This window comes from Pseudophryne corroboree, chromosome 1, assembly GCF_028390025.1.
Source record: "Pseudophryne corroboree isolate aPseCor3 chromosome 1, aPseCor3.hap2, whole genome shotgun sequence".
NCBI classification, from domain to species: Eukaryota; Metazoa; Chordata; class Amphibia; order Anura; family Myobatrachidae; genus Pseudophryne; species Pseudophryne corroboree.
The window spans coordinates 876,982,963-877,127,141 of record NC_086444.1 but is presented as its reverse complement, the minus strand read 5'-3'; the positions used below and the strand labels follow the sequence as shown (position 1 = coordinate 877,127,141).

Below are 144,179 nucleotides of genomic sequence, written 5' to 3'. Positions count from 1 at the left end.
CGCCATCGTTCATTTTATCGGCAAGTGTGTATGCCGCCAGCGACGACCGATGCACGGCCCAGATAGTCGGCAATGATCGTCGCAGTGCATGCATGCAGGATCTGGACTGTCGTCCAGGACCTGCATGCACTGCTGGCGGAGGCGTGACATCACTGAGCGATATGAGCAGTCATATCGCTCAGTGTATACAGTCGGTCGCCAACTGGCCGGCACGGGAGGGGAAACATTAGATAACGTCGCTCATAGAATGACATCATCTAATGTGTATGGACCTTTACAGTAGACAATCATATGGCTCAGAGTGGGTACTGTTATCATGCAGTGTTAGGGATCTCCAGTATCAAAGAAGCAAATATATGTAGCTCAGGGCCTAATTCAGTTAGCATTGCATAAGTGATCTTTATTGCAGCCTACCAATGGCGGGGAAACTGCGCACGCACAAGACCCGTTCTGCACAAGTGTAGAACAGGTCCTGTGATCGCATTGCAGGGGTGCGAACGCCTCTGCATGATTGACAGGCAAAAGTGTTCACGGGGAGGAGTGGGGCAGCCAGCGTTACCTGAAATGGGGGCGTGCTGCCCCTGTTTTCTAGGAGTGGCAAGGCCAAGGACTGTATTGTGAGACACAGTTTCATTGGCCTAAAATGCGGCGCCAAGCCTGAGTAATCCAAAGGTTGCAATGTTCATCACAGATGCGATCGCATTGCAAAGGCAGAAAGCATACCTCCCAACTTTTAACTTGTCATAAGCGGGACACGAAAAAGGGGTGTGGCCTAAGAAAAGGGGGGTGTCTTCGCGGAGGACCAGCGATTGCGAGCCACGCCCCATTTTCATCACTGAGGGGGCATGCCCAGCGCTCTGTGAGCCGCTGGCATGCCCCCTCTCCCTCTGACTCTCATGCATGCGGACAGCGTCTATTCACCGCTGCTCTGCTAAGCAGGGCAGCGAGTGCATGAGCCTCCCAACTGTCCCCCCCCCACCCCCACCGCGGGACACTGCGGCCCGCGGGTGGGACAGAGGGACAGTCCCCCAAAAACTAGACTGTCCCGCGAAAATCGTGACAGTTGGGAGGTATGCAGAAAGGAGGTGGTATGTGAGCAGCTTTGCAATTTAAATCCTTACTGAATTATGCCCTAAATACACTGAATTATCTACTACCTTGTAGTTTTTCAAATGTTATTGCTAATACCCTTTTAATGCTGGGAAAAGTCTCTTGTATATCTTTCTAATTCTGACAATGTAGACACTTCACCTGTCGATATACTAAGAATGTCAACATGTTGCCAGTCGATATTTTAAAAATTTCAACATCATAGCTATCGACATTGTGGTGTCTAAATTAGAGATGTGCGGCGTGCACTTGTCGGGTTTTGTGTTTTGGGTTTGGATCTGGCTCCCCGCTCGTGTTTTGGATCTGGATTGGTTTTGCCAAAACCACCCTTTCGAGTTTTGGTTTTGGATCTGGATGATTTATGAAAAAACATAAAAACAGCTAAAATCACAGAATTTGGGGGTAATGTTGATCCTACAGTATTATTAACCTCAATAACATTAATTTCCAATCTATTCTGAACACCTCACAATATTGTTTTTAGGCCAAAAGGTTGCACCAAGGTTACTGGATTATTAAGCTAAGCGACCCAAGTGGGCGGCACAAACACCTGGCCCATCTAGGAGAGGCACTGCAGTGTCAGACAGGATGGCACTTGTAAAAACTAGGCCCCTAACAGCACATAATGCAAAGAAGAAAAAGAGGTGCAATGAGGTAACTGGATGACCAAGCTAAGCGACCCAAGTGGGCGGCACAAACACCTGGCCCATCTAGGAGTGGCACTGCAGTGTCAGACAGGATGGCACTTTTAAAAACTAGGCCCCAAAGAGAACATAATGCAAAGAAGAAAAAAGAGGTGCAAGATGGAATTGTCCCACCCATTCTTATGTTGTATAAACAGGACATGTACACTTTAACAAACCAATCATTTCAGCGACAGGGTCTGCCACACGACTGTGGCTGAAATGATTGGTTTGTTTGGGCCCCCAATAAAATAGAAGCAATTAATCTCTCCTTGCACAAACTGGCTCTACAGTGGCAAGATGTCGTCCTCATCCTCAGATTCACACCCCCCCTTCAGTGTTTACATCACCATCCTCACAGAGAAATAATGGAGGTCATTCCGAGTTGTTCGCTCGCAAGGCGATTTTAGCAGAGTTGCTCACGCTAAGCCGCCGCCTACTGGGAGTGAATCTTAGCATCTTAAAATTGCGAACGACGTATTCGCAATTTTGCGATTACAAACTTCTTAGCAGTTTCAGAGTAGCTTCAGACTTACTCGGCATCTGCGATCAGTTCAGTGCTTGTCGTTCCTGGTTTGACGTCACATACACACCCAGCGTTCGCCCAGACACTCCCCCGTTTCTCCAGCCACTCCTGCGTTTTTTCCGGAAACGGTAGCGTTTTTTCCCACACGCCCATAAAACGGCCTGTTTCCGCCCAGAAACACCCATTTCCTGTCAATCACACTACGATCGCCTGAGCAAAGAAAAAGCCGTGAGTAAAAATCCTAACTTCATAGCAAATTTACTTGGCGCAGTCGCAGTGCGGACATTGCGCATGCGCACTAAGCGGAAAATCGCTGCGATGCGAAGAAATTTACCGAGCGAACAACTCAGAATGAGGGCCAATATTCAGACAAACAAAACCACATCATTTAGGTGTCAGTGGACTGCTTATGCTATTACCCAAAGTTTCTGAACTTGACAATGACTTATGATGAATGCGCTGCAGGTGACATATAAGGGACGATGTTCCAAGGTGGTTAACGTCCTTACCCCTACTTATTATGGATTGACAAAGGCAACAGATGGCTTGACACCAGTTGTCCAGATTTGTGGAAAATAATTCCACACCGAAGAGGTGGCTTTTTTGGTATTTTGCCTGGGAATGACAATGGGCTTTTTCATCCCATGGCCAACAACTGTCTCCATCGGTGCCTTATTCAAACACACCACATCACCATCAGAATCCTCATCGTCAACTTCCTCCGCAGCGCCAGCTACACCCATATCCTCCTTATCCCGGTGTACTTCTACATGACATCCTCAATCTCAATATCTGCAACTGGCCTGGCGGTGCTCCTCCCAGCACTTGCAGGGGGCATGCAAATGGTGGTAGGAGCCTCCTATTCCCATACAGTGTTGTGAAGGTCAGGCCTAGACAGTGTTTTGAAGGTCACCCCTGTATTTTCACAACGCCCCTGTAATGTTACAGCATACAGGACAGGGCCAGTGTACATTGATTTTCACTGCACCCTAGAATAATTACAGCATACAAGACAGGGCCAGTGTACATTGATTTTCACTGCACCCTAGAATTATTACCGTATACAAGACAGGGCCAGTGTACATTGATTTTCACTGCACCCTAGAATTATTACAGCATCCAAGACAGGGCCAGTGTACATTGATTTTCACTGCACCCTAGAATTTTTATAGCATACAGGACCAGTGCAATGTTATTTGAATCTCAACACTTCTATATTTTACAGCAATGTGCTTTTCATTTTTAACAACTGCACCCCTGAAGTTTTGGGAATGGGTCGCTGGGTCGACCCAACTTAGGTCGACAGTCATTAGGTCGACCACTGTAGGTCGACAGGGACACTAGGTTGACATGGTCATTAGGTCGACATGTGCTAGGTCGGCAGGTCAAAAGGTCGACATGAGTTTTGGACGGTTTTTGGTGTCATTTTAATCGTAAAGTGACTGGGAACCCAAATTAGTGCACCGTGTCCCCTCGTATGGCTGCTTCGCTCGCCATGCTTCGCTACCGCTGCACTCGGCACAGGTTACTATTCCCAATTGTAGTCCACGTGGATCGTAAAGTATGAAAGTCCAAAAATTTTGTAAAAAAAAGAAAAAATCATGTCAACATTTTAACCATTTGACATAGTACATGTCGACATAATGACCATGTCGATCGAATGCATGTTGACCTATAGTGGTCGACCAAATGACTGTCGACCTAAGTTGTGTCGACCTAACGACCGTATCCCTGAATTTTTATAGCATACAGGGCCAGTGTAATGTTATTTGAACAGTAACACCCCAATATTTTACAGCATACAGCACTGTGCTTTTAATGTTTTAACAACTGTGCCTCTGACTTTTTACAACATACAAAGCCAGCAGCAAGCCTATATTTTACAGCATACAGCAGTGTGCTTTTCATTTTTAACAACTGTGCCTCTGAATTTTTACAACATACAGGGCCAGCAGCAGCCCTATATTTTACAACATACAGGAGGACAGTGCCCCTACACCCTGTACAACACAGTGACTGCAACACCCATGTACAGCTGCAGCACATGAAACACCAGTGACAGCCAGGACAGCACCCCTAACACAGCACAGCACAGTGACTGCAGCAGCACCCCTACAGAGCACACAGTAACTCCACCCGATGCCACTACCCACAGAGATACACAGAGGTCTGTCTCCCTCACTCTCCAAGTCCGGAGTGAAAATGGCGGTGACGCGCAACTGTTTATATGGGATCCAAATCCCGCGAGAATCCGACAGCGGGATGATGACGTTTTGCCTTGTTCTGGTTTCCAAGTCTGGCGGGAAGTCCCGAGCCGGCCTCGAAGTTCGGGGGGGTTCGGTACTCAGGGAACCGAACCCGCTCATCTCTAGTCTAAATTATGAATGTTAACATCGTCCTTTTGACCATCGTCCAGCATAGGTATTGTGAAGGTATAACATATATTGGGCAGGTAAAAACTGGGAAGAGGTGACTGTGGGCTTGATTCACTATCATTTGCTAATGTGAGAATGCACGCACTGAGCGATTATCGAGAAAGTGCACACGCGCCGCGAACGCATTGCACATGTGCAAAGTTCAAAACGCGATCGCTCTGCATATGCAGCCAAAAGGGACTATTCATAAAACAGTGAAAACAGTGGAGACATGAGCCAGTGGAGAAATTGCCCATGGCAACCAATCAGCATTGAAGTAACATTTATAATTTTCATACTCTACAACTGTATGGAGCAGCTGATTGGTTGCCATGGGCAACTTCTCCACAGGCTCACTTCTCCACCCTTTTCACTGCTTCATGAATATACAGTACCTCTAATTGTAAAGAGAACGCAAATCGATTTACAGAAAGTGATCATTCGTGGGTGGTAACATGGCGTTTGTGGGGAGTGATTGGGAAAATGCATGCATATCATGGCCATTTTCTTGGCGTGCATCTGACGTCGTCTGCGAGCACTGCATTGAAGAACATAGCGCCTGGTGTGACTGCATTCACATTGGTTTGAGTAGGCATGGGCCAGTCGCAATTGTCAGTTGTGCTTGTTTTTTTCTGCATTGTGATTCTGCTAATGCATACACAGATTTGCAAACACATATGTGAGCGTCTTTTGGCCCTCATTCCGAGTTGTTAGCTCGCGAGCTGCTTTTAGCAGCCATGCAAATGCTAAGCCGCCGCCCTCTGGGAGTGTATTTTAGCTTAACAGAAGTGCGAACGAAAGGATCGCATAGCGACTACAAAAAAAAGATTGTGCAATTTCTGAGCAGCTCCAGACCTACTCAGCGCTTGCGATCACTTCAGACTATTTAGTTCCTGTTTTGACGTCACAAACACGCCCGGTGTTCGGCCAGCCACGCCTGCGTTTCCCCAGGCACGCCTGCTTTTGTATCTGACACGTCTGCATTTTTCCACACACTCCCCGAAAACGGTCAGTTACCTCCCAGAAACGCCCACTTCATGTCAATCACTCTGCGGCCAGCAGTGCCACTGAATAGCTTCGCTAGACCTTGTGTGAAACTACTTTGGCTGTTGTGAAAGTACGTTGCGCGTGTGCATTGCGCCGCATGTGCAGAAGTGCCGCTTTTTAGCCTAAACGCTGCACTGCGAACGAAAACAGCTAGCGAACAACTCGGAATGACCATCTTTATCCTTTCTGGGCGGCTCTTCACATGCGATTTTTAGCATTAGCAGCTTTGTGAAAATTGCTATTTCAGGCACAATAGCAATCCATAATGAATTCGGCCCTTTGTGCGGTATAAGTTTTAATACATTCTTTTTAGGGACAATATTGTAAGTTAACAGCTAGGAAGGCTGTGATTAAAATTAAATAGACAGACAGACAGACAGACAGACAGACAGACAGACAGACAGACAGACAGACAGACAGACAGACAGACAGATAGATAGATAGATAGATAGATAGATAGATAGATAGATAGATAGATGGATAGACAGACAGACAGTCGTGAACAGAACTAGTTGCTAAAAAGCAAAGGTGAACATGTCTACAGGAAGTTATTACGTGTTACTTATGTTATATGTAGCGTGATTCATAAATAGCCTAAGGGTACGGAAACATTTATTTTGATGGCTTATGGCCAAATTATGCATGACAGACACATGGAAAGACTGCAAGGCTTTGCGTTGTAAGGGTTGCATGTATTTATCTGTCCAAAAACTTTTCTAATTAGTATTGCTATTGTGGGCATATCTATAGGGGGTGCCATTGCTATGAGGTCCAGAGGTTTAAGGGGCCATGGACACAGGTAATATACTGTAGTTGTCTACTAAGTTTCCAGAATTGCCCAGTACTGCAAGTATGGCGGTACGGGGCTGTACTGCGTAACATTAAGAAACTGGCAGCCGGTACGCAGTTCCCGCCGGGCCGCCACCTTGCAGTCACTGTCTGGGAGAGGAGATTGCAGCATACTGCTCTCCTCTCCTGCCCCTCTCCTGTCCAGCAGTCAGTCCAGTCTCTCTTCTCTTCCTTTGGCGTCAGTGGCGGCCGCGTGTATCACAAGCAAAAACCGGTTTGTGAGCCAATCAGTAGCCAACGTTTCCGGACCGCAAGCTCTGATTGGCTCACGAACCGGCGTTTGATTGTGATACATGCCACCGCTGCAGAAGAGAGACTGGACTGGCTGCTGGGCAAGAGAGGGTCAGGAGAGGAAAGCCACATGCAGAGCCAGCCCCAGGCAGCAACAACGGTGAGTTGTACTGCTGAGGGCATATGTGTATCTGGCACTACACTACTGGGGGGCATATGTGTATCTGGCACTATTGGAGGGCATATGTTTATCTGGCACTATTGAAGGGCATATGTGTATCTGGCACTACACTACTGGGGGCACTTGAGACACTTTGGCATTATGAACTGAGGACACTTGAGAGAGGGGGAGAGGTGTCAAAGCTTGGAGATAAATAAAGTGGAGAGAGATAAACTACCAGCCAATCAGCTACTGTCATGTAACAGGCTGTGTGTGAAAACTGACAAGAGCTGATTGGTTGGTACTTTATCTCTATCTGCTTCATCTCTCTCCGAGCATTGTTAAATCTACCCCATAATATATACTGGGGACACTGTGTAGTACAATGTGTTCTGGTAACACTACAGCAGTTGCAACACTGGGGTCAGTCACACCTGGTACGGCCAAGAGACCCCTGCACACACTAAAAAAGGTGGCATGGCTTTGCGGACAAAAGCATGGCCTCACGGGAGCCCCACTGATCAGGGGCGTAAGTTAATATAGGACGCCCGGAGGCGAAAAACTTTATATTGCCCTCCTCCCCCCCCCCCCCCTTCCCTCTGCCCAGGTCTGGTATATACACACAGCCACATATACACCCCCTCACATATATACAAATACACACCCACCCACATATACACTCAGCCATACACACACACACACATACATTATACCACTTATACACACATAGCCACGTATACACACACACACACACACACACATTGACACACACACACTGTCCCCATCCTGACACTCTCTTCCGTCAGTTATCTCTACTCACCATTGGCAGGCAGCCGGAGTGTCAGCATGCAGGAGAAGGGCAGCGTCGCTGTGGGGCAGGAGCCGAAGCTGGGCAGCTGCACTGTGGGGCGGGCGCCGGCCAGCTGTGGGGTCATCATACTGAAGCCGGAGCTGGGCATCGGCGCCGTCAGGGGGGCGGGAACTGGCCAGACGCGGTATCATCATGCGGGAGCCGCCGGAGCCAGTCTGCCGCACTTGTCAGGGGGCGGGAGCCGGGCTGTCATGCTGGAGGCTGCAGCCGCAGCCGAACAGTTGCACATGTCAGAGGCAATGGAGAAGGTGCCCCCTTCACTGCTGGAGCCCGCGGCAACCGACTCCATTGCCTCCCTGACTTCCGCCACTGCCACTGATATCACTGAAGGGGACATGGCCTTGCGGGAAGCACACAATTACCTTACTCCATGGGTATACGAGCTGCTCCTGGAGACTCTTCCAGCACTGCCAGCTCCTTCTCAGTGACATAAGCTGAGTGTCACACTGCAGCACCTGGCTCCTGTCACTACGCAGGAGTCGCAATTTTATTGTAACCCCTTGGAAGGGTGAAACCCAGGTGTGGCCCGCACCCCCCTTGTGATGCCTCTGATATTGGGAACTAGGGGACTATTACGGGAATATAATGAACTAGGCTAAGGCACTACTATGGGGCACAACATTAACTTGGCTACAACTATGGGGCATAAAAGTACCTAGAGCATTATTATGTGGCATAAAATGCAAAGACAGGTGGCTTTCTAGAAACACTAAGGTAAGGGCCCTTTAAATATGTTGTTATAATCATAAAATGTATCAAAAGTAGTAAAGGACCCAAGTACATAACTAATGAAATTCATTATGTGTTCTGGTCACTGTTTGTTACTAAGGGGTACATTTACTAAGCAGTGATAAGAGCGGAGAAGTGAGCCAGTGGAGAAGTGCCCATGGCAACCAATCAGCACTGAAGTAACAGCTATAATTTGCATACTATAAAATGATACAGAGCTGCTGATTGATTGATTGATTGATTGATTGATTGATTGATTGATTGATGGGGAAATTTCTCTGCTGGCTCACTTCTCCGCTCTTATCACTGCTTAGTAAATGTACCCCTAACTCTTTAAAGGTGTGCTTCCACACAAAAAGCTTTATTCTGACAAAAATTATGCTCAGCCCCAGAAAAAGACAATTAGGCGCATGTAGAATGAGTAATAAACTAAAATTATGTGCCTAATTCAGTAGTGCAGCTCACCTCCCTGTGGACATTGTGGGAGGAGCTACAACGTGACCGGCTTATCAATTGGTGCATAAATCTGTTTTAAAAAAATAGTTAAAGTGTGTGTGTGTGTGTGTGTGTGTGTGTGTGTGTGTGTGTGTGTGTGTGTGTGTGTGTGTGTATAAAAAGCCAGAGCCATATAAAATACACTGAAAAGGTCTGATACACATTTTAAAAAAATATTGAAAAAGCCAAATCTACATAAAATACATTGCAAAAGCCTCTCTAAAACTTTTCATTGCTTCCTTCCATCTTCTACCCCTGCACCTCTCACTCCTACTTTACTGTAAGCCCCCCTCAGGGGTTGGCAGGTGTCTAAGTGTTTGGAAAAGATATCACAGGTGTTTGGTGGCTATGTAACAGACCCTTTCCCTAAGATGTTTTCACACGTACCAGGGGGGTCATTCTGACTCGATCGCATGCTTCAGTTTACCGGGTCAGAACTGCGCATGTGCCGGTGCCGCAGTGCTCCGGCGCATGCCAGACAGCCAAAGCTGCGCTACGATCGCCTCTGACTGATTGACAGGCAGAGGCGGTCGCTGGGCGGTGGTGGGGGTGGAACGGCAGCGTCTGGCCGCTGTTTCATGGGTGTGATCCGGCCAACACAGGCATAGCCGGACCTTGCGGTGGGGCAGGCCGCAGCGGCTGCGTGACGTCACACGCAGCCGCTGCGGGCCGGGGAGCGACGAGTAGCTCCTGCCAGCACGCTAAAGCTGCACTGACCGGGAGCTACTACTAAAGTGCAAAAGCATCGCCTCTGTGCGATTCTTTTGCACTTCTGCAGGGGGGAGCCGGCACTGACATGCGGGGCGGGATAGCCCTGTGCTGGGCGTCTCCTCGCATGTCTATGGTCATGATCGTAGCCCTACAAAATTTTGCAGGGCTACGATCAACTCGGAATCACCCCCCATGTTTGTTGTACCTTGCTCAGAGAGGTAGGATAGATTGATACGCAGCAGTAATGAGCTGACAGCAATTCCAACAGGACGTTTCTTTTATTGAACATCAAAAAACTCTGGATTAAAGATGGTGATTAGTAATTTGGCAAAATTGGACAAACACAATAATAATGATGAATTAATGAAGACAACAAAATCACAAGTCCCAATCTTCACGGCAATTTTATGCTGGATCGCTTAGATCCGACAGTGCCACAGCGTTGCAATGGGGCTGAGGTAACTGTTCTTGTTACACAAGGGATGGAGAGCCTAAAATGCCACACTATTGCAATGGAGTTAACAGCAATTGTAAAGCAATATTAATCCTGGGTTTTATCAGCAGAAATGTCCCAGTCCTCTAGTATTGCAAATGTAATATAGTGAAGGTATCTCAGAATTTCTAGCAATGCAACTTTCTCTATAGTAATTATTCCTGGAACAAATAACTCAGTCTTTACTGTTTAAAGCAACTCAATGGGGTATATTTACTAAAAATCGTATTTTCCCGTTTGAGGTCAAAGTTCAATCACGAATGACATCGAAAGTGTAAAGTTGCAACTTTTTGAATTTAGTACGACTAATTTACTAAGCTGCCGTATTCTGCATTTTCGGTTTTACCGATGTCGATGTCATTCGTTTTTTTAGGCAGTGTTTTACGTGAGTGACTTGTAAAACACTGCCGACTTTAATACAATGAATCTCGGCCGGATCTGAGAGATCCGTGCTGGGCTTCATTGTGCACCTTGTAAAAAAAAAATCAGTGTTAAAATAAAAAAAAAAATTGCGTGGGGTCCCCCCTCCTAAGCCAAACCAGCCTCGGGCTCTTTGAGCCGGTCCTGGTTGCAAAAATATAGGGAAAAAAATGATAGAGGTTCCCCCATATTTAAACAACCAGCACCGGGCTCTGCGCCTGGTCCTGGTTCCAGAAATACGGGGGACAAAAAGCGTAGGGGTCCCCCGTATTTCTGAAACCAGCACCGGGCTCCACTAGCCAGATACATAATGCCACAGCCGGGGGACACTTTTATATAGGTCCCGGCGGCCCTGGCATTACATAACCAACTAGTCACCCCTGGCCGGGGTACCCTGGAGGAGTGGGGACCCCTTCAATCAAGGGGTCCCTCCCCTCCAGCCACCCAAGGGCCAGGGGTGAAGCCCGAGGCTGTCCCCCCCATCCAAGGGCTGCAGATGGGAGGCTGATAGCCGTTTTGTAAAAAAATTAATATTGTTTTTAGTAACAGTACTACAAGTCCCAGCAAGCCTCTCCCGCAAGCTGGTACTTGGAGAACCACAAGTACCAGCATGCGGAGGAACACCGGGCCCGCTGGTACCTGTAGTACTACTACAAAAAAAATACCCCAATAAAAACATAAGACACATACCTTGAAAGTATAACTTTAATGCATACATCCACACTTCCATATACACATACTTACCTATGTTCACACGAGGGTCGGCCCTCTTCTCCATGTAGAATCCATGGTGTACCTGTGGTAAAAATTATACTCACAAAATCCAGTGTAGAAGGCTCTTCTTCTTGTAATCCATTTGTAATCCAGGTACTTGTCAAAATAAAAAAAACGGACACCCGACCTCACACTGAAAGGGGCCCCATGTTTTCACATGGGACCCCTTTCCCCGAATGCCAGAAACCCCCTCTGACTTATGTCTAAGAGGGTTCCATCAGCCAATCAGGGAGCGCCACATTGTGGCACCCTCCCGATTGGCTGTGTGCTCCTGTACTGTATGACAGGCAGCACACGGCAGTGTTACAATGTAGCGCCTATGTGCTCCATTGTAACCAATGGTGGGAACTTTGTGGTCAGCGGTTGACCGAAAGTGACCTCACCGCTGACCACAAAGTTCCCACCATTGGTTATAATGGAGCGCATAGGCGCTACATTGTAACACTGCCGGGTGCCGCCTGTCATACAGTACAGGAACACACAGCCAATCAGGAGGGTGCCACAATGTGGCGTTCCATGATTGGCTGATGGAACCCTCTTAGACATAAGTCAGAGGGGGTTTCTGGCATTCGGGGAAAGGGGTCCCATGTGAAAACATGGGGCCCCTTTCAGTGCGAGGTCGGGTGTCCGTTTTTTTATTTTGACAAGTACCTGGATTACAAATGGATTACAAGAAGAAGAGCCTTCTACACTGGATTTTGTGAGTATAATTTTTACCACAGGTACACCATGGATTCTACATGGAGAAGAGGACCGACCCTCGTGTGAACATAGGTAAGTATGTGTATATGGAAGTGTGGATGTATGCATTAAAGTTATACTTTCAAGGTGTGTGTCTTATGTTTTTATTGGGGTATTTTTTTTGTAGTAGTACTACAGGTACCAGCGGGCCCGGTGTTCCTCCGCATGCTGGTACTTGTGGTTCTCCAAGTACCAGCTTGCGGGGGAGGCTTGCTGGGACTTGTAGTACTGTTACTAAAAACAATATTCATTTTTTTACAAAACGGCTATCAGCCTCCCATCCGCAGCCCTTGGATGGGGGGGACAGCCTCGGGCTTCACCCCTGGCCCTTGGGTGGCTGGAGGGGGGGGATCCCTTGATTGAAGGGGTCCCCACTCCTCCAGGGTACCCCGGCCAGGGGTGACTAGTTGGTTATGTAATGCCAGGGCCGCCGGGACCTATATAAAAGTGTCCCCCGGCTGTGGCATTATGTATCTGGCTAGTGGAGCCCGGTGCTGGTTTCAGAAATACGGGGGACCCCTACGCTTTTTGTCCCCCGTATTTTTGGAACCAGGACCAGGCGCAGAGCCCGGTGCTGGTTGTTTAAATATGGGGGAACCCCTATCATTTTTTCCCCCATATTTTTGCAACCAGGGCCGGCTCAAAGAGCCCGAGGCTGGTTTTGCTTAGGAGGGGGGACCCCACACATTTTTTTTAGTGAAAATAACACTTTCCCATCCCCTTCCCACTGATAAACATGCACGGATCTCATGGATCCGTGCATGCCTATCCAAACACGGGATAAAAAAGCAGGTCTGGTTTTTTTAGCACTTTTTCACGAATTGTATTTCTGCACGGCAGTGTTTGGCTATTGTCGGCAGTGTTTGTGATTTGCACTTTTTAGTAAATTACCGATTTCTACCAAATTGCAGGCGTATTTGACCGATGGTGTATTGATTCGTGATTTTTTCCTAGGACTTCCAAAATATTACGAATGCCCTCATCACTGCCGAGATTATTGCTTAGTAAATTACCGAAATGACACTTTGAAGAAAAAACGGCATCTCGGTCAAAATCGGGACCTTAGTAAATATACCCCAATGTCTCTCTCAAGTTCCACTCACGGTATCAGTATGTAACCTGATGGTCGGGATACCGGCCATCAGTATACCTATAGCGGGATCCCGACCACGGGTATGCCAGCAGCGGGGCGAGCGCTAGCAAGCCACAGGACTTATTCTCCCTCCATGGGTGTCGTGAACATCCATAGAGGGAGGAATGTCTGTGGCGCCAGGAATCCGCTTCCTTCTCTCACAAGTAATGGCTCTGTCCTGATAACTGTGTTCAAGCAGGGGCTACTCTGTGGGATTTTCTATTAAGGGCCTGGTAGCACCCCTTCTTTCCATGAGCAATAAGTGTGTGATAAATGGACAATTGGGTCTAGCACTGGCCCGTTTGCAGTCTGTACTCTGAACCTTACAGGTTATTCCCCTGACTGGCTGGACCTGTCTCAGCAGTTTCTCAAGATGGCCGTGGATCATTCTTTTAGTAATCAGATCGCATTCCCCATACTTATAATGGGAAATGTGATCTGGGCAAATTTACTAAAATAGACAAACAAAAAATTAGAAAAAAAACCTGCAATGAACCCTGTCATAATTACGTCAGCTGGTGTAATCCCCCCATGGCAGAAAAAGCTGTGCAGTGACCCAGCTCCGGTGATCAGCCATGTGTGTCCAATGGACACACAAGCTGATCACAGTTAGAAAAATAAAAAAACATACTTACCAGTGCCAGGGACCAGGGATCGGTGCTCTGGAGTGAGCTGCTTGTCATCGGGTCCTCCTATGCACTGCTGTGACCTTTCGGTGCAGGAAAGTGATGCTGCAAAATGGCAGCTCACTTTACAGCACTGGGGGGCACAGCAGCACACAGGATCCAATGTCCGGCAGCCTTCCAGGACCACTGACACCCGTTCCTGGGACTAGTAAGTATAATTACCGGTGTGGGGGTCGTCTCAGTGAGGGGGGTAGTCACGTCAGGAGCAACACGGCAATGGTAGCATGTCCAGCAGGAACTCAAGGTATTTTCTGCATTCGCAGGGACAGAGTTTTCTCGCAAGTTATGTCCATGCATGCGATTATTGATACATCCATGCGATCTATACAATAATCGCATTGCGAGTTTGGTCAATTTTATCACGACATCCGCATCCTGAGATGAACCCTTGTAATATTCCTAGCACATAGTAACTGCTGTCACTTATATAACACTTTTTACTTGCTATCGCTCACTAGTGTGATGCCTGGGGGTGGTTTGGTTGGGCTGCCTTAGGGGTGTCCCTAGAGACGTCACCAGGTGTGGTGACACCTGGTGAGCACTCTGCACTATACCCCCCGCTCTTCCGGTGCAGGTGTGGCCTAACAAAAGGGGATGTGGCTTCACAGGGGTCTCCGTTTCTTCACTCTAGGGGCGTGTCCCACCCCCCCATATATTTCAACTTGGTACACTCAAACATATAATTTGTATAGATGACCAGAGACGATCAAAAGTCAAAATTGTGGTCTTTAAAGAGCTTATTTTTATTACAAGTTTTGAAGAGATTTTTCTTTACTTGATTTCAAACGCAGTTTCTTCCTTATATTAATTACTCCGAGCAAATTCAGACAAAAACAGAAGTTCTGCCCAGTTGCCCTATAATGCAGAGATATATATTCTAAGAAATTTCTGCAAATCCTGGTTCACTCGTTCTGTTTGACCATTCAATTGAGGGTAATAAGCCAAAGAGAAAGGATGATGTTCAAACACTTGCGAAAGGCTTTCCAAAATTTTCAGGCAAGTAGCTGGTTATTTCTAGTCAGAAACCATGGGGTATATTTACTAAGATTCTGTTATGCACACCAGTGCCAGCAGGAATGTACTGGTGTCTGAACGGAGAGGGATGCAAAACAAATGAACTCACAGACAGACTGGGGAATATGACATTACATACATAGAAGGTGATAGGGTAACAAAATAAACACAAAGTGAACAGAGAAGCCCAAAGGCTAAGAAACTGGATGTCTCCCTAGTATTAGGAATGCTCAGATGGAAAGAAGTGAGATGTTGTGATTTAATACGTAGAGAACCCGAAATGCTGTTGCTAAGGGCAACAGCAAAACCCTAAAGGGTTACCAACGGGTGTGGCAGTAAACTCCTTGGTCAGAGATGGAATAATAGACACAAGGAGAGTCTCCACAATCCTAGTCCTCACTTGCAGTGCACTGGTTCAGCTTACTGCCACTAAACTGACACCTGAACACCTTGCACAGTGAGAAAGGATTTTGGCAGGCAAGTCTGAGAATACAGCCGCAAACTTGCTAGGTTCACAGAGTAGCAAAAGAACCCCAGCAGGTTAAACGACTGACTCCAGTCTTACTGCTAGGTCTGGATTGGCAGAGTGTAATACCAAATCCCAAGGCCTATTTGCAGTAAGCAACAAACAAATACAAAGTTTACACAGTACTAGCTAGCTTTCAGGAACTGACTAACCAACAAAGATTCAGCAGCATCTGCCTAACCTGAGAAGAGGGTTTATATAGCAGGTGCTGTCCACGCCCCACTCAGACCTCACAGACTGTGAGCACAAAAACCAGCACCGGATCCCCTGCCGTGCACAGAGCCTGTAACCACTGCACACCAAAAGACCCGAACCGGAGTATCAGCTACGCTCAGGTTACTCCGCTAGCACTTGTCTCCCGGTTGCCATGACGACGTGGCAGCACAGAGCAGGAGACCCTAACAGATTCGTAATTGTCGGGATTTGGAGGGAGATTAAACACGAATGACATCGAATGTGTGAATGTGCAACTTTTTGGTTTTTTTACACCTCATTTACTATGCTGTCGTATTCTGCACTGTCGTGGTTTCCGATGTCGATGTCATTCGTAATTTCGGCCAGTGTTTTACGGGAGTGATTAGTAAAACACTGCCGAACTTAACACAATGAATCCCGGCCGGATCTGTGAGATCCGTGCAGGGCTTCATTGTGTACCTTAAAAAAAGTGTTTAAAGTGTTCAAAATTCTGAAAAAAATTGTGTGGGGTCCCCCCTCCTAAGCATAACCAGCCTCGGGGTCTTTGAGCCGGTCCTGGTTGTAAAAATATGGGGGGAAAATTGACAGGGGTTCCCCCATATTTTAACAACCAGTACCGGGCTCTGCGCCTGGTCCTGGTGCAAAAAATACGGGGGACAAAAAGCGTAGGGGTCCCCTGTATTTTTAACACCAGCACCGGGCTCCACTAGCCAGAGAGATAATGCCACAGCCGGGGGACACTTTTATATTGGTCCCTGCGGCCCTGACATTAAATCACCAACTAGTCACCCCGGGCTGGGGTACCCTGGAGGAGTGGGGACCCCTTAAATCAAGGGGTCCCCCCCCTCCAGCCACCCAAGGGCCAGGGGTGAAGCCCGAGGCTGCCCTCCCCCCCCCCCCCCTCCAAGGGCGGCGGATAGGAGGATGATAGCCTTTTTGTAAAAAAGAGAATATTTTTTTTGTAACAGTACTACAAGTCCCAGCAAGCCTCCCCCTCAAGCTGGTACTTGGAGAACCACAAGTACCAGCATACGGGGGGAAACGGGCCCACTGGTACCTGTAGTTCTACTACAAAAAAAATACCCAAATAAAAACAAAAACACACACACCGTGATAGTACAATTTTATTAAACATACATGCACACTTACATTCATACATACTTACCTATGTTGACACAAATCAGTCGGTCCCCTTGTCCAGTAGAATCCCGGGATACCTGTAAATAAAAATTATACTCACAAACAATCCTGTGTAGATCGGTCCACTTCTTTAAGTTTGTAATCCAGGGACTTGGCAAAATAAAAAAACGGATTACCCGAACCACGCACTGAAAGGGGATCCATGTTTACACATGGATCCCCTTTCCCCGACTGGCGGGACCCCCCATGACTCCTGTCAAAGAGAGTCCCTTCAGCCAATCAGGGAGCGCCACGTCATGGCACTCTCCTGATTGGCTGTGCGCTCCTGAGCTGTCAGTCAGGCTGCGCACTGTAGATACAATGTAGCGCATAGGCGCTCCATTGTATCCAATGATGGAAACTTTGCGGTCTGCGGTAGACCGCGAGGTTAAGTGGGGTCACTCCTGTGGTTGTGGTTTAACTCTTTCACACCCCTTCACACTGATAAACATGCACGGATCTCACGGATCCGTGCATGCCTATCAGAACACGGTAAAAAAAAGCAGGTCTATTTTAAAACTGCTTTTTTTTTATGATTTGTATTTTTTCACGGCAGTGTTTGGCTATTGCCAGCAGTGTTTGTGAATTCAAATTTTTAGTAAATTACAGAGTTGGATAAAATAACAGGCGTATTTGACCGGTGGTGTATTCATTCGTATTTTTTTCTTTGACTTCCAAAAAAATACGAATGCCCTCATCACTGCCGAGATTTGAGTTTAGTAAATTCCCGAGATGACACTTTGATGAAAAAACACCAAATCGGTCAAAATCTGGAGCTTAGTAAATATACCCCCATGTAACCAAAATAATTATTTTTTTAAGCATTCTGCTAATTTAGGAGTAAAACATTTTAAAGGTATAAAGTGAAAAGCATTGGAAAATCTACCACGACAAAGGACTTTTTTTTCGATCTGACACAGAGGTCAAAGTCGAATGATAGATGTGACTAAGGATGTTTTGGAATTCGTAGTGAAAGCAAGGGACCTAATTAAGCTTGCTGAGGTACTTTATATTGAGCGCATAGAAAACATGTTGAAACATAGGACCCCATTTATCAACAAAGTTTAATATCAGTGACATATTTTGTTTAGTATCACTGCAACACTAACAAATATTCAGCTGGTATTCAACATAACTTAAATCTCCAGCGAGGTCCAGCACTGTCTCCCTCTTCACCGGCGTCTTCTGCTCTGCTGCTAGCAGCCTAACGCTGCCAGCATCGGGCTACTGTGTTATGCTCATGTGCAACCTTCAGTGTCTGCATGTGCATGACTCCTTCCCCCAGCGGGGACCCAGCAGAACTCAGAAGGCTTGCAGAAGCCAGAAAACAGTGCTAGATCCCCATTGCCGGCAATGGAGACCATATCGCTCTCATCAGCTATTGATGGCAAGAGCAGTACAGTGGCAAACATCGGTAAATGTAGTTTGCCACTGTTTGAGGAATACTGAAAGTAGGAATGATAAATATGCCCATACTGGGTTTGGTATGATACGCCGGTAATCGAACTGCCGGTGGCCACATGACCGACACTGGCATCCCGACATTGAAGATTCGGATGGCATAGGGGGTAAGTATTTTTACCATTGCCCTCCCCCACCCCCCACCCCCCCCCCACCCCACTCCCCTACTCTATCCCTAACCCTCCTGTTGTGGCGGCTAGGGCTAACCCTGGGGGGGGGTGGCAGCTAGGGCTAACCTCCTTTATGCCTAACATTAACCCCCCCATGACTAGCCCTAACCCCCCTACCCCCACTCCTTGGGCTCTAACCCTAACATACTCCCTGATACTTACCTTCGGGATACCTCCCAACTGTCCCGATTTTCACAGAGCAGCGGTAAATAGCCGCTGCGCGCATGCGTACAGCGTCTATTCACGGAGACAACAGGGACTAGGGGCATGGCGCATGGCCAGCAGCTCACAGAGCGCTGGCCATGCCCCCATAGTGATGGAAAATGAGGGCAGGGCATGCAATAGTGGCATTACTACAAAGTCACGCCCATTTTACTGAGGTCATGCCCCCTTTTCCAGGTGGCCATGGCTATGTTGCGCAGGAGTCTCGCTTCCTTCCTCCTGAAAGTTGGGAGGTATGCCTTCAGGATGTTGGCACTGGCAGTCAGCCTTCCGTGGCCGGTGTCCCAGGCGGTGTTGGGATGCCGACGTTGGTCACATGACCGCTTGCATCCAGCCCATCAGGATGCTGACTGCAATTTACTTTGTAAATTTATAGTCGTTCTGTTACTCTCCAGTGCAATCTTTTTGATCTTACTGCAACCCATGACACTATAGCTTCGCACTCATCTGAGTATTAAGCTGTTTAAATGTACAAAATATAGCATAGTGAAATATATATAATACAATCCATGAGTAACCTGAAGCGAGAGATAAGCTCATTATATTGGCTATGCACAATTACACAAACACAATGCTAGGATATATAACAAGACCACATGGCGTGTCTTGTGAAATGACAGCGTGTTTCTTCCTGCCAGTGAAACAGCCCAAGTATACATTTATCTTACAGCTGACATTCATTACACTAGAGATCAGTCAGTAGTAATACACACGGTAAGCGCACATTAACTACTGTAAAACACCCTAATTGTTAAGAAGGAAATTAATCTGATACAATTGAGGAAATAATTTGCTTAAATAAATATTATGAAACATTCATCTGAAAGAAAGCTAATTCTATTGATCTGAAAGAGTAAATGTCAACATGATAAAACTTTTATTGGTGGCAGGGAAACTATATAATATCTTGGCAAAACAGCATGATCCTCACAATAAGCAAAAAGCAGGAATCACAATATGACAATTGCACTCAAATAAAGAATGAGGAGAGTTTTGGGAAGGTTTCTTAACTCCAAGTTTGGAGCAATGTCTGCTTAAAGTTATTTTGCAGCATTTGTGTGGGAGATGATCTAAATATATAAGATCCAAAAAGAGTAGTCAACCTGATTCTTTTGAACTTTTAAAAATGGATGTAATCTGTTCTCTGTAGTCTGTTTTAAACTTTTAAACAATGTATTACTATGCCAATTCCTAGCAATGCCTTTGATATGTAACAAAAGAATGGGAGTAGAGATTCCAGCACCAAAGGTTAACGGAGGATCCAGGGGATAGGTCGACAGTTACTAGGTCGACACCATATGTCGACATTGAGAAAATGTCAACATGACATTGATTGACATAGCAAAGGATCGACCTGGGTTTTTGAAAAAAAATATTTTTTTCTCTCCATACATTACCATCCGCATGGACACTTATTTGGGTTCCACGTGCTAAAACGGAGAAAATGAAACCAAAATTAACTTTATACACTCATGTCGACTTTTTCATGTATTGATTTTTCCCCTGTCAACCCTATGTCTATGTTGACTTTGTTCATGTAAAATTTTTGGTGTCGATCTAATACCTGTCGACCTTGTATACCACACCCAGATAACGTAGTGTAAAAACTAGAGATGAGCGAGTCCGGTTCTTCGACAACTGGACCCACCCGTACATTTGCGAATCCAAGGGGGAATCAGAGTCCGGCTCGGGTTTTCTCACCTGACTTGGATCCCAAAATGAGGCAAAACGTCATCTTCCCGCTGTCGGATAATGGGGGTAATTCTGAGTTGATCGCAGCTTCAAGTTTGTTAGCAATTGGGCAAAACCATGTGCACTGCAGGGGAGGCAGATATAACATGTGCAGAGAGAGATAGATTTGGGTGTGGTGTGTTCAATCTGCAATCTAAATTGCAATGTAAAAATAAAGCAGCCAGTATTTACCCTGCATAGAAACAAAATAACCCACCCAAATCTAACTCTCTCTGCAAATGTTATATCTGCCCCCCCTGCAGTGCACATGGTTTTGCCCAACTGCTAAAAAATTTCCTGCTGCGATCAACTTGGAATTACCCCCAATCACGGGTTTTGGATTGCATATAAAGGTCCCTCTGATTGAAGCTATTTCACTCCAGTGGTGGTGCTTGTGCTGTGCTGTTCGTCTAGGGGCTGTCCACCCAGGAGCTTGTGCTGTGTTCGTCCAGGGGCTGTTCTGTGTCCATCCAGGGGCTGCTGTGTCCTCTAGGGGTTGCTGTTGAGTGTGTCCTTCCAGGGGCTGCTGTGTCCATCCAGGAGCTGCTGGCTGTATCCATCCAGGGGCTGCTGTTGTCTGTGTCCATCCAGGGGCTGCTGTTGGCAGTGTCCATCCAGGGGCTGCTGTTGGCAGTGTCCATCCAGGGGCTGCTGTGTCTACCCAGGGGCTCTGCTGTGTCCATCAAGTTACAAAAATTGTTGGTTTTTTTGTGCTATACCCCAGTGTGATATTCATTTTAGTACTGTGACGCTGCAGGCCGTGGCACAGTGTAATATTTCATACCATTACTGTGATGCTGCAGGCCATACCCCAGTGTACACAGAACTGTACTGTGATGATGCAGGCTGTACCACAGTGTAATAGTCATACAAGTACTGTGACACTGCAGGCTGTACCGCAGTGTAATATTCATACAAGTACTGTGCCTCTGCAGGCTGTACCCAGTGTATACATAACAAATACGGTGATGCTGCAGGCCATACAGCAGTGTAATATTTCATACAATTACTGTGACGCTGCATGTCATACCCCAGTGTGTATCCATAACACAAGTACTGTGATGCCTCAGGCCGTACTCTTAGTGTGTATCCATCACAGAAGTACTGTGACACTTCTGCCCATTACATTAGTATGTATCCATAACAAAAGTACTGTGACACCTCAGGCTATACCCTTAGTGTGTGTCCATAACGCAAGCACTGTTACGCCTCATCCTGCACAGCAGTGTAATATTCATACAATTACTGTGACTCTGCAGGCCGAGCCGCATTGTAATATTTCTAGGGATGTGCACCTGAAATTTTTCGGGTTTTGGTTTTGGGTTCGGTTCCGTGGCCGTGTTTTGGGTTCGAACGCGTTTTGGCAAAACCTCACCGAATTTTTTTTGTCGGATTCGGGTGTGTTTTGGATTCGGGTGTTTTTTACAAAAAAACCTAAAAAACAGCTTAAATCATAGAATTTGGGGGTCATTTTGATCCCATAGTATTATTAACCTCAATAAATATAATTTCCACTCATTTTCAGTCTATTCTGAACACCTCACACCTCACAATATTATTTTTAGTCCTAAAATTTGCACCGAGGTCGCTGGATGGCTAAGCGACACAAGTGGCCGACACAAACACCTGGCCCATCTAGGAGTGGCACTGCAGTGTCAGGCAGGATGGCCCTTCCAAAAAATACTCCCCAAACAGCACATGACGCAAAGAAAAAAAGAGGCGCAATGAGGTAGCTGTGTGAGTAAGCTAAGCGACCCTAGTGGCCGACACAAACACCTGGCCCATCTAGGAGTGGCACTGCAGTGTCAGGCAGGATGGCCCTTCCAAAAAATACTCCCCAAACAGCACATGACGTTCATTTTAATGAACATCATCTTCTCCACATTTTCTGGAAGTAACCTCGTACGCCGATTGCGGACAAGATGAGCGGCGGCACTAAACACTCTTTCGGAGTACACACTGGAGGGATTGCAACTTAGGTAGAATAAAGCCAGTTTGTGCAAGGGCCTCCAAATTGCCTCTTTTCCCTGCCAGTATACGTACGGACTGTCTGACGTGCCTACTTGGATGCGGTCACTCATATAATCCTCCACCATTCTTTCAATGGTGAGAGAATCATATGCAGTGACAGTAGACGACATGTCAGTAATCGTTGGCAGGTCCTTCAGTCCGGACCAGATGTCAGCATCAGCAGTCGCTCCAGACTGCCCTGCATCACCGCCAGCGGGTGGGCTCGGAATTCGTAGCCTTTTCCTCGCACCCCCAGTTGCGGGAGAATGTGAAGGAGGAGATGTTGACAGGTCGCGTTCCGCTTGACTTGACAATTTTCTCACCAGCAGTTCTTTGAACCCCTGCAGACTTGTGTCTGCCGGAAAGAGAGGTCCAACGTAGGTTTTAAATCTAGGATCGAGCACGGTGGCCAAAATGTAGTGCTCTGATTTCAACAGATTGACCACACGTGAATCCTGGTTAAGCGAATGAAGGGCTCCATCCACAAGTCCCACATGCCTAGCGGAATCGCTCTGTTTTAGCTCCTCCTTCAATGCCTCCAGCTTCTTCTGCAAAAGCCTGATGAGGGGAATGACCTGACTCAGGCTGGCAGTGTCTGAACTGACTTCACGTGTGGCAAGTTCAAAGGGCAGCAGAACCTTGCACAACGTTGAAATCATTCTCCACTGCGCTTGAGACAGGTGCATTCCACCTCCTTTGCCTATATCGTGGCCAGATGTATAGGCTTGAATGGCCTTTTGCTGCTCCTCCATCCTCTGAAGCATATAGAGGGTTGAATTCCACCTCGTTACCACCTCTTGCTTCAGATGATGGCAGGGCAGGTTCAGGTTTTTTTGGTGGTGCTCCAGTCTTCTGTACGCGGTGCCTGCACGCCAAAAGTGGCCCGCAATTCTTCTGGCCACCGACAGCATCTCTTGCACGCCCCTGTCGTTTTTTAAATAATTCTGCACCACCAAATTCAAGGTATGTGCAAAGCATGGGACGTGCTGGAATTTGCCCAGATGTAATGCGCGCACAATATTGCTGGCGTTGTCCGATGTCACAAATCCCCAGGAGAGTCCAATTGGGGTAAGCCATTCTGCGATGATCTTCCTCAGTTGCCGTAAGAGGTTTTCAGCTGTGTGCGTATTCTGGAAAGCGGTGATACAAAGCGTAGCCTGCCTAGGAACGAGTTGGCGTTTGCGAGATCCTGCTACTGGTGCCGCCGCTGCTGTTCTTGCAGCGGGAGGCAATACATCTACCCAGTGGGCTGTCACAGTCATGTAGTCCTGAGTCTGCCCTGCTCCACTTGTCCACATGTCCGTGGTTAAGTGGACATTGGGTACAACTGCATTTTTTAGGACACTGGTGAGTCTTTTTCTGACGTCCGTGTACATTCTCGGTATCGCCTGCCTAGAGAAGTGGAACCTAGATGGTATTTGGTAACGGGGGCACACTGCCTCAATAAATTGTCTAGTTCCCTGTGAACTAACGGCGGATACCGGACGCACGTCTAACACCAACATAGTTGTCAAGGCCTCAGTTATCCGCTTTGCAGCAGGATGACTGCTGTGATATTTCATCTTCCTCGCAAAGGACTTTTGGACAGTCAATTGCTTACTGGAAGTAGTACAAGTGGTCTTCCGACTTCCCCTCTGGGATGACGATCGACTCCCAGCAGCAACAACAGCAGCGCCAGCAGCAGTAGGCATTACACTCAAGGATGCATCGGAGGAATCCCAGGCAGGAGAGGACTCGTCAGACTTGCCAGTGACATGGCCTGCAGGACTATTGGCTTTCCTGGGTAAGGAGGAAATTGACACTGAGGGAGTTGGTGGTGTGGTTTGCGCGAGCTTGGTTACAAGAGGAAGGGATTTACTGGTCAGTGGACTGCTTCCGCTGTCGCCCAAAGTTTTTGAACTTGTCACTGACTTATTATGAATGCGCTGCAGGTGACGTATAAGGGAGGATGTTCCGAGGTGGTTAACGTCCTTACCCCTACTTATTACAGCTTGACAAAGGCAACACACGGCTTGACACCTGTTGTCCGCATTTCTGTTGAAATACTTCCACACTGAAGAGCTGATTTTTTTGGTATTTTCACCAGGCATGTCAATGGCCATATTCCTCCCACGGACAACAGGTGTCTCCCCGGGTGCCTGACTTAAACAAACCACCTCACCATCAGAATCCTCCTTGTCAATTTCCTCCCCAGCCCAAGCAACACCCATATCCTCATCCTGGTGTACTTTAACACTGACATCTTCAATTTCACTATCAGGAACTGGACTGCGGGTGCTCCTTTCAACACTTGCAGGGGGCGTGCAAATGGTGGAAGGCGCAAGCTCTTCCCGTCCAGTGTTGGGAAGGTCAGGCATCGCAACCGACACAATTGGACTCTCCTTTGGGATTTGGGATTTCGAAGAACGCAGTTCTTTGCTGTGCTATTGCCGCAAGTCTTTTCTTTTTTCTAGCGAGAGGATGAGTGCTTCCATCCTCATGTGAAGCTGAACCACTAGCCATGAACATAGGCCAGGGCCTCAGCCGTTCCTTGCCACTCCGTGTCGTAAATGGCATATTGGCAAGTTTACGCTTCTCCTCAGACGCTTTTAATTTTGATTTTTGGGTCATTTTTTTACTGATCTTTTGTGTTTTGGATTTTCCATGCTCTGTACTATGACATTGGGCATCGGCCTTGGCAGATGACGTTGATGGCATTTCATCGTCTCGGCCATGACTAGTGGCAGCAGCTTCAGCACGAGGTGGAAGTGGATCTTGATCTTTCCCTATTTTTTTAACCTCCACATTTTTGTTCTCCATATTTTGCGCACAACTAAAAGCCACCACAGGTATACAATGTAGATAGATGGATAGTATAGTATTACTTATACTTATGGACGACGAGTGACGACACAGAGGTAGGTACAGCCGTGGCCTACCGTACTGCTGCTTAGTGCTTATATATATGATATACTGTATAACGGACCAGGTGGACACTGTCAGCAGACTGCTAAACAAACTAGTATGAAGAAAGAAAAAAAAAAACACCACAGGTATACAATGTTGATGGATGGATAGTATAGTATTACTTATACTTATGGACGACGAGTGACGACACAGAGGTAGGTACAGCCGTGGCCTACCGTACTGCTGCTTAGTGCTTATATATATGATATTATACTGTATAACGGACCTGGTGGACAGTGTCAGCAGACTGCTAAACTAGTATGAAGAAAGAAAAAAAAAACACCACAGGTATACAATGTAGATGGATGGATAGTATAGTATTACTTATACTTATGGACGACGAGTGACGACACAGAGGTAGGTACAGCCGTGGCCTACCGTACTGCTGCTTAGTGCTTATATATATGATATACTGTATAACGGACCTGGTGGACAGTGTCAGCAGACTGCTAAACTAGTATGAAGAAAGAAAAAAAAAACACCACAGGTATACAATGTAGATGGATGGATAGTATAGTATTACTTACACTTATGGACGACGAGTGACGACACAGAGGTAGGTACAGCCGTGGCCTACCGTACTGCTGCTTAGTGCTTATATATATGATATTTATACTGTATAACGGACCTGGTGGACACTGTCAGCAGACTGCTAAACTAGTATGAAGAAAGAAAAAAAAACACCACAGGTATACAATGTAGATGGATGGATAGTATAGTATTACTTATACTTATGGACGACGAGTGACGACACAGAGGTAGGTACAGCCGTGGCCTACCGTACTGCTGCTTAGTGCTTATATATATGATATTTATACTGTATAACGGACCTGGTGGACACTGTCAGCAGACTGCTAAACTAGTATGAAGAAAGAAAAAAAAAACACCACAGGTATACAATGTAGATGGATGGATAGTATAGTATTACTTATACTTATGGACGACGAGTGACGACACAGAGGTAGGTACAGCCGTGGCCTACCGTACTGCTGCTTAGTGCTTATATATATGATATTATACTGTATACCGGACCTGATGGACAGTGTCAGCAGACTGCTAAACTAGTATGAAGAAAGAAAAAAAAAACACCACAGGTATACAATGTAGATGGATGGATAGTATAGTATTACTTATACTTATGGACGACGAGTGACGACACAGAGGTAGGTACAGCCGTGGCCTACCGTACTGCTGCTTAGTGCTTATATATATGATATACTGTATAACGGACCTGGTGGACAGTGTCAGCAGACTGCTAAACTAGTATGAAGAAAGAAAAAAAAAACACCACAGGTATACAATGTAGATGGATGGATAGTATAGTATTACTTATACTTATGGACGACGAGTGACGACACAGAGGTAGGTACAGCCGTGGCCTACCGTACTGCTGCTTAGTGCTTATATATATGATATTTATACTGTATAACGGACCTGGTGGACACTGTCAGCAGACTGCTAAACAAACTAGTATGACTATGAAGAAAGAAAAAAAAAACACCACAGGTATACAATGTAGATGGATGGATAGTATAGTATTACTTATACTTATGGACGACGAGTGCACTGACGACACAGAGGTAGGTACAGCCGTGGCCTACCGTACTGCTGCTTAGTGCTTAATTATATATATAATATACTGTATAACGGACCTGGTGGACACTGTCAGCAGACTGCTAAACAAACTAGCATGAAGAAATAAAAAAAAAACACCACAGTGTTTTTCAGGCAGACAAACGTATACTGGACTGGTGGTCACTGTCAGCAAAACTGTGCACTGTACTCCTGCTATAACTGCTCCCCAGTCCCCACAATTAGGCAGTGTGAGCAGTGCACTCAGCACAGATATATCATGCAGCAGTGCAGTCACTGAGTGAGCACAGATATGGTGGAGCGTTTTTTTTCAGGCAGAGAAACAACGGATTAAACTCAAAACCCTGCACTGTACTCCCTAACAGCTGCTCCCCGTCCCCAATCCTCCCCACAATTAAAACTAAGTCACTCAGTTTTTTTTTTTCTAATACAACGGAGAGGACGCCAGCCACGTCCTCCCCCTATCAATCTCAATGCACGTGTGAAAAATGGCGGCGACGCGCGGCTCCTTATATAGAATCCGAGTCTCGCGAGAATCCGACAGCGGGATGATGACGTTCGGGGCGCGCTCGGGTTAACCGAGCAAGGCGGGAGGATCCGAGTCGCTCGGACCCGTGTAAAAAAAAGGTGAAGTTCGGGCGGGTTCGGATTCCGAGGAACCAAACCCGCTCATCACTAAATATTTCATACTAGTATTGTGACACTGCAGGCCGTACTGCAGTGTAATTATCATACAAATACTGTGACACAGCAGGCTATACCCCAGTGTAATATTCATACGAATACTGTGACGCTGCAGGCTATACCCCTGTGTATCCATAACAAGTACTGTGACGCTGCAGGCCATACCGCAGTGTAATAGTCATATGATTACTGTAATGCTTCAGGCCGTATCCCAGTGTATACATTACAAGGATTGTAACCCTGCAGGTCATGCCGCAGTGTAATATTCATACAAGTACTGTGATGCTGCAGGCTGTACCCAAGTGTGTATCCACAACACAAGTACTATGATGCCTCAAGCCGTACCGCAGTGTAATATTCATACAAGTACTGTGATGCTGCAGCCCGTACCCCAGTGTTTCCATAACAAGTACTGCGACCCTGCAGGCCATACCGCAGTGTAATATTCATACAAGTACTGTGACACTGCAGGCTGTACCCAAGTTTGTATCCATAACAGAAGTATTGTGACGCCTTGGGCTGTACCCTTAGTGCATATCCATAATGCAATTACTGTGATGCCTCAGGCCATACTCTAGTGTGTATCCATAACACAAGTGCTGTTATATCTCAGGCTGACAGACTGTACCCTTAGTGTGTATCCATAACAGAATGTACGGTGATGCCTCAGACTGTACCCTAGTGTGTAGCCATAACACCAGGGCCGTCTTTTCGTATGGGCTCAATGGGCACTTGCCCAAGGGCCCCAGGAGTATAAGGGTCCTAGACTGATAGCTGAGGGTCCCCTCTTTCCAGGGGTACCAGATTTTTGAAAATCGGACTTGGGGAACCGGAGATATCCTACTTCAAAGTAGTGGTCCCAATCCAAGCCTGTTAATTGCTCTTCCCAGCCAGATATCTCGGGTTCTTTTTAATTTATAGTTTTTTGGAGGGTATATACCAAAAGCTGGGACTCTCCCCTTTCTGTGGACACTGGCAGCTTGTCTCTACTATGCCCAGAAATAGAGATATCAGCCTTCCAGCAGCTGGTCCCTGCTCCAGCTCCACACGCCTGGTATGCATTTTTTTATTTTCTTTAATGGATTGCTCTGGCTCCTGAACTCTGATACCCAAGTCCCAAGCATCTCCTAACAGGAGGGACTCTAGTGTTTTATCCCATTCAAAGCTAAGAAATCTATTTCCAGGAAGTGGAGATATCTGCAGTCCAGCAAGCTGCCCTCCCACCAGAAAATGATGAATATTAAGCACACTCCACTATCCACCCCTCTCCTACGTATTATACACCCCCTACCACCCTGGAAGTCATGTACCAGGGCCCCTTCATTCAGCCCAATGCCCCTTCTACAATTTAGTGTTCTCCCTCCCGCCCCATCTCCCACCATCTGTGCAGTAAAGTAGTAATTAGCAGAAATTACTGCTCCAGGTCCTACATGCTGAGCGGAAGATAGAACACCCGCTACTGCCCACAGGAAATCAAAGCTGCCGCTGATAGCACCTCCCACCACTGGAGGATGGGTAAGGGCCCCAGTGCATTGTTGTGCCCAGGGGCCCACATTGCTGTTAAGATGGCCCTGCATAACACAAGTACTGTGACATCTCAGGTTGTACCCCAGTGTGTATGCATAACAGAAGTACTATAATGCCTCTGGCCATACCCCAGTGTGTATCCATAACAGAAGTACTTAGACGCCTCAGGCCATACCCTTAGTGTGTATCCATAACACAAGTACTGTAATGCCTCAAGCCGTACCCCATTGTGTATCCATAACACCAGAGCCATAACTAGACATTTTGGTGCCCTGTGCCAGAAAGAGAATTGGTGCCCCCCCCCCCCCAATATGGAAAATAGAGACAGTGCGCACCGAAGGCATGCAGCAAAAAATATAGGTGAGTGGCCACAGAATAATACTAATTCCCATTACACCACAAAGTAGTGCCCATTAGTCACATTACATCTCAGAGTAGTACCCCTTATACACATTACACAGTAGAGCTGCTTACACACTTACACTGCAGTAGAGCTGCTTATAGATGTTACACCACAGTAGAGCTGCTTATACACGTTACACCACAGTAGAGCCCCTTATACATGTTACACCATGGTAGAGCCCCTTACACACATTACACCACAGTAGAGCCACTAATACATATTACACCTTAGTAGAGCTCCTTATACATGTTAAACCACATTAGAGCTGCTTACACATGTTACACCTCAGTAGAGCTGCTTACACTCATTAGACCACAGTAGAGCTGCTTACACACGTTACACCACAGTAGAGCTGCTTAAACACTTTACACCACAGTAGAGCCCAGAGGCGTACCTCTGGGAGGCAACGGAGGCATCTGCCGCCGGGCTCCTGCTCTGAAGGGGGGCACCTCTCCTCCCATTCCGTGACACCATTCAATTAAGTTAATTGATAGCTACCGCTATCTCTTCAATGGCCGACTTCCTCACTGGTCCCTGCACCTTACAAGTCACATCCTCTTTATTATAGATACACATTTTACAAGTGTCATACCCAAGATTAGAAGCTACAACTTAGTACACTGGAAGCAGGCACCTACTGATGAAGCTATTTGCTCCTGTGTAGGAAATATGAGAATTTTAACTATATGAAGTTACTACTCTGACAATTACACATATGTTCATATAGTTAGAATTCTCATGCTTGCTGCACAGGAGCAAATAGCTCTATCAGTAAAGTGTCTGCCGTCAGTGTAACAGGTAATGGCTTCTAATCCTGGGTATGACTGCTAAGAATTGTGTGATTTAAAATAAAAGTCAATAAAAATAAGAATTTACTCACCGGTAATTCTATTTCTCGTAGTCCGTAGTGGATGCTGGGTACTCCGTAAGGACCATGGGGAATAGACGGGCTCCGCAGGAGACTGGGCACTCTTAAAAGAAAGATTAGGTACTATATCTGGTGTGCACTGGCTCCTCCCTCTATGCCCCTCCTCCAGACCTCAGTTAGGGAAACTGTGCCCGGAAGAGCTGACATTACTAGGAAAGGATTTGGAATCCAGGGTAAGACTCATACCAGCCACACCAATCACACCGTACAACTTGTGATAACTATACCCAGTTAACAGTATGAACAACAACTGAGCCACATTCAACAGATGGCTCATAACAATAACCCTATAGTTAAGCAATTAACCGGTGAGTAAATTCTTATTTTCTCTGACGTCCTAATGGATGCTGGGTACTCCGTAAGGACCAAGGGGATTATACCAAAGCTCCCAAACGGGCGGGAGAGTGCGGATGACTCTGCAGCACCGAATGAGCAAACTCAAGGTCCTCCTCAGCCAGGGTATCAAACTTGTAGAATTTTGCTAAAGTGTTTGATCCCGACCAAGTAGCAGCTCGGCAAAGTTGTAAAGCCGAGACCCCTCGGGCAGCCGCCCAAGAAGAGCCCACCTTCCTCGTGGAATGGGCTTTTACTGATTTAGGATGCGGCAGTCCAGCCGCAGAATGTGCAAGTTAAATCGTGCTACAGATCCAGCGAGCAATAGTCTGCTTTGAAGCAGGAGCACCCAGCTTGTTGGGTGCCTGCAGGATAAACAGCGAGTCAGTTTTTCTGACTCTAGCCGTCCTGGAAACATAGATTTTCAGGGCCCGGACTACGGCCCTCATTCCGAGTTGTTCGCTCGCAAGCTGCTTTTAGCAGCTTTACAAACGCTAAGCCGCCGCCTACTGGGAGTGAATCTTAGCTTCTTAAAATTGCGAACGAAAGATTTGCAATATTGCGAAAAGACATCTCTGTGCAGTTTCTGAGTAGCTCGAGACTTACTCTGCCAGTGCGATCAGTTCAGTGCTTGTCGTTCCTGGTTTGACGTCACAAACACACCCAGCGTTCGTCCAGACACTCCTCCGTTTCTCCAGCCACTCCCGCGTTTTTCCCAGAAACGGTAGCGTTTTTCCCACACGCCCATAAAACGGCCTGTTTCCGCCCAGAAACACCCACTTCCTGTCAATCACATTACGATCACCAGAACGAAGAAAAAAACGTGAGTAAAATTCCTAACTGCATAGCAAATTTACTTGGCGCAGTCGCAGTGCGAACACTGCGCATGCGCACTAAGCGGAAAATCGCTGCGATGCGAAGAAATTTACAGAGCGAACAACTCGGAATGACCCCCTACGTCCAGCAACTTGGAATCCTCCAAGTCCCAAGTAGCCGCAGGCACCACAATAGGTTGGTTCAAATGAACGCTGATACCACCTTTGGGAGAAATTGGGGACGAGTCCTCAATTCTGCCCTGTCCATATGGAAAATCAGATATGGGCTTTTACAGGACAAAGCCGCCAATTCTGACACACGCCTAGCTGAGGCCAAGGCCAACAGCATGACTACCTTCCACGTGAGATACTTCAACTTCACGGTCTGAAGTGGCTCAAACCAATGTGATTTTAGGAAATCCAACACAACGTTGAGATCCCAAGGTGCCACTGGAGGCACAAAAGGGGGCTGAATATGCAGCACTCCCTTAACAAACGTCTAAACTTCAGGCAGTGAAGCCAGTTCTTTTTGAAAGAAAATAGACAGGGCCGAAATCTGAACTTTAATGGATCCCAATTTTAGGCCCATAGTCACTCCTGACTGTAGGAAGTGCAGAAATCGACCCAGCTGAAATTCCTCTGTTGGGGCCTTCCTGGCCTCACACCAAGCAACATATTTTCGCCATATGCAGTGATAATGTTTTGCTGTCACATCCTTCCTAGCTTTTATCAGCGTAGGAATGACTTCATCCGGAATGCCCTTTTCCATTAGGATCCGGCGTTCAACCGCCATGCCGTCAAACGCAGCCGCAGTAAGTCTTGGAACAGACAGGGCCCCTGCTGTAGCAGGTCCTGTCGGAGCGGCAGAGGCCAAGGGTCCTCTGAGATCATTTCTTGTAGTCCCGGGTACCAAGTTCTTCTTGGCCAATCCGGAACGATGAGTATAGTTCTTACTCCTCTCTTTCTTATTATCCTCAGTACCTTTGGTATGAGAGGAAGAGGAGGGAACACATAAACCGACTGGTACACCCACGGTGTCACTAGAGCGTCCACAGCTATCGCCTGAGGGTCCCTTGACCTGGCGCAATATCTTCTTAGCTTTTTGTTGAGGCGGGACGCCATCATGTCCACCTGTGGCCTTTCCCAACGATTCACAATCAGCTTGAAGACTTCTGGATGAAGTCCCCACTCTCCCGGGTGGAGGTCGTGCCTGCTGAGGAAGTCTGCTTCCCAGTTGTCCACTCCCGGAATGAACACCGCTGACAGGGCTAGCACGTGATTCTCCGCCCATCGAAGAATCCTTGTGGCTTCTGCCATCGCCATCCTGCTTCTTGTGCCGCCCTGTCGGTTTACATGGGCGACCGCCGTGATGTTGTCTGACTGAATCAGCACCGGTTGGTTTTGAAGCAGGGGTTCTGCTTGACTCAGGGCATTGTAAATGGCCCTTAGTTCCAGAATATTTATGTGTAGGGAAGTCTCCTGACTCGACCACTGTCCTTGGAAGTTTCTTCCCTGAGTGACTGCCCCCCAACCTCGGAGGCTTGCATCCATGGTCACCAGGACCCAGTCCTGAATGCCGAATCTGCGGCCCTCGAGAAGATGAGCACTCTGCAGCCACCACAGCAGAGACACCCTGGCCCTCGGGGACAGGGTGATCAACCGATGCATCTGAAGATGCGATCCGGACCACTTGTCTAACAGATCCCACTGAAAGATCCTTGCATGGAACCTGCCGAAGGGAATTGCTTCGTAAGAAGCTACCATCTTTCCCAGGACTCGCGTGCAGTGATGCACAGACACCTGTTTTGGTTTCAGGAGGTCCCTGACCAGAGATGACAATTCCTGGGCCTTCTCCTCCGGGAGAAACACCTTCTTCTGTTCTGTGTCCAGAATCATGCCCAAGAACAGCAGACGCGTCGTAGGAATCAGCTGCGACTTTGGGATATTCAGAATCCAGCCGTGCTGTAGTAGCACTTCCCGAGATAGTGCTACTCCGACTAACAACTGCTCCTTGGACCTTGCCTTTATAAGGAGATCGTCCAAGTACGGGATAATTATAACTCCCTTCTTTCGAAGGAGTATCATCATTTCGGCCATTACCTTGGTAAATACCCTCGGTGCCGTGGACAGACCAAACGGCAACGTCTGGAATTGGTAATGACAGTCCTGTACCACAAACCTGAGGTACTCCTGGTGAGGTGGGTAAATGGGGACATGTAGGTAAGCATCCTTGATGTCCAGTGACACCATAAAATCCCCCTCTTCCAGGCTTGCAATAACCGCCCTGAGCGATTCCATTTTGAACTTGAACTTCCTTATATAAGTGTTCAAGGATTTCAAATTTAGAATGGGTCTCACCGAACCGTCTGGTTTCGGTACCACAAACATTGTGGAATAGTAACCCCGTCCCTGTTGAAGGAGGGGAACTTTGATTATCACCTGCTGAAGGTACAGCTTGTGAATTGCCGCCAGTACTACCTTCCTTTCCTTGGGAGCAGCTGGCAAGGCTGATTTGAGGTAACGGCGAGGGGGAGACGCCTCGAACTCCAGCTCGTATCCCTGAGATACCACTTGTAGAACCCAGAGATCCACCTGTGAGCGAACCCACTGGTCGCTGAAGTTCCGGAGACGCGCCCCCACCGCACCTAGCTCCACCTGTGGAGCACCAGCGTCATGCGGTGGACTTAGTGGAAGCAGGGGAGGATTTTTGTTCCTGGGAACTGGCTGTCTGGTGCAGCTTTTTCCCTCTACCCCTGCCTCTGGGCAGAAAGGACGCGCCTCTGACCCGCTTGCCTTTCTGAGGCCGAAAGGACTGTACTTGATAATACGGTGCTTTCTTAGGCTGTGAGGGAACCTGAGGTAAAAAAGTCGACTTCCCAGCTGTTGCTGTGGATACGAGGTCCGAGAGACCGTCCCCAAACAATTCCTCACCCTTATAAGGCAAAACCTCCATGTGCCTTTTAGAATCAGCATCACCTGTCCACTGCCGAGTCCATAATACTCTCCTGGCAGAAATGGACATTGCATTAATTCTAGATGCCAGCCGGCAAATGTCCCTCTGTGCATCCCTCATATATAAGACGACGTCTTTAATATGCTCTATGGTTAGCAAAATAGTATCCCTGTCAAGGGAATCAATGTTATCTGACAGGGTATCATACCAAGCAGCTGCAGCACTACACATCCATGCTGAAGCAATTGCAGGTCTCAGTATAGTACCTGAGTGTGTATACACAGACTTCAGGATAGCCTCCTGCTTTCTATCTGCAGGCTCCTTTAAGGCGGCCGTATCCTGAGACGGCAGTGCCACCTTTTTTGATAAGCGTGTGAGCGCCTTGTCCACCCTAGGGGATGTTTCCCAACGTAACCTGTCCGTTGGCGGGAAAGGGTACGCCATTAGTAACCTCTTAGAAATCACTAATTTCTTATCTGGGGAACACCACGCTTCTTCACACAATTCATTTAACTCATCAGATGGGGGAAAAGTCACTGGCTGCTTTTTCTCCCCAAACATAATACCCTTTTTAGTGGTAACCGGGTTAATGTCAGAAATGTGCAACACATTTTTCATTGCCGTAATCATGCATCGGATGGCCCTTGTGGACTGTACATTTGTCTCATCCTCGTCTACACTGGAGTCAGACTCCGTGTCGACATCTGTGTCTGCCATCTGAGGTAGCGGGCGTTTTTGAGCCCCTGATGGCCTCTGAGACGCCTGGGCAGGCGCGGGCTGAGATGCCGGCTGTCCCAAAGCTGTTACGTCATCGAACCTTTTATGCAAGGAGTTGACACTGTCGGTTAATACCTTCCACATATCCATCCACTCTGGTGTCGGCCCCGCAGGGGGCGACATCACACTTATCGGCTCCTGCTCCGCCTCCACGTAAGCTTCCTCATCAAACATGTCGACACAGCCGTACCGACACACCGCACACACACAGGAAATGCTCTGACTGAGGACAGGACCCCACAAAGTCCTTTGGGGAGACAGAGAGAGAGTATGCCAGCACACACCAGAGCGCTATATAACAGAGGGATTTACACTAACACAAAGTGAATTTTCCCCCAATAGCTGCTTATATCACCTTTTGCGCCTAAATTTATGTGCCCCCCCCTCTCTTTTTTACCCTTCTTGTAGTGTATACTGCAGGGGAGAGCCTGGGGAGCGTCCTTCCAGCGGAGCTGTGAAGAGAAAATGGCGCCGGTGTGCTGAGGGAGATAGCCCCGCCCCCTCCGCGGCGGGCTTCTCCCGCTTTTTTAATAATGTTAATGGCGGGGGATTAGGCACATATACAGTTTATAACTGTATTATGTGCACATTTGCCAAAAGGTATACTTATTGCAGCCCAGGGCGCCCCCCCAGCGCCCTGCACCCACCAGTGACCGGAGCGTGTGGTGTGCTGTGGGAGCAATGGCGCACAGCTGCAGTGCTGTGCGCTACCTTATTGAAGACCGGAGTCTTTAGCCGCCGATTTTCTCCTGGTTCTTCCGTCTTCTGGCTCTGCAAGGGGGACGGCGGCGCGGCTCCGGGAACGGACGATCGAGGTCGGGCCCTGTGTTCGATCCCTCTGGAGCTAATGGTGTCCAGTAGCCTAAGAAGCACAAGCTAGCTGCAAGCAGGTAGGTTTGCTTCTATCCCCTCAGTCCCTCGTAGCAGTGAGTCTGTTGCCAGCAGATCTCACTGAAAATAAAAAACCTAACAAATACTTTCTTTTCTAGTAAGCTCAGGAGAGCCCACTAGGTGCATCCAGCTCTGGCCGGGCACAGATTCTAACTGAGGTCTGGAGGAGGGGCATAGAGGGAGGAGCCAGTGCACACCAGATATAGTACCTAATCTTTCTTTTAAGAGTGCCCAGTCTCCTGCGGAGCCCGTCTATTCCCCATGGTCCTTACGGAGTACCCAGCATCCACTAGGACGTCAGAGAAATGTGTATATATATTTATTTAAATATAAGGGGGGGGGGTTGCCAATATTTATCTTGCCTCCGGGCAACTGGGACGAACTTACGCCACTAGTAGAGCCCCTTATACACGTTACACCACAGTAGAGCTGCTTGCACACGTTACACCACAGAAGAGCTGCTTATACATATTACACCACAGAAGAGCCGCTTACACATTATGATAGGTAGAGCCCCCTCACCTATCTGATCGTGACCTCCCTTTTAGTGGCACTATGGAAAAGCAACTTGAGTTGGCATCAGCTGGTATGGGCAGTTGGCATTCTGTCCCTTTAGCATCAGTACATTTCTGGACAGAGGAAATGTCCACCTTGGTTTGATGGTTTAGGGGAGTGGGTTTGCAGGTGGTGACCTCCATATATTGTTAGCAACCCCATGTTGACTGTGTGAAGTGATAATTGGACAAGATGTCTTACATCCGGGTGTTAACTGTTTTTGGTGACCACCCAAAGTTAACATTGGGTTATAGTTTGTTGGGCTTAGCATCCATGACTTCCTAGAGTGTGTGCCAGGCATAGTATTTTTGACCTTGTATGCAGGTGGGGCACCTTGTCTATGGCATTGAGTAGCCTGATAAGCACCTCATCCTAAAATATTATACAATGAACAGCAGGGCATTTGGTGTTATGTGAATACAGGGGGTTATTCAGATCTGATCGCTACTGTGCGTTTTCGCAGAGCGGGCGATCGGAGATTAACTGCGTATGCATATGCACTGCAATGCGCATCGCCAAACAACAACAGGAATCGCTGGTCAGCGACAGGCTGATGCGAAAATTCTAATTGCACAGCCATTCGTATGCTGATTGACAGGAAGAGGCCGTTTGTGGGTGGTAACTGACCGTTTACTGGGAGTGTTAGAGAAAACGCAGGCGTTCCCAAGCGTATTCAGGGCGGGTGTGTGATGTCATCTCCAGGTCCAATCGGCCCATTCTGATCACACTGTAGAAGTAAGCCCTGGGCTGCACACACACTGCACACACATGGTAAATCGTTCAATGGTGATTGAGCTGCAAACAAATTTGCAGCTGTTAGCTGACTGAGGGTTTTTTTAGCAGCTCGGCCTACACATGCGATTGCACACTTGCACTCCCCTTGGCGGCGACTATCTGATCGCAGGACAACAATTTTAGCAGACCAGCGTTGGAGATAAGCCTCCTCTAGCAAGTCCCTTCAATCGTCTGTATGATACCGGTTGGTTACCAATGCATTGGGAATCCCAGGAAGCAGACAACACACGCAGTTATGTCCACCAAATGAGACTGAGGGCCGTTTATTCAGCAGGGCGTTATATAGAAAAAAAGGTACTTGCATGAACACTTGATACACGTCACATTTCAAATCAATAGTGCATCTCTTCTCATAACTCCTCTCAGGCTGACACCCTCCTACGTGTCCTTCACAAGAAGTCTAAACACACAGAAACTGTCTAATAACATGTTTTCAAGACTTATAGCTACAACCTTGCTTCGCACAGAACGTACTAACTATGAAATGTCAGCATTATTATGATTTATTAGCAAAGCATACTTCTTCTTCACTACATCATGGCTGCTACTTAACAAAATGGCTGATACTGCTTAAGCTCAATACATCTATCTCCCTCACCAGCGATCAGATCTGAATCACCCCCACAGTTTTGTGGGGTCCTCATGAGGTGAATTTTGACTTGAAGTGACACTCACATACTGCTGCCAAACACACACACACACACACACACACACACACACTACCAAATTCACTGCTACCAAAACACACACACTGCTGCCACACATACATACACACACACTGCTGCCAAACATACACACACTGCTGCAAAACACACACACGCAGACACTGCTGCCACACACTGCTGCCATCTTGTATTAAAGAGGCCTCCCCCACTGCAGTGCAGCAGCACTTCGCTACACTACAACACATTTGCCACACATACAGTGCAGCTTGATCCAGAAGCCTTACTGCGGGACTGAAGAAGAGACTGCATCATGAGCCAGCTCTCAAAGTCCCAGGGAAACTGCCTGCTCACTGAGGAGATTCGAGAAGCAGCTGCTACGTCACATGGCTTAGCTGCCTGGGGGGTTGAGAGGCGTTGAGCGGTGCTGCGTTGCCTTGCTGTCTGTCTTCAGGAGGAGGCATTGCTACCAAAGAAGAAGGATCTGGGAGAGGCATGAGCCTGCAGCAGAGAAGCTAGCTGTGTTATGTATGTAACCGAAGCAGAAGTCGGGCGCACCTCACTGCAGCCAGCGCTGTAGCTAGCTGCGGTGGTTATGGGGCTGCCAGGCATTGAAGGTGACAATAGTGCGGCACAGCTCTGTGGGTTCTGTCAGTGCATATGTGCTGTGTACAGGCCGTACCCCAGTGTGTATCTATAAAAAAAAACTGTGACACCTCAGTTTGACAATCTGTTTAAATAAGAGTGGATCCACACTAGTGACTCTATTTAGAGAGGTGTCATCATCTGAGTTTGCTGCTATTAGCGTAAATAGGAATCGATTCCTGTGGTTTTAATATGTGTTAAGTCAATAAATTGTAATTTTTTAATTTTTGAAGCAAACCGTCTTTTGTATATATATATTACAGCCAGCGCTGGTACACTTTATTTATTTTTCCTTTTGTTTATTGGAGGGTTTGACCACCCCCTTACCAGCTGCTGCTGACTGCGCACTTACTTACTCTTCCTACTTATTTTTTTTTTCCCAAATACATTCAACTGAGGAAACTGTTGCCCAATCAATAATTGCACAATGCAGTGAAAGAATGTTTGTAAAAGTCCACTCAGCATAAAATACAAGCGTTAACAGCTCTCTACATGCAAATTTATTATGCCAGGACTGTCCAGGTTCAAGGACCCAGAAAGGAATGCAGACTCGTATAAGGCTAGCATAGACCCGAGCCTGGATTAATAGTTTTCACCCCGCCTCTCGGCACCCCTGGTAGCCAACAAAATCTGTTACAAAGACCTTCTTCTGTTCAAGTGTCGTCTGAATGTGCAAGAACTGAGGCACCCAGTCACATTTAAGATGCTGCATTTCTGTACAGTGCATCCAGTGGCGGTTCTTGCCACGGGCAAGCAGGACTTTTGCCCGGGGCGCCGCCTTCCGGAGGGCGCTGGCGCCATCCGGAGGGCGCCGCACCGTGGCAAGATCCGCCACTGCTGCCCGCTGTGTCCCCCGTCCGCCTCCGCTGCCGTCCCCGTCCTCGGCGCCTCCTGTGAAGGGAACTAGACGCTATGCGTCTAGTTTCCCTTCGTGGAGAGTAACTGCTGAGCGGTGCGCGATGACGTCATCGCGCACCGCACAGCAAAGGTCCTCTCCACGAAGGGAACTAGACGCATAGCGTCTAGTTTCTCTTCGTGGAGAGGACCTTTTGCTGTGCGGTGCGCGATGACGTCATCGCGCACCGCTCAGCATTCAAGCGGCGCTTTCAATGTACAGGGGGCGTGACTCACCACGCCCCCTGTATTAGGCCACGCCCCTTTCCTGCCCGGGGCGCTCTGCGCCCTTGAACCGGCCCTGAGTGCATCTGTAAATGCACCATTGACTCATCATTGGCCGCACCATCAAAACTTGCTCTGAGTATGGCCTCCCATGTAAGTGTGCGTCTCTGTACACAGCTGCTTTCAGCGACATGCCCCTGACACTCTCATAATACACAACGTTATAATGCGTCAGCTTTGCTACCTCTCAGTCGCCTCCCAGGAACTCCCATAAAAAAATTCCCACAACCTGCATCCGAATCTGTACTGTGGCTCTTTGCGCAGACAATCAGTACATGTGCTGTGCAACTCGTGCTGTAGGAAAAACATTGGCCATTTGCGTGCATATTGCCTCTTTGGGGTTTTATGCATGTTGCCAGGGGTTTCATGCGCTGTGTCATGCTTTTTGTCAAGGGTTTTATGCTCGGATCCATGCTTGTTGCCACAGGGAATGCTTGTTGCCTAGGTGTAGCTAGGGATGGACATCGACCATCGATGATTCAAAATCATCTATGGTCTATGACCGATGTCAAATACTTTTACCATTGATGGGGGGGAACCAGATGGTTTCTTTCCATCAATGGTTCAGTGCTACCGAATAGTTTTTTTTCTCAAAGTGTCAGGGCCCCCTGACACTCACTAAGCCACGCCCCCTTGTTCGCCCGCATTCGCATCATTCTGCAAAAGTCCACCGGCCGAACGTAGTTCAAGGAGGAGGGAGGGGGAGCAGTGGCATGCCCAGGAAAATTTCCGGGGTAGCCAGTCTACACAGCGCAGCTGGCCCCGGACATTTTCCAGGCATGCCGCTGAAGCGGTTAAATCTGATATTTTTCTGTTTCAAACACATACATACACACACATAAAATATATACAAAACCATGTTTTCACACCCCTTGCAATGATACGCAATAGGCCCTTCATGAATTTCAGCTCCAGGCCCATGAGGATCTTAATCTGGCACTGGATAAAAGGGTTTGTGCCCCAAAATGTTGAACAAAACTAGTATCCTCCAGTTTTTCATTAGTCCCCGAGTGCCAGGCACAAGTTTACGGTGTATGTATTATGTATTGGAGAGTTGGGGGACCGGGGCACGTTGTTTAAAATATTTGAGTGCTGGTCATTATTGGATACTGTATCAGATACCCGTCTACATGCTGGAACAGGATCGAGACAAGGCACCGTGATTTTTCAGTAAGTTCTAACCACAACTCACTGCACAGTATTTTATTGAGTTGCTACATGTGGTGAAAATTCACAACATATCTACCAATCCTACAATGGAGGACACTAGTGTTTTCCCTAGCACTTTATTACCTCTGTGTGACATGCTAAGTCTCTCTGACACGGATGCTGAGAAAATACTGTTTACGGACAATTTAAAAACTGCAGCTGACAGCGAATACGTTTAACAAATCTTCACACAGCTAATGCGGTTAAAGAAGAAAAAAAACAGATTAAAAAAAGAAACAGATCTTTACTTGCATGGAGTCATTTTACCAGACTACTATCGGACATAAAAATCCCAAGGGGCTTTAGGATTAGAAACACCCCAACCATAGAGCTTTATAATTCAGATTTTTGCATACGTTGGGCCGCAATCCTTAATAAGTGTTCATTTGATTTACCGTAACTCTACTGGTGGTGGAGCAATCGGGACAAGAACTTAAGAGTATTCAAGAGAAAATACAATTGCTTGAAACTACACATCTTGACAAATTCAAAGCAGATACCACGAATACTTGGTTAAACAAATTGAATGACCAGGTGGACAAATACAAATCGTACAGTAGCTTATAAAATGTAAGCAAAATAAATTACACATAGTGAATAAGGACTATGCAGAATTGCGTGTATACAGTTGGGCGTACAACAGGGGCTCACAAAGGGATAGAAGAGCATGGTTTAGATCTCGCCCCAGAAAATACATGGGAGACACCAAGAAATCCAGCGATGGAGCTTCCTCTAATGAACAAGACCCGAGTGAGATTAGGGGTTCTAAGAAAAAAAACCCTGTAGGGGTTAGAACATGCGCTAGATGAGAGGGCTCAGGAGACAAAATAACAGAAGAGGAGGCCAATGGGATACAATATAAAAAGGAACTCTAGAAGGAAAACTAAGTTTTCAACCAGAAGTGGACATCTGGACATCTTACAGATGCAGAACAACAAGAACTCATTTTTGGTTTATCCTTTGTACCCACTCAGAAACCCAATTTATTTCAGTCCAAAGTCAATCTGTATAAATTTAATAGAAGATTGCATATAAAAGAATTTTTGGATGACCGCTGGACGGGATGCTGGCGGTCAAAATACAGACGTCAGAATCCCGACAGGGTTGAGTATGCTATACAAACCCCCCTCCCCTACCCCTCCTGCAGCCTAACTTTAACCTCCTACCTTAGTGCCTAACCCCCCTGCCCTGCAGCCTAAACTACCCCCCCTTACTGCCTAAACCTAACCTCCTACCCGGTGGTGCCAAACCCTAACCCCATCTGGTCACAGCCTAACCCTAACCTCCCACCCCCCGCAGCCTAACCCTAACCACCCCGGAGTTACCTAAACCTAAACCCCCACTCCTAAACTGAGTGCTGCGCTTCTTACAACAGTCGGGACACCGGATGTCGGAGTTCCGGCGTTGGTCTCCTGACCCAGATGGTATTCCAATGTTGGGTTTCTGACGGGTGTCAGGAACCCGGCATCGGTATTTCGACTGCCGAGATCTTAACCGTATCCCGATACCAACACTTCTGTGGGTAGAGGTTTACCTTTAAAGAAAAAAGTCACCCTTCGAACCACAGTCGCACAATTTAGCAATCAAACACTTCACTACATGTATGGAATCATCTATAGAACAACTCAAAACCATATACAGTTGTGGCCGGAGGACCGATCGGCCACATGGTTAATGGCGGCCACGGCAAGTAAGGGGTTAACCCTTAAGTGCCCAGTGCCATTTTGACGACAATAGACGCTTGGCGCCACGGTTAAATGTACTTATGACGCCAGGCGCAGACTGTTTAAAAACATGTTTAATGATGTTTTTTAACATGTCATATGTAATGCTCTGTGCACAGTTGTAGGATTGCATGTTTAAATGTATTTATATTTAAGATGTGGTCACATGTACTGTATTTTAAAGGGAAAAATAGACTTACTATATGTGACTGAATAAGGATCCTCTATCTTCTGTGACTAGGAAACGGTATGCTAATTGCCCTCTCCTAGCAGATCAGGTGAATGACAAAACCTTTTTGATGTTGGACAGTGCCCGGCAGGTAATGGCTGGGAGTGTGAGTTCCTTCAACAAAACTGTTAATCACGGCGGATTTCCTTATACCATATGGAAAGTCAAGTGTCAGATAGGGTTTGGAACATGTATTTCATTATGTAGCTGGTTTGATTGATATACGAATCCTGAATGGTATATGCAGGAAAAGGATGAGGAACATTTGTTTGGGAAATCAAATACATATATCACATAGCTTCAAAATATGGTTTGTATCAACTACCAGGTGGTAAGGAATGGAGTTTAAATGACACCAAGAGCCAAATGTAACAGAGTGAGAGTTTCAGAAAGTGAGAGATTTGGTAAGGTTATAAAAAAAATTTTAAAGTGGCAATCATTTACACTGCAAAACCAGGTTGATTTTGCTGTGTAAATAATTGCCACTTTAAAAAAAGCTGCAAAACCTTACCAAATTTCTCACTTTTTGAAACTCTCACTCTATTACATACGGCCCCAAACTTTGTGTGTGACAGGAGGGAGGAAATTGCTTTATGCACTTATATCCTTTTAAAAACGAGATTTATGGTAAGAACTTACTGATGTTAAATCTCTTTCTGCGAGGTACACTGAGCTCCACAAGGATTAACATCGGGGTGTAGAGTAGGATCTTGATCCCAGGCACCAACAGGCTCAAAGCTTTGACTGTTCCCAAGATGCACAGCGCTGCCACCTCTATAACCCCACCTCTGTGCACAGGAGCTCAGTTTCGTTAACCAGTCCAATGCAGTAGCAGGTACTAGAGACGACAATCGCTTGTTGCCAGTTACACCACACACTCACCACAGGAGAAGGTGTCAGCGGCTAATCCACACAAACCCAAAGAAGCTAAGTGTGTCAGGGCAGGCGCCTTGTGGAGCCCAGTGTACCTCGCAGAAAGAGTTAACAATGGTAAGTTCTTACCATAAATCTCGTTTTCTGCTGCGGGGTACACTGGGCTCCACAAGGATTAAAATCGGGGATGTCCTAAAGCAGTTCCTTATGGGAGGGGACGCACTGTAGCGGGCACAAGAACCCGGCGTCCAAAGGAAGCATCCCGGGAGGCGGAAGTATCGAAGGCATAGAACCTTATGAACGTGTTCACTGAGGACCACGTAGCCGCCTTGCACAACTGTTCAAGGGTTGCACCACGGTGGGCCGCCCAAGAAGGTCCAACTGACAGAGTAGAATGGGCTTTGATGGAAGCAGGAACCGGACGACCAGCCTGTACATAAGCATGTGCAATCACCATTCTAATCCATCTGGCCAGGGTCTGCTTGGAAGCAGGACAGTGACGTTTGTGAAACCCAAACAGTACAAAATGAGACTCAGATTTCCTAATGGAGGAGGTTCTCTTCACATAGATACAGAGAGCCCGTACCAAATCCAAAGATCTCTCTTTGGAAGACAACCCAGGAGAATTAAAGGCCGGAAACACAATCTCCTGGTTAAGGTGGAAGGAAGACACCACCTTGGGTAAATAACCCGGCCGCGTTCTAAGAACCCCCCAGTCATGTGAAAAATCAAATGGGGAGACTTACAGGATAAGACACCCAAGTCCGAGACCCTTCTAGCTGAAGCAATAGCCAGCAAAAATAGCACCTTAAGTGAAAGCCACTTAAGGTCGGCAGAGGCAAGAGGCTCAAACAGAGACTCTTGCAAGGCCTCCAAAACCACCGACAGATCCCAAGGGGCAACAGGCGGCACATAAGAAGGCTGAATCCGCAACACGCCCTGAGTGAATGTATGAACATCAGGTAGGGTAGCAATCTTTCTCTGAAGCCAAACCGACAAGGCAGAAATATGAACCTTGAGAGATGCCAGACGAAGGACTAAGTCCAGGCCCTGTTGCAGGAAGGCCAACAGTTTGGCCGTGCTAAACTTGAAAACATCATGATTGTGAGATGCACACCAAGTAAAGTAAGCATTCCAGACCCTATGAAAAATTTGAGCAGGAGCCGGCTTATGGACCTTCAACATAGTTTGAACAACCGCCTCAGAAAAACCCTTGGCCCTCAGGACGGAAGCTTCAAGAGCCATGCCGTCAAAGCCAGACGGGCCAAGTCCTGGTAAACACAAGGGCCCTGAATGAGAAGGTCTGGTCGTTGTGGATGTAGAAGGGGACGATCTAGCGAGAGGCCCTGTAGATCGGAGAACCAGCGCCGTCTGGGCCACGCTGGAGCGATCAGAAGGTTTCCTCCTTCTTGTCTGAACTTCCGTAATACTCTGGGTGGGAGTAACACTGGGGGGAACACATACGGCAGCCGAATGTTCCATGGGATTGACAGAGCATCCACGAACGCTGCTCGAGGATCCCTTGTCCTTTTCCGAAGACCGGAACCTTGTGATTGTGTCGAGACGCCATCAGGTCCACATCTGGAAGACCCCAATTGTCTACGAGAAGTTGAAACACCGGAATGAACACTGCAGATATGGCCGGCAGATGGCGTTCTGTGCAAACTGGAAGGCGGGGGTAGCAAGTCTGCGCTGTATAGGACTGAGACAGCTGGCCGTGTGGAGAGTGCCAGAGCTCCCTAAGGGCTCAGTACAAAAGTGCAAAATGGAAAAGGCGGTGTGCTCTCTACAATGGCGCTGGTCTCTCTTACGGTCACCTATGTATGTGGATAATACCCAGGTGTGAAAGTGTATGTTGAAACACACTGGTATGGTAAATAAAATTGAATTTAATACAATACTAACATGCAATGTCTAAAAACAAGCAATACATAAAAAAACACAAGTGGACTGGGAACAGGCCATGGGGGGAATGTGATCCTACCGATGCAGGTGGAGGAGCCGCAGGTGTCAAATAAAGGCAGGGTACTCCGGGAAATACCCTGCTGGTGGCTCCTCTGATCGAATTCCCTTCCAGGCAATCAGGAAAACAGTCCGCCAAACGTCCAGAGGGGTGGGCAGCTCCACAAGGTATCCCCAACGCGTTTCGGGACAGCCTGGTCCCTTCTTCAAGGCAAGAACAGAAGGCGTTCTGCCCACTGAAGAATCCGCGATACTTCCCTCATTGCCATGCGGCTTTGAGTGCCGCCTTGATGATTTATGTATGCCACCGTGGTGGTGTTGTCCGATTGTACTTGAACAGGTATGTTCCGTATTAGCTGCTGGGCCATTGTCAATGCATTGAACACTGCCCGCAGTTCCAGGATATTTATCAGGAGTAGAGACTCCTCCTCGGTCCACCGACCCTGAAGAGAGTGTTGTTCCAACACCTCGCCCCAACCTCTCAGATTGGCAGCCGTCGTCATCAGCAGGACCCAGTTGGATATCCAGAAGGGACGGCCCCTGCTCAATCGATGGTCCTGAAGCCACCAGCTCAGTGACAGGCGGACCTCCGGAGACAAGGAGATCATGTGAGATCTGATCCGGTGAGGCAGGCCGTCCCACTTGGTCAGAATTAACTTCTGCAGAGGGCGAGAATGGAATTGAGCATACTCCACCATGTCGAAAGCCGACACCATGAGACCTAGCACTTGCATTGCCGAATGAATCGACACTTGCGGACGAGATAGGAAGCATCGAATCCTGTCCTGAAGCTTTAGGACTTTCTCCTGAGACAAGAGCAACCGTTGGTTGTGAGTGTCCAATAACGCTCCCAGGTGTATCATGCTCCGAGCAGGAACCAGGGAGGATTTCTTCCAGTTGATCAGCCACCCGTGGGCTTTCATGCACAGGACCGTCAGATCGAGATGACACAGGAGAAGTTCTGGGTAATTTGCCAGGATCAACAAATCGTCCAAGTAAGGTAGGATCCTGACCCCTTGACGGCAGAGTGTAGCCTTCATGACCGCCATTACTTTGGTGAAAACTTGGGTAGCTGTTGTCAAACCAAAGGGTAACGCCCGAAATTGGTAATGAAGATTGCCCACCGCAAACCTGAGGTACTGCTGATGAGACACTGCAATAGGAATATGCAATAGGAATATGCAGGTAGGCATCCTGTATGTCCAGGGAGACCATATAGTCCCCAGGCTCCAAGGCAAGAACAATAGAGCGCAGTTTCAATACGAAACTTGGAGACCCGCACATACTTGTTCAAGGACTTCAGATTGAGAATGGGCCATGAGGACCTGTTCGGTTTCGGGACTAGAAACAGCGGTGAATAGTACCCCTTGCCTCTCTGAGCCAGAGGCACCTGTACTACCTGTACATTCCCTCCTGTGGACAGGAGGGAATGTACCACCGAATGCAGAGTGTTTGCCTTTGTCGGGTCCAGAGGACCATCTGTCAGGCAAAATCGATGAGGGGGACGATTCTTTAAAGATACGGCGTAACCTCGAGTGACGACATCTCTTACCCAGGTATTGGAAGTGGTCTTCAACCACTCTTGGGCAAACACTAGAAGTCGGCCCCCCACCCTGGGATCCCCCAGAGGGAGACCATCCCGTCATGCGGCAAGCTTGTCAGTTTTGGAAGCAGGCTGACGGGCAGCCCAGGCTCGTTTCGGTCTGGGCTTGGCAGGTCTGGAAGTACGAGTTTGCTTTGGGTACGCCTGACCTTTTGCTTTACCTAGAGGATGAAAAAAAAATATTCGTCCCCGGATTTTCCCAGGACTCCTGACGTATGTCAGCCAGGTGTTGAGAATGAGGTAAAACTTGTTTAACCACCTTCTTGCATTTAAATCTGTCCGGCTTTTTAGAGACAATCTCAGGCTCAGGTTCACCAGAGACCTGAAGAATGAGCCTGATAGCCTCAATCAAGTCAGGGACATCCACCATTGACTTCCCTTCCCCATCAGAAGCATCTGAGTCAGTGTCTGTGGGATCAGTATATGCACTATCCTCCTCAGAGGATGTGTCCGGGATAGCAGTGGATTGTGAGGAGGTAATGGCCCATTTAGAAGATGTCTTAGTCTTAGGTGGGCGAGAGTGACATTTAGATTTAGTCAGTGACTGGTTCAATTGCTGTAACTGAGTGGAGATTTGAATACAAGAAAAATAAACCTTCCTAATACATTCAGCGCAAAAAAATAAAAATATACGTTCCTGATGTGAGTACTTAGATTCGGATATCCCTTGTCCAAGTTCTCCAGGTAAGTATTGTCCAATAAATGTACTCCAAGTATATAGCATAAGACAAAAAAAAAAAAAGGACAACCAATGTGTAGTAAATTTTAAACCAAAACAGATATCTTTAGAGAGTAGTCTTCTACAAACTAGTGGACATCATGTTCTAGCGGACCCCACTCACTCGATTAAAGGTGAATATGTGCCCATAGGTATCTTTGCACTCTTATGGTAATCTTCTATTGTACCAATACACCCTTAAAGAGTGAAATGAGGATGAAGGTGGAACCATGTAGAATATGGAGCGTACCCCAAAACTCACAACAGGAAAGAGAGTATCAAGCACATCAAGGTATCTTTTTAGGGTGTAGAAATTTTTCACATACGGCGTCCCCAACTCACACTTGGTAATGTAAGGTGAATCCTATCAAGGTATCTTTTGTATGGTTGGTAAGTATCTTCACACCCGTCCTCAGCAGAAGATTCCTTAGTTTATCACAAAGAAAAATACAAGAAAGGGAGCCAATGTGTAGTGTGTATAAAACAGGGGATCCCTGAAATGGTTATACAGAAGTGTGTCCCCTTTGTAAAGGGTAAGTATATTGTATCCCATAATAGCGTAATATACTCTAAATGGAATGATTGGGCATACCCCCACACTCACTGGGACATCACAGATTTCAAGCACATCATGGTATCTTTAAAGTGCACGAAAGACTTCATATACTGCGTACCCCAACCCACACGTATAAAAGAGGAGCTGCTCCTATAAAGGTATCTTTGTATGGTGTGCCGGATATTCTTACTCCAAACAGCGATGTATCACAAAAGCACAGGTTTATTGGATTATGCAGAATCCATATACATAAAAAAGACCACACACGTGGTGTACAAACAACATGCAGAAGTTGATAGATGAAAAAAATTGATTAAAAAAATATTTATCCAATAAAAATGATCCAATAAAAACAAACAAGAAATATACAAAAATAGTCCATAAAAGTTTTTAAAAAGCAGCTACTCACACTCCTGAAGGCAATATATCAATGCGTTTCGGTCCTACAAGACCTTTATCAAGATAAGCTGGAGTGTGCAGGAGCTTAATATTTATAGTACAAGTAGCCAATCATAAGTCACAGGACATGACGTCATGTAATTAATAAATATTCTTTAACGTCATACAATAAACAAACAGTAATATTAACTATGCATAATGTTCCTTATTATTTAAAAGTATACATCAATATTACATTGTTTATATTCCGTTTTTACACTTCAATAAAGCTACATAGTGCCGCGCCAGGCGGAAGTTCCGGTCCCCCCGGGTGTTGATGGGAGATGTAGTTTTGTTCTCGTCCACATCGTGTAGTCATATGATGCTGTTCCCGGAAGTATAGTCCCGCGTCATCGGGGGAAGCCGGAACTTGATATTAGATTCATGAGGAATGTAGTTTACAGCCCACAGGCGGAACTTGAATATGACGATTCCGTCTGAGGATTGTGGGAAATGTAGTTAAAGTACTTTCAATTGCGGAGCAAAACCAGTTAAAACGAATAGGAAGTAATAATAGCTCAAGAATAAATTAAGCAACGAGGTCTCCCATAGCAATGTTAAAAAAAAAACTCAGGTTATGGAATATAGGAGTAGCACGCTGAGTGAAATGCCCGATATGGCAGCCACGCAGCTGCTACATGCACACACACATACATATACATTGTGACAAGAACACTGGGATAGTGTTTGAGGGCAGGTATGTCATACCCTCCAACATGACCCGCCCCACTAGGTACAAAATGCTCTGTTTCTGGACTTCCCTCTTAATTTATTATTGCAATCACCTGTGAAGAAACAGCTTTCTTATCATTTAACTAGTTCAACACAGGTGATGGAAATCATAAATTAAGAGGGAAGTCCAGGAACAGAGCAATTTGTACCTAGTGGGGCGGGTCATGTTGGAGGGACTGGTATGTTTGTCCCAGGTTCTTGTCTTACATGTATTAGAAAAATGAAAACTTCTAGGAATATGTTTTGTTTTGTTAGAACCTTTTCAGTTTGTTGGAAAAGCTGGGTAAGGGCCCTGAAAGAAAGATGGGGCAAGTTCCAGACATTGGGCCCAGTTCGGGTCTTTGGCCTCACAGAAGGCTAATCAGGCTTTCAGCTGTGTAAGAGTGTTATAGAGCTGCTGGCCTGATTAGGGTGTACAGACTGCCTGGGAAGACTGCAGGATCTCTGTGAGAGAAACACGCTTCCTGATACAAGTGAGCTATACAGTGTACTGGAGAACTCTGTGATTTTTTGTTTAGTGATAGTTAGGAACATCTTGTGTTTAGTTAGTGCCGGACAGGCAAGGTATTTTCTTTTGCTGTTTGTTTTACTTTCTGTATAATAAAACTGTCTGGGGCCAGTTGTACCGGAAACTGGACTTGTGTGGTTCCTCAGCTGCTGCAGGCTGCCATTTATCCCAGGAAACGGCACCTTGTACCCTTACAGTGTTACAACTTATACATATATATATATATATATATATATAGTCACAAGCGTACCATGCAGAAATATACCATAAAACTGCACTGGACTAGCAATACAAAGTAATACTCAGTATAGCTATATATGTTAACAATAGATATAACAAAGCACAGTAGATACTGGATGTATATCACAGGGCGTTTGCAGGGGCGGATTGGCCATAGGGCTCACCAGGAAGATTCCTGGTAGGCCGGCATGGCTACACCGTATGTTATACCTCTTGTGCTGCCCATGTCGGGCCATTTCTACAAAATTTGACAGGGTCACTTTTAGTTCCCAATCCGCCCCTGGTCTCAGACACAACTGTAACAAAAGATGCACAGAAGGCCACAACTGTGTACAATCAGGCCGTATGAGGAGCGATCTCGTCCCCTCAATAGAGCCCACCTCCTCATCAGACCGCACCCCCATTAGGGCGGCGGACATAAATTTCCTAGGCTGGTTTTCCATCCCAATCCACCCCTAGGCGTTTGTACCACACAGCCCTGAATGTATGCACTCTTTCTTAACTAACACTGTCCCATGACAGGTAGAATACTTAAGTGTCCTGTAAAATGCACAGCGCTGGCGATCAGGCAGCTTTACAGAGGAGGATTTGCCACAGCAGTCCCAGGAACAGCTCAGCTCCATTATGATGGTGGCTGACAGGGAGTGAGGGAGAGATATGCAGCTCCAGGGCGAGAACATTCACTCAAATGGTGCCCTGGGGCTAGGGGGGGGGCGGCTACGGGTTAGGCCTTCTCCCCCTGCTGGCTTCCCCACCGGGCGCTGCGGGCTATGTAAAAACAGGGTTTTAATGAGAGGAAAAACCCCACCTGTGCCCAGTGTCCCGGTGACTAGTGGAGCGGCTGCCCGATTACAGTGTCCACGCCAGCGCGCGCAGCCCGCCTCCCACGGCCGCGCCGGATCACGGGTAACAGCGGGCCAAAGAGACTCCTTACCTCCCCTTGTACCATTACCTCGTGATCCTGAAGGGCAGCGGTGGGTGTGTGACTGACAGGAAAGACACCGGAGCCTCCACTGTAGTTACCCGGTAACCAGGGCGCGGGAGTATACAGTGGCCCTGGGGGAGTGATGGAGCTGCAGCAGAGTATGTCTTATGACATACATAAAAGCTGAAGTCTTTAAAGTACTTCTTCTTTCTTCAATTTAAGCTAAAATATTGGCTGCAAAAGCAGCCCCCCTGTTGATTGGCTGCATACTGCATGGCACCAACTTACAAACTGAGCTCCTGTGCACGGAGGCGAGGTTATAGAGGAGGCGGCGCTGTGCATCTTGGGAACAGTCAAAGCTTTGATCCTGTTGGTGCCTCGGATCAAGATCCTACTCTACACCCCAATAATAATCCTTGTGGAGCCCAGTGTACCGCGCAGCAGAAATGTAATTTATTTATTTATATTTTGTAAGATATCCTGATTGGATGGAAAGGACTCAGGGGAGAACTAAACCCTGAGAAGCATTGTGGTTTTACTGTATAAAAAGAGGAGGCCTGTGAGCATCCAAGTGTATTACACCATTTGCACTCTGCTGTAAGCATATACTGTATTGCTGAGTTCTTTTCAGAACTATTTTGGGCAAATAAACATCATCTGCCTCAAGAAGACCACTTCATCTTGCAGGGCTAAGCGAAACCTAGCTCCATTTTCCGGCTGTCCAGGGTGCACCCAGCGTCTCCAAGATCTGCCTCCAGCCAGCTACCGGGTAGAGGCCTAGTCAAGCGACTAGTAGGGATTTGTCAACACCACACAGGTGTGTTAAGACAGTGTGTCAACACATACAGAGCAGAACCATGGTTCCAGATGCCACGGCAGGTTAGGAGTCTAGTGGTGGCAACGTAGTACCCGCCCACTGCGCAGTGGGTGGAGTCAGTAACAGGTGGTTACTGACGGTAAACAGGAATCCCCTATGTGGCCAGGTCCCGTGTGACCTAAAACTCCATTCTGTGACTGGGGATGGGACGCGAAGCGGTGTGGGCTCTCGTACAGGACCGTCCGCTCACAACAGTACAAACAAGAGAAGAAGAATTTATCGAAACAGAAACAAGCTCTAAAAAACCTAAGCACCTATCAAGATATTACCATATGCCACACAGACACAGGCGGCGGGGTTGTGATACAGGACATTACAGCATATAGAGAAGTCTAACTAAATGACAAAAAGACCTACAGACTATTATCGGGTGACCCTAAGATAGAATTGGCCAAAATCCTGTACCAGATAGGAGAAATGGGAATTACATCAAAGAAGGATAGAGATTTGATATATATTGAAGAACCACAGATCCCAGCATTTTTTATACTTCCAAAACTGCGTAAGGATCCCCTACGACCACCAGGGTGACCAATTATTGCAGCCTGGGATTCTTTGTATTATAAATTAGCTAATACTTAAACTTCTATCTACAACCAGTGGTCATAGGGATTTCAAAATTCCTGAAAGACACCACCACTTTTTTATTGAAACTCAAAGAGTTTTAATAATAATAATAATAATAATAATTGTATTTATATAGCGCTCTTTCTCCAATAGGACTCAAGGCGCTTAACAGATACATAGCATAATATAGTACAGAAAATAATGAAGTACATTTTCATAAAATATAGAAGCATGAAGATACTAAAAGGGACATTGTGGAAATGCTTGAGTACACAGAAAAGTCTTGAGTCTACTTTTGAAGGATTCTATAGTTGGGGCCTCTCGCACTGTGCAGGGAAGTGAGTTCCATAGAGTCGGAGCCGCATGACTCGACCCCCAGATGAATTACGGTAGATTCTAGGTACTGCTAAACGTCCTTCATCTACAGATCGCAGTAATCGAGTGGGACAGTATGGGGTCAGAAGCTGTTTCAGGCACCTTGGGCCTTGGTCATGTAATGCTTTGAAACTCAGTAAGCCAATCTTGAAGATGATTCGCCATCGTACAGGCAGCCAGTGAAGGGAGTAGAGTATGGGTGTTAAGTGGCTAGAATGGGGCTGGTTGGTTAATAGCCTGGCAGCTGTGTTTTGCACCAGCTGTAAGCGCTGCAATTCTTTTGCTGGTAGACCAAGGTAGAGGGCATTACAGTAGTCTAAACGAGATGATACAAATGCATGTATGACTTTTGGCATATCATCTGAGGGAATTAAGTGCTTGATTCTGGCTATGTTCCTCAGGTGAAAGAATGAGGATTTGATTGTGGCTGATATCTGATGTTTAAGTGTCAAGCCACCATCCAGGACAACGCCAAGATTCCGCACACGATCACTGGTCTGTAATTCTGAATCCCCGAGTGTAAGTCCAGTTGGTTGGCTATGCTGCAGTCTTGTCCTTTGATGTTGCGGTCGTATCATAAGGACCTCTGTTTTATCCGGGTTCAGTCGCAGCCAACTGGCGCTCATCCACTCCTGTAGTTCATCTAGACAGCCATTTAGGGTTGATATTGGGTTATCAGTGCCCGGAGCAAAGGACAAGTACAGTTGTGTATCATCTGCATAGCAGTGGTAGACCAGGCCATGGCGCCTGATTATTTTGCCCAATGGGAGCATGTATACTGCAAAAAGCATGGGGGATAGTATAGAACCTTGTGGGACACCACATGGCAATGGCACTGGTGGTGAGGAGTATAATCTAGATGATACTCTCTGTGACCTGCCTGTGAGAAATGATTTGAACCAGCTTAGGACTGTGCCATCCAGACCACAGAAATGTATCAGTCGCTCAATCAGAAGCCCATGTGCTTAGGACTGTGCCATCCAGACCACAGAAATGTATCAGTCGCTCAATCAGAAGCCCATGGTCCACGGTATCAAATGCTGCCGATAGATCCTTACGGGAGTCATGCATGCTTACTGTGTACCACCGATGTGGAAGGTCTATACACCTGCATACAGCACAACAGTGGCCTTAACGTGGTACGCAGATGGTAAACCATTAACCCCCTCTACATTGGCCCCAACTTGGACTTCTTTATGATGCTATTAGAAATTACGTTACCTAGGAATTACTTTTTATTCAATTCCAAATTGTTTCTGCAATGCTTGGGTTGTGCTATGGAGTCCTGTGTGGCTCTGAGTTTCGCCAATATTTTTATGGCAGAGGTGGAAAGAGATCTGTTCCTCACCAACGAAGTATCCACTAAATACATCATATATTATTGTCGGTACATTGACAGTATTTTTGTCCTATGGACTGGCTCTGCAGATGAATTTGATGATATGATGCAAGGGGTTAATACCATGGACACCGCTGTGAAGTTCACTTGGGAGAGCAGTCCCGCCACCATGCATTATCTTGATGTGTCTGTTTTAATAACAAGTGATTTAGAAACTGGCACTCCTTTATGTACTAAAGCCACAGGCAGGTACACGCTGCTACACACAAAAAGTGACCACCCAGCGTCCACAAAGAGGGGTCTCCCTTTCTCGCAATTCGTCCGTATTGGACGACTTTGCAGTAATGAAGATGATGATATGAATCAAATGGATAGCATGTTAAAAAAACAGCAAGGATATCACATCACAAATCACTAAAACTAGCAAAAACTTAAGTTCGTTGGTTATCAGGAGATAAAGCCTTAAATGCAGCCAGTAGAGAAAGAGAGTTAATGAACATCAAAAAAGTCGTGTGGCCTCAGGATTCTTGGGCATTAGTAGCCAGGTAGTCAAAATGGCCAGACAAGTGTGGCCATTCTTCATATTAGATTCTCATCTTACTGCATTACAAGGACATTCCATCCTTCCATCACACAGAAGATGCCGAAATATCAAGGACTCATCTCACCCGTACAGTGGGAACCTTAAATGTACAGGTTGTACTACCTGTGGGTTTTTAGACACAGGAGACGAGTTTGTTCACCAACATACATGCAAGACTTATAAGATCAGATATGCCCTTAAATTTTCTTCAAAGTTTGTCGTTTACTACATCAGATTGCCCATGTGGGCTTCTGTATGTAGGTAAAACGAAAAGACAACTAATAGAGAGAATGGCCATGCACAGGTCGAGTATTAGAGCAGCCCTAGAGGGTAAAGCCTCGGAGCATCCCGTTGCCCGGCATTTTGCTGAACATAAAAATGGTTTAGCAACTTTAAGATATAAGATGATAGATTTCGTCCCAGCAAGGACAAGACGTGGGGACAGGGACCGTAAATTTCTCCAGAAGGAGGCATTCTGGATACACACTTTGAAGACTGTAAAACTCTATGACTCAATGATATTTTGTCCTTTACCCCTTTCTTGTGAACATTGGTTCTTGAATAGATGATTTATTTGTTATTTCCAGTTACTGGTTTATAAAAGTAATCGCAGAAACATGTCCCGTTGATGTTAATTGGCCACAACGATCATGCCACCATAGAGTCCTGGGTTCTTTGATCTTAGGCATCCTTTAGGGCAAACTGGCGCCATATAGCATTTTATATGCTAACACTGCATAGGTGTTTATGTAAGTAAGAGGGACCATTTATATAGCACCAGTAGCAAGTCCTATTGTGACCAATTTTTAGTATATATAATATACCATCAGGAGTGTGGAGTTTGTGCTTGCCATGGACGTACCAGACAGCCATGTTACCCCACATCTAAAAAAATGGTGTCAGCACAGGACAAATTATCTGCTAGGAAGCAATGAAATGTATTGTTTATTGCAACATTGTATTTTGATACTGTTTTCAAAAGGTTGTAGAAGGTAACATGTTATTGTATGCTTACACATAGTGGTGAACACCACACCCCTTGGAGTTCCCGGGACGCCAGTGCTAAGGCGCTCTGATGACATCAGCGGGCCTCCGTCAGGTGTGGTGGAGATGGTGATAAAAGCTATGTTTCTTTTGTATGTGGGTGTCTTGATAAATGGGTTTGTACCCTGAAACCTTGAACAAAGTTATTAGCCTCTAGTGTTTCTTTAGGCCCTGAGTGCTAGGCACAAGTTTGCGGAGAGTGTGTATATATATATATATAAACTTCCAATGTAATAGGCGGCACTCAGAGACTTGGCTGCTATGGAGAACGTGCATAGAAGCCCCGTGGGGCGTGCTTTATTGTAGGTGACGTGTCGGGGATGTCTCCCCTTCTTCAGACAAAGCATAGTGACAAAAACTTAAATACATGAATGGACTTACCCCCTCCCCGTTTGTGTCAGCCGGCTCCCGGTCCCTGCGGCCGCCTTCCTGCAGCGGGCACTTCCGGCCGCAGCTCCGTCCGTCGCACCAGAAGTGACATCATCCGTCCGGCTCTGGGGACCATGGAAACCAGCTGTAAACAAAAGAGGATTACATGAAAGTCTTCACAGTGCACAAAAGAAATATGTAAAAGCAGGAACTGCTTGCCCTGCATTGTGTAAAACAAACCTTTAACATAAGTGAATAGCGTGTGTGTAAAATACAATTTGGGTGGCAAACAAATGATTCTGTATAAGCAACTTGTTCAACAGTGTATGTGTCAACACCATCCACGTGAGACTCGTCAAGAGCAGAAACATGTTGGTTTTTTTTTAAAGTAACCAGAAGACTTAAAAATTGGTTCTTAAACAGAACCATCTGCCTGTGGGGCTGTGTTCTGAAAAGATTTCCTTACACAGTTACAGCATCATCCTTATATCATGAGTACATATGTAGTACTGACATCTTGTGGCCGGATTATAAACCACATTTATCTATCTAAAAAAGAATGCACCTTAGTACAAATATCACAAACCATCAAGGAAATATGCATTGTTTTGGACAACCGCTCTAAAAACGTATTTTGTGTGGCCTACTCAATGCTTCCTAGCCCAAACTGAAGAAGCAAGTGAGTTTATAGGAAATGGCACAAAATGAGTGATTCATTCAGGCCCTTGGGGGCCACACAATCCAGGCGGAAAATCCATCTGGATTCTAATTGTAATAACAACTTCCCCCTGTCTCCTCCTCGTCGGAGTGCTGGGACATGGTCTATGGCTTTATATTTCAAACTGGCAAGGTTGTGTTTATGTGTCACAAAGTGGCATGCCACTGGTTGATCACTATCGCCCGTAGTCAGGGCTGCTCTGATGGCTGATCTATGTTGGGTAAGACGTACCTTCAATTGGCATTCCATCTTCCTAACATAGTACAGCCCACACGGGCAAATAGTGACATATATCACGTATTTGCTAGTGTATGTCAGCGGCCACTTTATGCCAGTGCCGTTACTAGGCATTTTAGCACAGTGTGCAAGAAACGGCATTGGTGCCCCCCCCCCCCCCATGCAAGATAGGGGCAGTGCGCGCCTTAGGCACGCAAGAAATATATAGGGGCATGGCTTCATGGGGAAGGGGCGTGGCCACAAAATAATACCAATTCATACTACTGTGCACAGTAGTCTCCATTATTCAAATTACGCTGCACAGTAGCGCCACTACACCAGGTAGAGCCCCTTTTACACATTACAGCAGACAGTCCCCCTTTTTACACATTACGGCAGACAGCGTCCCCCTTTTTACACATTATGGCAGACAGAGTCCCCTTTTTACACATTACGGCAGACAGCGTCCCCCTTTTACACATTACGGTAGACAGCATCCCCCTTTTTACACATTACGGCAGACAGAGACCCATTTTTACACATTACGGCAGACAGCGTCCCCTTATTACACATTACGGCAGACAGCGTCCCCTTTTTACACATTACGGCAGACAGAGTCCCCTTTTTACACATTACGGCAGTCATCGTCCCCCTTTTTACACATTATGGCAGACAGCGTCCCCCTTTTCACACATTACGGCAGACAGCATCCCCTTTTTTACACATTACGGCAGACAGAGTCCCCTTTTTACACATTACGGCAGACATCGTCCCCCTTTTTACACATTACGGCAGACAGTGTTCCCCTTTTTACACATTACGGCAGACAGCGTCCCCTTTTTACACATTACGGCAGGCAGCGTCCCCTTTTTTACACATTACGGCAGACAGCGTCCCCTTTTTTACACATTACGACAGACAGCGTCCCCCTTTTTACACATTGCAAGAGAATAGATAGAGAAATAGAGAGGGAGAGAGAGAGAGAGAGAGAAAAAGAGAGAGAGATACTTACCATCTCTCCCCGCTGGCAGTCAGGCTCCTCGTGCTGGCAGATGATCAGATCCCTCGGTGCAGGCAGCGGAGAAGGAGGAAGAGGGAGGGGGACTGGAGCCGCAGCAGCGCTATGTCATTGGTAGTAGCGCCGCTGCAGCTATCCCCTCTCCTTCCGTATTGGCTGCCCGCCGCCGCTGTGAATGCTGGGATGAAGGAACCGCATCCCAACATTCACAGCAGCGCCGGACAGCCAATACGGAAGGAGAGGGGACAGCTGCAGTGGCGCTACTACCAATGACATAGCGCTGCTGCGGCTCCAGTCCCCCTCCCTCCTCCTTCTTCTCTGCTGCCTCCGGCGCTGCTGCTGCTCTCCTCCCCAGCATGGCGCACACAGCAGAGGTGGCATGTAATGAGTCAATTTGACTCATTATATGCTGCTGGCCGTTGCGCCCTCAGGGCAAATGCGCTGTGTGCCAGAAACACCTGGCACACACGTAGTTACGGCCCTGCTTTATGCTATACCTTTTACCAGTATGTGGGTGAGGTATGGAGTCACCCACTGCTAAGTACGAGCAAGTGGTACACCCCAAACATCGAAAACAGCTGTTCTTTATGCTGAGGAAATGTTTGGGGGTCTGACTATCAAGGAAACCGGTAACGTCTGTTTTTACCAATAGGTCTTTCAGGTTTTTTCCCCGTGCATAGCTGGGAATAAGTCGGCTTTTGTGAAAACAGCCCAAATCTGGGTCTGTAGCGACTATTTGCCATAACTCTTTGGTCTTTCTAAGAGTGTGTGAACTCTGAGTATTATACTCGTTCACCCAAGCCACGATGTTGCTCTTATTGGGGACCTTGAGGCTATCACTGCCTCGATATTTAGCTAAAGCTCTCTTTCGTGCCTTGGAGAGTTCTGCAGTGGAATAACCCCTTTCCTCAAACTTTTTTATCATGATGTCCAGTAGTTTTCCCTAAGCGCAGGATCGCTGTTGTTCCTGCATACCCTCAGTATTTGTGAATAGGGGAGACATGGATAGTGGCTTTCGGATGGAAGCTGTCTGCGTGCAACACTGTATTACGGTCTGTGGGCTTAGTATAGAAAGACGTATGGATCTGCCCCCCTCTGATCTCAATCAAAATATCCAAAAAACAAATTTTATGCATGTCGTTCGTGATAGTAAATTTTATGGACAGACTCATTCTGTATGTGAATAATCTCTTCCATCCTACTCACATCTTGTTGCCAAAATATCAACAAGTCATCTATGTATCTATAATAGAGACATAGTGAATTGGAAATAGACGTGTCTTCGAAGAACAACCCTTTTTCTACCTCCCACATGAAGCTGTTAGCGAATGAAGGTGCGACGGAAGAACCCATCGCACACCCCATTAGCTGCTTGTAATACACTCTGTTAAACATGAAAAAATAGTGTTCCAATGTAAAGGCTAGTAACATGAGAAACAGGTCGATGTCTGGACCCTGATACAAACAACTCCCTGTGATTAACCTTCTAACTGCTTCCAGCCCCGCTTTATGCGGAATGGATGTATACAAACTGGTTACATCCAACGTAACCAGTGTAGTATTATCAGGGACTGTTTGCATCTGCTTTAATTTCTCTAATAATGTGCCCGAGTCTTTTAAATAAGTAAAAGTATTTTGAATGCATAGTTGCAAAAACGTATCTAGATACACAGCCACCGGCTCGTACAGAGACCCCCGGGCAGAAATGACTGGTCTGCCTGGGGGGCTCTGCGAGTCCTTGTGTACCTTGGGCAATGTGTAAAACACAGGTAAAATCGGGTAAGCGGTAGATAACTTCTCACATACTACCTGAGACAACAAACCATCACCTTTTGCTCATTTTAAAATGACATCCAGTTCCTGTTTATAAGCTTGTATAGGGTCTTGATCTAGCCTACAATACGTCCTGGAGTCACTTAATAAACAGTTGCATTCTGTGATATAAGCTGACGTGTCCTGTATTACGATAGAGCCCACCTTGTCAGCTGCTCTCAAAATGATGCCTTTACGGTTTTGTAACTTAGTAAGGGCTCCTCTCTCTTCCCAAGACAAATTATGTCTGGTGGATGCTTCAACCGTGTTGATACTATCCTCCAACAGCCTATGAAAAGTTTTTAAAGAGGCATTTGAAGACTGGGGTTCGAATTTTGATCTCTGGCCCAAACGTTGTATCCTTGTTGGCATATTCACCTTTGTTGTGGCGGCAGGATGTTTAAAAAATGTTCTTTCAGCTTAAGGGACCTATTCAATTTGTACATGTCCACTTTCCATTTAAAGAGGTCGGGTCTGTTTGTAGGGACGAAAGAAAGTCCTTTACTCAATAATTACTGTTCTTGTTCCGTTAGGGCATGAGATGACAGGTTGAAGATGGCGTTCATTTGTTTCTCACCGTCTTTCTTCCCTGCCTGCGTCCGCGATTGGCCCCCCCGGCGCATTGGCCTCTTCCCCGGGCCCCTGACCGGGTTCTTACCCCTAAAGGGGTCATCATCAATGGGGTACTTGCTGTGCTTTGGATCAGATCTTCTGATTCACTGGCGGACGTGCTTGAAAATCTCACTCTCTGTTATTGCCTCCGGAACTGTGAGTTGTGCCTCACAGTACGGATGGTGTAATGGTTAGCATTACTGCCTCACAGCACTGAGGTCATGGGTTCGATTCCCACCATGGCCCTAACTGTGGGGAGTTTGTATATTCTCCCCGTACTTGCGTGGGTTTCCTCCGGGTACTCCGGTTTCCTCCCACAATCCAAAAATATACTGGTAGGTTAATTGGCTCCCAACAAAATTAACCCTAGCATGAATGTGTGTGCATGTACATGTGATAGGGAATATAGATTGTAAGCTCCACTGGGGCAGGGACGCGCTGCGGAATTTGTGTGCGCTATATAAATAACTGGTAATAAATAATAAATAATTTATGGGATTCCCCGTCTATTGCAACCATTAGTATACCTGGTGCTGAGTATAATCCGCCACAACTTTTTTGTATTTCTCTCTTTTGTATTTTAAAAGATAATTTTTGTAGGACTTGAGTTTAGCTATCCAGTCCGTAGTCGGATCAGTGGATAGAGTAGCCAGATGTTCGTTTTCAAACTCAGTGATGCTGTTCTTGGTGACATTCCATTCCTGTGTTGATTCCTCAATCACCAGGAGTATAAGATCCATCGAGCATTTGTTTAAGATTGAGATCCATCTTTTACGAAAATTTACGTTATGCCGCCCTATTGTGGGGGTATTGTGGATCCTAAAACCCCGCAGGATCTGTTTGGCCCGATGGTAATCTAAAATGGTCCTGCTATGGTACAGGAAATCGAGTTCTCTTTTCTTTAATTTGTATAATTCTTTGAAAACATCATCTTGAGACTCTACTGGCACATCAGTGAATGCTGAATCTTTATGTAAAATATTTTCTGCATCAACATTGGAAAAACTGAGGGTTTCATAGTTGTCACATTCAATGAGAAAATATGTGAAATCTCCCTCTCCCTCTAATGTCGCCATGAGTAATTCGGCCACAGGCAGTTTTATCCGCTGTAAATGTGATGAAGAAATTGCCAGTGCTTGTATAAAAGTGCTGGTGCACTGCGTGCTGAAAAAGCCAAAAAAAATAAAGTGCGAGTACTATGTGAGGAACTGTAGAAGGGTAGATTTTCTTTACCGGGTGCCTTGAACTGGGACCAACGAGCTTATCCACCGCAGCAGAGCGTTATCCCGATTATGTAGAAAAGCAATGTATTCCGGCACTCCGTTCATCCAATTACCGGCTCCGGTGCCCTTCTATGGGGTGCAATCCCCACCAATACGAACATCCAATGTAATAGGCGGCACTCAGAGACTTGGCTGCTATAGAGAACGTGCATAAAAGCGCCGTGGGGCGTGCTTTATTGTAGGTGACGTTTCGGGGATGTCTCCCCTTCTTCAGACAAAGCATAGTGACAAAAAGTGACCTTAAATACATGAATGGACTTACCCCCTCCGCGTTTATGTCAGTGGGCTCCCAGTCCCTGCGGCCACCTTCCTGCAGCAGGCACTTCCGGCCGCTGCTCTGTCCGTCGCATCGGAAGTGACATCACCCGTCCGGCTCCGGGGACCATGGAAACCAGCTGTAAACAAAAAAGAAATTACATGAAAGTCCTCACAGTGCACAACAGAAATATGTTAGAGCAGGAACTGCTTGCCATGCATTGCCATGAATATCGGCACTACCTCCGCTATATGCCAGTCTTTGGGAACCATACCCGATTTAACCGAATCCATGAAGATCAAAAATAGAGGTCTTGCTAGTGTTGGCATAGTGCGATGGATTGATACCATAGGTGTGCAGCAGGAGGTCTTATAAATAAAGGATCACCTCAGGAGTTACCTTGTATTCAGACAGAACGAGACTTGAGATGTATATCTTCTTTATATAGTACTGAGTACCAGGATCAATATAACAACAGGTTTCAGTAACAGCTTCTTAACTTAAACATGTCAGTAACATGAGCTGCTCAGCTCACCTCCTTTCCTCAGAGACTTTTCTAGAACACACACGTGAGGAGAGAAGAACAAACAAGTACATGCATATACAGCAGACAAACAATACACCTCTGTAAGTATACAGTGCCATCTGCTGCCCCTGTACGGTAACTACATGCATATAAACAAACCCATAGTCTGTTGTACATATTTCAACACCCCTTCTCAACAGACTGGGTTTCTTCAGTTAGACCCATCTTTGACGTGAGTCTCCAATGTCTCTCTCTGGTAAGAGGCTTAGTCATGATATCAGCTGTCATATCTTCTGTTGGGCAATAGTTCAACTCTATAAGACCTTGTTCCTGTAGATCCCTCAGAAAGTGATGCTTGACATCAATGTGCTTGGTTCTTGGGTTCACTCTTTCTGTTTGCGCTAATGCAAGGCATCCTTGATTATCCTCATATATCTTGATAGGTTCTTCTTGAGGCATTCCTAGGTCTGATAGTAGCTGCATTAACCATACCACTTCTTGACTGGCGTGAGCTGCTGCGATATATTCAGCTTCTGTAGAAGATAGTGCTACGGTAGACTGCTTCTTGCTTGTCCAGCTGATTAATCCTTCTCCGATAGAGAATAGATATCCACTTGTGGATTTTCTGTCACTTGTATCTCCAGCCCAATCTGCGTCAACATATCCTGTTAACTTGTGACTTGTGTTTGCTGAGAGCTTAAGCTTCTTGTTAATCGTTCCCTTCAAGTAACGAATTACCCTCTTAACTGCATTCCAATCCATCTTGGTTGGTTTAGAGACTTTTCTGCTTAAAATCCCGACTGCTGTGGAGATATCTGGTCTGGTGACGGTTGCAATGTATAGCAATTTTCCTATGGCTTTTCTGTATAGATGGTTATCCTGTAACAGGTTGCTCTGATCATTTGGTTCCTTTTCATAACTTGTCTCCATAGGAGTGCTTGCTGTCTTTGCATCTTGTATACCAAATTCCTCAATGGTTTCCTGAATTTTGTATTTCTGACTTAGTGTGAATGTTCCATCACCTTCTCTTGAGATTTGCATTCCCAAGTAATGCGTTATGTGGCCGAGGTCTTTTGTTTCAAACTGACGGTTTAGTTCTTGTAGCAATTCAATTTCGTCCCCTTCTTGTTCAAAACAAACTAGCAAATCGTCCACGTAAATCAATACATAGAACCATCTTTCCTCTATCAATTTTGTATAGAGACATGGGTCTGCTTTGCTTCTAATGAATCCTTTTTCTGTCAGAACTCCATTTATCTTTGTATTCCATGCTCTTGCTGCTTGTTTAAGACCATATATACTCTTGTTAAGTTTACATACATGATCTGGGTTCTGAGAATTCACGAAGCCTGGTGGTTGTTCCATGTATATATCTTCCTTTAGTTCACCATGTAGGAAAGCCGTCTTTACATCGAAATGTTTCACTTGCATACCCTTTATGGCTGCTGTTAGGAGTAAGGTTCTAATGGTAGTGTGCTTCACAACTGGAGCAAACGTTTCATCATAATCTTCTCCAATTTCTGTGAATATCCTTTAGCAACCAGTCTTGCCTTGTATCTTTCTATGTTTCCTTCAGAATCATACTTGACCTTAAAAGTCCATTTACATCCTATGGCCTTTTTGTCTACTGGTAGTCTGGTCAATGTCCATGTCTGATTGTCTTCCATTGATTCCATTTCTTCTTTTGCGGCTCCTAACCATTTCTGTGCTTCTCTTTCAGAAAAATTAGCAATTTCTTCCCATGATGCAGGTTCTTGTATGTTAATAGCTTTTGCTTTGTAAGATAAACGTGCAGGTGCTTTTCCCTTATTTTCTCTTGAAGAGCGTCTCACCCCCTCGGATGTACTCTCACGAGTGTCGCTGGTATTTGTCTTGTGTTGTACTTCAACTTCTTGAGTGATCTCTACTTCATCTGTTTCTTTGGATTCAGTGCTTTCTTCTTCAGTAGAGTCTACTGGAATTATGACATCATCTCGTGTTTCTTCTATGAATGTCACACTGTTGCTTATAACTATTTTTCCAGTTCTTGGATTTAAGATTCTGTAGCCTTTTGAATGTTCGCTGTAGCCGACTAGAACTCCCTCTTCTGCTCGGTTCTGCAACTTGCTTCGTTTTTCAGCGGGAATGTAGACGAAGGCTCTGCATCCAAAAACTCTAATGTGCTTTAAGCTGGGTTTCTTACCGTGCCACAGCTCATATGGTGTCTTCCTTACTGCTTTGGAAAGTAGTCTGTTTTGAAGATAGGTGGCTGTTGCTGCTGCTTCACCCCAATATTTATCAGGTAGTCCTGAATCTGTAAGCATGCACCTTATCATTTCTGTTAGTGATCTGTTTTTCCTCTCAGATACACCGTTTTGCTCTGGTGTATATGGTACTGTCTTCTGATGCTCAATACCGAGTCCTCTTAAGTACCGTTCTATTTTCTGTCCTGTGAACTCGCCTCCATTGTCGCTGCGAAGAGTTAGCATATTCCTCTTGAACCTGTTTCTGGTCATGGTCACATAGTCTTGCAGCTTTTCTAAGACTTCATCTTTACTTTTTATTAGATAAGTGACTGTGAACCTGGAGTAGTTGTCAATGAATGTCAGCATGTACCTTTTGTCTCCTACGGTTCGCGTTTTCATAGGTCCACATATATCACTATGTACCAGGTCTAGTGGTCTGGAAGCTCTGTTTTCACTTTTCTTAGGAATTGTCGTCCTTGTTGCTTTTGCTTTTATGCAGCATTGGCACTTCATCATTTCCGAACAGTCTGACACTTTGAGATCCCTGGCTAGGTCTCTCCTCTGCATTTCCTTTATGCAATCTGGGTGTCTGTGTCCTAATCATCTATGCCACTTGTGAATACAGTCAACGTGTTTCTGTGTACTCAGCTTTGCCTGCTGTGCTGCGATATCCAGACAGTATAAATGTTCTTTTATTCTGGCTGTAGCTAGCGTTTCTCTTCCATTTTGGATAAAACACTTATTATTCTGAAACTTTACAGTAAGTCCTTTTTCTACTAGATTCTTTACTGATAGCAGTGCTCCTTCAAGCTTGGGAACATATAGCACATATGTTACGGGTATTTCTGCATAGCTGCCATTACCCTTGGAGCATAGGAATTGACCATTCCCTTTCCCTTCTGCAATGATATTTGTTCCATCTGCTAGGTAGATTGTTTCTTTATGGTTCAAATCAAGTTCAGTAAAGAAGTCCTTGTTATTTGTCATATGACTAGTCGCTCCTGAGTCTACATACCACTTTTCTGACAATTGGGTTACTGTCGCTTTAAATGTTCCATTCCAATTGTGTGCTCCTGTATCTGTAAGTGTGGCTTTGGCTCTTTGTTTGTGTAATCTTTCTGGTGGTTTGTGCTGCTCTGTCTTCCATATGGTGCAATCTTTTTTCAGGTGACCCACTTTCTTGCATCTGAAACATGCTCTTGTTTCCCTGGTGTGTGGCTTAGTGTCCGCCATTTTAAGTGCTTTCTCTGTGTCACTTTCAGTATTGCACTCTGTAAGCTCCTTTCTGCGTTGATACTCCTCTATGAGCCTGTTCTTCACAAAGTCTGGTGTGATTTCTGCTTCAGGTCTCATTTCTAGTGCATTTATTAGTGCACTGTATGTATCTGGTAAACTGCACAGGAGGATAGCTACTATGTGGTTGCTTTTGATTTCTTCTCCCATTGACCTGAGATGTATGGTTATCTCTAGTAGTGCACTGATGTGTTCTTGCATTGTCTAGCCTTTATTAAATCTCATTTGGTATAATTTTCTTAATAGGAATAGTTTGCTGTTCAAACTTGATCCTTCATGCACTCTCTGTAATGCTGTCCACATGTCTTTAGCTGTACTCTCTTGTCTTATGTGTATAAGCTGTTCATCTTCCACCAGTAAACTTATAGTGGCTCTTGCCTGTCTGTCCTTCTTAATCCACTGCTGATCCTCTCCTTCAGGTCTGTCTGCATTTATAACATCCCATAAATCATCTCTGGTTAATAGCATTTCTACTTTAAACTTCCATGTCTGATAGTTCTCATTAGAAAGCTTGCTAGCAGCTAGTCTGAGATCTGTGTAATTTGCCATAACCCTTCCTTGTATAGATCTCTCTATTCTTCTGTGGTATTAAACTTGTTTTACTCACAGTTTTCTTTCCAAGGTTCTCCTGGGTTGTTTCTTGTGTACGTTACACAGTCTGCTGTCTGCGCCTGCTGGGACTTGCAGTGCAACTCGTGATCTGGATGCTGCTTAGGATGTACTCCTGAAAACTTTATCTTGTATAGACTCCAGTCTGGGCCCATAACCTGTTGGCATAGTGCAATGGATTGATACCATAGGTGTGCAGCAGGAGGTCTTATAGATAAAGGATCACCTCAGGAGTTACCTTGTATTCAGACAGAATGAGACTTGAGATGTATATCTTCTTTATATAGTACTGAGTACCAGGATCAATATAACAACAGGTTTCAGTAACAGCTTCTTAACTTAAACATGTCAGTAACATGAGCTGCTCAGCTCACCTCCTTTCCTCAGAGACTTTTCTAGAACACACACGTGAGGAGAGAAGAACAAACAAGTACATGCATATACAGCAGACAAACAATACACCTCTGTAAGTATACAGCGCCATCTGCTGCCCCTGTACGGTAACTACATGCATATAAACAAACCCATAGTCTGTTGTACATATTTCAACAGCTAGTTCAGCGTGCAGCTCCATAAGAACCCTCGGGTGAATTCCATCGGGACCAGGTGACTTATTAATCTTTAACTTTTTTAATTGGTCACAGACTACCTCCTCACATAAATATGCATTTAGCAGTGGGACATTATCTTTGTTGAGATTTTGTTTTAGACCCAGCATTTGGTCCTCTCTGGTGAATACCATTGAAAAAAACTAGTGATGAGCAGGTTCGGTTCCTCGGAAACCGAACCCACTCGAACTTCACCCATTTTACACGGGTCCGAGGCATACTCGGATTCTCCCATATGGCTCGGTTAACCCGAGCGCGCCCGAACGTCATCATCCCGCTGTCGGATTCTCGCGAGATTCGGATTCTATATAAGCAGCCGCACGTCGCCGCCATTTTCACTCGTGCATTGCAAATGTTAGGGAGAGGACGTGGCTGGCGACCTCTCCGTTTATTGTTGAACTTGATTGATTGTGCTTTATTGCTTAATTGTGGGGAGGACTGGGGAGCAGCTGTATAATATAGGAGGAGTACAGTGCAGAGTTTTGCTGATCAGTGACCACCAGTTTTATCCGTTCTCTGTCTGAAAAAAAACGCTCCTTATCTGTGCTCAGTGTGCTGCATATATCTGTGCTCACACTGCTTAATTGTGGGGACTGGGGAGCAGCTGTATATATAGCAGGAGTACAGTGCAGAGTTTTGCTGACAGTGACCACCAGTATACGTTGTCTGCCTGAAAAACACTCCATATCTGTGCTCAGTGTGCTGCTTTATTGTGGGGACTGGGGACCACCAATATAATATTATATAGGAGGAGTAGTACAGTGCAGAGTTTTGCTGACCAGTGACCACCAGTATACGTTGTCTGCCTGAAAAACACTCCATATCTGTGCTGCATTGTAGACAGTATATAGTAGGAGTACAGTGCATAATTTTGCTGACCACCAGTATATAATATATAGCAGTACGGTACAGTAGGCCACTGCTCTACCTACCTCTGTGTCGTCAAGTATACTATCCATCCATACCTGTGGTGCATTTCATTTTTGCACAGTTTGCTGACCACCGGTATATAATATATAGCAGTACGGTACAGGTGGCCACTGCTGTACCTACCTCTGTGTCGTTAAGTATACTATCCATCCATACCTGTGGTGCATTTCAGTTTTGCACAGTTTGCTGACCACCAGTATATAATATATAGCAGTACGGTACAGTAGGCCACTGCTGTACCTACCTCTGTGTCGTCAAGTATACTATCCATCCATACCTGTGGTGCATTTCAGTTTTGCACAGTTTGCTGACCACCAGTATATAATATATAGCATTTACGGTACAGTAGGCCACTGCTGTACCTACCTCTGTGTCGTCAAGAATACTATCTGTGTACCCCAGCATCCTCTAGGACGTAAGAGAAATCAGGCAGATGCAACATCTCAGGATGGGATACATGTAACTCCGGCAGATGGGATGCCGGCTGTCACTATACTGACAGAGGCATCCTATCTGCCGTAATCCCGGCAGCAAGTCACCTCTCGGGCGCACTGTGCTCACCACGCATTAGGCCCGGTGGCTCACTTCGCTTGCCACAGGTTCTATTCCCATTCGGTTGGTGATGTGTACCCACCAACCGAGTGGGAATACCAGACGGGAGTCGGGATTCCGTATGCAGGTAAAATGCCGGCTGATGGGATTCCAACAGCCGGTATATTGGCTGCATCCCCTCAGGATATAGACTTGCAGGGAAGTTACTGCACTAGAGCAGTGTGAACCAGTGCCGTAACTAGACATTTTAGCGCTGTGTGCAAGAAACAGCATCATTATGTAAAGTAGGGGCAGTGGCACGCGTCAAAAATATAGGGGTGTGGCTTCATGGGGAATGGGTGTGGCCACAAAATAATACCAATTCATATTACAGTGCACAGTAGTCTCCATTATTCAAATTATGCCACACAATAGTGCCACCACACCAGGTAGAGCACCTTTTACACATTACGGCAGGTAGAGTCCCCTTTTGCACATTACGTCAGATAGAGTGCAACTTTTTACACATTACGGCGGACAGATTCCCATTTTTACACATTACGGCAGACAGAGTCACCTTTTTTACACATTATGACAGACAACGTCCCCTTTTTACACATTACGGCAGACAGAGTTCCCTTCGTATACATTACGGCAGACAGGGTTCCCTTTGTACACATTACGGCAGACAGCGTCCCCTTTTTACACATTACGGCAGACAGAGGGGGTCATTCTGACCCGTTCGCATGCAGCGGTTCTTCGCTGCGGTGCGAACGGGTCAGAACTGCGCATTGCACACGTGCACCATTGCCCGGCGACAGACATCGCCAGGCAACGGAGCGCCAACCAAGAAAAAAAGACGCAGCGCTGGACGGAAGAAGATTGACAGCGGAAAGGCGTTCCGGGGCGGATACTCACCGTTGGAGGCCGTTTTCGGCGAGTGGTAAGAAGAACGCAGGCGTGTCCAGGCATTTGGAGGGCGGATGTCTGACATCAGGACCGGGACCTTCATCACTGGATCCATCGCACAAGGTAAGTAGCTGCAGGGCTGGTCTTGTTTTGCAGGAATCTTTTTAAGCATAGCAGGGCTGCACAAGCGATCGTAGCCCTGCTATGCTAAAATACACTCCCCCCATAGGCGGGGATTAGTTTATCGCACCAGCAGCAAAAAGTTGCTGGCTGTGATCAACTCGGAATGACCCCCAGAGTCCCCCTTTTTACACATTATGGCAGACAGTCCCCCTTTTTACAAATTATGGTAGACAGCGTCCCCTTTTTACACATTACGGCAGACAGAGTCCACCTTTTACACATTAGGTAGACAGGATAGATAGATAGATAGATAGATAGATAGATAGATAGATAGATAGATAGATAGATAGATAGATAGATAGATAGATAGATAGACAGACAGACAGACAGACAGACAGACAGACAGACAGAATAGATGATAGATACTTACTGTCTCTCCGCTGGCTCAGGCAGTCAGGCTCCTCTGTGCAGAAACTGTTGGCAGTTCCCGGGCAGGGGAGGAGGAGGAAGAGGGAGGGGGACTCGGGAGCCGCAGCAGCGCACTGTAATTGGTGGCGGCACTACTGCAGCTGTCCCTCTCCTTCCACATTGGCCGGCCGCAGCCACTGTGAATGCTGGAATGAGGGAATCGCATCCCAGCATTCACGGCGGCGGCTAGCCTATTACAGTGACAGTTGCAGTGGTGCCGCCACCAATTACAGTGCGTTGCTGCAGCTCCCTCCTCCTCCTCCTCCTTCTCCCGTGCCCCCGTAGCTGCTGCTCCTCTCCGCGCACACGCAGGCGGCTTGTAATGAGTCAGTTTGACTCATTACAATGCTGCAGACTAAAGTCCCCTTGGAACGGGGATGCGGCCAGTTGCGCCCTCAGGGCGATTGCGCTGTGTGCCAGTTTCTTCACTCCCCCCGTCACCCAGCCCCATAGCACTGCATGCTAATATGGACGATATTGTCCACATTGGCTTGCAGGCATAAATGAGCCGGCACCAATGATGAACGAGTGGGGGGACGCGCATCGTTCATCGTTGGTGCATACACCCTGAAAGATATGAACGATATCTCGTTCACTAATAAACAAGATCGTTCATGTCTTTCAGTTTAATCTGTAAATGTATAGGGCCCATAAGTCTTCATGTGGGCATTATACAAAGAAGCAGCAATATATACTGCTGGAAATTTGAGGAGTTTTGATCAGAGATGTGAGGAAAAGATAGGCTCCATAGACTTTGTACTCCAGAGTTTTGACTATAAAAATTATTAGAATAATACAAAGAAGCTATTTCTAATATATTCTTTGTATTTGTCATATACTTTATATAGTTAAAACTCTGGCATATACATTAGTATGACAGGAAAGGTTGATTTTGCCATGTAACTGATTGGCACTTCAACAACAACAACAAAAACCAGGAGAGTGATAAATAGCACGGTGATAAAGTACGAGCCAATCAGCTCCTAACTGTCATTTTTTAAACTCAGCCTGTAACATGACAGGAGCTGATTGGCTGGTACTTTATCACCGTGCTATTTATACCACTCTCCAAGGCTTAATGAATGAGCCCCATAGTGTACACCTGGGGAACGAGAGCACCACAAGATACATATAGCTCTGCATATGAGCGAATATAGTATTTTAGTTCCTGTGTACACAGTGGGCCAGATGTACTAAGCCTGAAAAGTGATAAATATCACAGTGATAAAGCACCAGCCAATCGGCTCCTAACTGTCATTTTTCAAACACAGCCTGTGACATGACAGTTAGAAGCCGATTGGCTGGTGCTTTATCACAGTGATATTTATCACTTTTCAGGCTTAGTACATCTCCCCCAGTGTGAGAACAAAAGCATCTGTCAAACGGGATGTAGTTATGTGACTGACCACTATATCCCGACCCCTGAAAATGCCGACAGACGCCATTCCGACTAACAGTGACTATTCCCACTCGTGGGTGTACACAACACCAACAGAGTGGGAATAGAACCTGTGGCGAGCGCAGCATCATCACCAAGCCCCCAGCGTGACGAGCACAGAGAGGCCGCAAGGGGCTTAGTTGCGCTTGCCCCCACCACCTGCATTCTGTGGCCGGGATCCTGGCGTCTGGATGCTGACCGCCAGGATCCCAGCTTCCGGCAACATGGCCCCAACCCTGTCATACACTGCACCATACTATTTTCATGTCTTTTTCACTGAATCCAAACTCAGCAACAAAGATTTAGTTTAGCGGCTGATCACTGAATACCTTTTATAGCCTGTTTTAAGAATGGCAATTGATTAATTTGCACAATAAACCACATAAACGGGAAACTGTTGTTAATTTTAAACTCTTAAACATGTTCTTACTTGTATGCGTGGGATATGTTAGTTTATTCTTCCTTGTTTTCATTTACAAGGTTCAAAAGCTTCTATGCAAATCTGCCCATCCCTCGCTTTGAGATTCTCAATGAAGTAACTTTCTGAAAATCCTTGCACAATTGTTTTCGGGTTTTTTTTTCTGTTTGCTGTAACATGACCAACGGTCATTCTGGAAGGATAAAAGGAGAAGGGAAAACCATGAAGAAGTACAGGCAAAGGAATGAGATACTGTAGATCAGAACATCGGGAAAGATCTATAGATTCTTCCAGAGCCGGCCATAGGCATAGGCAAACTAGGCAATTGCCTAGGGCATTTGATATGCCTAGGGGCATCAGCAGCTTCTGTTGATTAAAATGATATGCGGCATGCCTATATTCTGTATGTAGCATTTCATATGCAGATACAGCCACAGTCTCACACAGTATATAGGCATTGTCAAAGTCAGAAAAATATCACGATGCACACTGCCATATTTGCACCTCATACAGGTCCGCGCTGCGCATGCGTGCGCTCTCCCGTGCGTGCGCATACTCGCTGTTGCGGGCACCCGCGGGCGCGCAGTATGTGCATTTACGGTAGAGTTCATGTGTTCGTAGCGTGCGACTCAATCGTTACATATTTTCACTATATAATGTATTTTGTAGATCATGGTCCCTTTGATAGAATCTGAAAGTTTCGTTAATGTAGCATGTTCGTGGACAGAGAAATCCCCCTTTGTTTGATACGAAGGGTCAGACAGGAGTAATACAGTGGTGTTTAGTATCCATCGGAAGAATATTTAATTAGCAATATTCCGGTGTTGGTTTGAAGCGGATTAATCGCTCGTGCGAATAGTTATGGACATAAGAAGTTTATGTCCATTTACTATTATTTGCACTTACTTATCCATGCGGCAGGAAACCTAGTTTCCCACCCACCTGAGCAGTTGGAAATCGTCACAGCCCACCTGTATGAATCAACCTATGACCTTTTGTTATAATGCGAGGAGGAATTCCTGTGTCCAATGAACAATGAGATTGTAGGGACCATTGAATTGTATTGTGTGTGGGGCATAAATAGACAAGCCGATCACATCCAGCTCACTCTTCAACGGTTCTCATTGCTGAAAATCGGGAGCTGGATGTCCAGAGGCGCATGCGATCGTTCCCCTTTGTGCGTAAGTTTTTCTCTGCAATCATATTGTCTTTCTTGTTATTATGGGCCATATCTCTCTCTCTCTCTCTTCTCTTTCTCTCGTATTCTCTTAAACGTAATAGTATTGTATTGTATTTCCTGTGTAGTTACCTGGTTAGTTAGTCTATGTTATATTGTAGTGTGTGACTTGTATTGTATTATTCTTTTTGCAAGTATAACATTCATATAAGGCGTTAGACCCTAAGCACGGTATCTGTGTATTTCTTATAGTGTTAAGTATTCACAGAGCGTCGGTGACGCTCAAACAGCTTTTAAGTTAATAAGGTTACACTGTGTTGCATCTACACCCTATCTCTACACAAAGGTTTTACAGCATATTACATTGTTTATGGTTTAGATTTAAAGGTTTAACATTGTGAGCGTCTGCGCCGCTGGTGATCTCCTCGTGGTCCCGAGCGTCCGCTACGCTATAGCGAACCATTATGTTAGTCGGCAGCCAATAGCGTGCCTGCCTGTGATCTCTTGGCCGTGAGCGAACGTGACGCTTGAGCGTCTCGACCTCGGCTAAGCGATCGCTACGCAGCGTGCGTACCCTTACGGTACTCCATACGTAAACAGCGTACAGTGTTCTTAGGCCTCTCAAAGGGTTTTAAATAAGATAAAATATTTAGCTTTATCAATTGGCGGCTCGTCCTGTCCTTCACATATCTCTGCTAGGTAATTTCAGCAGACATTATCCATCAGCAAAGGGCGGGAGATCATATTCTTCGCAGTGCTGACGGGATAAGCGTCTGCTTCGCTTAGTAAAGGGTGCTGAAGGAATCCGGAACCGGAGGTAAGAACAACACACTAGTGTCTTTTAAAACTGTTTATTTCTATCTTGCGTACACACGCACATATCTGCATTTCTTTTTCATTCGTGTATTTTCATATCACTCTCCTGTTTGCCATTTTATAATTGATAAAACGTGCTAAGAGAGATTTGTCGCTATTTCATAGTTAAAGTGTAAAAGTAATGCGTTAAGGGATAAAGTGTAAAGCACACGCAGCTCTACCTAAAGGTACAAGGAGAGATTGGTGTGGGGTTCAGTAGAGGATCGAGGATCATCTACATTGATAAACGTGTACATTGTGTTATGGTGGACATTGGTTTTGTGTACACGTGTCTCTAACAAAGGGCTGAGACTCGCGTACGCAAAGGCCGACGCACGCAGCGTAAATTACGCAACGGAGCGTCTGGGTACGCCCACGTAACTCAAGTCACACGATAGTGTTGATTTTCAACAGGCGATAAATAGCGCAACAGGCGATAAATAGCGCAAAACGCGATAAATAGCGCAACAGGCGATAAATAGCGCAAAACGCGATAAATAGCGCAAATCTATTTTAATATCCGAAATTTAAATTAACAGATCCTTCTCCAAATTTACAACACATCTGGTCTAAAGAAAAAAAAATTCTGCGCAGAAATAGAAATAGAAACAAAAGTGTACATGTGATGAGTGAGTGTTTTTAAGTTTTACAATTTTGGGGATTGAACCACAGAAATCATCGAGTTCTCGTGAAGTACATACGTGTAAGTGACATACATGGTGGCTAGGGAGGCATCCCTGGTTAAACATAAAATTTGAGCATTAGAGTGTAGCAGACCAGGAGGTCATACTGTAACAGACCAGGAGGTCAGACCAGGAGGTCGCATAACAGACCAGGAGGTCCAGGTACAGCAGACAAGGAAGTCCGCTATAGAGTCAAGTAGCCCAACACCAAGAAGGGTTGGAGCGTAACCCATATAGGCCATAAAGCTCAGGCTGAAGGAATTCGCAGCTGCTGAATGTCGATTCCACTGGTCGCTCCATACATAAGATTAGTTGCTTATGTACTGAACGATTGTACCGCACGTAATTGTGTGCATTAGTTAGTCTGACCAGTACCATTTGTGTACGAACCCGGTCATAAACACTATTTGTACATTCTGACGTGATTTGTGTAATTTTTTATTTTTTAAAAGGGAAGTTCGCTGGTCACTCAGGAATTATCCAACAACCCCACAGTTACTGGAAAGGGTTAATGCTCTGCGGATCACACCCACATGTTCCAGTAAACGAAGGTTCATAGGGGCCCTGGGTCGAGTACGCCAGCACTATATCAGTGTGTGGGCGTATTGGTCGGCGTGGGCGAGTGAGTGGGGTGCTCGGTAAACCACCACCGTCAACCTATCGTGAATATTTTGGTTTTTTGTAAGGGTTCGCTGAAGACCCTGATATAAAGGTCAGAGGTAGAGCAAGCAACACCTGCAAATTATGGGGGCCAGTTGTTCAGGAAGGGGGCGATCAACCTCGGTTCGGGTTGATTCTATAAACCGACCAATCGGGTCGGCAAGGTACGTAATGTGTGAAAAATACGGCTCACACACAGAAGTTTTATGTGATGAATGGGAGAGAATGACAATGCATGACGGGGAGAAATTCCGAAGAGTAGGTAGCTTCAGCCCAGAAGTGTTAATGAATTTAAGGAGGAGGATATGTCTCATTAAATCAACAAAGAGACGAATCAAACATTATGATTATTTGCAGCTATGGCAACAGGAGGGTGAAATACAGAGAGGATTGGCTCTGGCGGCGGGATCTAATCCTATCAAGAAATTGATAGCGACGGCCGCGCCGCCACCATACATATCAGGAGAGAAATTGGTTGCGGAGAATGACGCCTCAGGGGGTAACAAACAGGCACTTAGCAACTGTATAAATGTTAAGGATAATGTTAATAAGTTAACCAATGCAAGTATTAACCCGTGCAAGTTGTACCCTGTTTTGAACTTTCCCCAGGAGTGTGATCAAGAGGACGAATCGGCAACAATATCGGCTCTCTCTCTAGCAGCCACCATATCAGAAACAACAGTAGGCACGGCCCAACCCATAAGATTAGTAACAAAGCCCCCTAGCGGAGGGACAGGTGAGGTCGTATCAACGGGTAAGTACGGCACCATACACTATGCTGAAACCATTTCACCACAGACTGTAGAATCTACACAGAATGATGTTGTTAAACTTGCTCCCGTGAGGGTAATAGCTGTTCCAAATGGGAAAACGGACACTACAGGAGTCACTCCTATCAGAAACATTGCCATGTACAGCCCGTTTTCCCGAATGGAATTAAGAACCATAGTGTCTGAATTCCCTGATCCTAGAAAAGACTTAGTTGCTAGCCAGAAATACATCAGAGACCTAGGGAACACTTTAGAGCCCAATAACAAAGACTGGCAGATATTGCTGAGGGCATGTTTACCCTCCAATGTCGACGCAGCTCAATACTTAGCTGACTGTGGACTGGATCAGGATGTACCTCTTACAGATGTGTACAACAAAGATAATGTAAAAAGGATAAATTTACAGTTAAAGGAGTATTTCCCAGCTGTAGCCAAATGGAATAGAATTTTTTCCATTAAACAAAAAGAGTCAGAAACAGCTGCTGATTATTTTCACCGGGCATTATTAGAAATGGCAAAATACACTGGCATAGAGGACATTAGGACCAATGCAAATCATCAAGAAGTAGCAGTATCTGTGCTAATGGATGGTTTAAAAGAAGCATTAAAGACAAGGGTACAGACCACGCAACCATGTTGGCGAGGTTTGTCAGTGGCTACTTTGAGAGAGGCTGCTATTGATCACGACCGGAATATCACCAGACACAGGGAGTCACAAGGTGATAAGTTAATGACCGTAAGTATACAGGCCCTGACCACAAAGCAGCCTTTGTATAGATCACCAAACCCTGTGGGTAAGTCAAATGTGGTAACATGTTATTTTTGTCACAAACAGGGACACATAGCACGAGACTGTAGAGCGAAAAATTCACAAAGATCATACCAACCCCCTAGACAACGACATGACACACAAAATTGGGATCAGGGTCCACAGAGACGGAGTTATGAGCCACATACAGGGGAAACAAAAAGATATCCCCCAAAAGGAGACTGGCAAACTCCTGGCAGTTCCCATTTAACCCCTTCACAAGTAGTTGCTGCCAGCGGGATTCAGGGAGGTCACCATACCCAATAGGGGTGTGGCCATACCTGGAATCTGCAGCCAGTAAAATTGATTGCAAATCTTGGAAGTGAACCCGAAATTGCAATCAATGAAGCTGGTAAATCATTAAACTTTCTTGTAGATACAGGGGCGGCCAAATCAGTGATAAATTCGACAGTGGGCATGAGAACCACTGGTAAGACAATTCCAGCCATAGGGGTAACGGGAGTAGTCCAGCACTACCCTGTTAGCAAACCAGCCGAGATTACAGTAGGGCCTTTACATACCAAGCATTCCTTTTTGCTGGCTGCATCGGCACCGACTAATCTCCTGGGAAGAGACTTATTGTGTAAAATGGGGTGCGTCATTTATTGTACTCCTGAAGGTGTATTCTTGGACATACCTGAGAATCACGCTCAGGAAGTGCGAGACATGTTAGACTCCCCATCAAAATTAATGTCACATACCATTATGACAAATAGGACTCCATCCCAAATAGAAGAAATGACATCCCAGATACCAGAGTCACTTTGGACAAAAGATGGACAGGACACTGGATTAATGGCAAACGTAGCTCCGGTAGTTGTACAAGTAAAAGATGGTAGGATAGCTCCAAAAATCCCACAGTACCCTCTGAAGCCAGAGGTGGAGTTAGGAGTTTATCCCGTAATAGAGCGCTTGCTACAACAGGGCATTCTGGTAAGAACGTCCAGCACTGCCAATAGTCCCATCTTCCCTGTGAAAAAGAGTGGGGGGAGGGGTTACCGGCTAGTGCAGGATCTAAGGGGAATTAACAAAATAGTTGAGAGTCAGTTCCCCGTAGTGCCAAATCCAGCTGTCATCCTTATGCAAATCCCTCCCACTGCGAAATTTTTCACTGTTATTGACCTCTGCTCCGCTTTCTTTTCGGTACCTCTGCACCCTGACAGCCAATATTTGTTTGCATTCACATACAGAGGAGTCCAATACACATGGACTCGAATACCACAAGGTTTCATAGACAGTCCAAGTATATTTTCCCAGGCTTTGCATGATTGTTTACAGTCTTTCCAACCAGAGAGTGGATCAGTATTAATACAGTACGTGGATGATTTACTACTGTGTTCTGATTCATTGGAAGCATCCCTGAAGGATACGAAACAGCTCCTGTTTCATCTTTCAGACACAGGACACAAGGTTTCCAAAGACAAGTTGCAATTATGCCAAACTAAGGTAAAATATTTGGGACACTGTCTAACACAAGGACTGAGACACCTGACCGCTGATAGAATTCAAGCAATTAGAGACATGACTCTGCCACAAACCCAGCAACAGATCAGAACATTTTTAGGAATGTGTGGGTATTGCCGTAACTGGATCCCAGGGTTTTCCATTCTAGCGTTACCTTTGCAGGAGATGGTCTCCTCAAACAAACCTGATCGGATTTCGCATACAGACGAGTCCGAGATGGCATTTGAGAGACTTAAACAGTGCCTAACGCAGGCACCAGCATTAGGTATGCCAGACTATGGGAAACCCTTTGAGCTGTACGGAACAGAAAGTGCTGGTTGCGCGGCAGGCGTCTTAACCCAAAAGCACGGTGATGCCAGCAGGCCAGTAGCATACTACAGCGCTCAGCTAGATACGGTAGCGCGATCCCTCCCCACATGCTTGCGAAGCGTTGCTGCGATAGCATTGCTAGTAACGAAAAGCGAAGATGTAGTGCTAGGTCACAACCTCACAATTCATACACCACATGCAGTGTCAGCCTTGCTAAATTCTGCCCAAACCAGGCACGTCTCATCAGCGCGGTTTACAAGATGGGAATTGGCACTAATGGCCCCCGTAAACATCACCATAAGGAGATGCAGTGCATTAAATCCTGCAACATATCTCCCAGGTGTGCCTGGACAGGCACAAAGGGTGGAGAATGAGAGTGGTGGGGAAGGAGAATTTAATACAAAGGAGGACACACATGATTGTATGGAATATTTGACCCAAAATTTTACCGCAAGGCCTGACATCAGTGACAACCCACTGGAAGATGTAGATCTAACTTTCTACACGGACGGTAGTTGTCACAGACAGTCAGACTCGGGAGACTTGTGTACTGGATACGCAGTCGTAGATGACCAAGGCACCATAGAAGCAGAACCGCTAGGCCCACCTCACTCAGCCCAGGTTGCTGAACTGGTCGCCCTAACCAGAGCATGTGAATTGGCTAAGGGCAAATCAGCCAATATCTACACCGACTCTAGATACGCATTCGGGGTAGTCCATGATTTCGGAGCCCTATGGCGCCTCAGAAATTTCATGACGGCAGCTGGTACACCGGTAGCGCATGCAGCTCACATCAAAAGGCTTCTAACAGCGATACAGGAACCCGACACAGTGGCTGTTATCAAGTGTAAAGCACACACATATAGCCAAGACCCAGTATCACTTGGTAACAGCCGAGCAGACGAAGCAGCTAAGTTAGCAGCTGGTACCCCCATACAGACAGACACCACACAACTGATGGTATTTCATACCATCAACACACAGAAGCTGTGTGAGATGCAAAATTTGTGTTCCACACAGGAAAAGGCAGTTTGGAAGGCAAAGGGATATGGCCAGGAGTCCTCAGGACTCTGGACGGATGGACAAGGTAAACCGGTGGCCCCCAGAGCATATCTCCCATGTTTAGCCGAGGCAGCTCACGGGCTGACTCATCTGGGCAAGGAAGGAATGTGCAAGTTGGTAAGAGCATATTGGTGCGCCCCAGGATTTTCATCTCATGCAAGTAAGAGAGCAATGTCATGCCTTACATGCTTGAGAAAGAATATCGGAAAGGCAATACCAACAGAACCATCTCATATCCCACCTACAGGCGGTCCTTTTCAGGTAATACAGATTGACTTTATTCAATTACCCCCTTGTCGAAATTTGAAATATGTACTTGTTTGTATAGATGTGTTCTCAAATTGGGTCGAAGCATTTCCTGCGGCCACAAATACCGCTATGTTTACTGCTAAGAAAATTGTGCAGGAATTTGTATGTAGATATGGTATCCCTAGAATAATTGAAAGTGATAGGGGTACCCATTTTACAGGTGATGTCTTTCAAGGAATGTGTAAGTTGATGGGAATTGATAGCAAGCTGCACACTCCATACCGTCCACAGGCGAGTGCGAAGGTGGAAAGAGTGAACAGCACTATTAAAAATAAACTGAGCAAAGTTATGGCAGAGACAGGATTGACATGGCCAGAAGCTTTACCCATTGTACTGTACAGCATCAGAACCACTCCCAGGTCCCCTCTTAATCTGTCTCCTTTTGAAATCTTGTTTGGTCGACAACCGCATGTTATGATTAACCCTCAGGATGATTTGAAGTGTAACAATGAAGTGACTGTAAAATACTTGATTAACATGAGTAAACAGCTAAGGAATCAAAATGATAATTTGAAGTTGGTGATTCCTGATTTACCAGATAGTAATTGTCATGACATTGAACCTGGGGATTATGTAATGATACGGAATTTTCTACGCTCAGGTTGCCTTATTGACAGATGGGAAGGACCATACCAAGTCTTATTGACTAGCACTACAGCTTTGAAAGTTGCCGAGAGAGAGACTTGGGTTCATTCGTCCCATTGTAAGAAGATTGCTGATCCAGAGAGGTCCCGTGATAAGGAACAGACGGTAGAGGAAGTTGTATCACTGGAGTGTCTGTTCCAGGAGGACTGAGGCGGCACCTGAGCATCGAGAATCACAAGATCAAAAGCAGTTGTCGATTCCCTGTTTCCCTTTTATTGTTTTTCTCCACTTCCCATCCCCTCTCCCTCAAATTATTTTTCCCCCTTCTCATTCATCTTCGTTTCCTCCTATAAGATGGACTTGCCTCAAGAGACTGTGATCCGGATTTTCCTGTTGACCATGATGTTGACCAGAGCAGTCTGTTCCGGCGAGAGTACCATGGAGGTCGAGAGAGGTTCTGTAATGGGTTCTGATGACAGAGATGGAGGCGTGGTTTTCCGAGAACAACATAATCAACAAGCAAAGGCGAGTATCAGAAAACGATCCGATAGCTTTGACCATAGAAGGAATTGTGAAGGATTGTTAGCTGAAGAAAGCTGTATCTGTAGGCTCTGTGACAATGTGGTTGAGGATGGGTGCATCAAGAAATGCCAATCCAGTTTTAATATCCACATGGACCGGCATCCCTTGAGTGACTATCACTCCTTAGTGGGTAGTGTGTTAAATCAAACAGATTGTTGGGTATGCTCTCAAGTACCTCAAGGTCATAGCAAATCAGGACTAGTACCATTTCCTTTAACGATAGGGGAGGTACTTGAGCTAAGTGGTGGGAGGCCGGTGGACAGGAGGTTTAATATCTCCAGTCCTCCTAGTTTGAAGCTCCACCAATATCATGTGGATAGATCCCTAATATGTTTTAACATTTCCAATCCTCGAAAGCCGGGAAATTGGGAAGTGTCATGGAGTAACCAAACCATGACCCTTTCATATAGAGCAGATAGAATGCCGACAGATACAGAACTTATACGCCACATAGCTGGTAGTGGAAAATATTTCCGATATAGGTATACCCTAGGAAGTAGGATTACGAGAGTTGGAGAGGTATCACCAGGATACTGTGCACATATCGTACAAGCTGATACGTGTACTAGACAGATGGGAGAATTAGGGTTAGGAGATTTCACATGGAAAATGTGTAATATGGTTATGTCCTACTCCGTCCCATATGTTCTCCCCGATGATGCATATTTCATATGCGGGAGGAAGGCGTATAAGTGGCTTGCCCCAAACTCTGAAGGATTGTGTTATATTGGAAAAGTACTGCCTGAAGTAATGACTGTATCACATGCCAAAATGAAAGATATACACCGTGTTGCCCAAGCTCCTTATACTCACACCCACTACGAGCACGTAGTTAAACGGCACCTGATAGAAAGAACAGAGCATCCGGCCTCTGACATGATCCATGAATCCACGGGGATTCAGTTTCTAATCGCGTTAGACATCACTCGCACCGCCAGAGGAGTGTTGAATTATAAATACATATCTGCGCTCGCAAATTTGTTAGATAATATCACAGAAATGTATGATGACACGTTTAGGTATACTGGAAGAGAACTTCAAGCTTATAAAACAGAACTAGTTCAGCATAGAATGATTCTCAATTATCTCACGGCAGTGACAGGTGGATATTGTGTCACACTGGCAACGCAGTACGGCGTGAAATGTTGCACATATATTACAAATAGTACCGAGGACCAGGTCGAGGTCATAGACCAAAAGATGGACGATATTCTCCAATTGAAGTGGGAATTTCGCAGGAGACACAATCTCACTCTTGCTGCTGTAGGTAATGAGCTGACTGGTTGGGTGTCATGGTTGAACCCGCGAAATTGGTTCTCTGGTTTAGGAGAATGGGCTCAAGGAGTCATAATGGATGTTGGGAAGTTTCTCCTATGTATCTTAGGTGTTATCATAACGATTGGCTTGATATTTAGATGCGGTCAGGCTTTAACGAAGTGTAAACGAAGTACCAGGGTGATGAGTTTAAGGAGTGAGGAAATTTATGACCCAAATGTAGAAACAATGATGTGATGAAAAAGCGATTTCTACGGTCCGTTTCTTTCACCTGTTTTTCCGTTTTCTCCAAGGTAAAAAGACCCACTTGGACGAGGAATTTGATGATCCTGTATACAGACAACTGATGGATTAAAGAAGAAGTTTTGACAACCTTATACACAGATATTTGATGAACTTTGCCATAGACCCCCAGTTTCCCTAGAAATTTTAAAATTACGCTAGCCCAACACTTTTGTAAGTCTATGGACATTGACAAAGCTTTTTGCCCACACGCCTTTTGGCAAAAGCACAAAGAAGACTGCATTCAACAGACACCGAACAAGACTTCAACCGACAAATGTTCATTTACCTGACATAGAATACCACTGCATTTACCGTAATTATGTCTTTTCTTCATCTCTACAACCTTCAGGTAATTACACACATAGTCGATAGGCAATACAGGCACAGATATCAGCAATCACATATTCCCCCATTCATGTATCATCAACTAAAATGTGCTCCCCATTTTGTTACAACCACAGCCGAAAAGAGCTCGGTAAAGTTTGACAGCCCATCCACAGACCCGTACCACGGGATAAGAAGGAATTCAAATGTATACTTCGCAATGCCTCGAAGCTTGATTTAAAACACGTACGGCACGATGATACATGACCCCCCAAACACGGATTCATACACACATGCTTCTGCTATCTCACTAGGTCATACCCTTTTCCTACCTTCTCCTCTCCTCCCCTACCCAACCATGTAAATGTATTAACCCCTGACATATATTTTTCTCGTTTTGAAATGTTTTAGGAAGTGGCAGTTATTGTTGACTGCCAAAGGGTGGACTGTCAAAGTCAGAAAAATATCACGATGCACACTGCCATATTTGCACCTCATACAGGTCCGCTCTGCGCATGCGTGCGCTCTCCCGTGCGTGCGCATACTCGCTGTTGCGGGCACCCGCGGGCGCGCAGTATGTGCATTTACGGTAGAGTTCATGTGTTCGTAGCGTGCGACTCAATCGTTACATTTCTCTATCGTCCTAAGTGGATGCTGGGGTTCCTGAAAGGACCATGGGGAATAGCGGCTCCGCAGGAGACAGGGCACAAAAAAGTAAAGCTTTACTAGGTCAGGTGGTGTGCACTGGCTCCTCCCCCTATGACCCTCCTCCAGACTCCAGTTAGATTTTGTGCCCGAACGAGAAGGGTGCAATCTAGGTGGCTCTCCTAAAGAGCTGCTTAGAGAAAGTTTAGTTTAGGTTTTTTTTCTTTACAGTGAGTCCTGCTGGCAACAGGATCACTGCAACGTGGGACTTAGGGGGAAAGTAGTAAACTCACCTGCATGCAGAGTGGATTTGCTGCTTGGCTACTGGACACCATTAGCTCCAGAGGGATCGAACACAGGCCCAGCCGTGGAGTCCGGTCCCGGAGCCGCGCCGCCGACCCCCTTGCAGATGCTGAAGCGTGAAGAGGTCCGGAAACCGGCGGCTGAAGACTCCTCAGTCTTCATAAGGTAGCGCACAGCACTGCAGCTGTGCGCCATTTTCCTCTCAGCACACTTCACTGGGCAGTCACTGAGGGTGCAGAGCGCTGGGGGGGGGCGCTCTGAGAGGCAAATATAAACCTTATACAAGGCTAAAAATACCTCACATATAGCCCATAGGGGCTATATGGAGATATTTAACCCCTGCCTGACTGGAAAAATAGCGGGAGAAGAACCCGCCGAAAAAGGGGCGGGGCCTATCTCCTCAGCACACGGCGCCATTTTCTGTCACAGCTCCGCTGGTCAGAACGGCTCCCAGGTCTCTCCCCTGCACTGCACTACAGAAACAGGGTAAAACAGAGAGGGGGGGCACATTAATGGCTATATATATATATATTAAAGCAGCTATAAGGGAGCACTTAATATAAGGATATCCCTTGTATATATAGCGCTTTGTGGTGTGTGCTGGCAGACTCTCCCTCTGTCTCCCCAAAAGGGCTAGTGGGTCCTGTCTTCATTAGAGCATTCCCTGTGAGTTTGCGGTGTGTGTCGGTACGTGGTGTCGACATGTATGAGGACGATATTGGTGTGGAGGCGGAGCAATTGCCAAATATGCAGATGTCACCCCCCAGGGGGTCGACACCAGAATGGATGCCTTTATTTGTGGAATTACGTGATGGTTTATCTTCCCTTAAACAGTCAGTTGAGGACATGAGGCGGCCGGACAATCAATTAATGCCTGTCCAGGCGCCTCAAACACCGTCAGGGGCTGTAAAACGCCCTTTGCCTCAGTCGGTCGACACAGACCCAGACACGGGCACTGATTCCAGTGACGACGGTAGAAATTCAAACGTATTTTCCAGTAGGGCCACACGTTATATGATTTTGGCAATGAAGGAGACGTTACATTTAGCTGATACTACAGATACCGTAAAACAGGGTATTATGTATGGTGTGAAAAAACTACAAACAGTTTTTCCTGAATCAGAAGAATTAAATGACGTGTGTGATGAAGCGTGGGTTGCTCCTGATAAAAAGTTGATAATTTCAAAAAAGTTATTGGCATTATACCCTTTCCCGCCAGAGGTTAGGGCGCGCTGGGAAACACCCCCTAAGGTGGACAAGGCGCTCACACGCTTATCCAAACAAGTGGCGTTACCCTCTCCTGAGACGGCCGCACTTAAGGATCCATCAGATAGAAAGATGGAAGTTATTCAAAAGAATATATACACACATGCAGGTGTTATACTACGACCAGCTATAGCAACTGCCTGGATGTGCAGTGCTGGAGTAGTTTGGTCAGAATCCCTGATTGAAAATATTGATACCCTAGATAGGGACAATGTTTTACTGTCGTTAGAACAAATAAAGGATGCATTTATCTATATGCGTGATGCACAGAGGGATATTTGCACACTGGCATCTCGGGTGAGTGCTATGTCCATTTCAGCCAGAAGAGCCTTATGGACACGACAGTGGACAGGCGATGCGGATTCAAAACGTCACATGGAGGTTTTGCCGTATAAAGGGGAGGAGTTATTTGGAGTTGGTCTATCAGACTTGGTGGCCACGGCTACTGCCGGGAAATCCACTTTTTTACCTCAAGTCACTCCCCAACAGAGAAAGGCACCGACCTTTCAACCGCAGCCTTTTCGCTCCTACAAAAATAAGAGAGCAAAGGGCTTGTCGTACCTGCCACGAGGCAGAGGAAGAGGGAAGAGACACCAACAGGCAGCTCCTTCCCAGGAACAGAAGCCCTCCCCGGCTCCTGCAAAAACCTCAGCATGACGCTGGGGCCTCTCAAGCGGACTCGGGGACAGTGGGGGGCCGTCTCAAAAATTACAGCGCGCAGTGGGCTCACTCGCAGGTAGACCCCTGGATCCTGCAGATAATATCTCAGGGGTACAGGTTGGAATTAGAGACGGATCCTCCTCATCGTTTCCTGAAGTCTGCCTTACCAACCGTCTCTTCCGAAAGGGAGAGGGTGTTGGAAGCCATTCACAAGCTGTACGCTCAGCAGGTGATAGTCAAAGTACCCCTATTACAACAAGGAAAGGGGTATTATTCCACTCTATTTGTGGTACCGAAGCCGGATGGCTCGGTAAGGCCTATTCTAAATCTGAAGTCCTTGAACCTCTACATAAAAAAGTTCAAGTTCAAGATGGAGTCACTCAGAGCAGTGATAGCGAACCTGGAAGAAGGGGACTTTATGGTATCCTTGGACATCAAGGATGCGTATCTACACGTTCCGATTTACCCCGCACACCAGGGGTACCTCAGGTTCATTGTTCAAAACTGTCACTATCAGTTTCAGACGCTGCCGTTCGGATTGTCCACGGCGCCTCGGGTCTTTACCAAGGTAATGGCCGAGATGATGATTCTTCTTCGAAGAAAAGGCGTATTAGTTATCCCATACTTGGACGATCTCCTAATAAGGGCAAGGTCCAGAGAACAGCTGGAGACAGCTTTAGCACTATCTCAAGAGGTGCTAAGACAACACGGGTGGATTCTGAATATTCCAAAATCCCATTTAATCCCGACAACTCGTCTGCTGTTCCTAGGAATGATTCTGGACACGGTTCAGAAAAAGGTTTTCCTTCCAGAGGAAAAAGCCAAGGAGTTATCCGATCTGGTCAGGAACCTCCTAAAACCAGGAAAAGTGTCAGTACATCAATGCACAAGAGTCCTGGGAAAAATGGTGGCTTCTTACGAAGCAATTCCATTCGGCAGATTCCATGCAAGAATATTCCAAAGGGATCTGTTGGACAAATGGTCAGGGTCGCATCTGCAGATGCACCTGCGAATAACCCTGTCACCAAAGACAAGGGTGTCACTTCTGTGGTGGTTGCAGAAGGCTCACCTATTAGAAGGCCGCAGATTCGGCATTCAGGATTGGATCCTGGTGACCACGGACGCCAGCCTGAGAGGCTGGGGAGCAGTCACACAAGGAAGAAACTTCCAGGGAGTATGGACGAGTCTGGAAAAGTCTCTTCACATAAACATTCTGGAACTAAGAGCAATCTACAATGCTCTAAGCCAGGCGGAACTTCTCCTGCAAGGAAAGCCGGTGTTGATTCAGTCGGACAACATCACGGCGGTCGCCCATGTAAACAGGCAGGGCGGCACAAGAAGCAGGAGTGCAATGGCAGAAGCTGCCAAGATTCTTCGCTGGGCGGAGAATCACGTGATAGCACTGTCAGCAGTGTTCATCCCGGGCGTGGACAACTGGGAAGCAGACTTCCTCAGCAGACACGATCTTCATCCGGGAGAGTGGGGTCTACATCCAGAAGTCTTCAACATGTTAATAGACCGTTGGGAAAGACCAATTGTAGACATGATGGCGTCTCGCCTCAACAAGAAACTGGACAAATATTGCGCCAGGTCAAGAGATCCACAGGCAATAGCTGTGGACGCACTGGTAACTCCTTGGGTGTACCAGTCAGTGTATGTGTTTCCTCCTCTGCCGCTCATACCAAAGGTATTGAAGATCATACGGCAAAGAAGAGTAAGAACAATACTAGTGGTTCCGGATTGGCCGAGAAGGACTTGGTATCCGGAACTTCAAGAGATGCTCACGGACGAACCGTGGCCTCTACCTCTGAGAAGGGACCTGCTACAGCAGGGTCCCTGTCTTTTTCAAGACTTACCGCGGCTGCGTTTGACGGCATGGCGGTTGAACGCCAGATCCTAAAAGGGAAAGGCATTCCAGAAGAAGTCATTCCTACCTTGATTAAGGCACGGAAGGAAGTCACCGTGAAACATTATCACCGCATTTGGCGAAAATATGTAGCGTGGTGCGAGGATCGGAGGGTTCCGACGGAGGAATTCCAACTGGGTCGTTTCCTACATTTCCTGCAATCAGGATTATCTATGGGTCTCAAATTGGGATCCATTAAGGTTCAAATTTCGGCCCTGTCAATATTCTTCCAAAAAGAATTGGCCTCTGTCCCTGAGGTCCAGACTTTTGTCAAGGGAGTACTGCATATACAGCCTCCTGTGGTGCCTCCGGTGGCACCGTGGGATCTAAATGTAGTTTTAGATTTCCTCAAATCCCATTGGTTTGAACCATTGAAAAAGGTGGATTTGAAATATCTCACATTGAAAGTGACTATGTTACTAGCCCTGGCCTCTGCCAGGAGAGTATCTGAATTGGCGGCTTTATCTTATAAAAGTCCTTATCTAATCTTCCATTCGGATAGGGCAGAACTGCGGACTCGTCCGCATTTTCTCCCTAAAGTGGTATCAGCATTTCATCTGAACCAACCTATTGTGGTGCCTGCGGCCACTAGCGACTTGGAGGACTCCAAGTTGTTGGACGTTGTCAGAGCCTTAAAAATATACATTGCAAGGACGGCTGGAGTCAGAAAATCTGACTCGCTGTTTATATTGTATGCACCCAACAAGTTGGGCGCACCTGCTTCTAAGCAGTCGATTGCTCGTTGGATTTGTAACACAATTCAACTTGCACATTCTGTGGCAGGCCTGCCACAGCCTAAAACTGTAAAAGCCCACTCCACAAGGAAGGTGGGCTCATCTTGGGCGGCTGCCCGAGGGGTCTCGGCATTACAACTCTGCCGAGCAGCTACGTGGTCGGGGGAGAACACGTTTGTAAAATTTTACAAATTTGATACCCTGGCAAAGGAGGACCTGGAGTTCTCTCATTCGGTGCTGCAGAGTCATCCGCACTCTCCCGCCCGTTTGGGAGCTTTGGTATAATCCCCATGGTCCTTTCAGGAACCCCAGCATCCACTTAGGACGATAGAGAAAATAAGAATTTACTTACCGATAATTCTATTTCTCGGAGTCCGTAGTGGATGCTGGGCGCCCATCCCAAGTGCGGATTATCTGCAATACTTGTACATAGTTATTGTTAACTAATTCGGGTTATTGTTAAGGAGCCATCTTTAAGAGGCCCTTTCTGTTGTCATACTGTTAACTGGGTTTAGATCACAAGTTGTACGGTGTGATTGGTGTGGCTGGTATGAGTCTTACCCGGGATTCAAAATGCCTCCCTTATTGTGTATGCTCGTCCGGGCACAGTACCTAACTGGAGTCTGGAGGAGGGTCATAGGGGGAGGAGCCAGTGCACACCACCTGACCTAGTAAAGCTTTACTTTTTTGTGCCCTGTCTCCTGCGGAGCCGCTATTCCCCATGGTCCTTTCAGGAACCCCAGCATCCACTACGGACTCCGAGAAATAGAATTATCGGTAAGTAAATTCTTATTATTTTCACTGTATAATGTATTTTGTAGATCATGGTCCCTTTGATAGAATCTGAAAGTTTAGTTAATGTAGCATGTTCGTGGACAGAGAAATCCCCCTTTGTTTGATACGAAGGGTCAGACAGGAGTAATACAGTGGTGTTTAGTATCCATCGGAAGAATATTTAATTAGCAATATTCCGGTGTTGGTTTGAAGCGGATTAATCGCTCGTGCGAATAGTTATGGACATAAGAAGTTTATGTCCATTTACTATTATTTGCACTTACTTATCCATGCGGCGGGAAACCTAGTTTCCCACCCACCTGAGCAGTTGGAAATCGTCACAGCCCACCTGTATGAATCAACCTATGACCTTTTGTTATAATGCGAGGAGGAATTCCTGTGTCCAATGAACAATGAGATTGTAGGGACCATTGAATTGTATTGTGTGTGGGGCATAAATAGACAAGCCGATCACATCCAGCTCACTCTTCAACGGTTCTCATTGCTGAAAATCGGGAGCTGGATGTCCAGAGGCGCATGCGATCGTTCCCCTTTGTGCGTAAGTTTTTCTCTGCAATCATATTGTCTTTCTTGTTATTATGGGCCATATCTCTCTCTCTCTCTCTTCTCTTTCTCTCGTATTCTCTTAAACGTAATAGTATTGTATTGTATTTCCTGTGTAGTTACCTGGTTAGTTAGTCTATGTTATATTGTAGTGTGTGACTTGTATTGTATTATTCTTTTTGCAAGTATAACATTCATATAAGGCGTTAGACCCTAAGCACGGTATCTGTGTATTTCTTATAGTGTTAAGTATTCACAGAGCATCGGTGACGCTCAAACAGCTTTTAAGTTAATAAGGTTACACTGTGTTGCATCTACACCCTATCTCTACACAAAGGTTTTACAGCATATTACATTGTTTATGGTTTAGATTTAAAGGTTTAACATTGTGAGCGTCTGCGCCGCTGGTGATCTCCTCGTGGTCCCGAGCGTCCGCTACGCTATAGCGAACCATTATGTTAGTCGGCAGCCAATAGCGTGCCTGCCTGTGATCTCTTGGCCGTGAGCGAACGTGACGCTTGAGCGTCTCGACCTCGGCTAAGCGATCGCTACGCAACGTGCGTACCCTTACGGTACTCCATACGTAAACAGCGTACAGTGTTCTTAGGCCTCTCAAAGGGTTTTAATTTAAATAAGATAAAATATTTAGCTTTATCAGCATGCTGCATATCATTTTAATCAGCAGAAGCTGCTTGTGCATCCTAGCCACATAGCAATGCAAATAAGATGCATTTTCATTAAAAAAAAAGTGTGCCCGACGTTAGCATTGAGGCAAGATTTATGAGGACACATCTGTCTCCAAGCAGAGGTAGAGGTCACAGTGTTAGTGGCAGTGTGAGTGCTGTGTGCATGTGAGTGGGTTGGTTGTGCAGTAGTGTTGAGAATATGTGTAAGGAGCATTATGTGTGTCATGTAAAAATGCATTAATAATGTGCAACATATGTGTAGGGGGCACTATGTGTGTCATTATGTGTATAAGGGCATTAATAATGTGCGGCATATGTGTAACAGGGTACTACTGTATGTGTGTCATTATGTGTATAGGGGCACTAATAATGTGCAGCAAATGTGTAGGGGCACTATGTGTGTCATTATGTGTATAAGGGCATTAATAATGTACGGCATATGTGTAAGGGACATTATGTGTAAAAGGGCATTAATAAAGGTTGTCATAATGTGTAAGGCGCATTATGTTTATAAGGACATTAATAATTTGTCTCATATGTGTAAGGTGCATTACTGTGTGGAATTATGTGTATAAATGCATTACTAATGTGTGGCATTTTGTGTATAAGGTGCTCTACTATGTGGCATTGCGTATAAAAAGGGCACTACTGTGTCATCTAATGTGAATAAAGAGCAATATGGTGTGGTGTAATGTGCATAAGGAGCAATTCAGTGTGATATAATGTGAATAAGGGGCTCTACTGTGAGGAGTAACGTTTAAGGTAAAGTGATACTACTGTGGGATGTAATATGAATTATGGACACTATCACATGATCAAATGTGAATAAATTTGCAGCATTGTGTGGCGTAATTGGAATTGGGGTTACTATTGTGTGGCCATGCCTCTTGCCAGCAAAAACACACCCCTTTTTGGGCCAAATGTGCAAACTGTTCCTGTTTAAAATATAGGGGGTACGAACACCAAAATAAGGACTGCTATGGGTGAGGGGTGATGGTGCTGGGAAAGAGGTGCAAGGTCAGAGGCGGAACCAGTGGTGGTGCTAGGGGGCACCAGCTAAAATCTTGCCTAGGGCATCATATTGGTTAGGGCCGGCTCTGGATTCTTCACATACAATATCCACCTCTACACTACTGAAAGCATGCAATGCAAAGTCACATTTTCATCTGTGTTTGCTACACTGCTCTTCTTAGCAGCATGGGTGACCATCTGCAGCGGTAAGAAACATTTTATTACATGTCACTATTTAGTTGTATGTTCACTGTACAGATAGGTGTCTGAAATGAATCCACATGCTTGTTGTTCAGCCTGCTTTTTTGAGCATAGAATACATGACATGTACAAGTGGTATCTGGATGATAGATTGACGGTGTATTGATACAGGTACAAAAGGTTGGCAGATTCAAAAGGTTGACATGACAATGGTCGACACACAGATGGTCAACACATGTTTTTTGGGGGGTTTTTTTCACATGTTTTCTTAACACCTTGATTTCCTAAACCATACTTTCCTACTTTGCTGCCCCCTCCTCCGGGAGGAGGCAGCGTTGTAGGTGCATGGGGGCGTGGCAGGCAGCAGGATGGCCGTTCTGGGGGCGTGGCCAACAGGGTAGTGGCCAGTCTGGGGGCGTGGCATCAGGATTGCGTCATTGTGGCTCCGCCCCCGCTATGCAGTGCCGAGAAAAGAGGCGCTGTATAGCGGGGGGCGGAGCTACGATGATGCGATTCCCTCGGACTGCCCACTTGTTCTCTGCTGCGGGCGGCCGAGGAGGGTCCTGGAGAGGCAGCACGGAGAGCGGGAGGCTTGCCCACCTTTCCAGGGGGCCGGGAGGGCCACTCGATTTTTCGGGAGCCTCCCGGCCATTCCGGGAGGGTAGGCAAGTATGTCCTACACATGTGGACATCTATGGGAATAGTAACCTGCCCGTGAGGGTACATGTTTGTACTGATAGTGGTCATGTGATATCTACAATATTTCTCCCAAAAAACACGTGTTGACCATTTGGAGTCGACTTATTGACTGTCGACCGTAACATTTTTGATCTATTGGTCCACAACAGTAAAAGTAATTCAACTAAATTGAAAAATAGAGAGACACTTGCGAACAAAAAATGTAATTAGAAACTGTAAATGTGGAGAAGCCTTAAGATGTATACACTTTTGTGGCATCTCTGCCCAACTTTGCACAATTGTTAGTTTTGCTGGGAGGGTATGGATCCGTGGTAGACATAAAAGCAAGTAAAATAACAGCATAAATAAAATACACAACAGTAAAACATTGTATAAGTGCAAAGCATGAACACAAACAAACCACAGACAGGAAAAGACAAGTATAAAGGTAGACATTTGGTGAGAAGTAGGGGGAGGTACAGCAGCTCTTAATGGTTCTGTACCCATCTTATTGGCAAGTATACAGTGTCAGAGGGCCTGATTCAGAAATGTACTTTAACTCGATATTAACTTCTCTAACGGTTTGTGATCTGCACATGCACAGATGCCGCACTGCGCATGTGCAGATCTCATTTGGCGACACTGCCCGCCTGATTGAAGGGCTGCACCATTTGGTGGTGGAGTAGGGGCAGCAATGGGGAAAATTTGGATGTACAGTACTTTCACTTTATGTCTTAACTGGTTCCAGCCTGCTCATTTTCCAGAGCATCCTCTGGTCCACAAAAACCAGGAATTGTTTTTTTCCCCCAATGACTTGGATATAGGGGCACCTTGACATACATTATAGAGATCAACAGGTGCAATTCATACTTGCCTACTTTTGAAAACCGGTTTCAGGGAGAATATAGGTAGCAGTAGACTGTTCCGCGCATTGAGGGTCGTGTCTGGCTCCACCCAATGGGCGTATCTAGCTATACCTATTGGCATATCTTTTGCCACTCAGGGGTTGTGTTCCATAGCGGTAGGTGAAATCTAAATTCACAAGTTTTATCAAGCCTTGGAGAGTGAAACGTTCGGGTGATGGGCCCAGGAAATGCTTTGTTATGGCTCCCAGGCACCCGTTTACTCCTTTCATAACGTTCCTAGAGAATCAAGGTGGTGGAGGATCTTGTGTGTGCTACAGTCCCCCTCCGCCACATATGGGCACTACACCAGCAGCAGCAGTGGCGCACAGACCACTTGACGTCTGCATGATGTCCTCTCATCCACACCCTGACCCATCAAATCTATGGACCAGGTATGTGGATATTATTATGTAGAGGTAGGGACCTGTTACTGAGGGTAGGGAGGGACATGGAGAGGGTTTATCTGGGAAGACATTACCTTGATCTTGCACTGGAATTATCAGCTTCTCTCCTCACTACATGCTTAGTTTAGTCAGAGAAACAAAGCTGAGGGGCGTGCCTGGACAGGGAGGGGGCGTGTCAGTGCTGCTGTGTTATTCTACATTGTTGCACTGCCTCCGTGCTGACGTCCGATCTAAATGCTGCTGTGTCTCCCCCTCTCTGTAAGGCAGGGGAAAAGCTGGGGGAGAGACAGACAGTGCATACCCTCCAACATTTTACACATAAAAATCGGTACAAAGTAGGAAAAGGGGCGTGGTCATGTGTAAAGGGGGGGGGGGGGGCGTGGTTACGCCCCTTTTCCTATACTTTCAATGGAAGTTTGGAGAGCCAAAAATCGGTACAGTCCATAAAACAAAGGTACTGCACCTGCCAAAAAGGTACAGTTGAAGGGTATGACAGTGGGGGGATTGAAAGCCCACTACCATAGTATCATCTTCATGTGGCTGCAACCTGTACCTGCACTGCAGACAATGCTGTGGGCGGATCCGTCTCTGTGGCTGTCCACACTGCAACTACAGTGGCTGCCTCAGTTCCCATCACCTTTCACACCAGTGACCAGCAGCAGGAGATGCATGCACCCTGCCCACCCTGACTCCGGCACTCAGCTGAGCCAGAGCTCACTGCCACTACCTGGAGATTCAGCCACATGACGTCTTCCTGGGACACCCTCCTTCCGTGGCTGCTATTCTGGCCACGCCCCCGTCACATCCAATTGTGCAGACGCAGTCCGTATTCTTAACTGGGCATTGAGGAATCGGGGAGATGTAAGTATGTGTTTCCGTGGCAACGGGAGACTCCTTACCGATCCGGTAGTCTCCCGCAAAATGCGGGAGGGTAGGAAACTATGGTGCAATTGCACAAATAAAGAAGATTATGAGTCAACAAATATGCAGTTCATTAATTACCTCTCTTAATTTTTTTGATTTTTGGACAATGAGCTAGCACACAAGATAAGAGTGCAAAGAGGCTGTGGGATGCAGTATGAATGCTGACCATGCAATATTTTGTCCCAGGCTATATACACAAAAATAGGATTTTAATTACCTACTGGTAAATCCTTTTCTCGTAGTCTGTAGGGGATGCTGGGGTCCATATTAGTACCATGGGGTATAGACTGGTCCACCAGGAGTCATTGGCACATTAAGAGTTTAATAGTGTGGGCTGGCTCCTCCCTCTATGCCCCTCCTACCAGACTCAGTCTAGAAACTGTGCCCGAGAAGACGACATACTTCGAGAGAAGGAATTACACAGATAGTGGCGAGATTCATACCAGCTCACACAACATGCAAATCCGGCATGCCGGAACAACTCAGCAACAGTTGAAACCGTAAATAACGCAGAACTTACCTAGGAACCAGGCAGTACTGAACTATAAAGCCAATGCAGGAAAACGCAGCGCTGGGCAGGCGCCCAGCATCCTCTACGGACTACGAGAAAAGGATTTACCAGTAGGTAATTAAAATCCCATTTCTGATGCGGGGTACACTGGGCTCCACAAGGAATAGACATAGGGGTGTCTATTCCTTGTGGAAAGCTTTGACTGTTCCCAGAATGCATAGCGCCACCGCCTCTATAACCCCGCCTCCCTGCACAGGAGCTCAGTTTTGTAGTTGGTGCCGCAGATAGCAGGCACATAACAGAGGGGCTGCTCCAGGCAGCCCTAAGAAGAGCTTTTTTGAAGAAAAAGTGAAGACTACAAGGGCAGCAGCGGTGTGTAAATGTCAGAGACATTCACTGCTGCAGCTCCAGCTCTCCCCAGCGGCGCTGTACACTCCCGAGCCCTGGTTGCCGGGTAACTACAGCAGGAGGCTCCGGTTTTCTTCATGGTCAGGCACACACGACGGGGGCTCTCCGGGATCGCGTGGCCGTACTTCGGGAGGTGGTGAGTGGGTCCCGCTTGCGGGACCCGTACTTTATCGTGATCCGGCGCAGTCAGTGGGAGGCGGGCCGCGCGCGCTGGCGGTGGACACTGTGGCAGTACAGGCGATCACACTAGATCACCAGGGCATGGGTCGCAGGTCAGGTTTTCTCTCTAAACCATTTTAATAGTAGCCCACAGTACCCGGTGGTTTTGCCAGCAGGGGGATAAGGCTTAGACCTGAAGCCCCTCCCCCAGCCCCAGGGCGCCATTTCCCGCAAATGTTCCCGCCCTGGAGCTGCATATCTGTCTCTCCCTCAGTCCCTGTCAGTGTCTGGGCGCCATTTCTCTCAGCTTCACTGTTCCTGGGACTGCTTGGGCAAATCCTGTGTAAAGCCGCCTGGTTGTCAGTGCTTTGACTTTACATGACACTTAAGTATTCTACCTGCCTTTTTAGACAGTGTTAGACAGGGTTTTCTAGTACAATTACCCCGTGATATACATCCAGTTCTTACTGTGCAGTGTTATATCTATTGACTACAAAGCTATATATATATATATATATATATATATTGCAGACGACCCGGCACTCCTCACGCTCCCCAGCGTCACGTTAATGCTCCCGTGCCCTCACCTCCTGGGTCCTGGATCCCATGGATAGCAATGCAAATAAGTGCGGCACTGGGAGACTTGTAACTGAAGGTGAAGAAATCGTGTCCTTTATTGTGTCAACGTTTCGGGGACGCAGCCCCTTCGTCAGGATAACCACATAGTGCAAAATATTGTGCTTAAATACCATACAGTGTAGGAGGTACTCACCACTGCCACCCGCCACGCTGCCCGGATCCCGGTCTGGCGTCGCTCCGCTCAACCGGAAGTGACGCGGCTCCGGTCCGTGCGGCTAGCGCATTGGGGCTAGGGAAAGAGTAACCATAGTAACCGGTTACACAAACGACATATCACAACAACTCTACATAAAGTGCTATGTGCATCACATACATAAAAATAACAACATAGATCAGAACTGGGGTATTGCAGACTCGCCGCAACACCTCAGTAAAAATGCAAAATATGAAAAATATGCAAAATGAGTGCAAAACATCAAACAATACATGTAAATATAAATATGATAAAATAACTACACAGCACTGTCCAGCAATGCAACGCCCATAGTGGAGACATATTGGCAACTAAATGAGCCTGTGTGAGTACTGTAGTGCAAATGCACTCTCAGATCTCACGAACTAATGAGGGCACAATATTAACAATTTGCATAAGCCCTGCTGTTCCTAAGGCTTCTTCATGTTGAATGCCTGACTAGGGCTAGTCATTACAAAACAATGCCACAAAACTACCCTGCACAAACCTAGCATAGACACTTATGGCAATAGAAATGGGTTATAGTATGACAGTGGGGGAAGAGCCTGTCAATGCTACAACACCCTGTTCTCGATTACTCATAGAAAGCATCTGTAACTAAGAGCCTCATTGAGACCCATGGGGGATTGGGTATTGAGGACATAAATCCATTTGGATTCAACCTGAAGCAGCCTCTTTGATCGGTCACCACCCCGCAATGTTTGCGGTACTTGGTCAATTATTTTGTAACGGAGGGTGGCCATTCCATGTTTTGCTTGCGCAAAGTGGCGTGCCACAGGCTGGTCACTGCCACCCGATTTGATGGCCTCACGTATGGCGTACCTATGCTGTGCCATTCTGGTCTTGAAGGCACAGTCGGTTTTGCCGACGTAGGCTAACCCACATGGGCAGGTTAGTAAGTAAATGACGAACTTTGAGTCACATGATAGAGGGTATCGAATGCTGTATTTTTTCCCTGTGTGTGGATGCAGGAAACTATCTCCCTGTACCATATACCCACAGGTTGTGCATCCACTACATTTAAAGCAGCCGTTTCTACGTTTAAGGAAATTTTTAGGGTTACTTTTGTTGAACGAGGATATGTCAGTCTTGACGACAAAATCCCTAATGCTGCGCCCCCTAGAATAGCTGGGTAGTAATCTTGACTGGTAGGCTTCGCCCAAATCACGATCAGACGAGATAATGGGCCACAATTGCCTGGTACGCTTCGCTAACTGGGGGCTGCTGGTATTAAACTTGGTTACCCAGGGAAACCTTCCTTTAAGTTGTTTAGGTACGCTAGGTCTCAATAACTGCTGGCGTGTAGCTTTCAATGCTTTTTGTTTGGCTTGTTCTAACAATCCTACTGGATATCCTCTCTCTACAAATTTGTATAACATCTCACTCAATTGTTTATCTCTTGTTGATTGCTGACTGTTGATCCTACATACCCGTAGAAATTGCGAATACGGGAGGCCTGTAATGGTGGATCTGGGGTGGAAGCTATCAAACCTTAACAAATTGTTTCTATCTGTGGCCTTTGTATACAGTTCTGTATTAATTACGCCATTCGTCACTGTAATACACACATCCAGAAAGTTGATCTGCTTCTCACTACACACCATAGTAAATTTGATGGGACTGGATGTGGCGTTGTGTTGCTCAATAATATCAACTAAAAGATTTTCAGCACCCATCCAAAAGATGAGTACGTCATCTATATAGCGTTGGTAAAGACATAACCTTGAAGCAATAGCCACATCTTGTAAAAACAATTCCCTTTCCACTTCCCACATAAACGCATTGGCGAATGCCGGGGCCACAGCACTCCCCATGGCACAGCCAGTGCGCTGTATGTAGAAGTGGTTGTCAAACAAGAAATAGTTGTGGGTCAGCGTAAATTCTAGTAGGGACAGATAGAACTTAATATCTGGCCCTGTATATCTAGGGTTGTTTGTGAGTAGGTGTTCTACTGCTGATAAACCAGCCCCATGAGGAATACAAGTATATAAACTTGTTACATCAATAGATGCCAAGATGGTATTAATAGGTAGGACGCCTAATCCCTCAAGGGTACGCAAAAGTGTGGACGTATCCTTCAAGTGAGTAGTCGTAGCCTGTATGCATGGTTGCAAGTAGCAATCACAGTAAATAGAGATTGCCTCACACAAAGAGCCCCTGGCAGAAATAATAATAATAATAATAATATAAGCTAGTCCAGTGCAGTATTATTGTTAGTAATAACCTCTGCATTGTACAAACTGTGACTATCTGTTTGTGCATAAGCTAGCTGAGTGGTGTCCATTTCGTGTCTCTCACTCAACTTGCTATCCCTATATTCTATAACCTGAGGGGGCTTGGTGCGTCAGGTTTTATATTTATATAGGATTTTCACAAAGATATACTTTAATACATATTTTTCTCTGTGATTTTAGTCACCATATCTCTCCATTATCTCTGCTAGTGCTGACTACACTGCGCAGGGGTTTGGGTAAGAGGTATTATGCTGCTGCCAATTGTACTGTGTTACCTGATACTGCAAGTTACATCATGTCTGTTTCTGAGGGTAACGGTTCTGGGGCTGAACACACTGCCGGTGTTGCTGAAGCCACAGATCCCTATGAGGAGAATATAGCAGCTGTGGGCTCTGGTTCTGGAGGCTCCTTGCCCCCCAGTGAGACTGTGGCAACGGAGGTACTTAATGGCCCACCGTGGACTGCTTTTTCCACGCTTCTACATACGCTAGTTAATAAACTAACACCCCCTATGGGACCCCATATGCCGGTACAACCGTATGTGGTCCCTGCAGCTAACCCGCCGTGGGCGGACGACTTATCAGCTCAATTGAAGAAGTTGAACCAGTCCCTGACTACTAAAAAGTCTGACCCTCGCTCGCCCAAGCCCAAAGGGTCCTCTAAGCGAGCTCTTATCTCCTCGCAATCCACTGCTGTCACTGACACCTCGTCTAATGAAGACGGCACTTACACTGACCCCACAGATTCTGACACAAATACTGCTGATGGGGAGGGTAGTTCACATGTGGATGTTCCTGATCTTTTGGAGGCTATTAAGTTAATTCTGCAGGTTACGGATGATCCTGAGCCATCCATCCCTCCTAAGAAACCAGACAGGTTCAAGCGTCAGAAGGTGGTTAAACAAGTTTTACCTCACTCTAACCACCTAGTGGATATACGTCAGGAACCCTGGGAAAACCCGGGTAAGAAGTTTGTGCCTCAAAAGAAGATGCTGGCTCGCTATCCCCTCGCGCCAGAGCTGTCTAAAAATTGGGAAACGCCTACTCCAGTAGACTCACATGTGGCTAGGATGGTGGTTTCCTCAGCTCTACCTGTCACTACCATCACGTCTCTAAAAGAGCCTACGGATAAACGTGTGGAGGGTTGTTTGAAAGCGATTTACACCCTCACGGGTGCTGCACAAAGTCCCACTATTGCAGCAACATGGGCTGCAGAGGCTATTGAAGCATGGGCCTTGGAGTTAGAAGCTGAAATCTCTTCTGACCATGCTAGACAATGCTTGTCATATATTGTCACAGCTTCTCGTTATATTAAAGAGGCGGCTTCTGATGCCGGTATCCTAGCAGCCAAGGCCTCTACTACGTCAGTCCTGGCTTGCCGGATATTGTGGCTGAGATCCTGGTCTGTGGGTCTGGACTCTAGAAAAACCCTGGAGATACTCCCTTTCAAGGGAGATATTCTGTTTGGGGAGGACTTAAATAAAATAGTGGCTGACTTGGCTACTGCCAAAACTGCCTGTCTGCCAAGTACCACTCCTTCTCTGTCGAAGGCTAAAGGTACTTCCTTTCGCCCCTTTCGTCCTTCAGGTAAAGCTAAAGGTCATGCGTACAACAAGCAGACCTGCACTTCCAAACCTGGTAAGCCAAAGCCCAAAAGAGCCTGGGAGGCCCATCAGCCAGCTTCCAAGACCGATAAGCCTGCCGCATGACGGGGCGGGCCCCCCCCCTGGGGGAACCCAGGGTGGGGGGCCGGCTTCTAGGGTATACCCAGGAATGGTTGAAGACCACTTCAGATGCCTGGGTACGGGAAGTCGTCACTCGAGGTTATGCCATAGCCTCCAAAAACCGACCCCCTCATCGATTTTGCCGGACAGACGTCCCGTTGGACAAGACAAAGGCAAACACTCTACATTCGGTGGTACAGACCCGCCTGGATACAGGAGTCGTAGTACAGGTGCCTCTTGCGCAGAGAGGCCGGGGGTACTATTCTCCGCTGTTTCTAGTCCCGAAACCGAATGGGTCCTCCCGGCCCATTCTCAACCTCAAGGCATTGAACAGGTTTGTGAAGGTTTCCAAGGTCCGTATGGAAACCCTTCGCGCTATAGTTCTGGCCTTGGAACCTGGGGACTGCATGGTCTCCCTGGATATACAGGATGCTTACCTGCATGTTCCTATAGCAGCGTCACATCAGCAATACCTGAGGTTTGCGATTGGCAACCTCCATTACCAGTTTCGGGCGTTACCTTTTGGTTTAACTAAGGCTTCGCGAGTCTTCACCAAGGTCATGGCGGTGATGACGGTGGTACTCCGCCGTCAAGGGGTCAGGATACTGCCGTATCTGGATGACTTGTTAATCCTGGCAAATTCCCCAGAACTTCTCCTACGTCATCTGGATATGACGGTACGGTTTCTACAAGCCCACGGGTGGCTCATCAGAGCATGGTGCACCTGGGAGCACTATTGGACACTCACAACCAGAGGTTGTTCTTGTCTCAGGAGAAAGTCCTGAAGCTTCAGGACAGGATTCGTTGCTTCCTTTCTCGCCCGCAAGTATCGATACATTCGGCAATGAAGGTGCTGGGCCTCATGGTCTCAGCATTCGACATGGTGGAGTATGCTCAATTCCATTCTCGCCCCCTCCAGAGGCTAATTCTAGCCAAGTGGGACGGCCTGCCTCACTGGATAAGGTCTCACATGATCTCATTGACTCCGGAGGTCCGTCTGTCGCTGCACTGGTGGCTCCAGGACCAACGATTGTGCAGGGGCCGTCCCTTCTGGATATCCGACTGGGTCCTGTTGACGACAGATGCCAGTCTCAAAGGTTGGGGAGCGGTGCTGGAGCAACACTCCCCTCAGGGTCGGTGGACCAAGGAGGAGTCCCTCCTCTCAATCAACATTCTGGAGTTGCGAGCGGTCTTCAATGCATTGAACCTGGCCCAGCATTTAATTCAGAACCGTCCTGTTCAAGTACAGTCGGACAACGCCACCACAGTGGCTTACATAAATCATCAAGGCGGCACTCGAAGCCGTTTGGCAATGACGTAAGTCTCACGGATTCTACATTGGGCAGAACGCCATCTACCGGCCATATCGGCAATATTCATTCCGGGAGTCCTGAATTGGGAAGCGATCTTTCTCAGTCGTCAGGACGTACATACCGGCGAGTGGGGCATCCATCCAGAAGTGTTTCAACTCCTAGTGGAAAAGTGGGGCCTTCCAGACGTAGATCTGATGGCGTCTCGACACAATCACAATGTTCCGGTCTTCGGAGCAAGGACAAGGGATCCTCAAGCAGCATTCGTGGATGCGCTGGCGGTACCGTGGAGGTTTCGGCTGCCGTGTGTGTTGCCTCCGGTGTCACTCCTGCCCAGGGTAATTCGGAAGTTCAAGCAAGAAAAAGGAATTCTGCTTCTCATAGCTCCAGCGTGGCCCAGATGGCACTGGTTCTCAGACCTGCAAGGCCTATCGTCAGAGCGTCCAATTCTACTTCCACAACGCCCAGACATCCTCGTTCAGGGCCCCTGTGTCTACCAGGACCTAGCCCGGCTGTCTTTGACGGGGTGGCTCTTGAAGCTTCCGTCTTAAGGGCTAAAGGGTTTTCTGAGGCGGTCATTCAAACTATGTTGCGGGCCCGGAAACCGGCTTCGGCTCGGATTTACTATAGGGTCTGGCATTCTTACTTTGTTTGGTGCGCATCTAACGATTATGATGCTTCCAAGTTTAGTATAGCCAAGTTGTTGGCTTTTCTTCAGCAGGGCCTGGACTTAGGCCTCCGTCTGGCCTCCCGCAATGTTCAAATATCTGCCTTGTCGGTATGGTTTCAGAGAAAAATTGCGACCTTACCTGATGTGCATACCTTTACTCAGGGCGTGTTGCATATCCAACCTCCCTATGCCCCGCCTGTGGCTCCTTGGGACTTTTCGGTGGTTTTGGAGGCGTTACAAGAGTCTCCGTTTGAACCTCTTGGTTCAGCTGACCTTAAGTGGCTTTCCCTTAAGGTGGTGTTTCTGCTGGCTATTGCTTCAGCTAGAAGAGTGTCGGATTTGGGTGCCTTGTCCTGTAGTTCCCCATATCTGATATTTCACCGTGACCGGGCGGTTCTTAGGACTCGTCCCGGATATTTATCTAAGGTGGTTTCTTCATTCCACCTTAACCAGGAGATTGTGGTTCCGGCACTTGTTTCTCCTGATCTGTCTCCCAAAGAGCGGTCTTTGGATGTGGTACTGGCTCTCCGTATCTATGTGAAGAGAACTGCTTCTATTAGGAAATCTGATTCTCTCTTTGTGCTGTTTGGATTTCACAAACGGGGCTGGCCTGCTCACAAGCAAACTTTGGCCAGACGGATTAGAATGGTGATTGCACATGCTTATGTGAGGGCTGGTCTGTCAGCTCCTGCTCACATTACGGCCCATTCTACTCGGTCTGTTGGACCTTCTTGGGCGGCCCGCCGTGGTGCGACCCTTGAACAATTGTGCAAGGCGGCTACGTGGTCCTCTGTGAACACGTTCATAATGTTCTATGCCTTCGATACTACCGCTTCCCAGGATGCTTCCTTTGGACGCCGGGTTCTTGTGCCCGCTACAGTGCGTCCCCTCCCATAAGGAACTGCTTTAGGACATCCCCTATGTCTATTCCTTGTGGAGCCCAGTGTACCCCGCAGCAGAAAACAAGTTTTATGGTAAGAACTTACCTTTGTTAAAACTCTTTCTGCGAGGTACACTGGGCTAACAAGGCGCACACCCTGATGCACTTAGCTTCTTTGGGTTGGTATGGAATTAGCCGCTGACACTTCTCCTGTCGTGAGAGTGTGGTGTATGTGGCTACTACCATTGTCGTCTCTTTTCCTGCTACTGCATTGGACTGGTTAACTAAAAACTGAGCTCCTGTGCAGGGAGGCGGCGTTATAGAGGAGGCGGCGTTATGCATTCTGGGAACAGTCAAAGCTTTTCAGCCTGTTGGTGCCTCGGATCAAGATCCTACTCTACACCCCTATGTCTATTCTTTGTGGAGCCCAGTGTACCTCGCAGAAAGAGTTTTAACAAAGGTACTGTAAGTTCTTACCATAAAACTCGTTTTTCTCTTCCATCCTTGAGGATGCTGGGGTCCATATTAGTACCATGGGGATGTACCAAAGCTCCAAGTACGGGAGGGAGAGCGCGGAGGCTCCTGCAAGACTGCTTGACCAAATTTGAGGTCAACAGAGGCCAAAGTATCGAACTTGCCAAACGTGTTTGATCCAGACCAAGTAGCAGCTCGGCAAAGTTTTACAGCCGAGACACCCCGGGCAGCCGCCCAGGAAGAGCCCACTGTACGAGTAGAGTGGGCCTTTACAGATTTTGGACATGGCAATCCTGCCGTGGAATAAGCATGCTGGATAGTGAACCTGAATCGACTGCTTAGAAGCAGGACACCCAATTTTCTTGGGATCATAGAGGACAAACAGAGAGTCACTTTTCCTATGACGAACCGTCCTCTGCACATTAAATCTTCAAAGTCCTCACTACATCCAAGGCCTTTGAAGCAATTGAGGAGTCAGTAGCCACTGGCACCACAATAGGTCGGTTGATATGGAAAGCCGATACAGCCTTAGGCAGGAACTGCGGACAAGTCCTAAATTCCACCCTGTCTTCATGGAAGATCAGATAGGGGCTTTTACAAGATAAAGCCCCCAATTCCGACACGCGTCGTGCAGAAGCCAAGGCCATCAAAGTGACCGCCTTCCACGTGAGAAACTTGAGATCAGCCTCCTGCAGAGGCTCAAACCAAGCAGATTGCAGGAACTGCAACACCACATCTAGATCCCAGGGTGCCGTTGGCGCCACAAAGGAAGGCTGAATGTGCAGAACCCCTTTCAAAAAGGTCTGAACCTCAGGGAGGACAGCCAATTGTTTTTGGAAGAAGATGCACAAAGCAGAGATCTGGACCTTGATGGAGCCCAATCTCAGTCCCATATCCACCCCTGTTTGCAGGAAAAGGAGAAAACGTCCAAGTTGAAACTCCACCGCAGGAAACTTCTTGGACTCACACCGAGAAACATATTTTTTCCAAATGCAATGGTAATGTTTAGACGTTACCCCCTTACTAGCCTGTATCAGGGTAGGAATGACCTCACTCGGGATACCCATCCGAGCTAAGATCTGGCGTTCAACCGCCATGCCGTCAAAAGTAGCCGTGGTAAGTCTTGATAAGCGAATGGCCCCTGCAGTAGAAGATCCTCTCGAAGAGGTAAGGGCCTTGGATCCTCCAGCAGTAGATCCAGCAGGTACGCATACCAAGCCCTCCTTGGCCAGTCCGGAGCAATGAGGATTGCCAGAACCTTTGTTCTTCTTACCAGCTGAAGAACCTTTGGTATCAGAGGAAGTGGAGGGAACACATACACTGACGTGAACACCCACGGTGTTACCAGTGCATCCACCGCCACTGCCTGAGGGTTTCTCGACCTAGAACAGTACCTCCCCAGCTGCTTGTTGAGGCGGGAGGCCATCATGTCTATGTGAGGAACCCCCCACCAACCGGTTCCCTCCTCGAACACCTCCGGGTGGAGGCACCACTCTCCAGTATGAAGATCGTGGCGGCTGAGGAAGTCTGCTTCCCAGTTGTCTACTCCCGGAAGGAAGATCGCTGACATCGCCACCACGTCTTTCTGCCCAGAGGAGGATTCCTGTCACCTCTGACATGGCAGCCCTGCTCTTCGTTCCGCCTTGTCGGTTTATGTAGGCCACCGTGGTCACGTTGTCCGACTGCACCTGAACAGACCGATCCTGTAGAAGGTGTGCTGCTTGCAGAAGGGCGTTGTACATGGATGTTTATTGGGAGAAGGGATCCCTGATATGACCATCTTCCCTGAGAGGTTTCCCCCAGAGCGACTGCTCCCCAACCTCTTAGACTTGCATCTGTGGTTAAAAGGATCCAGTCCTGAATTCCGAACCTTCGGCCTTCCAGAAGGTGCGGAAGTTGTAGCCACCAGAGGAGTGAAATCCTGGCTTTCGGAGACAGGCGTATCCTCTTGTGCATGTGTAGGTGAGAGCCCGACCACTGGTCCAATAGGTCCAGCTGAAAAGGTCGAGCATGAAACCTGCCGTACTGCAGAGCCTCGTAGGAGGCAACCATCTTCCCCAGAAGGCGGATGCATTGATGAACCGATACCCGGGTAGGCTTTAAGACATCCCGGACCATTGTTTGAATCACCAATGCTTTCTCCACCGGGAGAAAAACCCTCAGCACTTCCGTGTCGAGGATCATTCCAAGGAAAAGCAGCCTCCTTGTCGGCTCCAGATGAGACTTTGGAAGGTTCAGGATCCAACCATGCTTCCTGAGCAGCTGTGTCGTGAGCGCGATGGATCGCAACAACCACTCCCTGGACGACGCCTTGATCAGGAGGTCATCCAGATATGGAATTATGTTCACCCCCTGTTTGCGGAGGAGAACCATCATCTCCGCCATCACATTGGTGAAGATCCTTGGTGCTGTGGAGAGGCCAAACGGCAGCACCTGGAATTGATAGTGATCGTCCAACAGTGCAAACCTGAGGTAAGCCTGATGCGGCGACCAAATGGGAATGTGGAGGTAAGCATCCTTGATGTCCAGCGACACCAGGAACTCCCCTTCCATTAGTCCTGAGATGACAGCTCTCAGAGATTCCATCTTGAATTTGAACTCCCTGAGATAAGGGTTCAAAGACTTTAAATTCAGAATAGGCCGTACCGAACCATCCGGTTTTGGTACCACAAAAAGGTTTGAATAATAACCCTTGTTCCAGTGCTGAGGTGGAACTGGAACAATGACCTCTGCCACCACTAATTTTATGATGGCCTCCAGAAGAATTGTTCTGTCTGCCAGCAGAGCTGGCAAGTCTGACTTGAAGAAACGGTGAGGTGGGGGAACTTGAAACTCCAGTCTGTACTCTCTGGACACTATATCCAGGACCCAGGGGTCCAGACCAGATGACACCCAGACGTGGCTGACCTGCCGGAGTCTTGCCCCCACCTGACCTTCCTCCAGGCCTAGCTGTCCACCGTCATGCAGAGGACTTAGGGGTATCAGAAGCGGGCTTCTGGGCTTGGGAACCTGCGGAAGCAGGTTTCTTTCCCTTGGCACGACCACCTCTGAAGAAGGTGTTCGAAGGCTTGTTCTTTTATACCTCGCGGGCCGAAAGGACTGTGACGTGGGTGGTGTAAAAGGCTTCTTCGTAGCTGGTGCAGCTGAGGGGAGAAAGGTAGACTTACCCGCGGTAGCCGTGGCAATCCACGCATCCAGCGCCTCCCCAAAGAGAGCCTGACCTGTATATGGTAGGCCCTCCACACTCTTCCTGGATTCCGCGTCCGCAGACCATTTGCGCAGCCAGAGACCCCTGCGAGCCGAGACGGACATGGAGGAGATCCCCGCAGCTATGGAACCCAGAAATGTGTAAAACATTCCATACAGCTGCAATCATCAACTGCCCCCTCTTAGCAAGTGATGCTGTCCCCCTAGACACATCCCCGTCACCATCTGCAGTGTCAGAATCGGTGTCCGTGCCATCCTGCATAAGTATTGCAAGTGCACGTTTCTGAGAATGTGCCGCAGGGGACCCCGAGGAAGCAGTATCAGACCATACAACCATAGAGGATTGTAGGACCTGAGTGGCATGCTCAGTCCTAGCAACCCTATGAGAAATCTGAGAAATAGTCCCCCTCAGAGAGGCTAACCATTCTGGCTTTCTAGCCGGGATCTGCGCTACAACAGTGCAATCCTGATTACATGCTATGGAGTCTTCCTGGGAAGACAAATCCTCTACAGCATATGATTCAATGTCCCTAGTCATGTTGTCACACACACCAAACACCCCACAAAAACACAGGGTTTTTACCGAGACAGAGTTTCCCCCCAGAATGGCAGAGAGACATAGAGATTGGAGCCAACCCACATGCAGCGCTATGAGAGTATAGGGAAACCCCAACCCGCGCTGACTGTGTCCCTTAATAGGTGACACAGCCTATAACACAGCCTCCCCCCCTTCTACAACCCCCTGGTACCGTATAGATAGCTGGAGTTGCACTGGAAGGACTTGGACATCCACTGGAAGTGATTGCAGGCAGGGAAGATGGCGCTGAACGCTGCTGGGTCCGCTCTGAGGAGAAGCTCCGCCCCTTCAATGGCGCTGTCTTCCCGCTCTTTAAGATTATACTGGCCTGAGGAATTCTGTGCTGGCTGAGATCCGCGGACCCTGACAGGCTGGAAATGGTCAGTGTAGGGTTCCTTGCTGGCCCAGGGCACCCCTCACAGCGCCGCATCGCAGTACCGCTGAGCCGTCCGGGAGCGCGGTTAATACCACGCTCCCACCCTTAAGCCGCCCTTTTCACACTGACCCCCCGCTTGTAAAGGGGGACAGTGACTAACTCGCCAACTTCAGCACATTGAGGGGGTGGCGGCTGGCTGCTGGGGTGAGCGTTCCGCTGTGGCGGGGTGCGATCTCTCCCCTCTGGAGCTCAGTGTCCAGTCAGCGGAGGCAGTGGCTCAAGACCCCGCAGGGCGGACACTGCTCCCCCCCTCAGTCCTTTGATGCAGGGAGGCTGTTGCCAGCAGCATCCCTGTAAAAAAACAAACTCTAAAAAAAAAACTTTTCTAAAGAAGTTCTGTAGAGCTCCCCTAGCTGTGACCGGCTCTTCCGGGCACATTTTCTAAACTGAGTCTGGTAGGTGGAGCATAGAGGGAGGAGCCAGCCCACACTATTAAACTCTTAAGTGCCAATGGCTCCAGGTGGACCCGTCTATACCCCATGGTACTAATATGGACCCCAGCATCCTCTAGGACGTAAGAGAAAATAAGCTTTTGTAAACATGACTTGCAATTTCACTTTTGGAAGTCTCACACAGTGATGCTTTTTTTTTAATCACAAACATTGTACTGTATTTTAACAAGAATGCTTTATACATTTTTTCATTGTTCTCCATGTTTTTGTTATTTTACTTTTGTGGTGTCCAATTTGTTTTGTAACACTGTAAGGGTACAAGGTGCCGTTTCCTGGGATAAATGGCAGCCTGCAGCAGCTGAGGAACCACACAAGTCCAGTTTCCGGTACAACGGGCCCCAGCCAGTTTTATTATACAGAAAATAAAACAAACAGCAAAAGAAAATACCTTGCCTGTCCGGCACTAACTAAACACAAGGTGTTCCTAACTATCACTAAACAAAAAAACACAGAGTTCTCCAGTACACTGTATAGCTCACTTGTATCAGGAAGCGTGTTTCTCTCACAGAGATCCTGCAGTCTTCCCAGGCAGTCTGCCACCCTAATCAGGCCAGCACCTCTATAACACTCTTACACAGCTGAAAGCCTGATTAGCCTTCTGTGAGGCCAAAGACCCGAACTGGGCCCAATGTCTGGAACTTGCCCCATCTCTCTTTCAGGGCCCTTACCCAGCTTTTCCAACAAACTGAAAAGGTTCTAACAAAACATAACATATTCCTAGAAGTTTTCATTTTTCTAATACATGTAAGACAAGAACCTGGAACAAACATACCTGCCCTCAAACACTATCCCAGTGTTCTTGTCACATATCCCCCTCCCCTGTTTCGACCTAGGGGCCGGAACACTTGTAGCTCCCAAACAGAAGATGCGGGACAATGCATCTGCGTTGGCCAATTGTGTACCCGGTCTATGTTCGACAGTAAACTTAAAATCCTGCAACGCTAGAAACCATCTAGTTACACGAGCATTCTTGCCTCTATTTACATACATCCATTTTAAAGGGGCATGATCCGTCACTAGTCTGAATTGTCTACCCAAGAGGTAATATCTCAAGGTGTCTAGTGCCCACTTAATGGCCAAAGCCTCCTTTTCCACAATGGCATACCTTTTTTCATGCTCATTGAGTTTCCTACTCAAATAAATGACAGGGTGTTCGTCCCCATCTCTGGTTTGGGACAGCACAGTACCTATCCCTACCTCTGAGGCATCTGTCTGTACCACAAATTCTTTTGAAAAATCTGGTGTTATCAACACCGGTTGTGAACACAAAGCCACTTTTAACGCTTGGAACGCTTTTTCTGCATCAGGGTTCCATTTCACCATATTTGACTGCTTCCCTTTGGTAAGGTCTGACAACGGCACCGCTGTGGTCGCAAAATTGGGAATAAACCGTCTATAGTACCCAGTTATTCCCAAAAAAGCCCTTACCTGTTTTTTATTCACTGGACGAGGCCAGTTTTGAATAGCATCAATTTTATTCAATTGGGGCCTAATCAGACCTCTGCCTATGGTGAAGCCCAAGTATTTGACCTCCTCCTCCATTGCGAGGCAGCACTTCTTTGGGTTAGCAGTTAACCCTGCCTCTCTGATTGAGTCCAGTACTGCTTGTACTTTAACCAAATGGGACCCCCAGTCTGTAGTGTGAATTACCACATCATCCAAATAGGCAGCTGCATATTTTCTATGGGGCCTCAAAATTTTATCCATCGCCCGTTGAAAGGTTGCTGGACCCCCATGCAACCCAAAGGGTAACATCTTATACTGGTACAGCCCCTCCGGAACCGAAAAGGCTGTTTTTTCTTTTGCGCTATCAGATAAAGGTATTTGCCAGTAACCTTTGGTCAGGTCCAACGTGGTGAGAAACCTGGCTGTTCCCAGCCTTTCTATGAGCTCATCCACACGGGGCATGGGGTATGCATCAAACTTGGATACCTCATTTAACTTTCGAAAGTCATTACAGAAGCGTATGCTACCGTCGGGCTTCGGGATGAGCACTATGGGACTGGACCACTCACTGTTAGATTCCTCTATGACTCCAAGTTCTAACATGGTTTTAACTTCTTTAGAAACAGCTTCTCGCTGAGCTTCAGGAATCCTATATGGCTTTAAATGAACCCTGACCCCTGGTTCTGTGACAATGTCATGTTTTATTATGGTCGTTCGGCCAGGCAGCTCTGAAAATATCTCCCTATTTTGGATGAGAAATTCTTTAACCTGATTGTTCTGATCAGCTGATAATGTCTCTGACACCTTCACTGCGGGAAGCAACCGAGGTGAAGACATCGAAGGGCAAGGCTCCGCTGACAGAGACAACCTATCTTTCCAGGGTTTGATTAAGTTAATATGGTAGATTTGTTCGGGTTTTCTCTTTCCCGGCTGGTATACTTTGTAATTAACCTCATTCACTTTTTCCCTAATCTCAAACGGACCCTGCCATTTGGCTAGGAATTTGCTTTCCACAGTGGGTACCAAAACAAGAACTCTATCTCCAGGAGCAAATTCCCGTATCTTGGCACTCCGGTTATAGACCCTCTGTTGAGCACTTTGGGCCTGTTCCATGTGCTCTCTGACAACAGGTACCACGGCTGCAATCATATCCTGCATTTGTGTTACATGTTCAATAACGCTTCTATAAAGAGTGGGCTGTCCTTCCCACGTCTCTTTGGCAATGTCCAACAGCCCTCTGGGGTGTCTACCATACAACAAATCAAATGGAGAAAACCCCGTAGAGGACTGAGGAACTTCTCTGATGGCCATTAACAAGTAGGGCAATAAACAATCCCAGTTTTTCCCATCTCTCTCAACAACCTTTTTTAACAAACTTTTTAATGTTTTATTAAACCTTTCCACCAACCTGTCAGTTTGGGGATGGTAGATGGACGTCCTGAGGTGAGTGACCTTAAATAATTTGCACAATTCTTTCATGATCCTTGACATAAATGGAGTACCTTGGTCAGTCAAAATTTCTTTTGGTATTCCCACTCTACTAAAAACCTGCACCAGCTCCCTAGCTATCGCCTTGGTTGTGATAGTGCATAAAGGGACAGCCTCAGGATATCGAGTGGCATAGTCCATAATTACCAGGATATACTGATGGCCCAGAGCAGACTTTAACAGGGGCCCCACGAGATCCATGGCTATTCTGTCAAACGGGACCTCTATAATAGGCATGGGAACTAGTGGGCTCCTGAAATGGGGTCTAGGGGCATGATACTGGCATTCAGGACAGGAAGAACAATATTCAGACACTTCTTTATAAACCCCTGGCCAAAAGAACCTTTGTAAAACTCTTTCAGTGTTTTTTTCTGCCCCTAAATTTCCTGCGGTAACGTGACTATGAGCTAAATCTAGTACCGTTCTCCGATAAGGCTGGGGAACTACCAGCTGTTCCACCACATCCTCACCCCTTTTGACAATGTGGTACAAGAGCTCATTACAGATGGCCATGTGGGGATACGTAACCCTGTCACCTGGTACCACAGGTTACCCATTAACAACCTTAACATTCTCTCTAGCCTTTATCAAGGTAGGATCCTTTAACTGTTCAGTCGCAAACAGATCCTTCTTTACCTCCAGGTCAGGCACGCTTTCAGTTCTAACTACTATGTCTCTGTTCCCAGCAAGAGGGTCCTCACTGGACTCCCCATCTGTCACTTCCCCAGCCAAACTAGCAAAAGGCAAAGGGTCAGAAAGTTCCGAAGACACACGTACATCCATAAAATCACCGGTATTATCAACTGGCTCTTTACTTCTCACATCTGTTGATAACCGTGATTCCCACAGTTTCCAAAAATGAGGAAAATCCCTCCCTATTATGGCCTCATGCACCAAGGTGGGGACCAGTCCTACTTTAACAATTGCTGACCCACAACAAGTTTCTATATTCACCTCAGCACTGACATAATGTTGGGTATCCCCATGTATGCAAGTTACCCCAATAGGTATTTGCTGGACCTTTAAGGGGTTCACTAACGCAGCTTTCACGAGGGTAACTAAACTTCCTGAATCTAGCAAGGCCTCTACCCGGTTACCCTCTAAGAACACATCACACATTTGTTTTTCCAGCTCAGGTGAAGGTACCACAGTACAGGCTAACCTAGCAAAGAAAGACATTCTGCGACATTCAAAGGCAGCATCACATTGCATGGGTTCCTGCGTGACTGGGAAATTGGCAATAACATGACCTGGCATACCACACCTAAAACATTTAATCACACGATTATCAACCCGTTTGGGCAGCATAGACCATTCTAGCCCCATTGGCCTGTCTCCGGGCCAGTATTTACAGTCTCTCCAGCCTTGCGTTCTCTTAACCGCCCAGCAACGTTTTCCCACGGAACAGTCTTACCAGTCTTTACTGAAGGGCGCTGTCGAGAATCTATGGGTTGCTGGGTGGTCATCAGTAGTTCCTCTGCTGCCAAATACCTCTCTACCATGTCCACTAATTGGTCAGCAGTACCGGGTTCCCATGGCTCACCCACTTGCGCAGGACCATGGGCAAAGATCTCAAGTAGCGGTCCATGACGACTCTTTCAACCATCTGGGGACCAGTTAATGTCTCTGGCTGTAATCATTTTTTTGTTAGCTGAATAAGGTCGTGCATCTGGGAGCTAGGAGGCTTCTCCATGGCGTACACCCAACGGTGCACCCGTTGTGCTCGTACTGACAGCGTGACTCCCAGGCGGGTCAGGATCTCAGTCTTTAGTTTATCATAGTCCCGAGCCTCAGCAGGGCTTAAATCAAAGTATGCTTTTTGGGGCTCACCTGACAGAAAAGGTGCCAGCAGACTGGCCCACTGTGCTTTCGGCCAGTTCTCACGCTCGGCAGTCCTTTCAAACGTGGTCAGGTAGGCCTCCACAGCATCAGCCTCTGTCATTTTCTGCAGGAAGTGACTGGCCCGTATAGAACTAGAGCTGGTCGGAGCACTGACGGCCACATCTCCAATCCGGGCTGCAAGGCTCTGCACCACTTCTGTTAAGGCCTCTCTATCCTGACGCTGTTGCCTATAAAGTTCGTCAACAGCTGCCTGCTGTTGTCTCCTATTTTCCTCCATTGCCACCTGCTGCTGTCTGTTGGCCTCCTGCTGTAGTCTCCAATTTTCCTCCATTGCCACCTGCTGCTGTCTCCTATTTTCCTCCATTGCCACCTGCTGCTGTCTCCTATTTTCCTCCATTGCCACCTGCTGCTGTCTGTTGGCCTCCTGCTGAGCCGCTGTAGCTTGCAGCAAGGCTTTAAGCAGTTCCTCCATGTCGACAGATTTTTCAGGCAGCTTTGTAGCTGCTTTCACCCAGGACATATATCAAACCCTCAGGGGTGAGTCTCAGCAACTTCACACTGGGCTGTATCTGCATAAACCACCGTTTTCTGCAGGCCTCACAAAGCTGCTGCTTTCACTTATGCGCAGAACGGAGTGCTCGCATTCTCCACCAAGTTGTAACACTGTAAGGGTACAAGGTGCCGTTTCCTGGGATAAATGGCAGCCTGCAGCAGCTGAGGAACCACACAAGTCCAGTTTCCGGTACAACTGGCCCCAGCCAGTTTTATTATACAGAAAATAAATCAAACAGCAAAAGAAAATACCTTGCCTGTCCGGCACTAACTAAACACAAGGTGTTCCTAACTATCACTAAACAAAAAAACACAGAGTTCTCCAGTACACTGTATAGCTCACTTGTATCAGGAAGCGTGTTTCTCTCACAGAGATCCTGCAGTCTTCCCAGGCAGTCTGCCACCCTAATCAGGCCAGCAGCTCTATAACACTCTTACACAGCTGAAAGCCTGATTAGCCTTCTGTGAGGCCAAAGACCCGAACGGGGCCCAATGTCTGGAACTTGCCCCATCTCTCTTTCAGGGCCCTTACCCAGCTTTTCCAACAAACTGAAAAGGTTATAACAAAACAAAACATATTCCTAGAAGTTTTCATTTTTCTAATACATGTAAGACAAGAACCTGGAACAAACATACCTGCCCTCAAACACTATCCCAGTGTTCTTGTCACAGTTTCATGCCTCTCTTTTTGACTATAAGGGAAATTAAGTGAAAATAGCGTTCATTCATGGGCGGCATGAGTCCACGTTCGCCCGACTTGAGGAAAGCTGGAGGAACTCAGACATTTTTGTAAAGGTGCAGTCATTTACAAGGCATAACAATGCCTTGCAAATTATTGCCCCCTTAAGAAAATGTCTGAGTTCGGCCGACATCCTGTATCTCGGGCAATTTGGACTCTATTACATCCCGCCCCATAAGTTTCTTTGAGGCTGCATGCTCTGTGCCTGATTAGAGTAGCATGCAAGTCCACCTGAAGACAACGCTCATGGGTGGTCATTCCGAGTTGTTCGCTATTTTTTTCGTTCGCACACAGAATGTGCAAAATTGCGAACATGTTGCAAAATTGCGAAATTCCGCCCCCAACTTGTTTTTGCTAATTCGTACGCAGTATTACACAAAGTGGGCGTACGCCAAATGACATCGCAACAATGCGAAACCATCGCATTAACACATACTTCATCATAAAAATACAAAGTTTTAGTAGATTTACACATTCATCTTAAAAGTGCACACTTTTGCGGACAAACGCACCACAATGTGGTTTTTTTTTCCTATTAAGTGGAATTACACCTTTCTGTTAAAAGTCCACAAGCCCTCCTCAATTACGAAGCCAATTAGTGTAAGGAATTGTAATGTTCATGATCAATTAAGTCTTTTGAAAATACCTGAGGAACACTTTGTAGGCATAATTGTCCTGCAACATTTATTTGTTAAAATTATAAATATAGATGTTTGAAATGTGCCTGTTATAATTTTTTATAATGTTTTTTTTGGTGGCGAGTATAATTTTGTGAATGAAGGTGTTTGCATGTTTATTTAGACAATAGCAACCTTTTTTTTTTTTTTTTTTTTTAAATAAACCTACGTTAGATGTGTGAAATATTTAAGGTAATAAATGTATGATAGGCAATCTGCTGTTCCTTTATTGCATTAATAAACACAACACCCGCTTAACTTTAAATATAATTTTTTTTTATTTTTTAAAATAAAAATAGAAAATGAAACATGCTTTTTTTTTTTTTTTAACAAAAATAAATCAATCAAATTTTTTAAGCTGCTCCACACAAGCCAGCATGGATTGCAGATTTTGCTGCATTGTTGCCAGAATGCCGGCAAAAATGGTGGGATCTCCAACTGCAACATCTGTAATTAAGAGGCAACATAAACATTACTAACTTACATTACCTATTCTACAAGCAAGGAACAAACCACACTTTAATGCAGGCATGTCTAAACTGCGGCCCTCCAGCTGTTGTGAAACTACATATACCAGCATGCCTTGACACAGTTTTGGTGTCCGAGAATGCAAAAGCTGTGTCAGGGCATGCTGGGATGTGTAGTTTCTAAACAGCTGGAGGGCCGCAGTTTGGAGTGGCCTGCTTGAATGGCAAAGTTACTACATCATGGCTGTTGTAATGAAAAATCATTAGCAGAACAACACACAAGCCTGCTCTGATTTTTTTTAAAATTTTGCTTTCAAAAGTGTACCAGACCATGGGATACATTTACTACTATGTGAGTTCTATTTAAGATGGAACGTTGACCATAGCAAACAATCCAAATTAAGAATATTATATTGTAGAAGTGGTTCAAACAAATTAAAGTATAATCGTATTGGTTGCTAGGGGCAACATCCCATGTTAAAGAGAACTACCATCTTAGTAAATGTTACACCATGTTGGCATTCATTCACATCTGGAGTGACGAGAATTAAATTTTTGGGGGGTTGTCCCTGCATCATCACAATTCATATCAACATCTTCAGAAGGACAACATATCCTAGCATGCCCACACTCCCTGAAAGCCGCCCTTACTAAATAAGGACAAACAGGTTTGTTTAAATCCAATAAGCATTTTGTGAGTGTAACTTTCACACCACAAATCATTGTGTCGTTAGGCTGGCTAACAAAGTGAAGCATGTTATTTGAAAGTGCAAACATTATGAATACACAGGCACAAGTGTAAAAGACCAACAACATACTAAACTCCATTCAGGTATAAATGTTACCCTGAAAACCTAGCACATATAAACACTGTTGTCCTAGCAACCATGTCGACCTAATGAGTGTCGACCTAGAGTGGTCACACAAAACATTGCACACATAAACACTGTACATATAATGACACTCTCAAAAATGTAAATGCAACATCTAGACCATGATGAAGAACACAAACCTTTTTCCTTGGTGCAAGATTTCCAACAGTACCACACTGCATTTTTTGTCTTTGTAAGTGTAAGTAGGTAATCATTAATGTTAAAATGTTAAAACACTTACTTTCTTCACCAACATGAGGACTCCCCGAAGCTTCCACTGGTGCTTCTTCTGCCCATTCACTGGGTGGGGAAGGTGGCTGGATGGGGAAAGGCGGCTGGATGGGGGAAGGAGGAGGTATTGGGGAAGGAGGAGGGATTGGGAAAGGAGGCTGGATGGGGGAAGGAGGAGGGATTGGGGACGTCATTTCAGAGGGTGGGTCTGAGATTGAGAGGGCGAGGGGGGCGGAGAGAGTGTTTGGGCAATAGAGGGTGAGGGGGGCTGAGAAGGGGACTGGGAAGGAGAAGGAGAAGGGGACTGGGAAGAAGAGGGGGCCTGAGAAGGAGAATGAGAAGGGGGCTGAGAAGGAGAAGGAGAGTGGGCCTGAGAAGTGGACTGGGAAGGAGAAGGAGAAGGGGACTGGGAAGAAGAGGGGGCCTGAGAAGGAGAATGAGAAGGGGGCTGAGAAGGAGAAGGAGAGTGGGCCTGAGAAGTGGACTGGGAAGGAGAAGGGGACTGGGAAGAAGAGGGGGCCTGAGAAGGAGAATGAGAAGGGGGCTGAGAAGGAGAAGGAGAGGGGGCCTGAGAAGTGGACTGGGAAGGAGAAGGAGAAGGGGACTGGGAAGAAGAGGGGGCCTGAGAAGGAGAATGAGAAGGGGGCTGAGAAGGAGAAGGAGAGGGGGCCTGAGAAGGAGAAGGGGAGGGGGGCTGAGAAGGGGACTGGGAAGGGGAGGTGGACTGGGAAGGGGAGGGGGGCTGAGAAGGGGGCTGGTCTGGCCTCCCTGCAGCAGCTTGCCGTTGTGGTGGTCCTAGAATGACATATGTATTTTATGTGGTGTTGCCTGACAAATTTAAAAACCAACATTCGTAAATTACACTGTTCTGTCCCATGTAAAAGACACAGGGCTCACATTATTTTGTTTGTCTAATTTTTAATCTGGTGATGTTGTCCATAGCAAACAATCTGATTATACGTAACATTTTTAAAGCTCATTACAGAATCTATTCGATTTACTCATATTGATTGTTATAGGCAACATCACCAGATCTAAAATCAACCCACCTTATGAAATTTACACCACTGAGCAAGTTATTTGGTACAGTTTACAGCCTGTGTAGCAATTCTGTACAACAAAATGCACTTGTTTAGAATCACTCTGCTACAGTCAGTACTGCTTGCCCTAACCACACACATTGTCATATTTATTTAACTAGTTCAGTCAGTGTGGCAATTTGGACACTATCACTTAGTGTAAATTTGCACAGTTTATGCTAATAATCTCTGTGTTATGTAATGTATTTTACTTACTGCGTCCACGCAGTTGCCGGATTTGCTGGCGGAGCTCCGCCAACAGTTCCGGCGTCCGCCTGCGGAGATCACTCCATCTCCTCTCCAACTGTATGAAGGTCCGCCTGCTGCGGACGCGCGTCCTCAGTCGGTGGCGGACCTCCGCGTAGGCCTCACGCTTTACCCGATTAGGTACAAAGCGCCCTACGTGGCCTACGCGGCGGTCCATCACCGCCACCAGCACGCGGAGCTCACGCCTGGTGAACGGTGCTGCACGCATCATGGCAATGGCGTTTTCCATATTTGGGCATATATTTATAGTGTGTGTTGGCATGTGATTGGTGGAAAATCTATGCTGTCATCTAAATAAACTTTATTGATGTGTGCATTGAATAAACTTTATTGATGTCTGCAGTGCTGTGAAGAGCAGAGGGGTTCGTTCGCTATAGCGGAAATTCGCAGTCGCGGAAGAACATGATAATCAACGAACCTATTCTTACAATTACACACACACACACTTTTACTTAAAAGTTATAATCAATCAGTGTACTCACCACATTTTGTATGAACAATCAGCTGCACAGTCACAAAGTTTACAACATTTAGTATCATATGTTGTGTTTTTGTATTGGAAAACAGGATTAGACAAAAAAAAAAAAAGATAATACAACAATTAAACAACTTAACAATATTTTACAAAGAATACAAACATTGTTAACATGTTTGATTATTTACAGAAACAACTAATAATATATTCACACACACCAAAACAATTACACAATGACCTTTCAATAGCTACATAAATGACATCAGAGCAAAATGAACATAAACAGACAGTGTTTATTTAAAAAATTCAAATATTGGAAAAAAAACACTATACCTGAAATATTCTTGCACAATGCGTGCCCTTACTTCGCTTCCCCGCCGGGAAACACTCCCCCCACCGAATCTCCGCCCAACCCCTGGCTAATCATCTGGCAATTCCTCTGTGTGAGGAAGCTCAACGCAACTCCTTACAGCGATGTTATGTAGAATAGCGCACAGGACCACTATTTTACTTACCATCTCCGGCGAATACATGATGTCGCCACCAGTGCGGTGGAGCACACGAAAGCGTCCTTTAAGGACACCAATCGTGCGCTCCACCAGCTGTCTAGTGGCAGTAAGCGCGGAGTTAAATGCCGTCTGTGGTCCTGGCCTGGGCTTACTGTAAGGAGTCATGAGCCAGGGGGTGCAAGGATATCCACGGTCTCCTGTTTGATAAGAAGACGAGAAATAAATTAGAATGTAAAATGTTAAAATATTATTGTAAGTAAATAAACAAAAACACTCACCCAATAACCACATGTCTTGTCTTTCCATCGATCTTAATCTGTGCCATATCCCTGATTGTCTAATGACATGGGCATCATGGGAGTTCCCCGGGAACTTAGCATTCAGGGACAGGATCTGGAGGGATGGCCCCCAAACAACCATTACATTCAGAGAATGAAACCGTTTCCTGTTTCTATAAATTTCTTCATTATGTCTTGGTGGTACAATAGCTACATGTGTGCCATCCACAACCCCAATAACATGTGGGAAGCGACTACCACCTTCCTCAAATTGCCGCTTCACCACATCTAGGGCCCCAACATCCAAAGGCATAGCAATAAATTGCTTAACGCGTTTAATAAAAGCCTGGCTGACACGCCGCAGGACCTTACTGAACTGGCCCTGCGACATGCCAACCAGATCGCCCACAACATGCTGGTATGAACCAGTGGCCACAAAATGTAACACAGCAAGGAATTGTGTCAATGCTGGTATTGCTGTAGGATACCTAATGGATTGTTCTAGATCACTCTTTATTATGGAGAGAGTGTCTAGGATTAGATGAGGTGGCAGCCTATATCTGCGCCAGAGGCGTCACTAGGGTTGGTGTCACCCGGTGTGGTAACTCATGGTGTCACCCCCCCCATGGACCTTCTCCCATATCACACCACACGCAATCCTTAGAAATGTTTTTGTACTAGTTTTACTTGTAAGTCATAATTCCTGTATATCACTGAATGCGATGGCAATAGTAGTGACATAGGACCCTATTTAGGTTGGTTTGCATATTCTGCTTAAAAGCAGAATCTGCAATCGTTTCTGTAGCATGCTGGGGTCCGTCCAGGATGCTAATTGGCATCCAGCGATGCGATTTCAATTATTTTGCGATCACATCGCTGAAGCAGATACGAAGGATGACCCCCTGCAGACGTAGCTAGGCTGCGTATGCAGGCAATGCACCGCCATTTTTCGGGTTGCAGTGGGTGCGTGTGATGTCACATAGCCGCCCCAAAAAAGCTCTGATCCCCTTTCCCAACCACACCCTGCTACGCCGGCCCCCAATGAAAGTGCAGTCCCTCAGGGATGCGACCGCACTTTGATTGCATGCTCACTGTCAGCGTGGCGCATTTTAGCAATTTTATTGCTAAAATTAAATGCAACCAGAATAATGTCCATAATTGAGTATGAGCCGAAATTCACATTATACAACACAGAATGAGCCGAAATTCACATCATAGAACACAGATTGATCCGAAATTCACATAATAGCACACTGAATGAGCCGAAATTCACATTATAGCACACTGAATGATCCGAAATTCATATTGTAGCACACTGAATGAGCCGAAATTCACATCATAGAACACAGAATGATCCAAAATTCACATTATAGCACACTGAATGATCCGAAATTCACATTGTAGCACTCTGAATGAGCCGAAATTCACATTGTAACACACTGAATGATCCGAAATTCATATTGTAGCACACTGAATGAGCCGAAATTCACATCATAGAACACAGAATGATCCAAAATTCACATTATAGCACACTGAATGATCCGAAATTCACATTGTAGCACTCTGAATGAGCCGAAATTCACATTGTAACACACTGAATGATCCGAAATTCACATTATAGCACACTGAATGAGCCGAAACTCACATTATAGCACACTGAATGAGCCGAAACTCACATTGTTGCACACTGAATGAGCCGAAACTCACATTGTAGCACACTGAATGAGCCGAAATTCACATTGTAGCACACTGAATGAGCCGAAATTCACATTATAGCACACTGAATGAGCCGACATTCACATTGTAGCACACTGAATGAGCCGAAACTCACATTGTAGCACACTGAATGAGCTGACATTCACATTGTAACACACTGAATGATCCGAAATTCACATTGTAGCACTCTGAATGAGCCGAAATTCACATTGTAACACACTGAATGATCCGAAATTCACATTGTAGCACACTGAATGAGCCGAAACTAACATTGTAGCACACTGACTGAGCCAAAATTCACATTAAAGCACACAGTATTATCCAAAATTCAGGGACAGGGAGAGTGACAGCAGGGACAGTGACAGAGGGACAGTGACAGAGGGACAGTGACAGCAGGGACAGTGACAGAGGTGCAGTGACAGAGGGACAGTGACAGCGGTGACAGCAGTGACAGAGGTATAGTGACAGCAGGGACAGTGACAGAGGTATACTGACAGCAGGGACAGTGACAGAGGTGCAGTGACAGAGGGACAGTGACAGCAGGGACAGTGACAGAGGTATAGTGACAGCAGGGACAGTGACAGAGGGACAGTGACAGCGGTGACAGCAGTGACAGAGGTATAGTGACAGCAGGGACAGTGACAGAGGTATACTGACAGCAGGGACAGTGACAGAGGTGCAGTGACAGAGGGACAGTGACAGCGGTGACAGCAGGGACAGTGACAGAGGTATAGTGACAGCAGGGACCGTGACAGCAGGGACAGTGACAGAGGTATAGTGACAGCAGGGCCAGTGACAGAGGTATAGTGACAGCAGGGACCGTGACAGCAGGGACAGTGACAGAGGTATAGTGACAGCAGGGACAGTGACAGAGGTATAGTGACAGCAGGGACAGTGAGAGGTATAGTGACAGCAGGGACAGTGACAGAGGTATACTGACAGCAGGGACAGTGACAGAGGTGCAGTGACAGAGGGACAGTGACAGCAGGGACAGTGACAGAGGTATAGTGACAGCAGGGACCGTGACAGCAGGGACAGTGAGAGGTATAGTGACAGCAGGGACAGTGACAGCAGGGACAGTGACTGAAGTATAGTGACAGAGGTACAGTGACAGCAGGGAAAGTGAGTGACAGCAGTGACAGGGACATAGGGAAGCAGGGTAAGTACCTGAGCAGCGGAGGGGGGTGTAGTAGGCGGCCCTAGGCAGCGGAGGAAGTGGGCTGCGGTGTGCAGAACGTGGCCGGCGGCAGTGAGGAGAATGGCAAGCTGCAAGCGGTGCCGGCGCGCAAGATGACGTCATGAGGAGTGACGTACAGCGACCGGCATCCTGGCTGAGGAGACTGTCAGGAACCGCCAGTACGGACCCGGCGGCGGTATTCAGGCAGCGATTTGAGTCAGCAGGGGGATGCGATCATAACAAGAGGACGCCGCGGCACAGTTATGATCGTGCAACCCCCCCCCCCCCCCTCCCCCTCCGAGCAGGTGCATGTGCGCCGCGGCTGGGTCCGTGCTTTCTGACACATTGTCAGTGTAATGGTAGGAATGCGACAGGTGTGAGGCTCTTGTTTGCTGTCACCCCACTGAAGGGTGACACCCGGGTGCGGGCCGCACCCCCCGCACCCGCCTCATGACGCCACTGATCTGCGCACAACCACATCATCAGGCATCCCAAAAAGGAGGACACGGGTACGGAAAATTGGTGGCCTAGCACGCCTCCGTTGCCTTGGATGATGAGGAGCCGGTTGCGGTTGGAGGGCTTGCAGCGGTTGGGGTGGGAGTGGTTCCGTGGGTTGGGGTGGGAGGGCTTCAGCTGCCACATGAATAGACATCACCAACTTAAAATGAAGGTAAGAATCAATTTATTTTAAAATAAACATTGTCAGCCATAATCAAAGTCAAAGTGTATGGGTGTTAACTTACTGGAGGAGCATACTCCATTTCTTCAAGAATAAAATACGGGTACAAAACAAAAAATTGGGAACAAAACAAAAAGAAACCTTTAGCTAAATATTTTAAACATAGGTTAACATTACTAAAAAAAAAGGATTTGAGATTTCAAACATACCCATATAATAACTGCCACAATATATAATAAAACAACTAAGTATGAATAAAGTTTTTTTTAAAGCAAATCTTTATCTTTAAATAAATTAACAAGGTGGTCCTTTAGTTGCTAATACAGCAAAAATCAGCCCTACTTTGTCAAAAGTAAATGCTTTGTAAACCAAGAAATAACACCTACAAGAGAGAGAAATGGACCCAAAAAAAAAAAAAACACTTGCTACAAACACACTGCAGGACACACAGGGAATGGCAACTTACCTGCTCAAGATATCAAACTTCAAATGTGTGGAAAACGTAAAGGAAAAAACCGCCTACTTGGCACCAAACAAAAAAATAGGAAGGAAATCACACAATGAGACACCTACAAGAGACACAGAAGGAGTCTAAGAGATCAAACTGTGCAAACAATATAACATACACAATGTAAAGTACAGGTCATAAAAAAAAATATGGCATACTAAACCATTTAAATATCAAACAGATATTCTCCAAAATACATAAACCCAGTTCCATTGCACCACCATACATACTTGGCTTGATAATTGACTAATGTAGGAATACTCACAAAAGAAACTTAGCCAAAAAAGCGCACTACGCTATACATGTTAAAAGCGAATAAACGGACATCTGTCTGCAAGACAATGCAAAAACTACTCACTCTGCAAAGTTGGCCAAAAGACGTCCACCTTCTCTGTAAACACACAGCAAACACACAGCAGCTTCTTTCATCATACACCCACTCACACAGGCTGCAAACCATGCTCTTAAATAAGCAGTACAATCAGTCACACAATTAGCATAATTTACACCTGTGTGAATTAACGCTGCGCACGTAGCTATAAATACCTACACACCTGTGCGTACAGAACATGTCATTACCAACATGGCTACTCGTGAGGATTTTGCAGCAGGGATGGACCGCTTGCAGCGGGAGCAGGCAGAATTGGCTCAAAGACGTATCGCATTGCGTCGGCGAATGATGGAATCCGCCTCTGCGGAATGTGAAGAAGCAGGACCCAGTACTAGAGACATTCCAGCTTCTGAGACCCAGCAGTTAAGCGGGGTTACCCTGCCAGACAGACATACTGGGGAAACTGAGCGAGATTCAGCATTAGCCGCACAACCACAACATACAGAAGCTGCTAGTGACGAGGAAGATGGTGAGGAGCAACAGGAACAAAGCTCACAGGCTACTTCAAGGCGCAAAAAAAGACAGCCCGCATTCACTAAGAGGGAGTTGCATGTTTTGGTCACGCAGGCCATGTCAAAAATTCATAGAGGAGCGAAAAACATGGGTGCTGCTACGAAAGAACGCATCTGGAGGGACATCACTCATTCTGTCAATGAAGTCGGCTCTATCGTCCGAACATCACAGGAAGTTAGACGACGGTAAGTGTATATTGGCAGTCCATTATGTGTGCTAAGTATTTTTCAAAAGCTAGTTACATGTGATGTTGTGTATAGCAAACAAATGCATAACATGTGTCCTATATATTAAAGACTTTATTTTTAATACTCTACCTTGCCCCTATTTTTCAAAACATATGTAGTTGGGCCGACTTCAAATCCCGCCTGAAGGGCAAGAGGGCTGCGGAGTGGAATGCCTCGAGGGCTACAGGGGGAGGACCATCTGTCGCTGTGGAGTATACAGAGTTGGAGGAGATAGCGATGGACTGTGTCAGTTATGAGGAGGGGACAGGGGTGTCTCATATGGACACGGACCTGCCTGAAATCCTGACGGCACATGACTTGCTAGGTAAGTTTACACACATATTTTTTAATTTTTTAATTTATATAAACAAAAGTCTCATATTGTTTTTTTCTACTCTTTTTCCACACATTATTATATTTGCTTTGCACATAACACAGCACAGGGAGGTGAGCAGGTCGAGTCACAGGAGGGTTATGTGGCTGAGGCTGAGGTGGAGGGACCTAGTGGGTCTGGTAGTGTGGGACCCCAAATCCCACCTATCCATGTTCCAACTGGCCCACCCACCCAACCCTCTGCTATCCCGGAGATCCTGCTTGAAATAGCTAGGTATGGTGAGAGCCTAAATGCATTTCAGGACAGGATGATCCGGGAGGTAAGCCAGATAGCTGTCCGGCTCACTGAGCACAGAACCAGTGTGGAGCAAGGTGTTGCTCAACTCTGCCAAGGTCTGGCAGAGATCAGGCAGGGACAAGATAATCTTGCCTCCTCATTCCAAAGCCTTGCAAATAACATCTTGCAAGGGCTCCAGGCCATCGCTGTCTCCCTTGCCCACAGTGGCAGAGAGCCAGCCACATCGGCTCCCTCCCCTGCCCCTGCCCAGGAAGAACATCCCACTGGGCAGGGCCCACGAAGGTCGCTCCGCAGACCAAGCCAAGAAGAACAGCATCAGGCGGGGACAAAAAAAAGAAAGTGATGTCTCTCCAGATGGGCAGCACCCATGTTTTTCATGTTGTCTCTATTTTTTTTTTTGTGTTGGCTTGTGTGGCCATAATGGATAACTCCCTCTTAGTGAAATGTATTATATATGTTTTGATATATTGTAGCCTGTGAGCTTTTTTTCCTAAACACCACAGCCATCTTCCTCTTCCTAGTGTGCTGTGTATTGTTATGTTTGTGTGGTGGCTCATGAATCTTTCTCAGTTGCCCAAATATATTTGTCTGCCAGGGTGTTTACAACATATTATTTATTTACAATTAAATTATGATTTTGTCAGAAGCTGGAGTTTCCCTAGTACTGAGTTCTGCTATGTCATTTGTGTCAGTGGCATCTGCTTGCTGCTTGGTCCATCTTTGCCTGTGATACTCGCCTGTAGCCATGTTGTTTTGATCCCAAAATATATTACAGCAGTAATAAAAAAAAAAAATTATTATAAAAATTTGTGTACTTTCTTAAAGTTAATTCATTATGTTAATCTTAGTCCAGGAAAGTTTAGCAAAGCATATAGACACTTGGGGAACAAGGGAACAATCTTAAAACAAATACAAGCATTGCATCTTTAAAAATGCAACAGGTATGCCTTGCACCACACTTTAATGTCCATATTCCAAAAAAAGTCACAACTCTGGATTTGATTTACTATGGGCAACAGGACATAATTTTACACATTGACAGATATTCTAACCAAATAAAAAAGTTTTATTTATGCAAAAAAATAAGTGTATGCTGCATTATGTTGGACCTGAGATTTGGAATATACAAAGGTAACATTTTATGTAGTTTAGATGTTGCTGATGTAGTTTATAAATTTGGAAAATTTCAGTTGTTTGCATTTGGTAGTATTACACACATTAAAACATGCACTTAACAACAATGTTTAGCCAAACACTTGGCCCTAAATAAAAACCTTATTTGGCAGCGTGACAGATTTATAGGTGCTTAGAATAAACATGTAATGTGTCCACACAATTGCTGTTTGCAGTACTTCAGCAGAGCAGTGTTTAGCAAGTAATTGGACAACAGATGAATGGGCTCTCCAATTAACTGGTAATTAGTGCATACACACTTGTAACACTACTTCACAAATGCAGAGTAACTGCAGACCTATTCGGCTGCTGCGTAAAGATTGCAAGGAATTGCTATGTTAGGTTTAACAGCGACAATGAATTTATACGAAAAACACGCCTACTGCTAGTTGCATACTCCCACACTATACGCCCACTTTTACGCCCATGTCGGAAGATTGCGAAGTCGCGCCTCTGTCACACCTTCGCCACTTCCCGTTTTCGTTTCTGTGTAACGAGCAATTTCCTTTGTAGTATTTCTGCACAAGTGTCGTATCGCTGAGCTCGCGCATGCGTATTTCCGCTTTTGCGCATGCGCGTTTTGTTGATATCTGCCCGTTTGCGATGCGATGATTCTCTACGAACAACTCGGAATGAGGGCCATGATTACTAGTTATGTGGATGCATTGGAACCTGAGCATGTAACAGAGCAATTATGGGTAATTTGGAATCTTCACTTGTGGGTGAGTGGCCGTGACGTGCGGTGAGGTCAATGGCTGGGGAGGCACTGGCTTCTCCAGTACATTCCTAGCAGCCCAACATAGTGCCCCTGTAGAGCCAGTTACACATAGTGCCCCCTGTAGTGCCAGTTACATGTAGTGCCCCCTGTAGTGCCAGTTACACTTAATGCCCCTGGAGTGCAAGTTACACTTAATGCCCCTGTAGTGCCAGTTACACGTAGTGCCCTTGTAGTGCCAGTTACACGTAATGCCCCTGTAGTGCCAGTTACACGTAATGCATCCTGTAGTGCCAGTTAAACGTAGTGCCCCCTGTAGTGCCAGTTACACGTAATGCATCCTGTAGTGCCAGTTACACGCAGTGCCCCCTGTAGTGCCAATTACTCATAATGCATGCTGTAGTGGCAGTTACACGTAGTGCCCCCTGTAGCGACAGTTACACGTAATGCTCCTGTAGCACCAGTTACATGTAATGCCCCTGTCATGCCAGTTACGTGTAATGCGTCCTGTAGTGCCAGTTACACATAGTGCCCCCCTGTAGTGCCAGTTACACTTAGTGCCCCCTGTAGTGCCAGTTACACGTAGTGCCCCCTGTAGTGCCAGTTACCCATAGTGCTCCCTGTAGTGCCAGTTACACATAGTGCCGGTTACACGTAGTACCCCCTGTCTCGGATGTGGGGATGAGCTACTCCCCTGTCCACACTACTTCAAGTCAGCTTTCCCCCACCCAGCCCCTCTCACCTAAATCCTGGCAGAGCCGCCGGCAGGATAGTGCAGCAGGCCGTTGCTGCTGCTGAGTCTGCTACCTGAGAGGAGGAGGAGAGCGCCGTCTGTCCCTGCTCTGGGCTTCCCGCCACCACCTCCATGCCCTCTGCCACAGATTAGATGCTGCTGCACTTTGCTCTCCCCACTCCCCAGTGCTATCAGCTGCGCCTGCAGAGTAACGAAGATCACCGGGTGCGGTCGGCTACTGCAGGCTCCCAGCAGCAGCAGGTGAGGAGTCAGGGAAAGCTGATAATCGTCATTGATTGGCAGCACCGAGAACCATGTCCCGCCGCCACTCATGGGTAATTGAACCAGCGGATCCAGTACTGGATCAGCAGTCCAATCACATGTGCCTCGCTGCCAGGGGAGTGCTTTGATATGGGCTGAAAGCACATCCCTGTCAACGGGGCGCTTCTATAGGTGCTGCTTTTTACACGTTTTTTCAATGGGCTTTTACAGCCCTCTGCTTGGCCCCGTCCCCTTCTTTCTATCCCAGTCTCATTGTCTACGGGAGGCCCTGCTATCAGTGCCTCCCAAACTACTTTAATTAATTACAATAATTAGAATAATATAAAGAGGATACTTACTTATGACACAGAATATGTGTCATAAGTATCTTCTTTGTATTATCTTAATCATTAATGACAGGGGAGGCACTGCCTCCCCTGACTGCATGTCTCTGGTGAGTGGGTGTAATTAGGCAGCAATTGTTTTCTTGCTCCAGGGACATTACTAGCATTTTAGTACCCTGGCCATGATACAGCATTTCCCATCCCACCAATATCTTGATATTAGTGATAGTATACACCACTGGAGGGGCTGTAATCAAAACTACTGTGAGAATGTGGATAGCCATTTACCCACTCTCTCAAGCAATCTTAAGCCCAGTACCCACGGGCCGATGCATGAGAGATGTTTGCTGAGCGAACCGCTCAGCACACATCTCTCCCGCCGCTCAGCACAGCGCGATCTGTGCTGAGCATGCGGGGGGAGATGGGGGGGCGCTCATTTCACCCAGCGGGTGAAACGAGCGACCCGCTAGATTGGCCTGCATGCAGGCCAATCTAGCAGCAGCGATAGCGATGCGCGGGGCTGCGCATCGCTATCGCTGTAAGGGGTACTCACGGAGCGATCAGGCTGATATTCTAAGCAATCTAGTCAGATTGCTTAGAATATCGCTCCGTGAGTACCCCCCTTAGCCCTCTCTTTCCCCTGACACTGTCCAATCTACACAATGTCATTTTTATCTTTGTGTAATAAGTTCACATAGATTTGCAGAACAGGGAGGGGACTGATGGCACTTAAGGGGCATATGGACGGGACTGATGCCACATAAGGTGCATGTGGAGAGCACTGCTGACACATAAAGGGCATGTGAGGGGACTGGTGGCACACAAGGGACACATAAATGGGACTGATGGCATACATAAGGTATGTGGAAGAGACTAATGGCATACATAAGGCATGGGCAGGGGACTGATGGAACATAAAGGGCATGCTGTGGGACTGATGGCACATAAAGTGCATGTGGAGGGTACTGATGGAACATAAGGTACATGTAGAGGGACTGACATAAGAGGCATATAGAGGGACTGAAGGCACACAAGGGGCATGTGGAGTGGACTGATGGTTTTATAGCTTAAGAAATGATACATAGTGAATAAATTATTTTTTGTCAAAAACAGGCATCCCTGGAGCAACTGGTCTGCGCTGTCAATGTATCAAAACTGTGTCAAAACCTATCAATAGCAAACAGATTTTAAGTGTGGAGATTATCAAAAGTGGTCCATATTGTTCCAGAGTAGAAGTTATGTAAGTATGCATGTCATAATAAAGCTATTCACATTCCAAAATATGGGAAGAGGTTCTCCCAGAACAGGATTGTATTAATACCTGGGGGCCCTATCCTCTAAACAGTGGGGCCCACACCACAGCCCTCATCTTACCCAGCAAGGGGGTCCCTCCTCCACAGTGCCATTCCCACTTGTGTATGTGTAGTTACAACTGTGGCAGCTCAATATTCGCAGTTGAGTATATGCAGAGAGAGCCAACTGATTTCAGACATATCTCTTGCACTAGGTATTGGACTGGTGCAATTTATTTATTTATTACCAGTTATTTATATAGCGCACACATATTCCGCAGCACTTTACAGAGACTATTTGGTCATTCGCATCAGTACCTGCCCCAGCGGAGCTTACAATTTATATCCCTACCACATGTGCACACTAGGGTTGATTTTGTTGGGAGCCAATTAACCTACCAGCATATTTTAGGATTGTGGCAGGAAACCAGAATACCCGGAGGAAACCCACGCAAGCATGTGAGGAATGGGGGTCATTCTGAGTTGTTCGCTCGTTATTTTTTTTTCGCAACGGAGCGATTAGTCGCTAATGCGCATGCGCAATGTCCGCAGTGCGACTGCGCCAAGTAAATTTGCTATGCAGTTAGGTATTTTACTCACGGCATTACGAGGTTTTTTCTTCGTTCTGGTGATCGTAATGTGATTGACAGGAAGTGGGTGTTTCTGGGCGGAAACTGGCCGTTTTATGGGTGTGTGTGAAAAAACGCTACCGTTTCTGGGAAAAACGCGGGAGTGGCTGGAGAAACGGAGGAGTGTCTGGGCGAACGCTGGGTGTGTTTGTGACGTCAAACCAGGAACGAAACTGACTGAACTGATCGCAGATGCCGAGTAAGTCTGGAGCTACTCAGAAACTGCTAAGAAGTGTCTATTCGCAATTCTGCTAATCTTTCGTTCGCAATTTTGATAAGCTAAGATTCACTCCCAGTAGGCGGCGGCTTAGCGTGTGCAAAGCTGCTAAAAGCAGCTTGCGAGCGAACAACTCGGAATGACCCCCAATATACAAACTCCACACAGCCCCATGGTGGGAATCGAACCCATAACCTCAGTACTGTGAGGCAGTAATGCTAACCATTACACCATCCGTGCTACTTTACCAAGCAAATGGATCTGGGGTGGTGCAGCCACAAAGATGCAGCCAACGCTGAATACAGGCAAAGATCCACTTTCATTTACATCATGTAATTTGCCCATTTATATCTATGAATCTGGCCTCTAGTGTTCTCTTCTTAATGAAGAATTCTAACCAGGAACAATTTATTTTCTCATTCTGAACTTAAATGATCGTTTCGGAAGTGCCTTGAGTTCTATTGAAGAATAGCACTATATAAATAAATAAGCCTCCCTGGAATACTTTTGATCGGGATGCCGACAGACGGGATTCCGTTTTTGGCATAGTGAGCAATGTTGGGACATCAGCGTCGATCTTCTAACCAGTGTCAGAATTCCGGCATCAGTATTCCGACTGCCGGCATCCCGAACGCCGGTATGCTAACCAGATCCCTACTTATTATCATTATTATTAGTAGTACAATACAGAGAGAACAATACAGCAGCGGATTAAGGGCCTAATTCAGATCTGTTCGCTCGCTAGCTATTTTTTGCAGCGCTGCGAACAGATAGACGCCGCCTATAGGGGAGTGTATTTTAGCTTTGCAAGTGTGTGCGAACGCGTGTGCAGCCGAGCAGTATAAAAACAGTTTGTGCAGTTTCTGAGTAGCTCTGACCTTACTCAGCTGTTGCGATCACTTCAGCCTATTCGAGCCCGGAATTGACGTCAGACACCCGCCCTGCAAACGCCTCGACACGCCTGCGTTTTTCCGAACACTCCTAGAAAACGGTCGGTTGCCACCCACAAACGCCCTCTTTCTGTCAATCACCTTGCGTTCGGCTGTGCGAATGGATTCTTCGCTGGAACCAGTGCGCAGCAACGATCCGCTTTGTACAAGTGCACCGCGCCTGCGCATTGCGGTGCATACGCATGCTCAGTAGTTACCTGATCGCTGCGCACGGAAAAACGCTAGCGAGCGAACAGATCTGAATTAGGCCCTAAGTCATTACAGCAGAGGAGTAAGTCTGACAGCACTGGTTCAATTAATCCTATTAAAGGGATAGATGAGCAGGACTCCATCTGTATTACAAGGACTAGTGTGGTTCAGCAGATACTAACCCTTCCTAATGCTTTTAACAGTCCTTTATTTTGTCACTTGTGCCCCTTGGTTTTGTGCACTTTATAGTGAAGCATATATACTGCACAATGCTGTGGTACTGGGTCTACAAGCACGTGGGATTATTGGAAAAAACATAACTTTTAGACAGAATTCTCATTTAAAGAGTTTACTTCTAGGATTGAAAAATTCTACCACTCCCAAAAAACGTTGAAATGTAATGTGGACAGTAGCGGTTCTTGCCACGGGCAAGCAGGCTTTTTGCCCGGGGCGCCGCTGCCCCGAGGGTACCTCCGCCGCCGTGGCAAGAGCCGCTACTCTTGATCCCCGCTCTCCCCGGCTGCAGCAGGCGCCATGGGCTGTGTGCGCGCCCGCTGCAGCCAGCTCCAGTAACAGACACTAGAGGTCATAACTGACCTATAGTGTTTGTTCAGCGCTGCTATGGGAGAGACGTCATGACATCTCTCCCATAGAGAGGAGCCGGCGGCCAGAGACGGAGGGCAGCGCAGCAGCGGTCCGGAAGCAGGAGCGGGGCTGGTAAGTATTAGGGATTTGGTTTTTTTTGGGTGCTTGCAAGCAGCGCTACTACAGGGGTCACAACTACTGGGGGCACTGCTACAGGGGGCAAATCAACGGGGGGCACAGCTACAAGGGGCTCAGCTACTGGGGGCACAACTACAGGGGTCACAACTACTGGGGGCACTGCTACAGGGGGCAAATCAACGGGGGGCACAGCTACAAGGGGCTCAGCTACTGGGGGCACAACTACAGGGGTCACAACTACTGGGGGCACTGCTACAGGTTGCAAAGCTACTGGGGGCAAATCTACTGGGGGCACAGCTAGGGGGCACAGCTGCTGTGGGCACAGCAACTGGGGGGCACAGCTACTGGGGGGGCAAATCTACTGGAGGCACAGCTAGGGGACACTGATACAGGGGGCACAGCTTCAGGAGGTGCAACGACAGGGGGATAACTGTGGCCATGTCCCTTCCCTATGAAGATGCCATGCCCCAAGTTTTGGGCGCGCCTCTTTTACCTGGGGGAGCGCCACAGGAAACTTTTGCCCTGGGCGCCACAAGGTCTAAAACCGGCCCTGGATGTGGACAAGTTGTGCAGAAATAATAACTACAAAATGGGACTGACATTTGCCATTTTTTTCTCTCTCTTGCAGTGTGACTTTCAAGAACGGCGATATGAATTGCCTAAACCCAGAAGCCAAATGGGTGAAGGCTATTATTAACCACATGCTCCAAAGTTATTTTTTGGTAGCTTCATCATGATATGCTATACTATACTGTCATTACATGATTTGAAAGCATAACTGATCGTTAAAATATTTTATGCAGCCCCCACTCATACCCTTTTACATTACCAACCTGGCATTGCCAGCCTTGTCACAATAGCTTGAAGGTTGAGGCTAGATCCAAGTGGCCTAAGGGACCTTTTCCGTCAGGGGGAGGAGCCATGACACAAGGGGGAGGAGCTATGCCAGCGGTACAGTTGGTCTAGTATCCACACCACCAACTATTATCTTTAGTAATTAGGTCGCGAGCGAAGCGAGCCACCGTGCCCGAAGCGTGGCGAGCGAAGCGAGCCCGTGAGGGTACTTTTTGGGTACCTTGTTCGGCCGCAGCTCCTCCCCCTGGTGACGGGTCTCCTCCCCTAGGTACGTCAGAAGGTCCCTTCTCCCACTCCAATATAGAACCAACCATAGCTTGAAGCCCCGCTTAGTTTACATCGCAGACTGGATCCGGGTTATTGGCGGGGCTTCCTTCTGCCGGCGCTTGGAGATGACATCATCTCCAACTGTCAGTGAGCCATCTCCCCATAGGCTTGTAGTGGGAGCCAGGTCGGATGACCCGAGTCACATGTTTACACTGCCCAATTACCTCTGTCCTTCCCCTGTCCAACCCTGCTTGCTACCTGGGTTGGATCCCCAGGTCACAGGACACGCGTTATTTCTCGTGAACCCTTTTACACTGAGTCGCGACCGGTGTCAACCCGGCAATAATCTGGGCTATTGCAGCAGTGTAAAAGGGCTATAATTAACATAGCGCATTACACAGAGGTAATAAGCAAAACATATTTTTTCTTCTTCAGGGTCCATAGGGCTCCACAGGGGAGACAATGGGGTGTAGTTGGTTGGATAAGACTGGGCACCAAACAGGTAATGCTTTGGTCACCCCCCCCCCCCTACCCCCCCCCCCCCCCCGCCTATAGCCTGCCCACAGCCCAGGCTATTCCGTTTCATATTGGTACTGGCAGGAGCCAGATGCACCTTTAACTGTGGGACTGCTTTTAAGTTTTATGTTTTATTTTAATTTTATTTTGCTTGAGCAGACAGTGCTAGGCTGCAGTAGTTACCTGATCGCTGCGCAGGGAAAAACGCTAGCGAGCGAACAGATCTGAATTAGGCCCTAAGTCATTACAGCAGAGGAGTAAGTCTGACAGCACTGGTTCAATTAATCCTATTAAAGGGATAGATGAGCAGGACTCCATCTGTATTACAAGGACTAGTGTGGTTCAGCAGATACTAACCCTTCCTAATGCTTTTAACAGTCCTTTATTTTGTCACTTGTGCCCCTTGGTTTTGTGCACTTTATAGTGAAGCATATATACTGTACAATGCTGTGGTACTGGGTCTACAAGCACGTGGGATTATTGGAAAAAACATAACTTTTAGACAGAATTCTCATTTAAAGAGTTTACTTCTAGGATTGAAAAATTCTACCACTCCCAAAAAACGTTGAAATGTAATGTGGACAGTAGCGGTTCTTGCCACGGGCAAGCAGGCTTTTTGCCCGGGGCGCCGCTGCCCCGAGGGTACCTCCGCCGCCGTGGCAAGAGCCGCTACTCTTGATCCCCGCCCTCTCCAGCTGCAGCAGGCACCATGGGCTGTGTGCGCGCCCGCTGCAGCCAGCTCCAGTAACAGACACTAGAGGTCATAACTGACCTATAGTGTTTGTTCAGCGCTGCTATGGGAGAGACGTCATGACATCTCTCCCATAGAGAGGAGCCGGCGGCCAGAGACGGAGGGCAGCGCAGCAGCGGTCCGGAAGCAGGAGCGGGGCTGGTAAGTATTAGGGATTTGGGTTTTTTTGGGTGCTTGCAAGCAGCGCTACTACAGGGGTCACAACTACTGGGGGCACTGCTACAGGGGGCAAATCAACGGGGGGCACAGCTACAAGGGGCTCAGCTACTGGGGGCACAACTACAGGGGTCACAACTACTGGGGGCACTGCTACAGGGGGCAAATCAACGGGGGGCACAGCTACAAGGGGCTCAGCTACTGGGGGCACAACTACAGGGGTCACAACTACTGGGGGCACTGCTACAGGTTGCAAAGCTACTGGGGGCAAATCTACTGGGGGCACAGCTAGGGGGCACAGCTGCTGTGGGCACAGCAACTGGGGGGCACAGCTACTGGGGGGGCAAATCTACTGGAGGCACAGCTAGGGGACACTGATACAGGGGGCACAGCTTCAGGAGGTGCAACGACAGGGGGATAACTGTGGCCATGTCCCTTCCCTATGAAGATGCCATGCCCCAAGTTTTGGGCGCGCCTCTTTTACCTGGGGGAGCGCCACAGGAAACTTTTGCCCTGGGCGCCACAAGGTCTAAAACCGGCCCTGGATGTGGACAAGTTGTGCAGAAATAATAACTACAAAATGGGACTGACATTTGCCATTTTTTTCTCTCTCTTGCAGTGTGACTTTCAAGAACGGCGATATGAATTGCCTAAACCCAGAAGCCAAATGGGTGAAGGCTATTATTAACCACATGCTCCAAAGTTATTTTTTGGTAGCTTCATCATGATATGCTATACTATACTGTCATTACATGATTTGAAAGCATAACTGATCGTTAAAATATTTTATGCAGCCCCCACTCATACCCTTTTACATTACCAACCTGGCATTGCCAGCCTTGTCACAATAGCTTGAAGGTTGAGGCTAGATCCAAGTGGCCTTAGGGACCTTTTCCGTCAGGGGGAGGAGCCATGACACAAGGGGGAGGAGCTATGCCAGCGGTACAGTTGGTCTAGTATCCACACCACCAACTATTATCTTTAGTAATTAGGTCGCGAGCGAAGCGAGCCACCGTGCCCGAAGCGTGGCGAGCGAAGCGAGCCCGTGAGGGTACTTTTTGGGTACCTTGTTCGGCCGCAGCTCCTCCCCCTGGTGACGGGTCTCCTCCCCTAGGTACGTCAGAAGGTCCCTTCTCCCACTCCAATATAGAACCAACCATAGCTTGAAGCCCCGCTTAGTTTACATCGCAGACTGGATCCGGGTTATTGGCGGGGCTTCCTTCTGCCGGCGCTTGGAGATGACATCATCTCCAACTGTCAGTGAGCCATCTCCCCATAGGCTTGTAGTGGGAGCCAGGTCGGATGACCCGAGTCACATGTTTACACTGCCCAATTACCTCTGTCCTTCCCCTGTCCAACCCTGCTTGCTACCTGGGTTGGATCCCCAGGTCACAGGACACGCGTTATTTCTCGTGAACCCTTTTACACTGAGTCGCGACCGGTGTCAACCCGGCAATAATCTGGGCTATTGCAGCAGTGTAAAAGGGCTATAATTAACATAGCGCATTACACAGAGGTAATAAGCAAAACATATTTTTTCTTCTTCAGGGTCCATAGGGCTCCACAGGGGAGACAATGGGGTGTAGTTGGTTGGATAAGACTGGGCACCAAACAGGTAATGCTTTGGTCACCCCCCCCCCCCTACCCCCCCCCCCCCCCCCCCGCCTATAGCCTGCCCACAGCCCAGGCTATTCCGTTTCATATTGGTACTGGCAGGAGCCAGATGCACCTTTAACTGTGGGACTGCTTTTAAGTTTTATGTTTTATTTTAATTTTATTTTGCTTGAGCAGACAGTGCTAGGCTGCAGAGCCAGATTTACACCTTCTGGGGCCCTAGGCAACTACTGGTCTGGACCAAACCCATATAAGAAAATATGAAAACAATAAAAATCTACAAATCGACATACACAATGGTGACTGGGGGAAGGGGGGACATGGAGACGTACACACTGGTGACTGGGGAACATGGAGAGGTACACACTGGTGACTGGGGTAAGGGGGGACATGGAGACGTACACACTGGTGACTGGGGGACATGGAGACGTGCACACTGGTGACTGGGGGACATGGAGACGTGCACACTGGTGACTGGGGGACATGGAGACGTACACACTGGTGACTGGGGAACATGGAGACGTACACACTGGTGACTGGGGTAAGGGGGGACATGGAGACGTACACACTGGTGACTGGGGGACATGGAGACGTACACACTGTTGACTGGGAGACATGGAGACGTACACACTGGTGACTGGGGGACATGGAGACGTGCACACTGGTGACTGGGGGACACGGAGACGTACACACTGTTGACTGGACTGGGGGACATGGAGACGTACACACTGGTGACTGGGGGACATGGAGACGTACACACTGGTGACTGGAGGAAGGGGGGACATGGAGACATACACACTGGTGACTGGGGGAAGGGGGGACATGGAGACGTACACACTGGTGACTGAGGGACATGGAGACGTACACACTGGTGATGGGGGGACATGGAGACGTACACACTGGTGACTGGGGGACATGGAGACGTACACACTGGTGACTGGGGGAAGGGGGGGACATGGAGACGTACACACTGGTGACTGAGGGACATGGAGAAGTACACACTGGTGATGGGGGGACAGGCGGACATGGAGACATACACACTGGTGACTTCGGGGACATGGAGAAGTGCACACTGGTGACTGGGGGATATGGAGATATACATACTGGTGACTGGGGACATGGAGACGTGCACACTGGTGACTGGGGCTGGGGAGAGGGGACATGGAGACGTACACACTGGTGACTAGGCCTGGGAGAGGGGACATGGATATGTACACACTGGTGACTGGGGATGGGGAGAAGGAACATGGAGACATACACACTGGGAATGGGAAGAGGGGACATGGATACGTACACTGACTGGAAGGGACGAAGACATGGAGACGTACACACTGGTAACTGGGGATGGGGGAGGGGGACAATGAGTCATACATACTGTTGGGGGGGGGGCATGGAGACATAACACATTACTGACTGGGGGGGGACATGGAGACATACACATTGATGACTGGGACTGTGAGCACATGGAGACACATACACTGTTGGTGGGGGCAAGGGGACATGGAGACATACACACTGGTGGGGAGAGGGGGCATGGAGAAACTCACACACACTGGTGAGGGGAGGGGGGCGTGGAGACACACTGCTAGTGGTGGGAGGGGGAAAGGAGACACACACTGATGGTGGGGGCATGGAGACACACTGGTGGGGGAGAGGGGGAAATGGAGACACACACACATTACTGATGGGGGGGAGGGGGTGCATGGAGACACACACTGATAGGGGGAGAGGGACATGGAGACACATGCGCTCAGAGTCACACACAAACACAGCCAGAGGTGCCCCTCACCTTGATGTTTTAGCCTACAGCAGCTGCTCCCTCGACATCTTCCACGCTGCCAGCCAGGGCACAGGAGAAGAGCTGAACATGCCGCTGTAGCCCCGCCCCCTGCTCGGGTCAGATGAGCATGTGCTGGGCTCCACCAATCTGGGCTCAGCACACGCTCCTCTGCCCCTCACTGTCAGCAAAATACTCTCTGCTGCTGCTGAGCTGATAGAGCAGGAACCCGGCTCTTCCCTATTGTGGTTCTCCCAAAATCGGGAGAACCGCATGACTTCAGATAGTAAGCTAGGAGAGAATAATTACTACAGAATAAAAAGTCCGAAGGCGGGCCCCCCAGGGTTCATCGGGCCCTAGGCCTTCAAGGCAGGTCCCCGCTTGAATGAACCCGTATCATAGGCGCAGTCTTACCTCCGGCCTTAGTGATGGACTGGAGGCGCTGATGTGGACATCCGTTTATCCGAGTCTCCACTAGTCCACCAGGGCATTTATATACTGATGCTAGCTTTACTGAGCCCAGTGGCTTCTGGGGGTCAATGTCAGCATAGGGGAGGGCAGCTCGACCCTAAGCTCTCAATTCCACAGCGGTTTCCCACCTCTGAACTGTTCCTCCTCCACCCTCCTTCCACTCAGAGATGCACAGCGGTCATGTTATCAGTACAAGGGCTGAAGCTGCATGTCTCTGGGAACGCTGGGTCCAGTCTCCCTGTATACATCTCCTAGGAGCCAGGTTATACAGTGCCAATTCCTACCAGCCACTGCAGTCTCTAGTTGATTTAGTGCCCATTGCAGTTATATATATGTATATATATTGTATTCTGCATTGTCTGTGACTTGTGCTAGCTCTGCTATCTGATTTTTTACTGTCAGCTTGTACCTTTTCCTTTCTTTCCTATAACCGTAAGATACAGGTGTATACGAGTTCACTGTACTTAACATCTACCAGTATTTGTGAAGGTCACAGTACTATATTTGTTGCATGCTGCCTAGTGCCATATTGTGTGTTATACTGTTCCTTAAGCTATGTCTAGCAAAGGCAGGGGTAATAGGCAGGCTGTTGCTCCTCCTATGCTGGTCTCATGCAAGTCCTGTTCGGCAGGATTATCCCCTCAGGACATTGTACAGGATGGGTTGTGTGTATCTTACTATATCCCGCCTAAACAGCCAGCTTCTCCAGCTCCTGTGCAGGTTACACCCTGGGCTTCCTTCTAACAGATTCTAGCACAGATAGCGAACAACTTAGCAGTCCCAGCGGTGGTTCCCCCTATGGCATTCCCACAGCAGGTACATCCTACTATACCAGTTACAGCTATGTCCCCTCCCTGGGTGGATGTGCTCTCTACCTCTACTGCTTTTCAACAGATGTTACAGGGTGAAAGGCCCTTGCTCACTAAAGCCACTAAGCGTACTGTGCCATCCTCACAATCTATGCAGCGTTGAGATTCTGAGGTGTCATCTGGAGAGGCAGAGGAGGCAGTTGTCTCTCTCACTGAGTCCACCTCAGGGGAGGAGAAGCAACAGTCTACTTTAGATATATCTGCGCTAGTAAGGTCTGTCAAATCCACTCTTCAAATACAAGAGGAGGAGCTGCTCCTAAACCAAAAGCACCACTTTTTGAATGCCAGAAGGTAGTTAAGGCTGAATGTACTCAGTCTGAGCAACTTACTGAACTCCTGTGAGCGGAGTGGAATAAACCTGGTAAAAAGTTACAGCTACCTAAGTGCCTGGCTTTCTTTTACCCTATTCAAGCGGCTGATTGTGAAGTGGGAGGTTCCCCCAGCTATGGATTCCAATGGGGCACGTCTGGTTAAAACCTCTACTTTACCTATCCCTACAAATTCTTCTCAAAGGATACTACAGATTGGAGAATTGAAGCCTTAAATCTGTCTATTCCCTTAAAGGAGCTATTACTGGGTCAGCTATAGCTGCTACGTGGGTGGCTAAAGCCATTGAGAGCTGGGCAGAGGCTCTTGAGGAAGGCCTTCCCTCTGGCGTTTCCCGAGAACATATGTCCCACATCACACATATCGGAGACGCAGCCTCCAGTCCTACCTAGGTGAATCAGTTCTGAATACTGGTCTCCTGGCCTCCATGGGGTCTGCTACTTTGCTAGTAGCCCACCGCATCCTCTGGTTATGCTCAAGGAAAGCTGACACGGATTCCAAGACGGCCCTGGGATTGCTGCCTATCCTATTTGATGCAGAATTGGACAAAATTATGGTTACTCTGGCAGCTATCAAAACTGCTTTCCTGCCCTTAGCAGCTACCCTGAGGTCTAGCTTTTAGTCCTTCTACCCCCAAGGCACAGCTAAAGGACAGTATTTCCCTTTGCAGTTGGCTTTTTCAAAAACTGCCAAGCCCAGGGCCAAGCAGGTCTGGGCTACCAGACATCCAATTACCAAGCCTGAAGACAAACCCTCAGCCTGACGGGACGGGTCTCCTCCTGGGGGATCCCAGTGTGGGAGGCCGACTTCATCAGTTCGCACAACTCTGGCGTCAGACCGCCACAAACACCTGGGTGCAAGAAGTGGTCTTTCACGGGTATGCTGTCTCATTCCAGAAGTGCCCTTTCAGCAATTCTTTTGCACAGGCCCCCCCATTAGACCCAAGCAAGGCCTTGGCCTTACAGAAGGTCATTCAGTCCCTAATGCAAACAGGGGTAGTAATCCCAGTCCCTTTATCACAATGCTGGACAGGTGGACAGGTTTTTACTCTACCCTGTTACTGATTCAGAAACCCAATGGATCTTATCGACCTGTCCTCAATCTCAAATCCCTCAACAGGTTTATCAAGGTACCCAGTTTTCATATCTAAACCATCTGCTCTAGTGTCCAAGCTATGGAGCATGGGGACTTTATGGTGTCCATGAACATTCAGGATGCTTACATGCGGTTCTTATGTTTTGCTGTCCTACAGCAACATTTCCAATTTCGGGCACTGCCCTTTGGTCTTTCTACTGCTCCTGGGGACTTTACCAAAATGATGGCTGTTATGGCAGCACAGCTGCGTCGTCAGGGGATCAGAATACTTTCATACATAGATGACCTGCTGCTTGCACACTCTCTGGAGGTCCTTTGTTGCCATCTTCAGCTGACCATTGCCCTACTGCAAAACGACAGCTGGCTAATCAACTGTGTCATGATCCTGACTGTATTTCTCATATTCTGTGGCTTACCTCAGCATATCCTGTAACTTGCATTTGCTTCAGCTCAGCATAAAGACTGCAAATCTGTGTTGCTTACCTTTTGATTAATCACCTGAGTAGGAATTCCACTTAGGAATCAGTAATCAGCTGTGAGCAACATTTGATTCTTCACTATGTTCAGCAATCTGTGACAGGGTCTGATCACCTTACCATGAGCTATCCAATCCTGTGTCAGCCTGAGACTCCCTGAATCACCTGACTCCAATCACCAAGGACCAAGAGGTATAAGTAGAGAGACGTGTTACAGAAGCTGCCAGTTCCTTGAGTCACACAGCCAGTGCCGTAACTAGGCATTTTAGTGCTGTGTGCAAGAAACGGCATTGGCGCCGCCCCTTCCCTTCATGCAAGAAAGGGGCAGTGTGCGCCGTAGGCGTGCGGAAAATATATTGGGGCGTGGCCACAAAATAATACCAATCCATACTACGGTGCACAGTTGTCTCCATTATTCAAATTACGCTGCACAGTAGCGCTACTACACCAGGTAGAGCCCCTTTTACACATTACAGCAGACAGTCCCCTTTTTACACATTACGGCAGACAGCGTCCCCTTTTTACACATTACGGCAGACAGAGTCCCCTTTTTACACATAATGGCAGCCAGTCCCCCTTTTTACACATTTCGGCAGCCAGTCCCCCTTTTTACACATTACAGCAGACAGTCCCCCTTTTTACACATTGTGGCAGGCAAAGTCCACTTTTTACACATAACGGCAGCCAGTCCCCCGTTTTACACATTGCGGCAGACAGCATCCCCTTTTTACACATTGCGGCAGACAGTGCCCCCCTTTTCTCTGACGTCCTAGTGGATGCTGGGAACTCCGTAAGGACCATGGGGAATAGACGGGCTCCGCAGGAGACTGGGCACTCTAAAAGAAAGATTAGGTACTATCTGATGTGCACTGGCTCCTCCCTCTATGCCCCTCCTCCAGACCTCAGTTAGAGTTCTGTGCCCGGCCGAGCTGGATGCACACTAGGGGCTCTCCTGAGCTCCTAGAAAGAAAGTATATTTTAGGTTTTTTATTTTACAGTGAGACCTGCTGGCAACAGGCTCACTGCAACGAGGGACTAAGGGGAGAAGAAGCGAACCTACCTGCTTGCAGCTAGCTTGGGCTTCTTAGGCTATTGGACACCATTAGCTCCAGAGGGATCGACCGCAGGACCCGTCCTTGGTGTTCGTTCCCGGAGCCGCGCTGCCGTCCCCCTTACAGAGCCAGAAGCATGAAGATGGTCCGG

At 46.9% G+C, this 144,179-nt stretch overlaps 1 long non-coding RNA gene across 3 annotated transcripts; it reads right to left on the bottom strand.

Moving 5' to 3' along the window:
• Positions 1-49,360: 49,360 nt before the first annotated feature.
• LOC134958367 (uncharacterized) lies at positions 49,361-142,975 on the bottom strand. Of its 3 annotated transcripts, none has more exons than XR_010186992.1 (7): positions 142,917-142,975; positions 124,773-124,875; positions 95,743-95,954; positions 73,143-73,323; positions 63,059-63,191; positions 57,150-57,282; positions 49,361-50,015 (listed from the first exon to the last, which is right to left on the bottom strand). It is a non-coding gene; the product is annotated as an uncharacterized LOC134958367 (long non-coding RNA). The 3 variants fall into 3 exon arrangements; XR_010187004.1 differs by lacking the exon at positions 142,917-142,975 and adding an exon at positions 139,751-139,844; XR_010186986.1 differs by lacking the exons at positions 124,773-124,875; positions 142,917-142,975 and adding an exon at positions 97,790-97,881.
• Between the last annotated feature and the right edge of the window lie 1,204 nt (positions 142,976-144,179).